We start from the raw sequence: 144179 nt of genomic DNA, 5'->3' as shown, positions 1-144179 counted from the left end.
AGAGTCAAACTGAGTGTAATTGACATAATCAGTTGCAAGATCTTCAATAAAGCTATCAGGTGTTTTTTCTTGGGATTCGGGGCTGCTTTCTGTCTCTGAAGCAAGATTAGTGTCTTCTTCCATGACTGCTGACAAACATATACTTTATGTACCTCCTACCTCACAAGAGTGTCAAAAAAGAAAGACAACTCTTGCTCTTGTTCCACATAAATTTTACGGGCTTTTAAAAGTCAAAATAAAATATATATTTTATTTTTTCTTTAACATGTCATTAAAACCTTAAAGACCAATTGGTATTTTCCATCTTTTCAGCTGCCATACATATATAGATAATATTTCAATATTTTGCATGTCATTGAAAGCAATTTCACAGTCTATATCAGATACTGCTGAATTATTAGTTTGTATCTTACATAGTAAAAGCAGACTGAGTAGAACCAATTTATATTATTCGTTAGGTCATCTTTAAAAAAAAGTGTTTGTTTGCCCTTGCCCGACCGATTAAAATTGACCAGATTTGAAACTTTTTTACCTCCAGGAAACAGAGTATTTTTTATTCATTCTGAAATTTTTCCACCCCATTATTAATTATTCTAACTTCATATTCGCAAGTTTTTCTTAAGGTTTTGCCAAAGGTCAATATGTTCAAAAATTTATTTTTACAAAATAGCTTCAAAACTATGTGGTTTATAAAGTTAAAACTTTTACAGATTATAAATATATCACTGATTAACAGATAGAAAGTATCACTTGATAACAAATACTTTAAAAAATATTTATCGAGAAAAGTTCTTTAAAAAAAAATATGCATATATTTTTAAAAAATACACCTAATTAATTCCGTACTTTTAGTGAAAGCCATCACTGAAGAAACAATATATGTTTATCAATGAAGGGCAAGTTTGACTTTGATAACCTCTGGGAAGTTGTTTTCCCTGTTTATTTTGTCCAAATGTTAAGATTTGAAACCTAAAGTTCATTGCAAATAACAGATTTTATAGGGGTCTTGTCTTAATTATACAGGTCATGCTTTCAATAAAAGCCTTTCAGAGACCATTCACGTCCAACTTAATGCCCTTCATTGATAAACATATATTATTTCTGCAATGATGGTTTTCACTAAAAGTACAGAATTAAGCAAGTGCATTTTTTTTTTTAAAATATGCCAATTTTTTTGAAATTTTTTCTCAAAAAAATTTTTTTTTTTAAAGTTTGTATTAAAATGATACTTTCTATCTGTTAATCAATGATATATTTAGAAACTGTAAAAGTTTTAACTTTATACCTCACATAGTTTTGGAGCTATTGTAAAAATAAATTTTTGGACATCTTGACCTTTGGCAAAACCTTAATAAAAATTTCCCACTACCTACCTACCCATGCATTTTTTTTTATATCCTGAGTCAGGATAGGACATGAAAACAATTTTTTTAAAAGATGGCCTTAATTACAATGATAATTCCTAGCTGAATGTGTATCTGTAATTATTTTAGCGGGATATTTTGGTGTTTTTGGTGCAATCCTTTGTTTGTTATAAGAATATAATTCTAGATTAAATTGCCACAAATAGTTCATGTGATGTTCACATACATTTAAAAGTTTTGGACATGGATTAAATACTCATTCATTACCAACAATAAAATAAGTCATTATTTTGAAATTTTACTGTACACTGACTGACATTAAACACATTTATAGCCCTTTAAAATATAACTATCCTTCTATATTACTGTAAGTTGTTGTATTATACACAGAGTCCTTCACAAGACAGCTAATTTGAGCCAAGTCCTGAATGGTTGCACTTTGGGTAACCTCTGCCTCGTTAGCAGCAATCTGGATAAGATTGGCCGGTACACCTGAACCCTGAATGTTTAACAGAACCGAACCAGGATCCCCCTCCTGTTGAAGTTGAATATCACTGGAGTTTAGGAGTACTCCTTGATTTTCTGTGAAATAAACTGCAGGTGCTGTTGCCTCCTTCTTCTCTTCTTTTTTCATAGGTAAAGGATCCACAGTGACTATATTCTGATCCTGCAGCTGTACTGTGCTACTGTTGGAAGGAGGGGGGAGGTGGAAGGTAATCATGTGAGTAGTAACTTGTCCGGAATTCTGAACAGGAGTCATGTGACTATCGGCTCCCTGGACAGAGGGTTCCTGAGAAATGGCATTCATGGCACAAGAGATCAGCTGTGTGATGTCTTGAGTTACAAGTCCTTCTCTCATCAGCCGCTGAAGGTCCTCCTCCCTTATGCTTCGCTCCCCTGATTCTGACATCTCCACATGCATCTGGATTTGATTACCTGGATTTTCTACATTGCCCCCAACAAAAACAGGTGCCTGCTCCCCAGCATTGACTATCTCTATATGTGGAACAGACTGGCTGATATTCTGAATTCTAGGCGCAAATGTAATGTTTTCAGGTTTCTTCTTCACTGAGGTAGTTGGGATGAGTCCATTTTTATGATCACGCACATGATCTAAGTACTTTTGTTCATTTACTGACTTGTATGTACAAAACTCACAGCAGAAGATTCCATGAGCACCAAAATGTTTGTTCTTCATGTGAGTCTTGAAGCAGATGGCCTGTATACAGGAGTAGGGACAGTGGGGACACTTGTATGGCTTCTGTCCTGTGTGGCGCATCTTGTGGCGCCTCAGAGAGTTGTGGTCTATGGAGGCATAGTTGCAGACATCACACCTATAAATCAGGAAAATAGAGAAACATTCTTCATTCTGATACCAAGGAAATTGAAATTGTCAATAGATTTTTACCCACAGTAAACATGATTGAACAAATTCAACAAAATACTGGGTCCTTTTCATTACAATTATATATATATAAAAAAAAAAAAAGACAAAAAATAAGATCCTTCAAAACCTCATCTGAATCCATCTAAATGCAATACTTCTGGCCTCATTCTGGTGCACTTACTTGAATGGTTTTTCCTGAGTGTGAGTCCTCATGTGTAGTTCCAGCTGAGCCTTTCTGGCCGTGGTGTACTCACACACCGTACATGAGAAGGGCTTGTGGTTCCCATGCACCACCTGAAGGTGGACCTGTAGACATTTTTTGCTCACAAATTTGCGACTACAGATTTCACATTCTTGCTCACTGTACCTGGTGACATAGAAAATGAAGACAGATGCATTATTAAGGCTGTGCATTTCAGTGATAATTAATACTGTAGATCACCGAATTTTCGCTACAATTTATTTTCGCAAGATAGTTATACGTTATTTATAGCCAGACAAAATTTTCATGAATTCTGGTTATTATTAAACGATATCTTTTAGAGTAAAATTTTAAGTACAGACAGTTTTGTGTAATTAAGTGAAATAAAAATTCTTTGAATAAAAAGTGATTTACAGCACATGTACATGTAAATAATTTATGAAATTATTAATCCTGATTATATGGTGGTGTGATAATAATGATTCAATATAATACCGGTAATTAATTTTTCATCATTCTTTCTTTGGGAATTTTTTTTTTATATACCATTTGTCACTGTTTTTATTGTCACTATGCACCATCTGATGGTTTCTCATCTGCGCCAGTTGTCGAAAGTGCTTTCCACACGTATCACAAGAGTATGGCTTGTCTTTACTGTGTATTTCCTGGTGGACCTTCAATCGGCTAGCCGTATCAATTTTATAGTCACATTGATCACAGGTTAACAAGTCTGTGTCTATCTGATGGACTTTCCACAAGTGCAGACGTACCAGACGCCATCTGCTCTGTTGTTGCTGGCACTCAGGACACATGAAAACCTCTGGCTTATCTGTGTGACATTTCAGGTGAATTTCTAATGCTGCCTTGGTCAGGAATCTGGCATTACACCCCGGTTTTCCACATTTATTTTGGTAACTTGGGGCATGTTTTGGTTGCCTGGGTGTGTGTTCACTTTTATTAGAATCACTCATTCTCGTCTTTCCAAGGTAATAGTCATTCTTCAGTGCCTTGGGAGGACAAATTTTACCACGAGTACGACTGCCCTTACTGATGTATTGGGTCTCTGACTCAATGGTCCATTCTACGTCGGAATCATTCAAATCTGTTGCTTTCACCTCCTCAGATTCACTTTGGATGCGTTTTTGATTCTTTCTCCGTGAAGTGGTCTCAACTTGAGTCCCCACGCTCACTTTTCCATCTTCAACTGTGACGTTATGTTCTTTATACATATGATCTTGACATTCTTCCATGCTGGTGAATCCAGTGTTACACTGACCGCAGAGGAACAACTCTTTTGTGATTGGCTCTGTACCTGTTGTGGATGTCCCTGTTTCAACAGTGATGAAGTTCTCAGTAGAATCTAACACTTCTAGTCCCTGAACGTTGTTCTTCATGACAACTGACTGAGCCATATTTTCAATGTTTCCATTTTCTAGAGATAATTCCACAATCTTGCCATCTATGTCAAAGGTTAATTTGTTACTTGTTTCATTAACAAAGTTTGCATCTTCTGCAGGATTTTCACTGTTTAAGATCTCAGTATTTTGCTGGTCAGCTTCAGTGATGTCTAGCCTGGTTTCTATGTTTTCTGCATCTATTTCATTCAGAATTCTACTAGTGGGTGCTTTTTCCTGGCTTTCAAGCTGGGCATCTTGGGAAATCACCATGACATTTGCCACTGTCCCGCAGCCAAGAGCATCTGGTGTTCCTGTATCTGAATTCTGAAATACAAAGTGATACTGTCAGCAATTGATAAGTGATACTGTCAGCAGTTGATAAGTGATACTGTCAACAATTGATAAAATCTTTCTTGAAAAAATGTCAATTTTCCCTTTAATCATAATGTTTTCCTAGCAACATATTTATGAAGCATTCACAGGTAGAGTTCTGGATGGGTGTGATCTATATTTTTTTCCTAGAGAGAAAGTCTAGCACTTCAGTAAGTTAAAATGACATGCACATACAAAATTGTGAAATTTAAATTTAAATTGTTCACTTTTATGCTGTCTTTGCTGTGAACCCAAAGCCTTCCCTACCAAGTGGTTATACAAAGTTGGAGGAGGCTACTTTGCAGGTTTAATTAGAGAGAATCATACAACAAACTCCCGATAACCCTAATAAAGGTATATCTCCAACAATGTACACACACGGAAAAAGAGATAGGTATGGCTACCTAATTCAATAATCCCTGAAAATTAAAGATCTGTCTCATACAGGTAAATAGATAAATATGACCTGCCACCTTTCTATATTCCCCACAAAGAACCTCCAACTATGTTGTTCTGTGATCCTCTCCAATAACCTATCGTTTGAGACCTTCTTTTTGAGTGTTTTTTTTATAAGTGGTTGTGTAAATTGCTCAATTTCTCTGTACTACTGCATGTTCCTCTGCACGTTTATTGAAATTTTGTAATCATGTGTACCTCTCTACTTGCCTGAGTAGATTGTGGGGGATCCTTTGCAGGGGTTGCTGAGAGATGGTCCTGCTGAACATGGCAAGCCATATCTTTTACAGTCTGACATGTGTGACTACAAAATTTACAATGGTAGGTAGTGACAACCTCCATATAATCTCCCAGATTGACTTCAGTACCCTCCATCATCTACCATGCAGAGTCTTTTCAGATGAGGAAAAACCTTCAGGATAAAAATATGCATTGCATTAAATGGTGCTTATGGAATATGTGTAATGGTTTGGGTTAAGGATACCAGACTGGGTAATCAGTGGTTAGAGCACCTGACTAGCGATGCAGGGGTCTGGGTTTCATTCCTAGACAGCCATACATTTTCTCCTTTCCTGTTACATAATTTGGCGCTGTTGACCACCCCCTGGACTTGCAGGTGAAAAGCTTTCCTGCAAGGGCAATAATTTAAGAACTTAGGTTGTGTCTTTGAGGGTGAAGACAATTTAAGGAGAGGAATGTAATAGTTTGGGTTGTCAAATTGTGCATATCAGCCGGGGTAGCTCAGTGGCTAGTTGCGAGCACCTGACTAGTGAGGCAGGGGTTCCGGATTTGATTCCCGGTCCAACAATACATTTTCTCCTTTCCTGTTACATATAATATAGTTAAGGTGCACCTGTGTGGGATTAACATCACACTAAATACAACCATAGACTGAAAATTGAACCAGATTTTTTTATATTAATCATCATTACGTCTAGGCACTCCTGTTCCTATCTAAATTTTATGTATTTATCCATTATTTCTATATATTTTTTTTTATGAAGACATATTTTCCTTACTGAAATTCGTTTCCCTCTATAAAGGAGAATGCAGTCCTCATTATTTTCCTTTAACAAAAAATTGGCAAACTTTTGTCTAAATTTTTTCCATAATTTTTTTTTAAGAGTATTGTCCAGAATTTAGAGAGAAAGGTCAATCTAAAATTCAACAGTAACTGTTAATCAAAATCATTTTTATTCTAAATTGACTCAATGCTTTTAAGTAAAAGTATCCCAAAATTCAATAAATGAATATTTACTTCAATAGAATGTTTTTAAAAAAAACATACATATAATACTTTGATGAAATTACACGTGGAACTATTTCACTAGGCACCGGTTTTTATTCTCTAAACAATAGAAATATATATCCTGTAAAGTTTTACCTGGGATACCTTTACAAAGATTCTAGTTATATATCATATCTTTCGCATCTTTGTGTGTTGTGCAACCAACATAGTTAATGAAAAAATAAACTGTTCAGATCCAGATAAAACACGTTTGATTCTGGGATACACTGTACAAAGGTGAAGGTCATATCAACAACAATTTCATTGGCACTCGGCACACCTCGGCCGATTCGTACCTCATCAAACCTCGGCTGTATCATTAGTCTGTATCATCCAGACGTTTGCGTTTACCTCCACCTTTGTGGAGGTAAACGCAAACGTCTGGATGATACAGACTACGTACAGCCGAGGTTTGATGAAGGTGACGGAATCAGCCGAGGTTTGCCGAATGATTTCATTGGTTAAAAATTTGACTACGTCAGGTCTGCTCCAGTCCGAGCCCGAAGATATTATAAAAAGATAAAATTGTCATAAAATTTTTGATTTATTATTTTTTTATGTAAAGCAACAATTGTCAAACCAAAATAAAAAAAGGAAATAGCCCAAAATTCCACACAAAATAAAGAGCAAAATGAAAAAAAAACTCCCCCCCCCTAAATCAGGGACCTGTATAATAACTTAGTATAAAGGTCCCCGCCTAAATTTTAAAAAAAAAAAAAAAACATTAAAAAAAACATGCTTGATGTAATTGCATGGACTATTGATGGATTAAAGGGGAGTCCTCCCTCCCCCGAGGTATATATAAATACACCTATACTACAAAGAATATTGAAATAATATATGAATGTCATCGACAGTTCCAACTTTCAGTGATGTAACATCTTCGCTAGCCAAGGGTTTCTGATAAGCTACTCTCCTCATAAACTTATGAGGAGAGTAGCGTATCAGAAACCCTTGGCTAGCTAAGATGGTGATGTAATGCCTACTTCCTGTTACATGTACCTGTATACTCATAAGTGTCAAAATTGTTATGCTGTATATTTTTTGCTTGACATACATTTTATTTTATTATTTTTATTGACATACGTTTTATCAGGGACCTATATACTAATATATATAGGTCCCTGGTTTTATCTTTTTATTTTTGCATTTTTCTCTAAAATTTCGCGATTGCATTTCAACATGTTCAATTCTTTTTAAAAAATACAATTGTCTAATATTTCAATCTTTCCTATTAATCTATATTTTATCCATAGAATAAAATGCTTATTATAGCTATCTGACTCTTCTTGATATGTAGTATTGAATATTTATTTCATGAATTGATTAACAACAAATTTTAACAGTTTAAGCTCTACTCTAAAGTGTCTTACTTGCAAGTTGTAACCAAAAAAAAAATATCATGCATTTAACGTTGATGTCGGTCTCTCATTTTCATTCAAATGGAAAAAATATAATATAACCTCTACTGCAATTTGTTCAGCAATCAAAATGTATTTTTCATGCGTTATAGGTATATTATCATGATTAAAACCTTATAATCTACATTTTTCGTTTTGTTAAAAACCCATTCCTCCTGCCGAATTCAAAACGAGGCAGCCGCTCAAATTTGAAGATCGGAAAACGCAGAAGTATAAACATGGCTTTACATTATCACAACGATACAGATTAATTGGTCAATAAAATGGTAAGAGTGTTGCTATCGGAATTATTACACTTAAATCGTAAGTGTTAGTTTAATTGCACGCTTAGGAATGCTAAAAATCGTTCATTTGAATTTGTTTATCAGTGGGAAAAAATGAAGCCAAGACCGGGATATTTGAAATATGATCGCATATGCCAGGATAGTGAGAACAGTATTAATGATTTGTAGTGATGAACTCTGTGTCCCTGTGATTTGTTTTAAATAATGCAGAAGTTTTACCATTACAACAGTCTGCACTCTGCAGGACTTATTTATGGTGATGCACAAAGGAAAATAAGATAAAGAATATATAACAAATGATCGTTTCCTTTTATATATCATATGATCGTTTCCTTTTAATTTAAATGCATGTGCATACTTTTCCTTGGGTATATTTCGGTCACCAAATGTTTTGTTTCAGTTTTAAAAGCAGTGAGGTTTACATGGTTTTAACTTTCTAACCAGTGGATTAGTTTTATACTATGGATCCTGGAAAAAAAGATGCATTGATTGCATGGGTAAGTCATCAGAAAAATCTCATTACAGTGTTTTAAATGAATGCGGGTGGTTACGTCCCAATTACTTGTTCGACCTGCGTGGCTTCGACCAGAATCCATGTTTGACCCAAGTGGTTCCGTTCTGAAGCAATTAATTAACAATATTGCTTCGGAACGAAAATAATTAAGGCATTCAACAGTTTTACATTTTATTTTTTCGTCTACATTTTTTTATATTGACCACATATATTTTAATCATTTAAACAGTGTTGATTATCGTATGTAATTTAATTTGGAGAAACATACATTATTTAGACAGTGCATATGTGATCAGGATGCTTTTGAAGAAGTATTTGATTAATTTTTATGGAAAACTGTTCAGATATAGTTCATTAGTAAATCAAATTAATCAACATCCATGCTCCGCAATAGTAGAAAAAAATGTTAGGAAACTTTCTGACAGTGACTGCATGTTGACTACACATGTGGAAACAATGACCTATTGACACGTACATCTCTGAAGCCATACAATATACAGCTACCGAATATCCATTTGTGTACCCCTGTACTCAGGTATTGACATATATTAGAGTAGGGCGAAACCACTTGGGTCGCAACCACGTGGGTCGAACACGGAATCAGAATGTAACCACTGACACCATTTTAAACCTGTAGTTCATTGATGAGCATTTGCAAACATGTTACTGTAAAAGTATAATTTTCATTCTTTATGAGGATAAGCCATTCTTCTCACTTCTGTTAAAATATATTTGGAGACTATGTTTTTGGTCCAAACAAAATCAAAACATAAATTGTTGTGAATGTTCATGGAGTCTTTTCTTTAAAAAAGGAAGAAATTATTTTTAATTTTAAAATTGTTTTCCTTAGATTTAGATTAGATTGAGTCTGAAGTAAATTAAATCTACCTTGAAAACTATAAAATCCAATAAATTTCATGTGTAATTCCTTTCAGCTTGATGCATTTTGTGAGGATAAGAATATTACTTGCATCAGTGATGTTAGCTCTGGAAAAGAATTTATAGACTTCATTTCAAAACAGTAAGTATATTTGTTTTGAGTAAAAATTATAGCAAATCACCGGTTGCCCATCATATATGGTAATTTTTGTGTGTGTTTCAGTTATTTTAAATAGTTATGCTATACTTTGCTCTACTTTGTTGAGAATTTTAATTCTTTTATTTTCAGTGATTGTTCAAGGAACATTAATAATATACAATCAAAAGAAGCCAGTTTTGCTCTAATTAGAGAGACATTAGAAGGTAAATTAACACAGTGGAGGAGAGCTGAAGACTGAAATCTAACTAGAGAAATTATTCTTAATGTAAACCACTAAACAGGAGTTAACTAATGGGTTTTTATGCTCACAATGATTCCACAAAATTTATTTAAACTCTATAGATAGTTTTCGATAGGCATAAATTTAGCAAGAGTACCCATTGGCTGCCATATTGTAGGTCCAACTTGCGAATTTTCCTCTTTGAGCAACCAATTTTAAATTTGTATGGCAGAAATATAAGGGCAAAAATCCTTTAAATACCAAAATTACGAATTAAAGGAAGCTAATTGGGGTAAAATAAATTTGTAAGAAAGAATCTTCACCCAGTTGTCCAGTATAAGTTTTAATTGGATGAATAATGAAGGAAATCGAGCTTGTATACCTCCAATATATAACTCTTTCTAAAATTGTGTCTATTGAAAACTATTTATTAAATAGCAATATAAATAATTTAAAAGCGGATTGAAACAGTGTCTGAAGTTCATAGTAAATATGCAAGAATGAAAAATGCAAAGGAAATTTGTAGTAAGATGTATGAATGGGAGAAAGAAAAGAAAGTGGAATGCACTTACATGTATATTATGTGAAATGTCCAAGATTTGAAGAATGTTTTTGTAGTGTGTTGTGCTAATATTATTTTAGACAAATCCTCATTATCCAACATGTACTGTATGTATTTTTTTTTAGGTATCTATGCTACTGACCTATCTCGGACTGGCTCAATTATTGACTTTTCAGCAATTTTTAACCTGAACACTGATCCAGAAATTCTAGAGTTTGAACTTGCCAAGGTAGTATGATGAAAAAAAGTGTTTTAAATGTTTTTTTATCTAATATTTTTTTTTTCGAGATGCATGTATTTTGCTGAGATTATATTCTTATAGGATACAGTAAAATAATTTTAATTTGTGGGGGTTAATGTTGTGGGGCAATCAAAATTCTGGTTCATGAGGATGTAATTTCATGGGTTGCTTGTGTATGAAGTGATTCATTGAGCAGAAACATTGACAAAGTTAGTGAACATCAGTCCCCCATGAACAGTGTTGGTTTCACTGTAAACACTGCATGGTAGCTAACATACTACTTGTTCTAGGAAAAGTAAGCTCATGGAAATTGAAGATATTTAGCTGCCAAATAACATGTTATTATAGTTCTGATCATAAAAATATTTTTCATTTTTAAAAGAATACCGGTAAGTAAAAAAAATATATATATTAAGAATTCATACTGTACTCAGAAAATGAGAACTTTAGATTCTGACCATTTTTATTTTTGTAAATAAATGTATTGATATCAGTATTGTTTATAATTGCAGATACTGCTGGCCCTAATTGGAGCCTACTTTCAGCCCACAAATGGAGATGTGGGAGTATTTGCTAAGATTGCCTTGACACTACCAGCAGACAAACAGGCCCATTTCCTACAGATGCTAGAGCATATACTCAGTAAAGACTTAGATGAGGAATTTGTGGCAGTTTTATCCAAAAAATTAGGTAATACTTTTGTCAAAGAATATGAATTGTATTGTCCTCCCTTAAAATGCAGGTTTTACTTCCAGATTTGGGAATTTTAAAAATCAAAAAAGTATACATGGTATAACATCAAAATTGCATAAAAAAGAAAATACTTCAGCTTTTATACTTTCTGAACATTGTTGTCACATTGAGTGTTTTTTTAATTGCATATGCATTTCCAAAAAAAAAAAAAAAGAAAGAAAGAAAACAAACAAACAAATACTGTTTATTTGACTAGAAATGGGATTTCGTGATGCCAAAGTATTCAATTTTCGACAAATAATAATAATTGAACTCAAAATTTATAAGGACATTATACTTTTATTGATCTGGATAAAGAAAACTAAATCAGCAGAAAATTTGTAAAATCATCATTCAGTTAAATGAAAACATTACAGGTTCAGAAAACCTGTAGTGCCCCCCTCAATTTCTTTCCTTTGATAGATTCTGATCCAGATGGTGCTCTTTTCTTGAAACTAGTGACAAGCCATCCACGCCCACTAGAGACCTCAACACCCTTGTTGGAACAGTCATTCAACTTTGCCAGTAGATGCATCAATGGTATCATAATCCTTCATCTGTCATTCATCTAATCACAGTAGATTATTCCAGTGACCCTCTCATGTTGTTTTTGTATTAACATTTTTTCATAAAATTAGGGCTTTTTCATGCTTTTAGGAAGATAGTACAAAGTAATTACAATGGACAAATCACTGCAATTATCTTGTTCATTTCAAAAGTATTTGTTTTGAAATTGCACAAATTTTTTTTTGGGAGGATGGGGGGGGGGGGGGTATATACAGCTTTTTTTCTTACTTAGTTACTCACAGATTTGAAATATAGAATTTTCACCTGCAAATCTAGGGGAAGAACATGTCTACCATTGGAATATTAACATGTGTATAGCCAGATCTTTGCTAAAACACAGCATGAAAAAGCCTTGAATTATGTGTATTACCCTATTACTATTAATTTTTTCATAAATTCCATTGTTGACATTATGTAGACTCTCACAGGAAAATCAACAATGCTTTGATAAAATAAGTCCAGATAAAATCATTTGTTTGGTTTGAATAAGAAGAGATAAATCAACACTCTTCAGCTATAATTTGGTATTTTTTGAAGATTTTTTTTTTGTTTATTAGTGTTTTTTCAATGACTTTTATTTCTCTTTTCATGTTCTTCGTAGACAAATTAAAACAGTAGTGCATGTAAAACATTATTTTATACATGATTTGTAGATAATTTTTTTTTTTACATGGGTTGCCAGTAAGAGACTTTATCTCTTTTAAAATAGTATTTTTTTAAAATTGCATGCTTCTCAAAAAAAAAAAAAAAAACAAAAACAGAAAAAACAAAAGATTAAATACAAATGCAGATTGCAAATGAATTCATATGAAATCTCTAGTGTTTAAATACTCGTATGTATGAATTGAAAAATAATTAAAAATAAATTCTGGTGTCATTTTAACCATAAATTAAAATGATTTTGCATAATATGGATATATATTATTTACATGTAAATATGTATATAAGTATGTTTTCATAACAACTATTCAATATGAGGAAAAGTTTTAAGTTTTAAAATGTTAAAAATTAAAAAAAAAAAAATGGGATCCATTTCATAATTACAGTATACACTGTATTGAAAAATTCCAGAAGTTATTGTAATTATTGAATAATAGCTTTCACTGAGTACTTCCATTTACATATAATTTTATTTATCACCATTGTCTGAGTAATTGTTAACACCTCACAGATGTGACTGCGTAAACAATTATAAGTGTAAATGTTTACACTGCAAGTCCTCAGGTGAGAAATTTACCTGTAGATGAGGTGTTGACAACTTAACACTCTCTTCAAATCATCTCATAGTCATTTAATTAGTGATGCTCCAAGCTAAATGGGCAGCATTTAACACTACAGCACCATCTTAACCTAACACATTGCATTTCTAATCCTCATCCTGTTCACATGTTTTATAATCACTTCCAAGAGCTTTAGAGAGAGAGAGAGAGATTAAAATTACATGAACATTACATGTTCTTCCATTCCAAGTCATTGTGGATTTTATCATTGCTTTAACTGGTTCAAGCAAAACGTGCAAGTTTGAATTCTTAGAGCATTTAGTGACATGACTTACATTGATCCTTTGAATGTTTATTTATATGGATTTCAATATGTGATATGTCAGGCTCCATGAGAGACAGTCCTGCCCCTCTCCATCAGCACAATACCAGCGTGGGTAACCTTTCTGTACTGGAGATCAATTCCCCTCTGCGTATGATGTCCCTCAATTCATCGCCTGCCCCCACCTCTTTTGGGGACCTCATGCAGTCACCTCAACTCATGCAGAAGGTAAGCAGTCTTTCATAAGAAAAAGCTTAAGTACATGAAACATAGAATTCTTATCTTTATCTATGTTTTTAACCATGTTTTATGTCTCGCATTGCAAAATGAGCCAAGAGCATCAAGATTGATCCTAGTTACTTAATCTTATACAATGGATACTTTCAAGCAGAACATTTTTGATGTTAATCATTTTTAGTTGAATTGTGAAAATGTATTATATGCTGTAATTTTTATTCTTTTTCAGGCACAGCTTCGACAGAAGGACAGAGAAATCAAGAGACTAGAATTTAATCTCCGCAGTGAGCAGCACCTAAGATGTGAATTGGAAATGGACCTTAAAGAAAAATGTTCTACACTGGAACAAAAAGGTACAAAATATTTACACTTGAATTTAGTTGAGAAGTTTAATGTGAAGAGAATTATCAACAATAATTCATTATGAATGATATACAAAATGTGTAGAGAATAGTTCCAAGAAATTTAATTGAAAATTGATGACACATGTTCATTTAGAATTTGAAAATTAAAATTTTTTTTTTTAAATTGTGCATGTATTTTTAGAATTAAATATCAGGGAGCTTGAGGCTACCATAAAGGAACAGAGAAAACTCCGAGATGCTGTTGATGAGCTGCACCAAGTCAAGAATCTAAACGAAAAACTGAATCAAGATTTACAAAGGTGAGAACTGTGATTAAGATTTTATCTGCCATTTTATTTTATTTACACATTAATTTTATGACATTGTGTGAAAACAATATTACATGTTCATTTCTATCAATTATTCTTTTTAAAACAGTTGCAAGGCTAAAGTTACAGATTTTCAAGAACTGAAACAGCAGAAGGAGTACTTTGAAAAGCAGTATGAAGAAACTCTGGCCCAGTTTAATCAGATGGAAGAGGCTGTAAGTCCACCGAACAAAAACTTCTTTAATCAGTCATGTTACTGCAGGAAAGAAAATGCACACTTTTCTTCAGAGTGTAGTTTAAATTTATTTTTAAAAATATGTTAAAGAATTTAAATTTTACTCTGTTAATGTACAGGTAGTTCATGTTCATTAAAAACTTTCACTTACATGTACACTGTAGTTTGCAAAATTCTGTGTTTTCAGATGCGAAGCCTGGAATCTCTGAAACAGAGTCACGAAAAACTCCGCGGTAAATGCCACAAACAGGAAGTAGAAATCTCTGTTCTACAGACTACTCTCCAACACAGGGCCGAGGAAATCGAGGCCCTCAAAGGGGAACTGTCTACTATGAACGAAGCCCGACAGTGTGCCATTCAGCAGTTCAGTGACATGAAGAAGGAAAAAGAAGAACTGGAGGAAATGTTTGCTGCAAATGGTAGGTTTTATTGAGAGATGATGTTCAGCATTAGCTCCAGGACCATGAAACATCTTAAAATCAAAATACATGAATGTATGTTGTGGTGAAATAATGTAGAAGTCAAACACTCCAAAATAAAAACATTATTCTGTATAATATATAATCAAAAGTGTTGATATTTGCAAATTTAAAGATTAAGTTGACAGTGAATAAAAATGTTACTGACAGTTAAAAAATTGACTTAAGTCTAAGTCTGTTTCATGAATCTGGGGCAAAAAAATAAATGTATTTAAAATGCTTCTTATGAAAGTTGCTTTGACGGTTTTTAGCAGTGATTGAAGTAGTAATTAAAAAAAATCTGCATTGGAAAGTTGAATGCAAAAGGGCATAGCACATCCAATCTTTGACTCTGTAGGAATCTAAAGAATAAAATCTGTTTTTTTAATGAATTGACAGGAATGGGTGGAGGTATTGGAGAGAGTATGGGCGTGGTGACAGACATAAGGATAAGAGACTTAGAGGCAGAGTTATCTCAACTGAAATCCTCCTGGATTGACCCTGTAGTACATGATCAAGTCAGAAAGGATCTGCTAGAGATGACAGAAGCCAAGGAGACTTATCAGGTAAGAGAAAAAAATCTCTTTGATGTGAGTAACTGATAGTGCAGGCATGACAGAATGCTGCAGTTTTGAAATAAATGTACCTTTGTAACTGTGTGTTCTAGTAATTCACTCACTGAGATTTGGTAGTGGTGTCATAATAGGTTTTTCTATGTACCTGTTAGAAAAACTACAGTCAGTGTAATGTAGTCCTATAATTACATGTAGACAACAACTTTGAGAAAACATGAGTACTTTTATTCACTTATTTTTTTTTTAGACAAAGTTTTCAGAGGTTCACAAAGAACTGCTGGCAGTTCAGAGTGAATTGGACACCACAAAGTCCCAAGTCACTAGTCTTGAATCTCAGCTGTTGGAGAGTCGGCAGATCTCCCAGGGGCAGGAGGAAACCATCAAGTCCCAGGCCATGAAGCTCAGAGAACAACAGGAAACACTGACAGCGGTCAAATCGTCCGAGGAAAGTCTGCAGACTCTCAGTCATGACTTGGAGGAATCTATGACTACTCTAAAGAAAGAACTGGCCAGAAGTCAGGCAGAGTACAAGTTGCTGACAGAGGTAATACACTCATTTTTAATCTGAGTAGAACAAAAAATAGAGAAAAAGAAACTTGGCAAAGGGTGTGGTGTTTTTTTAATGATTTTTTTTTATTATTATTATTTTCTCTTTTTTTTTCCTTTTGAATTTGTGTTCCATTGATAAAATTCATTCTGTTTTAGGAGTTTGAGAATGAAAAACAAATATATGAGAGCAGAAGGCAGACAATAACATCATCATATGACACGGTTCAGTCTGAAAAAAGGAGTCTGGAGCAAACATTCAGTAAAGAGAAAGCCTCACTGACAAGTCAGATAGAAGAACTTCAAGCCAGACTCAACTCACAAACTGAGCAGGCTCGTACCTCAGAGGAGACGTTGAAAACTAAACTTGCTGCAGCACAAAACACAGTGAAACAGACCGAAATTATTCTAGAGAATGAGCGATGGACTAAAGACAATTACATAAAGGCACTGAAAGAGGAAATGACACAGTTAAAAGAGGAAATTCAGCAGACTGAAGAAAAATTGAATTCTGAGATACAGGTGTTGTCCTCAAATTCCAGACAGAAAGAGGAGTCCGCTCAAAGGGAAATTGCACAAAGGGATCAAAGCATTGATGAACTGAGGCAGCAGTTGGAGATCTCAAGGCTACAGAGCAGAGAGCAACAAGATCAGTATCAAGAGGAAAAAGATCGCCTCACCCAAGATCTCGAACAAGTCCGCAATGAGAATGAGAGGCTGAAAACCGACTGTGCAAATTTCCAAGAGAAAATTGATAACATGAGCATGAAAGCCAAGTCTCAAGTAGAGGAACTTCAGAGCCAGATTTCATCTTGGCAAGATAAATATCAATGGAGTGTTCATGATAATCAGATGTCTGTGGAGCAGTTGAGTGAATGCAAAGCTAAACTAGAAGAAGAGGGTCAGGCATTGGAGTCCTGCAGAACTGAATTATCAGCAGAAAAGGAGAAAAATGTTCAACTCAGTAGCAGGATCAGTGGTCTTGAAAGTGAACATGAGACTCTACAAAAATCTTTGAGTTGTATGAATCTAGAAAATGAACAATATAAAAATGAAATTCTTGAACTGAAAGCTAGTTACCAAAATTTGGAATCCGATATGCAGAATACTGTGGATAGTTTGAAGAATGACATTTCCAATTTTTCTTCAAAGAACAAAAAGTTACAAAGTGAATTTGAAGATCTTCAAATTTCATCAATGGAGAAAGAACAAAAATTGAAGAAGGAATTAAATAGGTTAGAGCAGACAAGTAATGACCTGGAGAGTCGTTTACAACAAGAAATTAATTTCCACCAGGAACAACTCAGACAACATGAGGTAGCAAGTGAACAGAATCAGAAAATTAATATAGAAGTGGCAAGATTACAACAGCAGTTAAAGCATAGGGAGACAGAGCTTCAAACAGCAAGGGAGGAGGTACAGAGGAAACAAGACTTACTGGAGGAAAACAGTGGCCAGATGGCACTGGTCAAGAAGGTCGCAGAGGTCAAGCAAGCAGATAATGAAGAACTTCAGCAGAAAATCCAGCAACTGGAAAAGAAAATGAAAGAAATGAAAGAAAAAGAATGTGAGCTTAACAAAACACAGAACAGACTGAAGGCTGAGAGGGATCAGTTTGAAAAACATCTGCAAGACAAGGAGACTACTGTTGGACAACTCCACAGAGAAATTGATGCCCTTGAAGTTGAAAAGAACAAGCTGAATGGTTTGGTAGCCAACTTGAGGAGCAGCTTGGGAGATGTTCGTGGCCAAAGAGATGAACTGCAGACACAGGTAGATCAGCTAAGTGCCGAGAATGCCAAACAAATCAAAATTATCTCTGACCATGAAGAAGAAGCCCAGAGTTTACAGCAGAAGATAACAAGTTTACATGAAGAAGTTGATTCTTTAACCAACCAAACCATAACTAGTAAGGCTATCATCCAACAATCTGCCTCTGAATGTGAAAGACTGAAAGAAAAAAGCAGCAGACTGGAGGCCGAAATTCAGGATCTGTCATGTCGTTTGGATGATCAAACCCAACAAAGGGAGTCCCTCCACAGCAAAAATCAGGATCTAGAGGCTCAGATCATTAACCTTCACAATAGCCTGGGAACTGAGAAAGAAAGCTTACAGACAATTGTCGATGAGAAAGAGGAGGCCGAGAAAATGGTTGAGGCCATAACGGGGAAAATAAACAGTCTTCAAGCTGATCTCAGTTCCAACAGAGAAGAATTTAGAAAGGTGCTTGAAGAGAGAGACCAGTGTATTAAGCAACTGGAAGACAGTAATTCAAAATTAGAGAGTGATCTTGGCAGTGAAAAAGTCATATCTCAAAGACTCCTTCAAGAAAAAAGTGATCTGGATAAAATAATACTGGATTTGAATGAAAATGCTAAACAACTTCAACATTCTTTGGAGCAGATGAGGTTGGAATACTCAAATACAACGAGTGCATTGGAAACCTTGACAGCTAAGAACAGTGATGTTGAAAATGAATTAAAATTGAAAGTTGAAGAATGTCAGGATTTCATAAAAGAAAAGGAGAGTTTATGTGGAATGATAGAGACATTAGAATCCTCTGTTAACCAGATGTCATCTCAACAGGAAGAAAATCGTAATCAATTTAGTGAAATGTGTGATAAATTCAGTGAAGCAACTAAGCAACTTGAATGCAAAGAAGAGGAGCTTGAGAAATTAAAATCAGAATATGAAAAGTCCATAGAGAAAAAGAATCAAGTCACAAATGAATATGAAGAGCAGATCAGGCTAACTTGTGAGGAACACCAGAAGAAGGTTTCATCTTTAAAAGAAGAAATTTCACAAGTGAATCAAAAGAGTGAAGAAAAATTAAAGAGTTTGATTGCTGACTATACAGCAAGCAATCACGAACTTAAAGAGGCTCGGCACAGGCACATGACAATGGAGAGGAAAATAGCAGAACTTGAGAAACTGTGTAATGTAGAAAGAGAGGCTAAGAAGGAAATGAAAGTCATGTTTGAGAAAACAGTGCAGGAACTGCAGGGAGATGTGGAGTTTCAAACAAGGAGGAACCAGGAGTTAGAGAATCAAGCTCACAAGAGACTAAAGGAAACGGAGTGTTACTGGAGAGCACAGCTGGAGCAGTTGGAGAGCGAGTATTCCAGAGCTTCTGAGGAGGTCAAAGAAAACTACAGCTCAGAAATCACAGAGAAACTGGAGCAGGTGACGAGTCGCTATGAGGCCATTGTGGCAGAGAAAGAGGGCATGTTAAGTAATCAAAGGCACATGTTCCAAGATAGGGTGACTCATCTGGAGGGTAGGGTTGCCCAGAGACAGAGGGAGCTAGAGGAAATGAGAGAGAAAAACAGAAAATTGGAGGATCTTCTTACTGAGGAACTGAACAGCCACAAGGAGCTGAAGACAATTACCAGTGAACTGAGGTCCAAAATTACAGAGAAAGACAATGCAATCAAGGAACGTAATACGGCTGTGGCTCAGTTACAGAGGACAGTGAATGAAAAGGAGGTGGAAATTGGCAATTCTCGTCAAAAGATCTCGGAACTCCAACAAGATGTTCAGTCCCTGCAGGATAAGATTCAGTGTCTATCGGAGGACATGGAAAATCAGACACATAACACTGGTGACTTACAGAAGGAATTGGATGTGTGTAAAGAACAGAGAGAGGCAGCCTTAGCAGAGGTCAACAGTTACAAACAACAGGTAGCATCTATTTTACGGAAACTTAATTGAACTTAATTAAACTTAATTATGTACTTCTTGTTATTGTATCTCAAACATAGAATTTTAATAACTTCTGCTTTCATGTATTAGCTTAATGCAGTAGAAGCTGAAAGAGATAGTCTACAGGAAGAAATTGAAGGATTCTCAGAAAAGGTAAGTTGGAGTGATGTTATCAAAAAAAATCTTGGCAGATTTTGAAAGTTGGTTCATTTCATTAATGACATGTCCTCTTTCCCAACAGTTTGAGAAATTCCAAGAAAACCTGGAATATAAGCTCAAGCAGGCAGAATTGCAGGTGCTGGAGACCAAAAACCAGAGGGAAAACGCTGAGTTGGGGTTAAAGGATGAGATCCAGAGTTGGCAGAAGAAGTTATTCGAAGAGGAAGAAGCCAAGCAGAGGGTACAGTAACATTTTAGGAACATTTTACTATTGCTAGATAATAATTGTACTCATGTTCAATACAGAGCTGTGTAGAATAAATAGAAATTTTAAATAAAGTGTCTGTTACCTCCTTCCATCATTGTATAACAAAAATCTCTCTCTAAAGTTGCTGTTATTGCCTTTGCAGCTGGAGAATGAACTGAAACAAGCTCAGACTGAGCATGAGAAAACCGAAAAAATGCTGGAGAGCTACAAAATTCACTATAGCAAGAAAAAAGAAATGCTAGAGTTCCAGAACAAGGAAGTAGAGCTTTACAAAAATATGAGTCGCGAGTTCCGACAGAAAGCAGAAAAACTCAGTTGCGATAATAAGGCACTGAAGGTATATACATGTATTTCATTTGCAGTATCCTTTGTAAAAATTGCAGTAGAATTTTTCAATATCAAAACTTAATAAGAATGTTAGATAGAATCTTATCTTAATGTTTTTGAGGATAATACATTTACATACTGGAATTTTACATTGTTTTCTTTTTTTCATAGAATACCGTGGATGAGATGAAGTCTGAAATAGCTTCATACAAATCTAAGGTGGAAAAGGCAGAGTACAATGTTTCTCCTTTACAAGAGGAGCTCCAAGCAGAATGTTTGAAGAACAAAGCTCTCAGTAAGTTTTAATAAAACATTGTTTTAAATAAGATTTTTTTTTCTCCTCTATAAATCCTAACCCCCCCCCCCCCCATGTATAATACATGTGTATTCATTTTCTCTTTCATACATTTGATGTCAGAATGAAATTCCTTTTCAGACAATGAGATCCGAAGCCTTAAAGTTCAGTTAGACCATGCATCTAGACAGCTACGAGACATGAACAAGAATGGTAGTAAGGTTACAGAAAATGCCGAGTTATTCACCACTAACAAGGTTATTGACACAATCAAAATGCAAGGTAGGTTATTGTAAGTGTCAATGGAAGTTTTAACTTTCCATTAAAAAATTATTAAAAGATTTTAAAAAAATGTGTAATTTTTAAGCAAAGTAAGTTACAAGAAATTTATTAAATTTATTGTTTTTGTGGAATATTGATTTTTTTTTTTTTCAACAATACATTTTCAGACCATGAAATGGGACATGCCTTATTTGGACAGACTGAAACCAAAACAGTTTTGAAACCCCGAGAAGTCCTAGATTCCTTGGATGATTCTATCTTCATGGAGTCTCCGCCCAAACCAGAACATGTTAAAACAGTCAGCAATATAACCCTAAAGAGGTATACCATGACAAGTCACTTGGTTGACTCTCATTAAAAATTCTTTATAATTGCTAGGCTTCAATTTTATGCTCGCAGTTATTTGGTTGTATTGAGGTTTGTGAACTAAGGATTAGGAGCAAACAGGTGCTAGGAAGAAAGATGGGTACCAATGTACACCTAATTCAGTGCAAGATGTTTATACATGTACATGTATGTTTAAAATGTTCCTTATTCATTGAAACAATTCATAAACTGGAATGTGAAGGTGCAGATGATGATTTTTTTTTACCATACATCTTTCCAAGAGTGTGAACAGTTGTGTTAGAGATTAAATTTCTCAGAATAGGTTTAAAAAAAAATGATGTTTACCTCTTTTGTCCTTGCAGTGAAGCCATGGATGCCTTATCAGAGCGTCGGATGTCGCTGAGGAGTTATTCCAATCGTCTGTCAAGCTCGGATATGAACCAGAGTATGTACAGTACGAGCTCAGCGGCTTCCACTGCCAGTGTACCACGTAAGTACACACGAAAAACACCCTCAAGCTTACTCTGCATTATCAAACATTGTATACATAAAGACCATACACTTTCATCCAAACTACTAAATTAATTAAAGAACACTGATTTAATAACACTCATTTACATGTAATTCTAATCAGTAATGTTGAAATACTTGTAAATGTCCTTGAACGACATTTCTTTTTATTGTTTAAGTGCATTCCCAGACAGATTTTACAGAAAATGTGTTACTGTATACAGGAAAATTTTCGGCTCCGCTTTATTTTCGCCCATTCGCCCTAGACACAACTGGGCAAATTTAAGATGGTGCGAATTCATAAAAGACAGTATCACTTCTTAAACAGAACTGTGAGTGGGCGAATTTAAAACGGTGCAAAATTGTTTGCAAGTGTGAAAGGGTGAAAATAACATGGGGCGAAAATAACCCTGTATACAGTATGTCAGACATACATGTATAATATTGCATCTTCTTGCATGCAATCATTGATACCCCCCATTTATCTACATGTATACATATGAGGTGTTTCTTGTATTTTACATCTTGTAGGTGATATTGAGAAGGGTTTTCATGTTTGGTATTACAGGTGGAATGTTCCACTGCGAGGATGAACCAGAAGAGTTTGAGTGGAATCGCCTGACCGAGTTACAGCGGAGAAACACGCTATGTCTGCCTCACCTCAAAACCTCGTACCCAGTGGAGACCCAGCGAGTCAAGCCTAAAGAAATCAGTGATGATGCACTGCGCTACAGTCTGATGCCCAGTGGAAGTGGCAAGAAGCGAAAACAGGCACAGTCAAGTGATGAAGATGATTTGAAATCTATGCAGTTAAGAAGCAGTAAACAGGTACCTTTTCCTTTCTTTCTCACATTCAAGAATGTTTGAAAATTATTGACAAGTGGAATTACACATGTGAAGATTTATATTTGGATTTTGTTAGCTTTTTATGTCACTTTTTTGTAGAATTGAGTGTTTAATCATATTAAAAGATGCTGCCTTGGTGCAGGCATTCAAAATACATGTATACTGTCATATCTGCCCAGGTTTTTTTATACTCTTACTTTTTGATTTAATGAACATAATGTTGATGTTTTCTGAGGAAATGAAACAGAAGTGCTTAAAAAAACAGCATTTAAATTAAAATTTATTCCAGAAATTTTCTTGTTGCAGGAATTTAGTAAACAGATCTCAAAAAACCTTTTTCAGGCAAAACATGGCACTAGCCAGCAGAAATTAGGAGCTTTAACCCCCTCTAAACCAAACACTCCCAAGACACCATCTAGTTCTAAGAAGTCGAAGAAGACACCTGGCAAACTTCGGACGCCAAAACTCAGTATGAATAGAGAAAACTCATCATCCATCAAAAAGGTCAGTGTCGTTGACAAATGATTCATTTCTGTAATTTGTACAGAAAATTGGGCAAAAAGAAAAAAAATGACATGCATTTATCAAAATTGCATCCCTTAATTTACGTGTAGTTTATTGTCTGATCTTTTTACAAGTTTCTAATTCCATGATGTATTTTCAGTCAAGACTTGGAGGATTGAAATTCAGCATAGGTTTTACGCCCAAGGACAAAAGCAAAGAAAATGCCAGGAGCACATCTAAGGTGGGTAATCTTGTTAAATTATTTGAGTTGCGAGGATCACAGTCGTCACAAAAAGAGTCCAAAATACCCACACCTGTCAAACACAAAAATCTCAAAACATCAACTGTTGTCAAATATTCAGAAGTGACTCCAGTGAAAAATGGTGATTCCAAAATACCAACTCCAGTGAGAAACAAAGACTCAGTTTTCACACCTGTAAAACATGGTGGCATTAAATATAAGTCACCATTGAAATTGAAAGGCAGTAAATTTCATACACCAATCAAATCCAAGCTCAGATCCCAGCTTGGATCTGCTGATCCAATCAAATTGGCTGTTACCCCAGTTAAGGTATTGGGGAGCCTTGTACAGAAAATCTCTACTCCCAAAAGATCAAACAGGGTCACACCAATGAAGGTCAATGAAAAGGAATGATGTTTGTACATTCAATAATGTATTTATTTCAAAATGGTCTGCTATTAGATTTGAGTATAATGTTCCAAAGAAATTCATGTGTAAAGGTTTGTTATTTTTATGTACTGTTAAATTGAACACTGGATTTCCTATATAGGATGGTGGTAGGCAAATACTGGGATTTATTTTCGCTTTTGTGTGTCACCTGTTTTCCTTATTGTAACAGTTAGAATTAGGGAGCCAGCGACTTTATCTCTGGTAGGTCTTATGTTAGACTCCAGATTGTGACACTTAATATTATTTTGCTAATCCTCAAGACTGATGAATGACATTTCATAAAGCAGGGCACAATTTTGTTCTCTGCATGTGTTAATCTGTACACCAAGATTTTCATCATAATAAATTACTTTAACACATGAGCAGGAATTATATAAACTTAGCAAAAATGGTCAGGAAGGTTTTTACAAAATGTTGATTAACAGTTTATGCACAAGTTTTCAGTTCTTGCCACATTCTAAACATTGTTTGTGCATGCATATTAATTGAAAATTTCTACTTAGGTTGCTAACATATAAATATGTTTAAAACAGTTTCAGTATTTAAAAAAAAAGTTTCAAGAACCAATTCATGGCAATGAAAATGAGCTAGCTATGCCAAATTAACTTTTCACTTGAAAGTATTTTTTGAATAATTAATTTATACTTGATTTCTTTTTTCTTCTTTTTCAGGCCGATAGAAAGCCCTTGAAAAGCAAAAATTGGTTTCAAATGGGACGTTAGCCAATTTCGAAGTAGCTGATCAATTTAATATCCTTGCAAGCCAGGGAAACCTTGCTTTCACTTTCATTCCTTAACACAGCTTTTCACCAGGAAAAATTTCTGTGATATTTATTCAAGGACATACATTCACTAAAAATCTGTGTTTTGAATTGTAAAGAAGAATAGTGGCATTGTTAAATTCTATTTTAAAAACTGATACTTTGAAATTATTCAGTTGAAAATGAAAGTTACAATTCTCTGTACAAAATGTAAATTACATGTATTTAGTTATGATTTTGCTTTATACTTTGTACATTGTTAGTATAAAATATGTATAAATCTTACTTTTCTCTTGTCCTGGATAAACTGTATGTTTGTATGATATGACAGTTCATTGTAACCTAGATTCTTCATAGAGTCGGGAAAGGTTGTGATGTTTTTTTTATATATGAATTTATGTGTCCTTTGTTTTACAGGTGTGTAAATGGAATCATGTTTTACTAGTCATGTAGATCTGTGTAGACATTATTTATTGTGTGTAATCATGTATGTTTGCTCAGTATCTCAGTGCTTATCTTACTTAAGGCACATGAAAAATGGCAGCAGTAAAAGAAGTAAAAATACATTGAAGTCTTTGGGTTTTTTTTACTTTTTTTTTTTGGAATAGCAGATTATTTTCTTGGGGTGATAATTTTTATTACTAAATCCTGACCACCAGCATTACATGTAGAATCATTGAGTTAATCTTCCCTTATTACCACCACCATTAGAATCATTGAGTTAATCTTCCCTTAGTAGAGGTAGCATTTAGATTTTCAAACATTTCTGTATGAATATTAATGAAAATGGAAGTGTCACCCTCAGCCTCTATAATAACCAGCTATATGTTCAGTGTTGACAAGGTTTCATCACTTCAGTAAACTGTGACAATACACAAGTAAGTGAAGCGGCTTGGACGCAGATTTGAAGCTCATATTTTCTAAAAAAAAAAAATTTCCAAATACAGTTGAACTTTGGTATCTTGAACACTGATATCTCAAATACCATGGATATGCCAAAGTGATTTAGAGGTTCCAACTACTATATTACCCCTGATATCTTGAATCCTTGGATATCTCAAAGTTTTTCTCGGTCCCATTGAGTTCGAGATAACAAAGTTTGACTGTAATATATTGACTTGTATGTTGCTAGAGCATTTCACAATGAAATATATTAAAAGCATGTTAAGAAAAGTCTTTTACCTGGATTTTCAGGACTTGTTTGATAGACACATATCCTTGCACTTTCACAAAGTAAGCTTTTATACCCATGTTAAGAAAAGTAGAAACTTTGTTATTTAAGGACCCTCTCTACACCAGTGCAAAATGTTTTTTGGACACCGAGAAAATTATACCGTATACATGTGTAAATATTAAGCTTATCTATTGAATTTTCAATATAAGGTACGTGACATTTACCCCAGGTAAAATGTTCAAAGACAGTAAAGTTTCAATAAACAGAAATCACTGTTGTTTACTTCAGTGGATAAAATATATGCAAATGAAGTGTCCAGTTAATTTATCTTAGCCTTTTAAAATATTCAGAATGCTTGAATTAATCACAGATTGAGTAATACACTGAAGAATTCAATTTATTTGAATTCAGATCTAAGGGCAGATCACTCCAACTGCAGAAAAATACCACAGAATCGGAACTCTAGTGTGCAGTGTAGAGAGGGCTCAAGAGATGAATTCAATTTTTGCGAATTCATGAGGACACGAACTACAACGCTTCACGCCGGCATATTTCATGAAGCGGCGTGAAGCATAGTTCATGTGTCTCATGAATTCTCAAAAATTAAATTCATAACTTATATTAACATTATTTTTCTAATGACTTGCCACATATTTTTGTCATTCAACGAGCATTTTTGTAAAAAAAAGTTTGCACTATTTTTTTATTTCAATCACATCACAATGGAAATATTCTTACTCATCCCACGGTAGTTCATGAGAACATGAACTTTTTCTAATTTGCAAAGATTCTTAAGGAAATATATTTGGAAATGTAAATATTGTACATTTGTAGCTTGCCCTGATGAAGTCCAGGAAACTTCAAATCTGTAAGCATACCAGTATCTTGTTTAAGTTTCTGGAGCAGATTTGTTTCCAAATTTTGATCAAAGTTGTATGGATGATGCTTTTAGTATAATGTTTCATTGTACCAGTTAGGTTTCAGATGCTGCATTTTCAGCCAATATGAATGTTTTGCAGAAGATCGACCAGGTTTATGTTTTTGGAACAGAAAGTTTTTGGAGCAGTTTAATGTTTTAGTAGTAAGGCTCATTCGAAAATAACCATAAGCACTATGATGCCTAAACTTGCATGGATGATGCCTCTAGGGATGTTTTTGAATTTTAATCAATAAATTTTTAACCCATTATTTTATAATAATATGATATGGGGCCAAAAAAAAAAATGCATAAACTAGTACCTGTCCTTGGAATGTTGGATCTGACCTACATTTTCTGGATGAGTGAACAGGTTTAAGTTAAGGAGTAGGTCCATTCCCAAGTACTATAAATCCTACCCAGACAAAAACAATACTGTAAACCAACTATTATTTGTGTCATCTAATTTATTCATGATCTGTCAGTTTGAAATCAATCCGCGGCAATTAATAAATACAAAGCAAAATTAATGGTTCATGGCAATTAATATTCGCGAATATTAAAGTACGCCGCAAAACTCGCGGATATTTCTAGCACGCAAATAAAAGTTGGTTTACAGTTCATGTATTGCATAGATGTTGCACTTCACTGGGATGCACACTATCAAAACATTTGTTTAGAGTGAAACTTCGCAACATTTATAGATGACATTTCTCAAGGAGAACTTTGTTATCTTTGATTACCTACATATGTGTTTAAACTTATAACTTTCAGACATAAAAACTTGTTGCTTTTGGATGACACTGGTTAAGTTTTGCAACTCAGTCCATCTACTTTGTCATAAAATATACAAGGTCAATATTGAACAAACAGCCATTTTATTTAAAATATTTTTGTGGTGAATTCAAATATTTCAACATGCTACCCATTAAATGACAAATAAATGTTTTAAAAAACAACACTCCAGAAATGGGATTCAATCTTCTTTAAGAGTATATACTGTGATTCTTGAAAACCTGAAAGAAAAAAAAAGATATATGTGAGGAACTACATGTACATGTATGTATCTGAAGACTTGGTATAATATTCTCTCTTTTAAATTTAGAATTGTTACAAAGTTAAAACAAGATGTGTTTGTGAAACACTGATGCCCCCGTATGGCAGCTTATGGCGAAGGTTAAAGTTTCTTCAAATGCAAGTCAAAATCCAGGCCAAAAGATAAAAAATGTTGATACCCAAAGAAAGGTCTTGTCTCGAGGAATACACCTGTGAAATTTGAAAAACCTAGATACAACTGTTCAAAAGTTATGGCGAAGGTTAAAGTTTTTTAAATAAAAGTCAAAGGTCAAAGTGGTTGATATGCAAAGTAAGACCTTGTCACAAGGATTACATATGTGAAGTATGAAAGCCCTAGCACCAACCATTCAAAAGTTATGGCCAAGGTTAAAGTTTTTCAAAAGTAGGTCAAACTCCTAGGTCAAGGTCAAAGGGTCAAAGTGGTTGGTATCCAAAGGAAGGTCTTGTCACAAGGATTACATATGTGAAGTATGAAAGCCCTAGCATCAACCATTCAAAAGTTATGGCCAAGGTTAAAGTTTTTCAAAAGTAGGTCAAACTCCTAGGTCAAGGTCAAAAGGTCAAAGTGGTGGTTGGTATCCAAAGGAAGGTCTTGTTGCAAGGATTACATATGTGAAGTATGAAAGCCCTAGCTCCATCCATTCAAAAGTTATGGCCAAGGTTAAAGTTTTTCAAAAGTAGGTCAAACTCCTAGGTCAAGGTCAAAGGGTCAAAGTGGTTGATATCCAGAGGAAGGTCTTGTCACAAGGAATACACATGTGAAGTTTGAAACCCTAAGAACCAACTGATCAAAAGTTATGGCCAAGGTTAAAGTTTTTCAAAAGTAGGTCAAACTCCAAGGTCAAGGTCAAAAGGTCAAAGTTGTTGGTATCCAAAGGAAGGCCTTGTCACAAAAAATACACATGTGAAGTTTGAAACCCCAAGCACCAACTGTTTAGAAGTTATGGCCAAGGTTAAAGTCTCATAAAATTTTGCAAAAGTGGGTCAAACTCCAAGGTCAAAAGGTCAAATATGATGGTACCCAAAGAAAGGTCTTGTCACAAGGAATACACATGTGAAATATGAAAGTCATAGCTCCAACCAATCAAAAGTTATGGGCAAGGTTAAAGTTGACAACAGACAGACAGACAAACAGATAAACAGACAAACAGACAGACAGGACAAAAACAATATACCCCCGGGATCTTTCGATCCGGGGCATAAAAAATCAATTTCAGGAAACAATACTTGGTACCAGATATCCCTCATGAGAATTATAAGTGAGATTTAATTGAAATGCTACTGAAGAATAATTTTTGTTGGGGTATAATTTTCATTATCATCATGGTATGAAGATGAATTCCAGAGATTCATGTCCACCAGGAAATGTTAAAGTTTTCATACTTCAATATCATGTAAATCTTTATAAAGTAATATTTTATCCTCAAACAACAAAAATTTGACTCCAAGAAAAGGTGATTTTACAGTATTAAACAAGAGGCCCATGGGCCACAATGCTCACCTGAATAACTTTAGCCCTGCTGTTCTTCACCTGAACCCCCCCCCCCCCCCCCCCCCGTAGTACCTATTGTGGCCCTGCCCTTTGAGCTCAGGTGAGCTAAAAAGGAACTATTAGCAATTTGAAATATCTTCACAATATTTAATTGTCTAATATGCATACTTCCACATTTTTTTTCAATGTAACAAAAATTTGATACTTATAAAAAGACAATATTTACCTGGCTTTTAAACAACTTGACGACACAGAATGGTGTAGATTGTTGACGTTTATGGCGGCTTATGTCTGGCACCTGATATCTTTCTAAAGTAATTTCACCACCAGATGAATCCGAGGTAAACTCAACTTGCTGCAAATAAATTTCAACATGTATCTCTTCAAGATCCTGAACACTGATTAAAAATGACCTTGGGTTAAGATGCTTATTTGCATCCTTGCCAAGTTGGGCATGTTTTTATAAAAAAATATAATTTTCACAAATTCTTCAACTCTTTATGCATGTACCCATACATACTGTAGATTCCTTATTTTACGCGAGTACTTAATATTACGAAATGGCCCAAGGGCGTCAAATCGTGAGAAAAATTAATTACGCGAATGGGTGATTTATCTAGATAATTTACATACATTAAAGCAACATAAAAATAAAAGTGTGTAATTTTACTTCGTGAGTGGTGCCTCTCCCGTAATTACGCAATAATTTTTTCCTCACGTATATTTAGTAATCTACAGTATATACTATCCTTACTTGAGCTAAGACAAGTTTAAAGTGTAAAGTAGTAGGCTCTTACATACTGCAGTTTGTACACATATTCAGTCTGTATCCTTTTTTTTTTTTTAACAACTTACCACCTCCAATAACCCGTAACCCCCCCCCCCCCCCCCCCCCCAACCAATATTTTTTCCTTAAACCACAAAAGTCATATATGCTCCAGAAGTCATCATATTTTTTTTGTTATTCAATCAAAATTGAAAATGATCATTTTTTCCCCTTCTTCGTAGCTGATTGATGTGTATCAAAGTAAACAAACACAAAATAGCAGTTTACCTTTAAAAAATTTAATTTTGTTTGTATTCTAGCCTCTGATTGGATAATATCCAAAAAGGAACACAAATTATTTCTGTATAACCTGGTTTGGTATGGGGACCCCCCCCCCCCCCCCCCCCCCCCCCGACAACCAGCTGAATCATTTGTATCCATACAATCCTCTCATTTCCAGTCCTCGGGATTCATGGAAAATTCCAGATTTAATAAATGTACCTTTAACTTCAAACAATAATTCGATCTTACCACATGTATACAAACAACAAGGCTGCTAGGCCTACCGTATATACTCGCCTATAAGTCGGTCCGCTTATAAGTCGGTTGTATTTTTGAAGCTTATTTTAGAGGGATAGACCTTCTATAATACCAATCTTTTTATAACTCGCCTATAAGTCGGACATGGAGTTTTGGACCAAAGTTTAACTCCCAAAAATCCGACTTATAGGCGAGTATATACGGTATGTATCAGTTTTTACCTCCCCTCGCTTCCCATCACTTCCGTTACTTCTGTTACTACGGTTGTATTATTTAGCGGCAAATTTGAACTAATAAAAAGCAATGAAATTTTACACCCATAGTTATTTAATGATTTTAAAATTAAATTATAAGGAATGACTCTAATTCTTGGCCAAATTATTCGAGTATAACCTGGTTTGGGTCAGTTTACGCTGTTTTATAATCTGCTTCGAGACATTCCTAAAAAAGTTCCGAAAGGCAGAATAACTCATTTAATATTATATAAATACTGCATGTAGTCGAGTGTAACATAGAAAATTTTCACCCCTCGAATACCATTTCAATCTGTGTTTTTTAACAAATGTTTCTCGACGGATCAGATTCAACTAATTTACATGAAAGTATAATACAAATAAATATTATCAAGAGTGGAACACTAAAACAAGAATTATGGTTTTTAAGCTAGTTGTCACCCTTGCCAGTGCCCATAACAATTTTTGATATACATGTACTTTCCTCTACCGGCCCTTTGATTCAACAAACAAACTGTTAAATTTTCATCATGTATCTTCAAAGACCTTGAATTAAAATTCATATTTTTAAACCAACGTCCTTATATGGTACACAGACTGAAAAACAGATATGATCATACATTAAATCACTTTTTATTTATGAGAACTTTATTTTTTGCGTAATTACGTGAGACTGTCTGCTCGCAAAAATTTTGTTCTCATCTTTAATTTTTTTAAACATAGCTTGTACACAGCAATAACAAGAATTCGTGAAAATTTTGTCCCGCTTAAAAGTACCAAATACTTATCTCGCGAAAATAAGATCTCATGAAAATTTGGTGATCTGCAGTACTCTTTGCATTATTTTGTACATTAATGAGTTGTTAGTTTTACCTGCTGGTTGTCATTTTCAATGTCCGAGAACCTGTCAATGTCTGACACAGACAACTCCGTATCACTAAGCTCTTCCATTGTCATCATACGTATATCTCCCCCTGTCAAAAAAAAGGAAGAAAAAATTGTAAAAATAATCAATACAATGTTTAGAAATTAAATTGCCTGAAATTGTTGAAATGTTATTTTCACCTATTAATATATCTGATGAACTAGTACGAGGAATATGCCACTTTAATTTCTAGATATTTTTAATGGAAATACCTGTATATTGTTTGAAGGATTATGGTGGCTCGCTCAACACATCAAAACTTTTTTTAAAAATAGATCTTTTAATATCTCTTTCAAAATATGATTTTTGCGATTCAGGCATTGAGACTGATAAAAGCTCTTCATTATTTTTAAGGATTTTTTTTTTTTTTTAAATTTTTCACAGAAAATTGAAAAATTGTTTTGGTTGCCAATAAAAGATTTTGGCACTAAAAATTTTATTCAGAATCAGGTAGTCTTTTATTTTATTTCAGAAAAAATTATTTATGAAAAACAGTATTTGTTAATATTTTTAAATCAATACATAAAATCTTCAAGAAGAATTTCACTTCAAGAAAAGAATTACATGTATATTAACATATTATAATATATTAACATATATATGTTTTGAATAAATTTTATAAATATGTTTATTAAATAATATTATATAAATATGCTTATTTTGAACTGTACATAAATTGGGAAATTATCTATTACAGTAAATAAACAGATCAAAATATTGAAATTTCGAGTTCTTACTAGTCCTTATGAGTTAATTTTCTCACCTGTCATGTCAATATCCACATCTTTATCCCTATGACACCTGAAATATACCCTAATCACTTGTTACAAATGTAGTTTCAAAGTCAATAAATAAGAGCAGAACAGATCTGAAATTCTTGACTTGGAAGACATGCACAATAATCTAAGACTATTAGGTGTTAACCTTGTTTCTGTTTTGTTGTTCACATCCTCTGAAGGTGACACACATGTAATTACAATACAATCTGAAGACCTCTCAGAAGGTAGTGTCCTCCCAGATGACTGCTCCTCAGGAGTCACTGAGGACATTTCCTCTGAGGACAAAGCAGTATTCAGATCCTCACATATCTGACCCTCGTGAAAACATGAAGATTTGGAACGTTCAGAAGTTATCACAGTTGAATCTGGAGATTTCTGGCATGTTGTTTTTGTCATTTTTCTTTGTGTAAAATTTTCATTGCGGACACCTCTACCTGAGGTAACATTTAAAAGCATTTTCTCAACAGATTTATGATACAAACTATTCCTAGATTTTTCAAGTTCATTTCCTTCTGATATAATGAAAGTAAAATTTTCAATTCCTGAGCAATTTTTGTCTGTACATGAAGTACAATGACTATTTCGATTTTTAGAACAGTTAATCGCTACAATATTTCCATCCTCTACACTGCATCTGAAAAACAGAATCACATACATGTAAAATTTTCAATCATAATAAGCTTCTGACAAAACATTTTATATGACCAAAAGTCTTGCATGTTCAAGTAGCTCTACTGGTTTGGAATTATTAAAAATGGGTTCCTAGAACTTATTAATATTTTGTTTAAAATCATGTTAGCAAGTCCCTTCTTTGCTATTATAACTTAAAACTTCTTTACATTATTTTTAATATAGGATACATCATATCCTTGATAATAAATGAAAAATCCTTTAAAAAAATTGTTTGGAATTGCCATCTGGGAGGTTCAGAACTTATTTTTTTTCAAAATTGATATTAAATTTAAAACTGTTGATATAAAAACACATTATTTTCAGATTTTTGTAAAAATATCTTTCAACAACCAAGAACTCTGTTTTTGCTTAGATCTGACACTAACTGTGTTTTGGTGGTGCATGTGATAACAGGCCAAGAACTGATTAAATTAAAAAAAATCTGCGTTTTTAAAGTAAGTCAAATTTTTTTTTTTTCAGCTAGAGTCATTTCAATGAGACAGGAAGCAATTCCAAACAAACAACAATTTTATTTTGGCCCAACTTCTTGAATCTAGGTTATTAAGTCTCATGCTCTTTTAAAAAAATGCCATGATAAGATGAAATCTGAAATAATGACCTTGACCTTTAAATCTTGCTTTTGAAATTGATACTGATCATCCTCCATGTAATAATCACTCAATAAGTAAAAACTCACAATTGATCAATGTAATCCCGATATCATTTGGAAATAAAAGTTACATGCAAATGTCATGGTGTCCTTGACCTTTGGCCTTGAGACCATCATATAATTTGCTTCCCAACTTGTGAACTACACACTTGATAAAATAATGCATTCAAGACTTTGCAACTGCATGGTTGAAAACCTAGGCATCAAACGTGAAATATAATATCCCACAACTTTGCAAAAGGGGTATAAAAATTGAAGAAATTTTTCAACATTTACCAATACAACAAAATCATTTTATGGAGTGAAAGCTGATACACAGAACTAAGCATTCTAATTTACTCTACATCTCTCTACCATTTTTTAATTAGTTCAAACAAAATTTTTAGTACAAGAAGCATTTTGAAATGATTTAAGGGATTCAATGCATTTAATATTTTAATAAACAGTAAAAACCATCACTGACATAAAATTTGATTTGTAGTATAATGTATCTTGCATAAGGTTTTCATCAGATCAAACAAAAACTGTTGGATAGGTACCATTTTAAAATAAACAGTGTATTCTCTATATATTTTTATGGCTTTAAACAAAAAAATCTTTTAAACAACATGTACTTGTATCAATTAACCAGTCATACTAATGCAACAACATTAAGGCCATGAAATGTAAAAATCTGTTTCCAGTTCCATTCAAGAATTCAAGATGGTCAAGCATGTCCAAAATATAATGTTTTTATATAGGTAGTTTTTTTTTTTTTATATAGCTTTTTCAGCCCAAAAGTCATATACCAGTATCTTTTTATCAAAGCAGGGTTCAACATTAATGGTAACCTGCTAGTATGGGACAACTGAAAATTGAGGTTGTGTTACTAAACAAGTCATCAAGCTTGTCCTGTGGGGCTACTGAAATTTAACTCAAAGCAATTGTTAAGATAACAGGCTTGTCCCTAAGAATAAAATAGCAGGGGACATTAACAAGAGGCCCAAGGGCCTTAACGGTCACCTGAGTACAATACAACAATTTAGAGAATCCATAAACTGATAAATGAAGCTTTGTTGCCCAAAAGCAAGAAATATAGTATGATTAGCATCAACAAAATAATTGGTCTAGTATCTATGTGTCCCCCATTTATCACTATTACTATGCAGACTACTTAACAAAATGTCTATTTTTTTAACCCCATATTATAACTTCTCACATTGGCCTCTCTTGGCCTTTGAAGAACATTTAAATAGATAAAGTTATTTTTCTCTCAATTTTATTCATTTATTATTTCCAAGCCTACCTGATCATTAAAACTGTGAAAGTAATTTGTGTATTATACAATAAATATTCTTGCATAATTCTCGTATTCTATTAACCTTTCAAATACATTGTTTACAGTGATTAATTATCAAAGCTGAATGGCAAAGGGGAATAACTTTGCTCAGCAGAATACAAGTTACTAGAGCACTGGCCAGGACCAGAATATGTACTTGACTAAATGGTCCAAGTGTTCAAAATTCTGGTAAAAATACCTTTGCATATTAAAACTTCTACTCTGTTTGCCCAGAAGCATAGAAGATTTTCAAAGAAATGCATTTTCACTATATTATTAAATAAATAAAGCCCCATCCTTACACCAGAACATCTGACCCAGGGGCCATGAACTCACAATTCTGGAAGAAGCACCCTTGCTTATCATAACTATACACTTGTTTCTTTGCTTTATAACCAGTAGTAGAAAAAAATATTTTGAAAGAAATTATGCATTTTCAATATATAATCAATAGAGCCCCCCCCCCCTTTCACCTAACCCCTGACCCAGGGGCCATGAATTTCACAGTTTGGAAGAGGCATTCTTCCTAATCATAACCATGCACTTCCTTTGTTTGAATAATACCAAGGAGCAGAGAAGTAGATTTTGAAAGAATTTATGCATTTTCCCTATATAATCAATAGAGCCCCACCCTAACACTGGAACCCTTGACCCAGGGGCCATGAAATTCAAACTTTTGGAAGAGGCAACCATGCTCATCATAACTCATCATTACTATGTACTTAGTTTATTCAATATCCAGGAGCACAGAAGAAGATTTTCAAAGAATTAATGCAATTTTACTATATAATCAATAGAGCCCCACCCAAACAACTGAACCCCTGACCCAGGAGCCATAAAATTCACAATTTATGAAAAGGCAGCCATGCTCATCATAACTTTGTTCTTAGTTAGTTTATTTAATATCCAGGAACAGAGAAGAAGATTTTCAAAGAATTGATGCATTTTCACTATATAGTCAATAGAGCCACGCCCTAACACCATAACCCCTGACCCTGGGGCCATGAATTTCACATTTTGGAAGAAGCACTCTTGCTCATCATAACTATGTACTTAGTTACTTTATTTAATACCCAGGAGCAGAGAAGAAGATTTTCAAAGAATTAATGCAATTTTACTATACAAGAGGCCCAAGGGCCTTAACAGTCACCTGAGTATAATACAACAATTTAGAGGATCCATAGACTATAAAATTAACTGAAAGGTGAAGCTTTGTTGCCTAAAAGCAAGAAAAATAGGGTGATCAGGATCAACAAAATAATTAGTCTAGTATTCATTAACAGTTCATAAATTAGGTTCTAATCTGTTCCCCATTTATCACTCTCACCATACAGTATAACAACATATATTAACAAACTATCAGTGTTTCTGTACTATTTTATTTCCTTGTTGAAATCTCTCACATTGGCCTCTCTTGGTCTTTGATGGTCATTTAATAAGACAAATTATTTTTGTCTCATTTTTATTTATCTATTACTTACAAGTCTGTCTGATCATTAAAACTATGAAATTTTGTGAACTATGAAACTATTAAATGACTTTTTGTATTATACAATAAAAATTCTTGCATACTTCTCTTATTCTATTAACCTTTCAAGTACATTATAGTGATTAATTATCAAAAGTAAATGGCAAAGGGGAATAACTCCTCTCAGTAGAATACAAATTAATAGAGCCCTGGCCAGGACCAGAACACTTGACCAAATGGTCCTGATGTTCAAAAATCTGGTAAAAATACCCTTCCTTATTAAAACTTTTACTCTTTTTGCCTCTGATATGCCCAAGTGCAGAGAAGATTTTTAAAGAAATAATGAATAAATAATAAGCATTTTTACTACAGATTCACTATATTATCAATAGAGCCCCCCCCCCCCCCCCCCCCTCCCCACCGAGAAACACCAGAGCCTCTCACCCTGGGATCAGAAGTTTGCTCATCATAAGTAATCACTTTGTTTATCTGCTTAACACTAAGGAGCAGACAGGATTATTTCATAAAATTAATGGACTTTCACTATATTATCAAGAGCCCCACCATTACACCAGCGCATCTGACCCAGGGGTCAGACTCTCACCCAGTACTGTTCTGGTCGTGGCCCATGGGTTCACTACTCTGGAAGAAGCACTCTTGCTCATCATATCTATATACTTAGCTTCTTTGCTTTTTAACCAGAAGCAGAAAAGAATATTTTCAAAGAAATTTTGCTTTTTCACTATATAATCAATAGAGCCCCCCCCCCCCCTCCCTTTTTCCCCAGAACCCTTGACCCTAGGGCCATGAAATTCACAATTTTGGAAGAGGCATCCTTGCGTATCATAACAATGTACTTAGTTTGTTTAAATAATACCCAGGGGCAGAGAAGAAGATTTTCAAAGAAATAATGCACTTTCACTATATGATCTATATAGCCCCGCCCTAGCACCAGAACCCCTGACCCAGGGGCCATCAATTTCAAAATTTTTGTAGAGTCACCCTTGCTTATCATAATTATGTATTCAATTTGCTTCAATAATACCCAGGAGTACAGAAGAAGATTTAAAAGAAGTAATGCACTTTCACTATATGATCTATATAGCCCCACCCTAGCACCAGAACCCCAGACCCTGGGGCCATGAATTTCACAATTTTGGTAGAAGGCTCAATGCTTATTACAATCATGCCAACAGTTTGACTGCTTGATGTCCAGGAGTAAAGAAGAAGATTTTTAAAGATTCCATTAATTTTGGTGGTTTAAGCCCCACCCCTAGGGCCCCAAGGGGGCAGGGGCAATGAAATTCAAAAATTTTGTTCCCTTTCACACATAGATGTCATATGCTAAAATTGGCTGAAATTGGTTTAGCGGTTTCAGAGAAGAAGCTGAAAATGTTCAAATGTTAACACACGACGGACGACGCACAACGCATGACGACGGACGAAAACAGGTAGCAATAGGTCACCTGAGTGACTCAGGTGACCTAACAAGAGGCCCATGGGCCACATCGCTCACCTGAGTAACTTTGGCCATGCTGTTCTTTACCAGATTTCCCCCCTTTTAATATACCTATTGTGGCCCTGCCCTACCCACGAGGGTCGTGATTTGAACAATGGATGCTTCCACTTAAGTTTCAGCTTTTCTGGCCCAGTGGTTCTTGAGAAGAATACTTTTAAAGATTTTTCCTATATATTTCAATGTAAAACTTGGATTCCCTATTGTGGCTCCGCCCTACCCCCGGGGGTCATGATTTGAACAATTTAGAATCTACACTACCCCAGAATGCTTTCACATAAGTTTCAGCTTTTCTGGCCCAGTGGTTCTTGAGAAGAAGATTTTTAAAGATTTTTCTTATGTATTTCAATGTAAAACTTGGATTCCCTATTGTGGCCCTGCCCTTCCCCCGGGGGTCATGATTTGAACAATGGATGCTTCCAATTAAGTTTCAGCTTTTCTGGCCCAGCGGTTCTTGAGAAGAAGATTTTAAAGGATTTTTCTTATGTATTTCAATGTAAAATGGATTCCCTATTGTGGCTTTGACCTACCCCGAGGGGTCATGATTTGAACAATTTAGAATCTACACTACCCCAGGATGCTTCCATATAAGTTTTAGTTTTTTTGGCCTAGTTGTTCTTGAGAAGAAGATTTTTTAAGATTTTTCCTATATATTTCAATGTAAAACTTGGATTCCCTATTGTGGCCCCACCCTACCCCCGGGGGTCATGATTTAACAATTTAGAATCTACACTACCCCAGGATGCTTCCATATAAGTTTCAGCTTTTCTGGCCCAGTGGTTCTTGAGAAGAAGATTTTTAAAGATTTTTCTTAAGTATTTTAAAGAGGCTGGGGGTCAACAAATTTACCATCAGATATAACTTAATTTTTTAGATATGATATCTTAAGCTGTCAACTATCAATTTCAAACATTTTTGTTTTAAAATTTGATCATTTTTGTACATCTTTATATGGAGCTCTTCTTCTAAAGAAGATCAATATAGTCTGAAAATGGCCACAACCCCCCAGCCCTCTTAATGTAAAACTTGGATTCCCTATTGTGGCCCTGCCCTTCCCCCGGGGGTCATGATTTAAACAATGGATGCTTCCACTTAAGTTTCAGCTTTTCTGGCCCAGTGGTTCTTGAGAAGAAGATTTTTTAATGACCCCACCCTATTTTTGTCTTCTTTTAATTATCTCCCCTTGTAACAATCTAAACTCCCCTTTACCCAAGAATACTTTGTACCAAGTTTGGTTAAAACTGGCCCAGTGATTCTTGAGAAGAAGTTGAAAATGTGAAAAGTTTACAGACGGATGGACAGACGGACAGCTGGACGGACGATGGACAACGGGTGATAAGAAAAGCTCACTTGAGCTTTCAGCTCAGGTGAGCTAAAAAGTACAAATTCTGATTTTATTAGCGAGGTTTAAGAAATAACATTTGAATCAACTTTTCAGATAAGTCTGTCAACTTTTTTATTGCCCAGTATTGTTTTGGTTCGGTCTATCAATAATCTATATCGCCTAAGTGTTTGAAAATCCAATGTAAAAACAGAGGATACAAGCAATGCAATTACATAGACAATGAATTAACCTTGAAAAGAGTGGTTTACAAAATAAAATGTGAAATCTTTCAAAAGGAAAAATGTCTTTTTACTTGCATTTATAAGGTGACATAATTTTGTACTAAAATAGAGCCAGAATGCAGAATTTGGCATCCTTAATTTTCATAATTTTTCCAGGGAGGCTGTCCATAACCCCACCAGCAGGAGGAGGAATCCCCCCTCCTTGTTGCTTCACAACTAGGTATTATGTAGTTGTCCTTTAAGGACAACTATATGTAATTCATGAACAATAATTTAAATTGCTAGCACTGCTGGCTACTATGCTTTTAAAGTTACGTTGTAAGTGTTGAACCCTGCCATGCTGACAATATTTTAATGGATATTTCAGTAAATGCAATATTAACTAAGAAAACTTACTAGCAAGTTATTCACAGTTTTGAAAAGTGACATTTGAGATGTATGAAAAACCTTAACAGTGGATATGGAATAAACTTTCAACAAGAAACAAATAATTTACATTTCTTGACTAGAAAATTATTGTGAAAATCACCTTCTTGGTGATAAAGAAAATGTATTGGGGACCTGTACCCGGTCTTGGGTATTTGAGGGATCCACCATTGTGAGGAATTCCAGAAGGTCATCAGAGGTCAAAGTGGACTTGTCCTGGATTATGTCCATTAACATCTGGATTTCTGGAGAGTGCTGGCAGTCTTTCAAGATGTCAGGATTTTCTAATATCTTAAAGAAACATTTATATTTTTATTCTTTTGCTTGCACAGATCAACCAAATATAAAAAACAGTCTGCAAATTACATGTAGTACTGAACTTATTTAACAGTTTTAATATAGTCAAACCTCCTTATCTCTAACTCAATGGGTCAAGAAAAACTTGAAGATATCCGCAGATTCAAGATACTGAGGTTAAAATACATGATGAAAAAAATGTTTGGGACTTCCAATTCACTTTGACATATCCATGGATGTTGAAAATACAGAAGGTCAACCATATTTCTTTTATTATATAGTTGCTCTATTATCAAATGCAAAATAGAAGAAGATCTAACCAAGAAAAGTAACATTTATGAAAAGATTTTGAAGAGTCCCTATGTGATCAAAATTATCCATTTAGAAATCTTGAAAAGGGGGGGGGGGGGGGGGATAGACAGGGATTTATCAGTACCTTCTCAGGAGCCGAAATTTGGCCCCATTCCCTATTGAAAATGAGTTCAGTTTTTCCCAATATGGCAGTATTTTTTCCCATTAGTGGACAATATATATAATATATATAATTATTTGGGAAAAACACAGAGTAAAACTGTCAGACTGTCTGTACATCTATTTAACTCATTTAGGAAAGCTACAGTCATAACGCTTGTTTGAAAAACATGTAAAAAACATCGCCAACTTTTAAACCGAATTTCCTCCGTTTTTCTGAAAATGGTGATATTGTGTAATTATACAGATTTATTAAGTTATTTCCACCTACTCTATTGATCTACGGGTGAATGGAAGGGACTGAAGGTATTATTTCAGATAGAGAAATATATTTTCAATGCATTAATACATATTAAAAGAGGACTTTGAGAAAATTTGTACTTAGTATAATTTTTTGCAGGAGGTTTATAATCTCCAGAAACAGATTCTATAATGACCTAAATTGGAATCTCATACACACATGTACTACCCTAAGTTGTATAAATACTTTATACTTATTGAAGTCGATTTTACTTTTATTAGTCTATTATATTTTCATAATTGAACCTGTATGATGACGTTGGATCATATTTAATTATCTGTTTAATTGCCCAAATTAGATATCATGTAAAATTAATTACACCTGAATACATGTTTTACGCAACATTTTTAATTTTTCCCAATTTCATCAAATAGCCGATAATTTTTTCCCAATTCCCCAAAAATGGCGTTTCCCAAATTAGGCTGATAAATCCCTGATAGAACATTTTTACTTTACCTGCGATAACATAGGCTCAGGAAAATAACTCTGAATCTTGTCCACAAACCATTTACACATTTTCTGCAAGGCTTCATGAAATTCTTTTCCATACTCTTCGGAGTACTCCTCACGGAAGTAAGCCTCAGCTCGTCTGCTATTGGCAAGTAGAGGGAGGTAAAATTTTCGGAAGTTTGTGTGAACCATGTGTAGGCGAGACAATTGCTGAGGACACTAATAGAAATAAAATGATTTAATTAATGCAATACATGTATCTGAAGAAAAAAACCCAGAACAAAACAAACAAAAAATATAGGTCATGGGTCTCTTGTTATGGTAGGCCTACTCATGGTCTGTGAAAAACGTTTGCAGAAGTACAAAGCCAAGAACTTCTCATGAATAATTCATCTTGGTTCATTTATGTCAGTTTACTATTTAAGGCTGTTCCTAAGGAAGACAAAGCTTTTTTGAAAAAAAGCTATACTTGCTATATTTAGAATGTAAAAGCATGCACCACTTTTTAAAATGCATTTTTGATAGGGATGTCTTTATAAAATTATGTTTCCGTTTGATTTAATACTTTACATGTCTTGTACATGTAACACAGTATAAGTTTTATAGAAGCTAGGAGTACAATAAGTACCCCATTTTTCTAGGAGCTCGAAGTGCGTAATAGGATGAATGCAATATTTCATCCTCGCAAGCCAGGGGTCCTGAGTCAACACATTGCGTTGGACCCCTGGCATATTTCATTCAATATTCGTGGGCTTGCTTCTCTCATTGAGAACCACCAATCAAATTAAAGCTTTCATAAATAGTTAGATAAGGATTCAGTTGACACCTCAAATGCATGTGATACAAGTTGTTTATCATAGTATGGCTTAATGTAATTGGTTGAGAGATAAGTAAAACTATCAAGATTTGTAATTTTTCCAAAAGACGTCGCTACAGTCAGCCCACAAATATTGAATAAAATATGCCAGGGGTCCGACAACGTGTTGACTCAGGACCCCTGGCTTGCGAGGATGGCAATATTTGGAAGTTCTTGGAGATTCACTGTTTACTGTATTGTATTGTGCAAATATACAAACCACTCCTGGGAATTCTGGCTTCCTACGGGGGAAGTATTTCATAAGCTTTGTCAGGCAGTCCTTGTCTTTATTTTTCAGCATTTGTAGCAAAATCTAAGGAAAAAAAAAATTCAGGAATCATCACTGTCTATCATGCACATATGTTACACCCACATAATTTTTGCACATGAAAATATTGTGAATTTTAAATTCCAATGCTTCCTTACAGAATTTTAAATAACTAATTTTTTTAAATATCAGTCAATGACAGTCATCATAAACAATTATCAGAATTTGAATCTCTTTTGATTTCATGATATACAAAGTGAAAACACAGGCTTTACCAGTACTCACCTGCATTTTTAGGCCTACAACTAGTTTAGAATAGAGTTTAAACACAACTGCCTCGGGACAAGACATATAAATGAAGTCCATAAGATCTACTGCAAGCTCTAATTTGATTGGATCTGACAGGAAATTGTGGACAATGTCGTGTAATGTACCGCAAGCCAATTGGACATCAGATAATCCCAGTGCAGACAACTGTCCATCAAATTGGGACAACACAGCTAGATAAAAGTATTAAAATATCATATATAGTAGATAGCTTTACAGGGTGTCATTCAATGTTAAGCCTTTCAAAATTTAAGATGTCCCCAGTACTAAATAATCTTTTTCTACTTTCTCTTACCTAGCTTGAAAACCATATAATAAATTTACAATTCTTTGAGTTATAGATAACTTTTCAAGTTAACTCCCTGGTCCTATAAATGTTAGATTCAGAATCCTAAAACTGACAGTTTCACAGTGCACATCAAAACCATGTTGTTGTTTTTTTTGTTGCTTTTTTTTTTTTAAAGATGCTAGTACCGGTAATATTTTTCAGGTTTCCTCAGTTAAATATTGATATTGTATTCAAAAATAGTAAAAGGTTTTTTTATTTCTAAATTTGTATACTTCAAATTCTCCCTTTGACCTAAAAATTACAGATTTACTGCTCAGTTCTGTATAGTTACTTTATGATAGATGCAATTTTAGCAAGAGTTATTTCCCGTTGGTCACCATACTGGAGGTCAACAAGCCCAGATTCCTTCATTATTCCAACCAATTTAATCTTGTGGTACTGGGCAAAATGGGGAAGATTAACACAAAATTTCTTACAAATGTGTTAACAAAAGCTTTCTTTAATTCATAATTATAGTATTTTAGAGATGTCGGCCCTTATATTTCTGCCATGTATACATGTTTAAAATTGGTTTCTCAAAGAGGAAAGTTCACTAGTTTGACCTTCATGATGGTGGCCAAAGGAAATAACTTGAAGGGAAAATAATTCATACAAAAACTATCCATTTTGCAGACCCACAAAATGCCCCCTTCCACAAATGTACAGTTCATCTATATCAAAATTTCTCGAAAGGAAACCAGAATTATCAAACATCCAGAAATAAATTTTGATGATATATGTACGAAAGAACTTATGAAAAAAAAAAAATCAGAATAAATGACTGTGAAAAAAAAAAATCAGAATAAATGACTGTATTTCATAATTTATTAATTAATTTGCAGATAATTTACCTTTCCTTATGTACATGCACTATAGATTCTGATAATTTTCACAATAATTCAGACATTTTCTTTGAACATTTTCATAATAAATTAATCCATTAATTACTGTAGTATATCCACTAACAAATAAGTTTAACTACAGAATTTGAACTTTGTGAACAACATTTAGACATGTTAAGTGAACACATACTCGAAATTTAATTCATCAATAAATTATATGCAATATGGTTTGGGCCATGGATATCAGCCTGGATAGCTAAGAAAGTAGAGCCCCTGATTACCGATACAGGGATCGCAGGTTTTGATTCCTGGACCAGCCATACATTTTCCCCTTCCCCATTACAGATATGGTGCCGTGACTAGGATAAATTATGTAACAGGAAAGGAAAACATGTATGGCTGGACCAGGAATCAAACCTGGGACCTCTGCATCACTAGTCAGGCCAATATCCAGAGTTTTGGAAAACTTTTTCAGATAGCCAGTCATTCAGACTGGCAAGAAGACAAAATAAGCCAGTCTGGAAAGATTTTAGCAGGTGCACCATTTTGACAGGTGACAATGCTAATTCAGTATAGTATACATAATTTTGTTGAAACATTTATGCAGTGGGGAATTTATATCAACCTAGAAAATGTATCTGAGAAATTTGAAGAAATTCTGTGCATCGATAATAAATATATCAATATGATCAATGAAAAACTGAAATCTGGGACAGTTGGGAGTACTAAATTTAAATGCTTGCCCCAACTGTGTTTGAATTCTTTCTGTTCAGATTTTTCATATTTAGCTTTGTCTTCATCTGTTACTTCATATGTTTTTTACCTGGTTTTATGTATAAAGAAAAAGTATTGCGCAAATGTACTTTATATTTTGTATGGTAATTGGGCTGGAAAAGTGCCGATAATAACAGGAAAAACAAAACAAAACAAAACCAAAAAAAAAGGCCAGTCATTTGGACTGACATTGATGGCGTTTTTACTGGTCACATGCATTTTTAATTGGTTTTGTTGGCATGACCGGCAGTTTCCCACAACTCTAAATATTCATGGCCCAAACCATAACATTTGCATCAGAGTCACAATGTTATACAAATCACAAGCATTAAAATGTGCCATATTGATTTTCAACATTAATTTTCAAACAAAAAATAGCAAATTATGATTATGTCTATAAACAATGCATGTGAATCAACTTGCAGTTGAATCAAACAAAGTTCTAAAAGATAATTTTGATTTTTTACCATAACCTTTTCTTTATTATGTATAAAACAGTTGCGATGAAAAAAACTAGAGCAAGAAATATCAGAAATTTGTCTGTTAGTTGTCTACGATTGTATTTTGACAGCAATTTTTGTGAAGTTCCTATATGAGCTCCCATATTCTTGAATTCCTCCATTGTATCCGTAACTGTATTAGAACTCTTTATCAATGTCCCTTTCGTAGCCTCACTTTGACTCAGTTGCTCTGTCAATTTCTTGTTGATGCCATATAAACTCTCCGTAATTGCATTTGCTTGTTTGACTAAGCTTTCTTTATTTCGTCCCCTCTGTCTTGCACCTGAACCTCTAGAGGTCATCAACTTTTCAGTATTTGCCTTCTCCATGGCAAATTTGGCTGTTAAATTGGACTGCCTGAGGGAAGTGATGATGTTCGACAATCTGTCTTTGTGGTTTTCCACATCTCGCATGATAACTTGTCGGTCTTCCTCCAGATCTGCTTCGATTCCAAAAACCTCCAAGTCCTCAATTTTCTTCTGAAGTTTTCCAATTTTCAGCCTCGCATCTTTGTTCAGATCCTCTAAAATGTCTTCCGTCAAAGCACATTCACGAATGTCCTGGATAAGAGCTTTTATTTCTAAATCAAGCTTCACAATTTCTTGAAGACAAGACCTCACTTCGGAATCTTCGGCAGCCATTTTCGTTGATATGTCAATGTTATACCAATAAAAACTCTAATTTAAAATTCACAAATAAAGAAAGAAAGATGTTTGAGTTAGAGTTGTTGATTTAAACATGAAATACAGTACCCTCTGTCACTGTTTTTAGCTGGTTCCTCACAGAGTATTCTAAAATCCACTTTATTTCTTCCATGCTTTATCTGAAATAGGAATTATGAAATAAATTACTCTTATTCTCATTTTAATGATAAATAATATATTTTTACTACAAACATAGACATAGTTTGCTTTATATCTATGAAACAAGCTACAAATAATACAATACACGTTCAACAGATGTTCAAATGATTGACGCCGGTTCGTAGGGACACCAGAAAAGCCCATATCATTCATCAACTCGATATCGTTATGAGACCAAAAAAACCCACATAATCAATTGGTTTAAATATGGTCGTTTAAGTAAGATGTTTCACCTTTCATGCATCCAATCTGAATGATTATGATCAAGTACAGCTCATTCAAGCTTGCATATTCTCCAGCTCTTTCTCCACGCAAGCACTGAGGATAAGTCTAAAAACCTCGATTTGAATAACACACTTGTGCGATTATTTTAGATTACTACTAACATTTGAGAATATGCATATATATATCAAAATACACAATATGGTAAGCTATTAAACAGTAAATTTGATTAACAAACAAAAGTTGCTATAATATACTTCATTTTATTTTTATTTTGTTTTAAAAACTTTCTTTTTTCCGCAAAGAGTTGGGACTACGATCCCGATCAATAAGAATTTAATACATATTTCATTTTTCCAAATATGGCAATATAATCATTAAATTATCTGTCAGAGCACAAACGTAACATAACGGTTATCTATGATAGAAAAAAGATTGTTCTGAATGATGCACGTTAAAACCAAATGGACACTTTCTAGCCTTTTCATTATCATTTTTAGATTTAACGCGCACTACGTACACATGTGTCAACTCACAAGCAGTATAAGAGTTCTTATAAAAAAAAAGAGTTCTCAAACAGACTCACGTATAAAATAGTTCTTTAAAAAGTGGGCCATTTTTGCTCTTGTACAAAATATTTTTTAAATATGAATTTGTGGTTATTAATATTATCATTACTGATATATGAAATATGGAGATAACGAACAGTATATAATCAAGTTAAAAAGTTTTTTTTAATGTAAACTAAGTACATATGTTGGAATTATGTCGCCAGTTAACAAACGCAGAAGACAGGTGGGAAAATTGGGCAAAAAGGAAAAAAAGAGGGAGAGAACATAGAAAGAAAATTTTCACTAGGGATATGTAAGCCATGCAATGATAAAACTGTGTGTCTTTTTCAAAAGTTTATTGATTTCCCGTGATCGTATAGAATTTTAGTTATAAGTCCTGGATATTCATCAGAATAGACTAACGCACTTGTTATGACAAAAGTTTTTAAGATTAGTCCTAAATATTCAAGAAGAACTGAGAACGAGAACCCTAAAGTAATAAAAGAAAAGTCCAAAAGATAGGTGGCAAAAGTAGATTCAAAACATGCCGTTTACCTTCAAAGTATTTTATGCCCAGGGGGTGTTCATGGTCCCGGTGTCGTATGATGAGACTTACCCCGAAAGGCTGGCTATAAAGTGAGACCCCCCCCCCCCGGAAGACTGGCTATATAGGGAGGCTTCTCCCGGGGAAGTCTCACTATATAGCCAGTCTTCGGGGGAGAAGTCTCACTATATAGCCAGTCTCCCCCCCCCCATTCATAGCGAGATTTCACCCTCAAATATAGTTTCCGGAATAATATTTTTTTTAATTGTAAAACAATGTTTTTTTATGCTAAATTTTCAGTGTTTGAAAAAAAAAGTTGAAAACGACACATGTTCATGCAATCTAATCACTGAATATTTTTAAGTAAAAAAAAAAATTCAATTAAATTTGCCTGATATTCACAAATTAACTATATGAATATACTATGCGGTAGAGCTACATGTATAATACAAACTCTGTTCGTGCGATAATTAAAATTGACGATTATTCATAAATTCCCCTTTCTTCTTTTTTCTTTGTTTTTTTTACGTGTGTCGAGTCTTCAGTTGTTTATATGTACATGTTTATAAATAATGCTTATTTAAAAAAAGAAGCTCAAGTGTATAAATATTGAAAAGAAAGTTTTGTTTTGAATAATTAAGAAGATAAGAAACCCCCCCCCCCCCCAATATTAACGTGTAAGGTTATCTCTCTTTAGTCATGTCTTACAAGAAATCCTATATCGTTAAAATGATATTGTTCTGCGGACCTGCTGTGGTGGAGGTTTGTCCCGAGATACAGTTAGATTATTCTAATTAAAGAAATCCGTCCCAACAAATTCTTAAATCTATCCTAAATGTGACCAAAATGTTGTCCTAGAAGGTACTCATGAATGTAAAATAAGGGGGGGGGGGAGTCTTGCACAAACGTTTAAAAATATATAATCCTACTCAATTAAAACATCTATAACAGAAAAAATGACAGTAAACTGAGACAAGGAGGGGGAGGGATTAACCTGTTTGATAAGGGAAAAAAAAAGACTTTACATATGGTGAGTTGTAACGTGTTCGAGGAAATATAAAGAGTAGAGAGCGACATGCAAGTGAGAAGTGACTATTACATTTTAAAGAATTCGAATGGGGCAAAAAAAAAAAGTGCAGCCACATTTTAAAAAGTCAGCACATTTTCTAAAGAAGATTTTATATTCTTGGCTTAAAAACAGGGAAAAAAATATCAAGCAACTTTTGCACCATGACAAAAAGAAATCTTAATTGAGAAACATACATAATGAAGAAGCTGATGTCAATATGTTTCTATATTTGCATAAGAAATTAATTGTAAATTCACCAGAGTTATAACATCTAAGGTGTACATATTGTACTTCATCATGATATTGAACAATTCTTGTACAAGATGTAAAAGGATGGTCCTATCTTTTATCACCTGTCTAATCCCAGAAGTTTAGTACTCAAAAACGAACTTGACCTTGGATCACGTGATCATGCCCCATTAGTTCCAAATATTGGCACCTGTCTTGAAAATGCAGATTTCGTATGTAGGGATTTGGCTCGGCAACAAGCCCATACTAAATTCAGAACAGTTTACAAAACATTTTGATATGTTGATACAAGCAATTGGAATATTGAGCCAAAAGAAAACTCAGCCTTGCTATAGTTTACCTCCCAAAATTTGATTCGGTCAAACTATTTAACCACACCTGTGTGGTAAATTGTCGGGGTCTCATTTCCTTGGAGAATCGAGCCGGGGGAGGGGGACCGGACCCCATTACCGAGATTTTCAGTTATTAGATTACCAAAATGACCTTGGACCCCTCCCTTCTAGGACTTCTCAGACTCCTCTGAAGTTGGTACCACTTACAGGTGCTTGATGACAGATAGCTTTAATCCAGCTGACAATCTATTTTTTTAATACCCCCAGTTTTGTCTCTCGGATTAAAGAGATCCAAAGGCCTGTGATATGAAGGAAAGTGGCCTGTCCATCAGAAGTGTTACCCCCTCCCCCTTCCCCGCCCCATGAAATAGATTTTTATCAGCGTTTTCAAAAGCGCTGTCGGAGAAGTTTACTCCCATTAAAGCAGAACATTCCTCTGATAAGAGAGATATAATAAGACCATTTACATACATGACTACATGTACATATATAGTCAGTTCCTTCAAAAAGACAATAAGACGCAAACATTCTTTTGTCAGTTTTTTGATAGACCTTTTTAATAAAATTTGACTTAAAACTTTTGCATCCAGTTTTTTTCCACTGTTACAAACCGTGATATTTCTATCTTTTTAAAATTAATCTAAAACGTACACTAATTTATAATGTTGCATTTGTAGATTTTTCATTATAAGTACATTTTTTTCCTAAGAAAAGTTTAAGAGAAAGACAACTCTTTTTGAATGATGCATTTTTTTTTTCAAGCACAGATAACAATGTGTTGTTCTGATTAAAAAAGCAACGCTTCGTTATGTTTTCTACAAAAGTCTATGAGGATCAAACTACGGTAAAAAAAAAAAATTAAAAGGCGTTATAACGCCTTTTCAAAGGGCGTTATAACGCGGAAAAAGGCGTAATTACGCCTTTCTAAAAGGCGTTATTATGCCTTTGTCTTCCTTGTTATCAATTAAACCTATTTAAATAAGCTACAAAAAAGGACAAAGGAATGGTCAAGAACAATGTTTTAGTAAGGGATTATTTCTGTTTCAGAATTTGCCTGCAAAAATCTAAGGAAAATGTATCTAAACAAAAATAAGAAATTTCATCTGAATAATCTTAGCTATTATAATTTCTCTTCTTAATTTTGTAAATATAATCATTTATTCCTTAATAATTTTGGTATTACATGTATGTGTTTACAAAAATAATTAAAATTTCTGTGAATGAAATTGTGGAATTAAATTTAAACGCAATATTAAATAATTAAAATATTAAATTTTGAATAACAAAAATGTACTCAAAAGTTTTGAATTTACCGGGTGGCAGTAAATACAAAATTTACAACATGACAACGCCTTTCTAAAAGGCGTTATTATGCCTTTCCAAAAGGCGTTATTACGCCTTTTAAAAAGGCATTATTACGCCTTTCCAAAAGGCGTTATTACGCCTCTTATTTTTCAACACATGACTTACTTAGCCCACCCTGGGGGCTGATTATAGTTAGATTTCCAGGAAAAAAGATTTTTAAATGTGTAAAATATTTTCAGTGTTAAACCAACTTAGTCCTTCTCTGATGCCAGACACCTAGAGCTACCAAGGTGCATGAATTTCAGAAATTTGGTTGAAGGCTAATTGCTCATTATACCAATGCAAATAGTTTGCCTGTTTTTTTTCCAAGAGGAGAGAAAAATATTTCAAATTTGACATGAAATATTTCAAATTTACATGGATAGCAAAGCCCAAAGCTGGCTCTGCCTATATCCTGGATTTTCAAAAGTAGAGTGTTGACTTCTCTTAATACGCATGCAAATAGCTGTCTGCGAGATGTGCAGGAATATAGAAAATACTATAATTTATAATATAATTTATAATATTAAAACTATAATCTAAATATTTCATTAATAAAGATGGCTTTGGTTCAATCTTTCATATATTCATTATTTTAAAATAACGCCTTTCCATTTTCGGACATAACTCCTTTTCAAACAGGCCGGTAGTACGAATGCGAGTGGTGGTGGTGGGGGGGACTCCCCATCCCACTTTTTTTTAGTCTTGCTATAGTTTAAATATAAAAAATCATTTATTGATTGCTTGGTCCCTTAACATTTTGTTGCAGTATGGTTAAACTCGGGCGAGTCATTGCATTTAAAAAAAGTTTATCGAAAAGTTAGAAAAAGATTCCCCACAAGTTTAGGAAGCTTATTTTTTTCGGGGGGGGGGGGGTTCTTGTTTTTTTGTTTGCTTGTCAATTTTATGGGAGGCTGCCCCCCCCCCCCCCCCTTCAAAAGCACGGGCCTGTCAAAGACATAATAATGGCTCTTCAAAAGGCATAATAACGCCTTTTGGAAAGGCGTATTAATGCCTGTTGGAAAGGCGTAAAAACGCCTTTTGGAAAGGCGTAATTACGCCTTTATTTTCGTTATTACGCCTTTTTCCGAATTTCAAAAGGCGTTATTACGCCTTTTTTCGCGTTATAACGCCTTTTGAAAAGGCCTTTTAAATTTTTTTTTTTTTACCGTAGTTTGATCCTAATAGGCTTTCGTAGTTTTCTACTATGAATTACATATACAAGACACTAAATTATATTAGATATTATCATATTTTTATTTTTATGTTGTGATAAAAAATCATTGCTCTTTCTATTCACTGTGTCAAATTTTCTTCAAATTATGGTTAGAAGTAAAGAAGTAAACACCGCTTTATATTTCATACTATTTCCTATTTGAATCAAATGCTAATGTTAATGACGAAAATCTATCTTGGGAATTTTAATACATTGGGGGGGGGGGGGTTGGGGGGTTGGAATTTTGAGTAGAGGGTCATTACTCCTTAAGTGGGTATGGACATAACACCCCCACCCACCACCCCCACCACCCCCCACCCCCACCCCCCCACACACACACACAAAATCCACTATGGAGCAAAATATCGCAACTTTTTGTTGAAAATTGGGATTTTAAACGATTAGCCAATAAAACGTAGCTCACAGTCAGAGTTATATATACAACTCCTGGATGTGATGAAACTTTATGCAATATTGCAAGAATTGTTTTTTTTTTAAATCTCTTTCTTCTTTGCAAGCTGCTTTTTAAATGTGAAAGTCGGTCAATAAATATTTAAGTCCAACATTTTAAAGGTGTTTATTATAAATCCTGACGGTTTCCTAGACACATTGTAGCGAAATGCTCTCAACCTGAGTTTCCGGATATGTACTAAGTATTCAAACCAAAGCCTTAAATTTCTTTTTTTTTCTTTTTCTTCAACTTAAATCTTGCTCATAACTTGGGAAAGGGGGGAGGGGCATTTTTATATGATGCAAGTTTTTGAGTTTGATATTAAAATTAAAACAAGAGCATTTAGACAAGGTCAAGCAAATTATTAAAATTAATAGGTATTAAAACAAGAAGTGTAAAATTCATGTCTGCTCTATCTTTCGCAAAGCAGAGACACCAAAGTTCGTATTTAGGTTAAATATACCACGGTAATTTATGGTCGGGGGAGTGATTCTGTACGTACTGAAGGTCAAGCTTAAGGTCAGAAAGATTTGATCGAAGTGTTAAACTTCAACATTGTGGAGAAGAAAATAAGTTAATTATTAAAACTTAGACTGTTTATGACCGTAACGTCTGTCAATACCATAAATCATGATCATTTGGACAAGAAGAAGGTTGCAGGAAAAGACGCCTTTGATTGATAACTGATTATGACCCTGAATCAAGGTCATCTAAAGATAACAGATTTATACAGATATATTATACTGTTAAGTTCTTATGGACAGTCTTTCAAACAATTGTACTGTTTGGGAGGTACTCTTCGGGCGGTGGATTACTCATGTTAGGACTGCTGATGTATCGTAAAATCGTCCATAGTACAATTTTGTGCGTGGGCAACGCCGAGCAGTTGTCTATTGCAAGCACATTTATATTTTTGTTTTAGGGCATCTTTTCTGTTGCGTTTGCATGCAGCGACACCTGTTCATGATGGACAAAAAATTGCCCAAAATTTCACTAAATCTTCAGATGTTAAAATTTTAAAGAATAATCACATTTCTACTCTTGACAGTGAGTATATTGTTTTACAAAAGAGATCCTTTTTTTCAAAAAAGAGATCAGAAAATCAGCTCAAAGGCAGATGTACACATCTGTTCTGTTTTCTTTGATATGGTACAGTATGCCTTACATCAGAATGTATATTAAGTATTTTATGTATAAAACAGGTTATGCCCTGCTTTGAATCAAGGTTTCGGGCCATTCACATGTCGAGAAAAAGATTGCAACCTTTTGACGAACTTCATACTGCACATGATTGTCGGGAAAAAAGTAAAACACGAAAGCGAACTAAATCGAAAAACAAGATGAAACAAGAAATATTGATCACTATCATATGCATTTTAGACTCTACCCCTACCATCTCCACCCTCCCTCAATTTTTTTCATTAAAACACCCCAAAGGGATAAGATTTTCAATAGAGAAATATTTATCACTGCCATAGATTCATTTTGGGGATGGAGAGGGCACTACAATACCAATGCTTTGTCAAAATTATATCTGCTTGGGAAGAGGTGGGTGGTGAGGGGGGTAAGTAAGAAGCTCTTTTTTTACTGCACTATCTGAGGATGCTGCATACTAATCCTTGCCATTTAAATTCCAACACCAAACTATGATCCTTATTGTTGCCCCTCGCCATCCCCGGGAGTCATAATTTGAACAAACTTTCTTCTACTCGACTTCTGGAAGCTTATTTTTTAAGTTTTATAATTGCTGGCCCCGTGGTTCTTTAAGAAGAGTTTTGAATGACACACCTTATATTTTTTTTTCTTGATTATCTCTCCATGGCGTGTGGTGCTAATATGGCCCTTTAATGGACAAAATTGAATCCCCTTTACTCAGAATCATAGTTTTGTGGCAAGTTGTGTAATGTGAAACGGGGAATGTAGAAAGAATATGTTTCAGTCAAGATTCTCTTTTAAAAAAATCCTCATTTTGTTGCTCGCATCCTACACTCAATTTTGAATGTATCCTTACGTAACGTCTTTTCCTCCGAGTTTCACATGATTTTAATTCTCAGATCATTGTCTCGTAAAACTACGCCCTTGTTTTGTTTGAAGCTAGCGATAAAATAAATCTTTAGCTTAAATGTTCAACACGATGTTCTCATAAATACCCCAAAATCATACAGACGAACTCTATTTACGAAGCATGGAATGTTCAGCAGCCAGGTGCTGGGTAATTATTTGATCTATATCAAAGATTTCTACTTTCTTTTCACTGTTTTTACATAGGAATCCACTCGAAATTATCAAAAATAACTGCCAATAAAAGCTAATAAATTTGCAGCAATATTGAAGATATCAAAGTATAAATATTTTTAGTTCCTGAGTTTGACTTTGATAGAATTGCGTTTCAAAGCCTGATCTTTTTACACGGAACAAAAAAGACTAATGATGAAGTTCGTGTTTAAAGTGATGTTGATTTTGTTGGGGGTAGTTTTTAAGCTATCATCAAGATTGACTTTTTTTGTTCGTTTGATTCGTGTTTAATGGAAATTAACCAAATATTCAGGTCAGGCTAATATTCAAAGGGGCATTGAGATCATTGCGGTTAAAATATCAGATGAAGAGAATATATTTTAGGATTTAATTTTAAATCTTATCGCCTTTAAATCCTATGAATAAAAGTAAAATTTCTGAATAATCCATCCACGACTTCTCATTCGCACAAATATGGAAAAAAAAAACATGGGCGAACAAATCCTTGGGTTCAAGTGTATAAATATGAATAAGTAAAAATTTTATTATTGAAAGGCATGAAATTATAACACACAAAAACTTTTCAGTGTAAAATTTCTCTCGGCAAATATTATTCTTTGTTAAAAAAAAAAAACAAGAGATAAAAATCCTGAGTATCTTTTTTTTTTTCTGAGGCTGACACGTTAACCACTACACCATGCAACTCATAACAAGACGTGGCATTGTAATCTCGTTTATGATACATGACCTTTGAATAACTGGACTTCACAAATATTTCCACGGCAATTACATGAAAATGTTCGTAGATACTCTTGGAGAAGAAAAACTCCTTTGAAACAAAGTCGTTTAGATTTCTTTTTAATATCAGAGTCCCTTTTGTCAGGTTTAGAAAAATGTACTATAGAATCTAGCTACAGATCAGACCACTCCATGATATCATTGTCTATAGCCTTTAACGACTTTAAGAAAGGAAGGGGTCTATGGAAGTTTAACAACTCTTTACTTCATGATGAAAAATATCTGGAATGCATCAAAAAAGTTATCTTAGAGGTTAAAAAACAATATGCAATTCCAGTATACAATTTTGATAACATAAATAATATTTTAGATTCAGACATTTTCTTCACTATTGATGATCAATTATTCCTTGAAACCCTGCTCTTTAAAATAAGGGGTAAAACTATTTCCTATGCAATTTATATCAAAAAGAAGAATGAAAATAAGGAGAAAGAATTAATAGAAAATATTAGAATATTGGAAGAAAATGTTAGCGAAAATAATATTGATGAATTGTGTAGTAAAAAGCAAGAATTAGAGAACATTCGAAAACATAAGTTACAGGGTACATATATCAGAAGTAGAGCAAAATGGGTTGAGGAAGGTGAAAAACCATCACATTATTTTTGTACACTAGAATCCAGAAACTTTACTAGTAAGATCATACCAAGATTGGAGGATAATAATGGAAATGTTATTTATGACCAATCAGAAATTTTGAGGGGAACAAAATCATTTTATGAACAGTTATATACAAAAAGTACAGTAAATACAAATATTGATTTATTCAGCAAGTTAAGCAATAAAGAAATACCTAAGCTTTCATGCAAAGAGTCAGAATCTATAGAGGGCGAAATTACTATGGAGGAGGCCTCTTCTACGCTTTACAAAATGAAATCAAATAAATCCCCTGGATCGGATGGGTTTTCTGCTGAATTTTTCAAGATGTTTTGGAAATATATTGTTTTTTTTTTTTTGTAGTTAGATCTATTAATTACGGATATAAGAATAACAGTCTGTCTATTACACAAAGACATGGTGTCATTACTTTGTTACCAAAAGGTGACAAGCCAAGACAATACTTAAAGAATTGGCGACCTATTACTTTGTTAAATACCGTCTATAAAATTGCATCTGGGTCTATTGCTAACAGAGTAAAATGTTATTTAGATAAAATAATTAATCAAGATCAAACAGGCTTCATTTCCAATAGATATATAGGAGAAAACACAAGGCTAATTTACGACATAATGCATTACACTGAGGAAGAAAATATACCTGGACTATTACTACTTATTGACTTTGAAAAAGCCTTTGATACTTTATCATGGAGCTTTATACAAGGTGCACTTAACTTTTTTAACTTTGGTCCTTCAATTAAGAAATGGGTATCGCTCTTTAATACCGACATTACATCTGCAATAAACCAAGGTGGTAATCTCTCTGATAGAATTAACATTCAGAGGGGTTGCAGACAGGGCGATCCTTTGTCACCATATATATTTATTATATGTGCTGAAATTTTAGCAATCCAAATTAGATTAAATAAAAATATTAAAGGTATTACTGTAAACAATATTGAAAAAAAGATTTCTCAGTTAGCTGATGATACATCAATCATTCTTGATGGTAGTAAAGAGTCCCTCACACAAACATTGGAAACATTAAAGGAATTTTCAGAAATGTCTGGATTACATATTAACTATGCCAAAACTCACATACATGTAGTGTGGATAGGTTCTAAAAAGTTTAGTGATGAAATTTTATTGCCAAATTACAAACTTAACTGGGGAACTACCAGATTTACTCTTCTAGGAATACATTTTGATGTAGAATTGGATAAGATACAACAATTAAATTATGAACCAAAATTAGTACACATTAAATCAATACTTAAACAATGGGAGAAAAGGTATTTAACTCCCATAGGGAAAATTACAGTCATTAAAACATTAGTTTTACCTTTATTAAATCATATTTTAATGTCAATCCCAAATCCTTCTGAACTGTATTGTAAGGAATTGGAAAAAATCTTTTTCTCATTTATATGGAATAACTCAACGCATAGAGTAAAAAAAGAAGTAATTGTAAAAAAAATATGAAGATGGAGGTTTGAAAATGTTAAATCTGATGTCTTTTATAGCTTCCATGAAATTATTTTGGATAAAGCAGCTCATCTTTACAAATAGGGGGATTGAACACCTCATTCCAAAATTCAATTTGAACAAATTTTTAAGTTGTGGAATTGAATACACTACAACCTTCTTAAAAACATTGAAGAATAAATTTTGGACAGATGTTTTTAAGTCATGGATAATGTTACAAAACCTTGAAAAAAAGTTTGATGTTGCTGGTGACTCACCATTATTTTACAATCCGCATTTACACATCGGTGGAAAACCATTTTATAATAAACAAATGTTTGACAGTAACATTAGACAACTTAATGATATCATAAATGAGGATGGTTCACTCTTTACTTATGAGTGTTTCTGTAACACCTATCCAAATATAAAGATTAATTTTTTAGAATACAATAGTATTATTCATGCTATAAAGGCTTGGATGAAAAATTCTGGTAAGGAAAAAACAATAAAAAAGCTCACTAACCCATTAATTATGTCAAATATCTACACAGTAATGAAATGTAAAAAATCTAAATGCTATTATGAAATCCTTAATCAAAATTCTTCTGTTGCAGCAGGTAAAACACATTGGAGTGAGCTTCTAGAAGTTGAAATTAAGGAATGGAAAAAAATTCACACAATACCCTTCAGAGTAACAAAAGACTGTAAACTCCAATGGTTCCAATATAGGATTATAAACAAAATTTTAGCAACAAATTCATTCTTATTCAAAATTAAGAAAAATGACTGTAAGTTCTGCAGTTTTTGCCAAACCGAGGAGGAAACAATAGAACACCTTTTGTGGGAATGCAATAGTACACAAACTTTTCTAGAAGAATTTGTTCATTTACTTGAAGATAAGACTGGTCTAAAGATTAGAGTTACTAAGAAATCTTTTATTTTAGGGTTTATTGATGAAAACACTGATGTTCAAAATGCTATTCTTCTTTGGCTTAAATATTATATTTATACTGCAAGATGCACCCAGAAACCTATTAATGTACATACTGCAATATCACAAATGAAGTTTCATTATGAAACACAAAAATTTATTTCTTATAAGAATGGTGGAAAGGAAAAGTTTGATACCCAGTGGAACAGGTGGAACCTTCTATTCTCTTAACTCTCTCTCTCTTTCTCTCTTTCTCTCTCTCTCATAAAATAAAAACGCACTTCTGCTTCTGAAACTTGATGTATATGTATAATGTTATGTATGTTGTGTGAATAAAAAAAAAAAAAATTCCACGGAAAGATTAAGCCTTAGAAAGCAATTTCATTTGGTAGGGAGGAGGGAGGGGCGCTAAACATTTTCAGATTGGGTGGGGCACTATCAATCAAAAATACACTGACAAGGAAAAAATCATTATACGTATAATTAGTGAGGGGGCACATCAGTAAAGTAGCTTTGCTTTCTATAGTATACGATATGTCGGCAAAATTACCCCCCCCCCCTGGGTTCCTATGGTCATGAAGATACGAATTTTGTGTCATAAAAATGTATTTTTAAGGCATCATGGGTATTGTTAACCGAAAAGAAGTTATTTTTACTCATACTTTTGAAGATATACTATAAAAAAAATAGAGCAAAGACCCACTCATATGGAAAAATTGTGTTATAGTACGAAAAAATGCCTTTTTTGTGTGTGTATGCCATTTCATAGAGGAATGAATTCAATACTTGTGAGAGTGTGGCAAATTGTGGAGAATTTACTTAAGGTATACATTGACGGTAACTGAAATATAACAGATTTTTTTTGGCAATTATTTAGATTCAATTTATCTTATTTGTCGAACCATGGGCATGTTTCTCGGTTTATTCGCCCCTCTTCTTTACTGGACGACCACGCCTTTGTATCTTATGAAACCGATTACTACTCAAATCCTTTTCTATAATGTTCTGTTCATGTACAAGCATTATTTTTATTCGGGGCATGAGATACGCAGATTTCAGAATCACCATAACATCGGTCAAGAAAGATAATATAAAATGAAAAGGCGAAGATAAAGAACAAATCTGTGAACAGGGCATAAAACACAGACCAGCGGAAATTCCAGAGGTGGAATCAGTTGCCTAGCTAGGATGAGTAAGCATCCCTGTCGACTGGTCAAACCCAGTCCTATATATTTTAGAAATTTACTGTAAGGCCAAATAATTGGTATGAAATATGTCAGTCAAAATACGACCCAATGATAGATTATATTTGCTTGATATTTGGTCATTATAACGACTATAGAATTTACAAAATGATGCCCTTAAACGAGGTCATTGAAATCCTTTTAACATCAACTTAACTGTCAGTAGCCTGCCTCAGTTTAAAAATTGATCATACTCAGAGTATGTTATTGAGTATCGAATAAGTTGGGAGATCTAAGCACCAAATCCAGCTAGTGATAGCGGAAAATTATAACATAAATAAGGAAAGTTGATGATGAAAAAACAGAAGTCATCTAGTTTGTCATACAGTTTAGTTGCTGGTTGGCCGATATCGGTGTCTTGTCAGTAAAACATCCAAATATGAAACAGATGTGGCGGATTCTGGGGTGTCTTTAATTTCGAATTCACTGGGATATCGAGTCGACATAGGAAGTAACTATTGTTATCGTATATTGTTATAACTATTGTTATAAAACATCGGAGATATAATTGAATATCAAGTAAGCTATTTAGCAAAGTGTATTTTATTATCAAAAATTTTAAAAATAGATGCAAAGATACAGACCATAATTGTCACCTAAAAATGAAATAAGACACAATTTTATTTCTTTTCAAAATATCCATTTCATTCAACTTATACTAGTCCCCCCCCCCCCCCATTTTTTCGTATTTCTTTACTATGACTTTATCAATATCACATTCATTAAAAAATAAGGGGAATGGAGTGTTGGAGCAATTTTAAGTTCTTACACTAGGACAAAAATGCTCAAGGTTCGTTCTAATACGTGCCAAAATTAAAGCGTTAAATTGCGCCGCGACATATACAAAATTTCTGCTTAAATAGTTGACCAAATTCTAGAAACCGATCCTGTATGAAACAAAGCATGCTTACAATTGAAAAGATACATCAACACTGCATTAAACAATATACATTACCTGCATCGCATAATTTATTTTACTTATATTACGTAACGCCCTGCTGCCACATGCATAGGTGTAAATCTGTCAAACAATTTACCCTCTTGTTATAAGAATGCACGGCAGACAAATTACAGATGATTTGGAAGGATGAAAATTCATGTATCATGTTGTAAATTTTGAATTTACTTGGTGGAGGTAAATGCAAAATTTACAAAATAAAGTTTGCATTTACCTTCACCTAGTAAATTCAAAATCTACAACCTGATATAAAGGTAAGTAGTGGAGAACACATTTTTCTGCATTTTGGTCTCAGCAAAAATTAAGGTCTCCTCTGACAAAACCTATATATTTATCACAAAATATCCCTATATCATATATACTGTCATATCTATTTTGAAAATCAATGCAAGACCATGAGTCTAATTTCATCATGTAACAAACTCGTTTGAATATTAATTAAAACAATTCAAGATGCTATGATACAAACCCACTTTCTTCGGATTTTGAGTATTATGAACTACATGTATTCTCTGTAATGACTTGAAATTTTATATAAGAGCTGTGACACGCATAATCTCAGAAATTCTCCAAACTCTCTATAATGAAAGTCTTTGATACTGTAATCTCAAATCAGGCAAAAATTGGTTGCTAATGTGTCATGGATACCATGGCAACATGAGATAAAGTTTGAAAAATGGCATTTTTCAACATGTTCAGAGTCCCATAGTTAACATTTTCAGCAGTGCAAACAAGAGTGGCAATGACTATTTCCAAAAGTTGAAGTCCTGATGTTTTAAATGCATGATAAACATATTTGGAAAATCAACTATTATATACGTTACTATGGAAACAAAGTGTTCAAGAGTAAAAATTTTATTCATTCATTTTTTTTTAAAGTCATACTCTCAAAAGTAAAAGTAATGATAGGTTGAAATGCAACCAAATAATAGACAAAGATCTTTGTAACACATACCAAGCACGAAATTTAATATTCCGTATTGGATGGCAATGGTTGCCATGGTTTTAACATCGCAAAGGAATTTAAAATTTACGCTCTGTATGTTTTAATCTGATCCTTCCTTTTTGAAAAGCACATTTCTGTATATAGCTGATGTTTTTAAAGGCATTGGTGCTGTACTAATTTTCACATTTCAAAAAATTCAAGTTGAATTCTTTAAATAGAGCGTTGCTATAGAAATAAACAGAAAAAATATGCATAAAAAGCTGAAAAATATTTTGTTTCCTTGGATACGTACCCTTGCATGTAGATTTCCAAAACTTTTATGATTGAAATTTATGGACAACTAACCCGACTTTCAATTTTGACTATGGTACCAAACAATCTCTAACTGAAAGCTATCACATGGGGTTTAATATTGCTATAAACTTATAAAGTGAACAAAATCATTTTCCCTTCTTGGTAACCATAGCAACAGTGTTATTTTACTAATATATGATATTCCACTTTTGTTCTATCAGATAAGTACTACTCAAGGTGAGTCAAATAATATGTTTCTTGATTAAATGGCAACTTAATTTCTAAGGCAACGAAAAATATCACTTTAAACCACCTGGTTCGTTGTTTCCATGGTTACAATGCAAAATAACAATTAATCCCATTTTTTATATTATCTGCGTTACAAGGCCCTAACGATGTACATTTGCCAGTCTTAAATTTCCATGTTTTTCCTTATATAGGATAGTAGTATTGACCAAAACTTGAGTTGTTGACCGAGTTTGATTATGTTACACCTATCATAAGTGAATATTGAGCATTTCTCAGCATTTAAATTGTATTCAAAATGTACCCATGGTTACCACTTACTTAGAGATATATATTCTAAATAGTTTCTTGATAGCATAAGTGGTAATAAGGTGTCATGTTTCTGTGAGAATGGTTTGTTTGTTCTTCCTAGTCTTTATTAAGGCTCAATAAAGATTCAAAGTAAAATTTTATTTGGTAGATGTTTCTGGGGTCAAATTGTAATAAATGGCAAAGTTTCATCAAAATCGGTGACCAAACGTGGCAAAGAAGTTTAAGAGGTTAGGGAGAATAGCTCTTAAATATGACCTTAAATAATAAGATACATGTATATAATATTATAAGTAACGTGGGATAACACCCTCATCGCCTCACGTCACTATAAGCAGAATCGAGCGCTATGTCAAAAGAGTTGTCTTTTTTCTTCTTTATTTAATTAGCGATCGCTCCGTGATCGGAATGTCGTGTGTTCGAATCACTGCCGCGACTGACTTAAGACGATAAAAAATAGGTAGCAACTGTTCCTTCGCCAAGCGCTCGGCACTTTGAAGTGAAAGTTGCGGGTCCTTCGGATGAACCTTAAAAACCGAGGCCCCGTGTCTGTCACGGTAGGCGTTGGCACGATAAAGAACCCTCACTGCTCAATGGCCCTGAGTGCCGAGTAAAGGTCTAAATTTGAATCCCTTCACCGGTATAAGGTGACGTCTCTCTATGAGTGAAAAATTCTCGAAGGGACGTAAAACAACAATCAATCAATCTATTTAATAAACCAATGCTTATGCAAGGATGCCAAGAACCACTTTGGGAATTTTGTTCGATTGATATATATATAATCCCCCCCTCCCCTACCACCACACAAACACAAAATGGGAAAAAGGTACTATCTTTAAGATCAATTGCAAATAATTGGATTTATCATTTCTATTTTTAGATGGGTTCAAACAATGAGTTGAAAAAAGTCCGTGGGACAATTTGCATCTGGTTTTGGAATCCGTTTAATGAACGCATGCAGTCGTAGACATGACACACGGTGCAGAAACATCCACTTAAAGGTTCTAAATTATGAAACAAGGCAGGGTCATATTGCACCAAAAATCATCGAGATAAAAGAAAACCATTGTCTTTCAGAAACGTGTTTTGTAAGCACAAAAAACAAACCTGAAAGTTCCATTATCAATTCCAGCGTTGCCATTCAGACGATGAAGGGCAAATCCCCATCCCGTGGAGGCGAATTAGTTCAGAAAGGTCATTCATCTCTAGTTTTGTTGGACTATGATTTGCGCTCACTGAAGTTGTGATCCAAGCTGGCATAATTTCAGTATACGGGTTTACCAACAGAAAAGGGAAATTTGTTGCGTTTTGGGGAACATTATTTTTTTCGCCAGAAAGAATTCCATTTGCCTCAAATTTTGGAACAATGTTTTCTATTTACAAAAAATTGATTTTTTTTAATTAAAGGGTCTTACAAAAATATACTTTAGACATCCAAAAGTAAAGGGTACAATTTTCACTGGACGTATATTGGTATGCTCCTTGTTATATGTGCTATTAGCATGCTACCATTGCTTGTGTTAGAGTTTCGTAACCTTTGCAAACAAATGAAATCAAATATTTAATGCATGGAATATTCTAGCTGTTCTTAAGATGGGTATGTAGAATCTCGCAGAGAAAAGTAAAGAGAGTTATTCTGAGTCGCTGACATTCAATGGAGGTTACATTATATAAAATTTATATGATGATTTCATTAAATATTATGCCAAATAATTATGATATAAAAATGTCAATATCATGCGTTAATAAATTTTATATCCAACTTCTTGTCATACTGGGAGGTGCTTATATGTAGAGTGAATGCATTTAAACGAGAAACGTAAAATACCTCTCTAAAAACGAGTGTAGATTCTGGTGGCGGAGTAATTTTGCCAACGAGATACAGCGGGAGTTAAAAGCTCCAGTGATTGGCGAACCGCGGGGAATGCGCTGCAAGAGCGATTTTCACCGAATCAAACGTCAGATTATGTATCTTAAAGTTAACATAATATTCACATAGAGATAAAGAGCATTTTCAGATTAATACAACAGAAAATAGAAAATAATCGCAATCTTCTGGAAGACATGGACAAAAATTGAAATCGATGACGTGTTTATTGTCTGGACAGAACCACTGAAAAAAAGCGTTCCATGTGGAATATATCTCCAGGCATTAAAACAATCATATGTCGGAAAACTCTGAAGAAAGATTCTGCGTAACTCTAGAAGTTGACATACCTGATCAACGTGACCGAAATGAAATTGAAAGTGACGCGGGAAATCTGGCCTTATTACACCTAGGAGACAGAGAGTCCGCGATACAAAATAATCCCCAAGTGACCAACGATGACCAGGAAGAAAATCAGGCTACATTTTACCTTGAGGATGAATTAGGTGACTCTGAAAATAAAAATGATGAGGAGTGTGAGGGTCTGTTCATATCAGAAGATGGATCAACAGAATACCCTGAGGATGGTCAGGAAACAAATGTTAACGACGAATCCCCTTCATATGACGACAATCTGGAAATTCCGCAGTTTCAGGTCGTGTATTCAGATGAAGAAAAGTTTTCTGATGATGAATTACCCGATTCTCTCGCTCCGTTTCAAGACAGAGGACGACGCGAGTCCAAATGGAGCGCGACAATTTTGTTTGTCGCGTCAGAGGTTCAATTGATTATAGATCTCGCCGAGTTTTGTCCTCCTGAGGGATATCTTACAGAGCCATCAAAGGTTAGCATATTTTTACTATACATGTAAATTTGAGCATTTATGTGTATTTAAAAAAGTTTTCGTTTTGGGCTTTTTTTTTTTTGCTATAACCACTCCGTGTTTGATTTGTCCTTCTATATAGTTGATTTCTGATCTGTTGTTTTTGTAACAACTGAAACCTTACTAATTGTGCGAGATACTCACTCTCCAACAAATCCACGGGTCTTCTCACTATGACATCGCATTTTAATCTCTTTATAGGCGATAAACATTCAATATGCAAATTTTTACGAGTTGAAAAAAAATATATGAATGGATTTCCCGTAAAGTTTGAAATGAAATTTTTACGCGATTTCACATTTGGTGTTTTATCTGATGGTTTAGTTATCAAATGCGATTTTGCAATATCCGAAATATTTTATTAAAAATTCATATAGCTTTAATCCTAAAAGAAAGAAAGGGGAAAAACAGGTCAAATATCGAATTTTCCTCTGTTAACCAACTACTAAATTTTTTCTTAAAAGAATTTAAATTAAAATGTTTCAGTATTTGTATTGGATCTTTATTTCTAGAAAAATTTCAATCTTGATTGAATTTAAAAATATTGAAAATAAGAAGGGTATGGCTTTTAGAAGTCGGAGCATTGATCAGAAAAGAAAGTGTGTGTAGATTTTAATGGCTTCAAATCCATTCATTCACAATAAGACTGCATCCATTTGCCAAAATGCTACATCGCCTACAGATTATACACTTGCCCATACCACAGTAAGATTTAAGGAGTAAGAAATTATACCTTCCAAAAAGTTTACTTTATGAACACAACCCTTTTAATACGTCGTAAAATATAACCAATTCACCGATAAATGATGCCGATGAAGTTTAAAAATAAGACCTATTTACTTCAAAATTTCTAGAATCTACAGTTTACAGCGGAAAGCAAATTAAGGCTTCACTTTTAATGTTATATTCTTGATGAGTTATTGGTTTTCATGCCATTGTAAGAGAATACAGGATTAAGTCTTCTTTTATTTAACTGTAGAGCGATAATCACACCCGTATTCGATATCAAATCGAAAAATTTCATATTTTTCCACATTGATTTATTATTAACGTAGCTGTTTTAAGGACAGACCATACGTTCCTCAATAATATATAATTTTTTTCTAAGATTTTGTCATTGAAGTATTGCTACTTTAACAAGTTTACTCACAAAAAATTGAGGTACCTTACCAGGTATTTGTGCAAGATACGAGAGGATGTCGTTTCCTATATAATCCTTTTGGGAAAAACTTAATATGCTAATATCACACTTTTTAGTGCTTCGATTATTTTAAGACAAGAAGAAACTCGCTAAGAAATCAGAAGGTAATTAAAATTTTGAATATTTTTCATACATTACGAAGATTTGCAAAACAAATATTTGAGGAACGTATCGTCTGACCTTAAATGTATATTTTGGAAAAGGGTTGGGGGAGCGGGCTGCAGGGGAGGTGTGAGAGAAGTACTCCTCCTCAGAGCCAGAAAATTATTTTTAGAAGGATACCATTTTGATGGGTCCTGGTGCGTTCTTGACGTCATTTTCGCATTTTAGATAGACAAATTTTAGCAGCATTGCTTTAAACAAATGAATTTATTGTATTGATATTTTCGAGTGTTCGTCAAAAAAAGGGGATACGATCGCACCCTGTTGCGACAGTCTTAAGTTAAATACCATTGTTACTTAATAGACGTGTATCTAACTTAAACATTGTATGGTATTAGCAATACGGTACCGGGGTTTGTCTATGTGTTTGCAAGCTTCATTTCCTTCAAATGTTTCTGATGAGGTTGTCCAACAGTTATATACCTTAGTACGATTTTTTGTTCAATTCTAGTCAAATCAGTGACCCAATTTTTAGCCATGAACATTCAAGAAATAAATTCAAGCAAAATCTGTACCATTTTGTAATTTGTTTTAATTTTTAACATTTATTTTGGTATATGAAAAACAAGATATACTGGATTCTCTCAAGACATATACAGAGGATACATCCCAAAGTGTTTAGTAACATACATCTCTGAATTTGTCATCTATCAATTCGGAATAAAATATAATATAGTGCATACAAACTTCGCCATACTTATATGTTTCAACACATAAATTCTTTTGAAGTTTCTACGTGTCGTTAATTTATTTTTGATTTAAATCGGACAACAGATGAAACATTTAGAAAATTCACAATTTACATAATGAACAAAAGGGATCATACTTTACAGCATTTTTCTTATTTTATGAAGTAAAACAGGAAAATTTACGAAGTAAAAAGAAAGAACCAACCGAACAACCGCACAAAGAAAGAAAACACACATAAACACACACGCATACAAACACACAGAAAAATAAAAATTCGAATACCGGTATCAAATAAAGTCTATCTCCAGAGTTATCAGAGAATGGATGGCCGTTTTGCTTTATTCCGTTTGGAAAATATTTGCATTGAGTAAGGCTAATGCTAGTTAGTCCTACGCGTGCTTTTTGCTGTATACTTGGTTTACTTTTCATCTGCAACCGGAAATGACGGCGCTCAACATAATGGCGGTATTCTGACGGGGAAAAGATGCATTTATCCATTGCATTGTACATCCAAGGTTCTTCTGAATTACATAATATTGATAAATGCGTCTTCGATTCTGTGTACAATCAGGGAACGTCTGGAAGTCGTATTCTGTAAACAGACCTGCAGAAACAGCGCTCTCAATAATGAGAAATGTATTCTTCTGGAAATTTTTAGGTCTATATCAAGAATTTGGATAAAATAATATCACAATATAACACGAATATCTCCTTTATCTATTTGTTATCAGACAATATAAATTGATGCACCTGCAATCCCTTTCACAATGAATCACGTTTTCAATCGTGTATATAGATTTCGTTGAATAAACAATTTTTGAATAAATTGAAGTGTTCTTTTAATTTATGTGACTGGTCATCAATAGCACATTAATGATTTTACTACTCGTACAGCTAAATGCTTTGTCATGGGTTCTTCTGAAATATATTGCATACCGTACAATGTCATACCTGTAGACAGAAAGACCAAATGAGTGGAAACGTACATTTTTTTCCAACATTGACGAAGATACAGTGTCAAGACAATGTAAAAACCTTAATTTTATTTAGTCTTTAACCACCACCCCCATTCCATGCCAGCATAGCTTATATATACTCTTTATTTCTTTACCAATCCATGATCCTAGCATTTGTTAAGAATTGGCAGGGAATAACATTGTTTTCGAAATTATAGGTCTGTCATGTTCTAAAGGATGACTGCACTTAAGGACATGCGAAATTTTCGACAAAATAAACTTTCAAAACAAGCATTTTTCTTTTCATTGCAAGAATGGTCAATATCCAATCTACTACTTTATGTAATTACGTTTAATAAAAGTGTGTATTTACGAAGTTCGAATCTGTTTTCAAAGGCAGGGGCCATCACAATTTTTTTTGAATCTCCGTTCGATAATGAGGACGCCCACTTTTTTACTGACTTTATACATAGTCAGCGCATGTTTGTCTATTGTTCTACGTTCAACAGTAGTTGTATATTTGCATGAATAATAATGTGTCAAAAGGAGATTAATAGACAAACATGCGCTCATGGTTAAAAAGAGAAAAAAACTGCTTCTTCTTACATTCGCTCTCTGTGTTGTAACCACGGGTTGTGACATGTTGAATATTATAATTCACCACGTGATTTCTTACCTCAGGTAACTTTGTGAATACTAAACTCTGTCACGTGACTTGTAAGGTAGCATGTTTTGTGCTAACTGGGACTTGTTTTCGAACACGTTAAGTCATCTGGCATTGAAATAAAATCTGCTTTAATTACATGGACGTGTTCATATTGTTAATTTCGTTTTGAAACCTTTGTCAGTAGTGTATTTGTGCCATATAGAATGGAGAGGGAGATGGGAAAGAGTGATCACGTTCCTTATTTCCAACATGTCATTGTTATTTATCTAGTCTAATTTTAGACCCATTCTTACAATGTTAGCTCCACCTCTCATGCATATTTTATGTTCAATCAAGGGCAGGTAAGTGTAAATTCTCTATATTTGGAAAGCACTAAGGACAAAAAACATTGAATCATTTTATTGTATCACAGTCTAAAATCATTTTAAGATTTAAATTTGGTTCCAAATTGACAATATTCTTTCATAAACATACAAAAGTGAGATAAGGTTTAGATATAAAAGCAACAGAGGCAACCGAAAAAGACCCAAAAACCGACGTTAAGTGCAGTCATCCTTTGAATTTACCGGGTGGGAGTTCTAAATTTTGTATTTACTCCCACCCGGTAAATTCAAAATTAAGAACATGACAGGTCCATGGCAATGGTTATTATTAATAAAGGTTATGGGTAGGCGATACCCGGTATTTCTTTCCAGTTAACAATTGCATGCATAATGTATGCACGAGAGTAAAAATTGACAAGCATAATCACTTGAAAAATCAAAACCTATATTTGAATTTAATAAGAACAATATATGGTAAGAGAATTAATTGTAATACGAATTTAAGTAAGACGCTTTTTATAAAAAAAATTTTAACAAGTCCTTTGTAGTAAAAAAAAATATGATGAGACTTAGCATTCGTGATAACTTTGCTTCCATAAATAAATTTTATCATTAAAAAGACATCATGTTGAACATTAATGATACAAGATCCACTTATGATACAAATTATGTCACAGATGGATAGCATTTTTATCAACTTATGATAAAAATTTTTGGCCAATATATCATTTATGAATGCAAGTTCATATTAATCAAACCTCGTTATCTCGAACCCGATGGGACGGAGAAAAAAAAATAGAGAGATATCCGATGATTCCATATATCGAGGTTAAAATACATAAAGAAAAAGATGGTAAGGATTTTTAACTGGCATACTCATGGTATTCGAGATGTCGAAGTTCGAGATAATGAAGTTCAACTGTATATCAGTAGTGGCGACTACAGTTTTTTGTGTTATATACAATTCCAAAAAGATATTTTATCACACGCATGTGATCAGATGCATGAATGTGCATAAATTCAGGCTTTTCACTTATAAAGACTCATATATTTACATACCCTAAATATTTTTTTCTATTTCTTAGGAAAACCAAATCAACTCCATTAATTCAAAACTAGTTAGAGTCGCCCGCAGTGGTTAGAGCGTCCGCTCTAGAGTCGCGGAGTAAGGAGTTGATCCTTACGTCGCGGGTTCGAATCCCACTGTGGGACGTGGAGACCGGTCCTTCGGATAAGACCGTATAAACCGAGGTCCCATGTCGCAGTAGGTGCTTGCACGAAAAAGATCCCTCACTGCTCAATAGCCCTGAGTGCAGTGTATAGGTCAAAATTTGTAGCTCTCCACTGGCAAGTGGTGGCGTCTCCATATGAGTGAAAAATTCTCGAGAGTGACGTTAAACAATAAACAAACAAACAAAACTAGTTAGAACCAGTTTTTCAAAGCCATATAATAAGAAAGATTTTGGGCTTTTCCAGCACTGAAACATACCACGACGCACGGATTTATAATTTACAGTATTTTACTTACTATAACCTTCTTTATATGATTAAATATAAACAAAGAAAATAATCTCTTTCTTTTCTTTGTTAACGCTGGATTTTCGGTTGCAACCGTTGCAGAAAAAAAAGAATACAAATTTTATACATCCATTGAATATTTACTCTTATATTTCTAATGAAAACCACTTCCCTTAGTCAATCTATTAACTTTAAACTAGTTAGAACCGGTTTTTCAAAAGCCATCTGTATGAAATATTTCTTTAAAAGGGCTCTTCCATCAATGAAATATATCTTGACGTACAGATCTATGATACAATATTTTACGCACTTAAACCTACTTTATACATTTATTTATACAGACAAATATAAACTAAAATGTAAGCGGGTTATGTATTTATCTGCAATAGTTACAACCATTAATTCACACATTAAAAAAGAAACCATTTTATTTATACAGACAAATATAAACTAAAATGTAAGCGGGTTATGTATTTATCTGCAATAGTTACAACCATTAATTCACACATTAAAAAAAGAAACCATTTTATTGTTTGCATGTTTATAGCATATTAAAATCGAATAGCATCTTATTTTGAAGTTTGAGTGAATTTTATTTGCCAGAAGATGATAATATCAGATAAACGATACAATATTTATAGAACGTCTTTCAAACAGTGGAGGGGGAAAACGGTTAAAGAATCTGATGTGACAAGCTGGAATAACTAAATGCATCCAAAACCCTTCCCTGTGAAAATGATAATATAGAGGGGAGAATGAACACGAAACTCAAGAAGCTAGCTTTATTTTGACAAGTAATTACAAGAAACAACACTTTGTTTACCTATTTCAACACCTGCCATCAATCAATTGCTTTAATGCGGAATGTAATTTTCAGATCCCGAGCTGTGAAATGTATACATGTGAGTTTCTATTTCCTTTCACCCTCCCACAAGAAGGTAACATTATCTAAGTAATATAAGCAGACAATCGATTCAAGAATGTAAATTAAGCAGAATTTAATGGGTCTGCCAGTCGCCATTAATGAAAGATGCCATCTCAACTGTCAATTTTTAATGTGAATGTTCGGTTTTTAAGGTTGGAATTTAACTTTCTGTATACACCAACTTGGTTAATGCTTATTGATAAGATATATAATAAAATATAAGTACTTAATGGAGATGCAAATAGCACGTACTCGTGTATAATAGGAATATTCTTAAGATATGTTGCATAATATAGCTCATAACAAATTGAATTTCAAGGCAAGAAATAAGTATGATTCTATATAGAGAACAAATGAACGTGCACCAAGTATCCTCGATATGATTCTTGAAAAAAGGGCAATAGGTTTTTTTTTCAATTTGTAAATCGTGAATAGAATTTCGTTTCGAATAAACGCAGGTCTGAGAGAAAAAAAGATGATCTTCTATACAACTTAACTTTATCTATATTTGTAACTAAAATGTAAGTAAAAAAAATACATGTACTTTCACGTAGTCTCAACACCTATTTGTGTCTGTGGTCTGAAAGCTTTAAGCGCGGAGTTGAACAGAACCAATTCCAGAGGGAAAACGTTTTTCATGAACAGATTTAACCCCAATCTTTATAATTCTTATTTTTGTTTTAAATTATTTTTATTTTTTAAAAATAAAGTTTATAAATACAGAAACAATTTGAAAAATGCATTTATTTCATGTTTCTTATTATAATATATGTCTATAGATTAAGAAACAGATGGGCTACAGAGCAAAAGAAGGGCGTTTTATTTAAACTTTTTCGCTTCTTGTAGTATTAATCAACTTCATGTTTGACCAGGTCAAGTGGGATATGTTTTATATGCCTGCTGCTTTTAGTCGTATCATGTACACAATTCTTCAAGGTCAAAGATAATTATTGCTAGCGCTCTCGAGCGCTAGCAACTACGTTAGTCTATATTTCTGGAATACGCATGCTCGACTTCACGGTCGGGCATTCTGGGAAAACTACTGTAGATAGACTGTGCGATAACAATTTCGTTTTGCCATACAAATATAGATATGATCAGAATTTACACTAGCCTTTCCTGTCTGATATGTGCGATATACATTTCTTACGTTAGAGACAGGCAATACCAGTCTAGATCCGGATTCTGATTTTTTTTAATTTATTGTCTAACCTACACGTAAAAGTACAAGAAAAACTTAGGTCATATAATGCATAAGATTCTAGACATCTAGCTTTTCTCACAGTTGCACCACCTTCCTGGATATTTCGGCAAACTCGGAAAAAAATATTTTCAGAGTATGTCGGAAAGACATGTCAGTTTAGTTTTTATCATCTGAAAATACATATGATCTGAAGTTTCGTGTTTTGTTGTCTATCCTGCACGTAAATGAACAAAAAGTAACAGTTACTCGGGTCTTATAAAACGAAGACTGCTATTTCTAAAATTGTCATGAGTACCTAGCTTTTCTAATCTACCTTCATTGATTTTTCCGGCAAGTTCGGAAAACCGCCGCAACCTCGGATATGTTTACCGAGCTTGCCGGAAAGTTCCGAGAAGATGCGATTACTAAAAAAAAAAAACAGTACCACACTGGAATATTATAAACTAGGTGCTCATTGGTTCTACTGACCTTTTTTTCACCTCCAAATTGAAATTACAGTAGAATACAGAATGCTTAAAGCACAGTTAGGAGTTATGCCATTGCCGACGTGAAGCCCACTCTTAGATTCACCATTCTGAATTATGACCCCCCCCCCCCCAGTGCTCCAATGTGCCTTCTTATTAATAATTAATCGATTCAGCAAATTTAACAAATGGTTCAGATATCTTCTGTATTTTATTATGCTACAGCGCTAGCTCACCAATCTTTTTAAAAAGATAAGCTTGTTGCTAGCGCTCTCGAGCGCTAGCAACTACGTTAGTCTATATTTCTGGAATACGCATGCTCGACTTTACGGTCGGGCATTCTGGGAAAACTACTGAAGATAGACTGTACGATGATAATTTCGTTTTATCATAAAAAATTGATATGATCCGAATTCTGAATTTCTTAATTTATTGTCTAACCTATGATTAAAAGTACAAGAAAATTTGGGTCATATAATGCCAAGATTGTAGAGATCAACTGGTAAAACCTAGCTTTCCTTAAAGCTAACCATGTATACTACCTTCCTATATAAATCCGGCAAGCTCAGAGAAAAAAAAACAGGAAATCTTTCAGAGTTTGTCGGAAAGACACGAGAAGCGATTGATACAATGCAGTAGCACTGATATAATTATAATTCTTTAATTTTTCATTTTTCCTTTTTTGACGGAAAAGCCCGAGTAATTATGATCCGATTGTTATTGCTAGCGCTTTCGAGCGCTAGCAACTACGTTAGTCTTTTTTACTGGAATACGTATGCTCGACTTCATGGTAGGCCATTATGGGAATACTACTGTAGATAAACTGCACCATTTCAATTTCGTTTTTTAATCTGAAAATACATATGATCTGAAGTTTCGCGTTTTGTTGTCTAATCTTAAATAAATGTACAAAGGGTAACAGTAAATGCCAAAACTGTACAGATCAGTTATAGTTTCTAAAATTATAATATTTAAAAAAAACTAGCTATTTTTAACTATCTTCGGATATGTTTTCCGAGCTTGCCGGAAAGGCCGAAAGGATGCGATTGCTACAAAACAGTATCACACTGGAATATTTTTAAACTAGGTGTTCATTGGTTCTACTTATCTCTTATTTTTCACTTTAAAATTGAAATTACAGTAAACTACAGAATGCTTAAAGCACAGTTAATGATTTCTGCCATTACCAATGTGAAAACCCACTCAAAACAAAGCTTTGAAGTTCATTATTGTAATGTTTTTTGACTCTGGGTATCCCGAATTTATCCAACAATAGCCTTTTCTATAAATAGTCTGATGAATATTTTGTATTAAACACTGAATAGCTGAAACCTTCACCATTCTGAATTAAGACACATCCCCCCAACACTACCTCCAGTGTACCACTGTGTCTTCCTATTAATAATTAGGGACGACCATTTGATTCTGAAGGGGGGGGGGGGGCTGGCAGATTTTGGAAATAAATAATCTGTCCTCAAAAAAGTTGAAAATAAATAACTGTCTTTCCACGACCGGCAAGAAAATAAATAATCTGTCATTGACTATTGCTACTTAACCCCCCCCCCCCATTCCCTCTTTGAACTTTTTTTTGTTTTTTGTTTGTTTTTTTTTTCAAACTTTTTCAGTGAAGAAGAAAATGAATAATCTGTCCTTGACCATCTTGAAAATAAATAATTTGTCCTTGACTGGCATGGAAATAAGTACTCGAAAGATTTTTCTAGACCCCCACCCAACTCCCCTCCTCAGAATCAAATGGTAGTCCCCTTAATCAATTCAGCAAATTAATCCAATAATTCAGATATCTAATTCTGTGGTTTATGATAGCTACAGCGCTAGCTCACCTATCTTTTTAAAAGATTAAGCTTGTATTGTTAATATAATTATCTTTGACCTGACAGGAGCAAAATGGTATCTTCAATACATGAATGTTGAGATAATTTAACCGAGAGAAAAATTAACGGAACGATAGCGTGGATTGTAAATACGTAATATACCGCTAGATATAGTGTATTTTATTTTAAAGAATGTAAAGAAGGAAAAAATGTAGTGAACCAAAAAAAGGAGTGTCGTCCAATTTCCTAAGAGCAAATGACTCTAAAAATACGAGAGAGAGAGAGAGAGAGAGAGAGAGTAAACAATTATTTAAAAATGACTTGCATAATAGATAATAAGTTTATTGTGTTTCATTTCATGGGCTATAACCTAAAATAACTATAGATATCATTTTTTAAAAAACGTATTTAACGTGGGAACGAAATTATCACTAGTATAATTTGAACAATTACTCCAGGAACAAGGTTTTCGCAAAGTAAAGAAACTAGGGAAAATGCTGAAATAGTAATATTTAGAAGTCTATTGCTTCTCCGCGACCTTTTGATTTAAAGAACTTAGACCTGGGAATTTAGACCACCTCGCTTCTTCCAAAAATTTCGATTAGCAATAATTGCTCATCAAAAAAGCTTTGGCGGCTACGAAAAACATGCGAAGAGAAAACATGCCCTGATAAACGATAAGTATTTCGGGATCTGTTTTACAAGGATGTAAAATATGATCAATAAAATTGCTTGAAATGTCTGATTTGTTCTCGATCTTCTCCAAGAGGAGCTGTAAGGAACGTATAAACCAACATTCGATATTGTTGAAGCGAGAAAATTTACGCTACGGGAACACTGATTTCAACAAATGAAGAATGCCAACGATCTTGAAGACTTGCTGATTAATTTGGAATGAATTGAATAAAATAAAAGACGGAGACAAGAGAAATTGTTAATTGTTTATGTTACCATAGAGAAGGTTTGCTTTAATTGTTTTGAGGGATAAAGCATGAAACGAAAGAAAAAATCGCCTAACGAGGCCGCTGTGTTTATTTTACTTTCCGAGGTCAACGACAGCCTATGTTATCGAAAATAAACATTATAAATGCCATTTAAGATACGCTATATATCTAAGAATATATACGCACTGTATCCAAATCTTTTAAAGTAATTTTCACTCTTTTTAAAATATTATTGTTTCTATTATTTAAATAAAAACAATTAACAATCTGAAAGTTTTGAAAAAGCAATACGTAGGGTGCCCATATTTCTCGGGCGTTTATATACAATGTAATGCATAAATATTCACAAAGACATGCATGTACATAGCAGCTATGAATTCTTCCTGAAAATATATACAATGTCCTACTTCTTAGACAGTTATCATAATAAGGATAATATTTTGTATTTCCACATTTTGGTGAATTTTTGTCTTTTTTTTTAAAATTATTTGTTTTGGAAAACACGATGAATTTTTCTATCTTTCCCATGTTTCTCATAGTGATGCGAAAATATGTAGAGGACAGGATATGATAAGTCACCTCTTTGGTCCCCGCTTTGGGAATGTAATATATGTAGTTCATTATGAAAAAAACTGTTGTAGTCCATAAAAAGTCCATAAAGAGTATAAATTTTAAGAGACGGGATACACAGAGGTCACAAAAAGGTCCTAAAATTTGTCATTTCCCGAATTTTCTCATTTTTATATTCAAATTTTCATAAATTCAATAGCACAATTTCAGAATATACAGAGCACAATCTTGCCTATCTATCAAATTTATAAACTGGTATTTCATGCACAAGTGTGAGAAACACATATTTGTATGAAAATCTTAGGCAAACTTGTGCTCTATGTTTTCCAGGGAATAAAATAATTCAAATTTTAGGAAAGTCCATCATAATGGAGGAAATTCGGTAAAATGTTCTACTTTGTCACCCTCTTGTGATCGCCGTGTACACTTTATATCAAAATCAATGCTGACTATAAAACAAGCATCAGTTAAAGTTTCTTTTCTTACTGCAAACTAAAGTAAAAGGTTTTCTTTTCTCACTGCAAACTATCACCATTTTAACCGTCTTTTGATTTTCATATCAAATAAGGGGCCAAACTCGACCTTTACCATACCTTGTCCTTTAGCAGAAAAAAAATGTTAGCCCTAGAGTGTGTGCATTTTTGAAGCAAAAATACACCCTAAAATTCGAAATACATTTCAACGAAATTTGATCAATCCGTCACTTATGATAAATTATAATTTTAAGATGTTCATAATGCCACTACAACAAAGCCGTATATCCAAATCGCTTTTACGTTTAATATAAAAAAGTGAAAAATAGAGCTCAAATATTGTTGACTTTTTAAAGGACCATAAATAAAAAAAGGTCAGTGTTTCCAAAACATGAATTCAGGTATACTGCAGGGTTAATGTGCTATGTAGACCATCAAAAATGCACAAATATGTTGTCATTCTTTTGTGAATGATTTTGTTCTTCATGGACACGTTCTACATATATATACGTATATATATGCATATATTTTAATTAATTTCATTGCTAACTTATGAAATTAAAGCCATTAAAGTATTATTTAATTTTAAAATTTTATTTGTCGAAATACATATACATGTACGCAACTATACACGTACATGTATTCTGAAATTTAAATGATAACAAAGTTCTGAAATTGGAGATATAAGTACGTGTATATCTATTTCGAAAAAAATCAATTTTTAGAAACTGAGTAACAGAAATTTGTATTAATTGGGAAAATTTTGCAAAGTCGAAAAAAGTAAACAAGTTTCACATTTTTCATTTTTTTTTCATTGGGAATTGGGGCTTGTAACATGAAATTCGACTCAAGGTAAATAATTTTGTGTCTCAAAAAGAACAGCATAATTTCATCAATACCGTACAGTATTCTCAGCATTCAGGCTAAAAATAACATGAAAAATCTCGTTAACCTAAAATTTATTTATTCCTCCGTGCTTCTGTAACTTCTAGAGAAAAAAGGCAGAAGTGGAAAAGTTGACAATCTTAGAACTTAAATCTAACATTCTTTCCTAAAAATATTCAAAATGGCCCATTACTCAATCAAAACATTAGAAAAAACTTGATAACTAATATCAAAAGCTGTCAAAAGTTCCAAACCATGCAAAATTCCCTCACTGTAGTGTAATACTGATGGAAAAGCATAATCTTGTTTGAGATTTAGACAGAATTGGATTTAATTTCATTCAAGTTTAAAAATGAAAAAAAAAACCACAATGACAAGCTGATAAGTTTGAAAGCTCTAAGATAGACGAAAAATAAACCCATTCTTCATACGTACCTACGAAATTCATGTTGTGTGATTTAGTAAGAGTTAAAACCCATTATACAATAAATAATACAAGAAAATTAACAAAAAGTTTGACGGAACTTTATCACCAGGAAGAAAAAAAGATTACTTTTTGTGGAAAGAAACCCGAAGTACAAAGTAAAATATCCGAGAATACGATATATACGTCGCTGTATTTTTAACCATATCCATGATACATGTAAAAACACAGCTGTGATGCATGGAATTATTGTAGCATTTCAAGTGTTGTAGATTTTTATACTATTTTTTTGTGCCCCCTTTCATTTATTTGCTGAAATAACATTGCATATTGTTAGACGCTTATGGAGAATATCTGCAGTACAATTTTAAAAAAAATGAAGCGATAAACAAATCACTTAGACTTTGGCCACCTATTATGACAATTTGTTAACTTTCAACAAAATAAGTTCTAATTGCAAAAAAAAAAAAACCCCATAAGAAAAAGAAATTTACACTGCCACGAGCCGCTTCCCTCCATTTGTCGGTAACAACTCCGATAATTATGACTTTTTTCTTGTTCATTTGTGTGTGTGTGTTTACCTCTTCGATCTTTGAAACTACAAAGCAAATGCCCTAGCGTTAACAGATACAGAAGTTATTCTTGTAAAACAGACATGACTTGGACCAAAATTAAAACCCCATGTGCCAGGAAGACAAATATTTAACACAAAAAGTAAACGAATTCTATGGTATTGTTCGAAAATACTCATCAACATCAAAATAAACCTATATTCATTTTCATAACTAGTCTATTAAAGTAATTGACCATAAAAACAACGCAAATCAAATGTCAAGTTAAGAATTATATATTTTTTAAAACTTTATTTTAAGTTGTTTATTTACTTTTTTTTTATTTACTTTTTCAAGTCATTTGTGTTTTTTGACAAACAGCGTTCGCGTCATTGACGGTTGTTGGCCGCACGCTAACGTATCGCAAGATCTCGCGCGAGGAAACAGTGTCGTTAATAACCGAATGTGTTGACATGTCAAACGCTAGATTCCGTACAAACGAGCATTTATCACAACACCCCAGAAAACAAATCTGCTTCTTAACTATTGGTGTCATATAGGTCGACCGTTCTCCATTAACCCCTGTGACAATAAAAACATACCAGACTATAATAAAAAAGGCTTACAATAATATTTCAGAATAAAGGCCAAGCAGAGCCTGACTGCAACTCAAACAACATGGATAATGGTGAAACACTCCCAAGTCCTTCAGACGAGGCAACATTTGATGATGTTGGACCTTTAATAAAAATGGACAATTTGCAAAATGGACGGGACCATAATAATGAAGATTCTAAAGAGAAAATGCTCCCTGAAAATAATAATATAAAGAACAAAAATAAGTTGGAGCACTTTGTAGCACCGCCCAAGGAAAACTGGGGCGGCAGTGGAGACTATCTATTGGCGGCGATTGGATACTCCGTGGATTTATCTAATGTATGGAGGTTTCCCTACTTAGCGTACAAAAATGGCGGCGGTGAGTGTGTTGCTGTTTAATGATACACTGTAGATCATATTTATTTTTATATTAACGTGATAGGAATAAAAATTAAATAAATCCAAATGTTTACTACTGTATATCGAAACATTTAGTGGAAAATATGATCTTCTTTTAAGAAGAAAATCGCAAAGTAATCGAAGAAGCTTAGAACATTTGAATTTTGTTGAAGATGAGATCCTTCATAATGGTAACAAAATATATAAAACACAGGCTTCAATTTCTAAAGGCAAAGCAACAATAATTGGAATCATCTCTAATGTACCATAAACGCGGTTAAACCTTTTGTATAAAGTATCTTTTTGTTTGAGAACAAGTAAATATTTGCTATAATGATCTTGCTTGAAACAAAAACACGTTTGGTATATTGATAACCTGACATTCTATAGTACAAGAATAAAAGACTTACACTCGTTTAGGTAGTTTATATTGAATATTGCAGGTGCTTTTATCATTCCATATTTCACGGTTCTTATACTCGGCGCTGTTCCCGTCTTCTTTATGGAACTAAGCATGGGGCAGTTCAGCAAAGAGGGACCCATAAATGTGTGGAATAACCTTGTACCCATGTTCAGAGGTAAATATTTTCTGGGAAAATATGTTCAGACAAACGATTTCAGTAAAAAGGTTTTTAAACAAATTATTTTGATTTCGTAATTTTATATTTATAATTAAGAAAAATGGCTTGTAGTCTGGTTTACATAAGAATGCGTTCCCACTGAAGTAATTTCAAGTTTACATAGGAATACTGAAGTAATTTTAAAGTAATTCTGAAGGATTTGGGATTCACTTCTAATCAGTCTTGCCTATATAGGTATAGGTTTTGCCTCTTGTTGGATGGCCTACATCGTCGCTTTCTATTACAACATGGTCATTGCCTGGGCGTTCTACTACCTATTTTCTTCTTTCTCTTGGAACACCCCTTGGTCTAGATGTGATCACGACTTTAACACACGTGACTGCTGGCAGTCCGACTGGGATACCAATCAAACACACTCAAACAGGACCTATAACTCCAGCACAGCTATCTCTTCCTCTTATGAATATTTTGAGTAGGTACATGTTCAAAGCATCTGGCATTCTGTGTCTATGAAATATATTGTGACATTAAGAAGTTAAAAGATTGTGGTATGAGATTTTTTTTACGTACAGACGAGGCGTTCTCAGTTTACACAAGAGTTCGGGGATTGACAACCTCGGTGGAATCAAATGGGAGGTAGCCGGCTGTGTGGCCCTCACGTTCATTATTCTTTACCTCAGTTTGTGGAAAAGTGTTAAGAGTGCAGGAAAGGTATTTTTGTTATATGTTAGTAGTAAATGTTACAATACACAAGATTTTATTAAATTTGAACCAAATTTTTGATTTAAGAAATTCAGTTCGAAATGAAGAATAATTTATATTGTTACCAAAATACATGTATAGTATTATGAATTTTCAGTGAAATAGTTATATACTCGAGGTTTAATTTATCCGAATGTAAAAAAAATATTACCATATTCAAATTGAATAATAATTCATATGCATATTAGGTCGTCTGGTTCACGGCCACAGTTCCTTACCTTATTCTCACTGCCCTGCTGATTCGAGGCTCCATGCTCCCCGGTGCAGGAGAGGGGGTCAAATTTTTCATCGTTCCAAACATGAGCAGGCTCGGGGAAATTCAGGTAAGTCATGACTTAGTGTGTGTTTCAGTTTTTTCTATTAAACTAACAGACACACCTTCAACCAAACCCCTTAAGCATGGGTCTCAACCCTAGAATTATACTGTAATTTTCAACACCACCAAGTTGGAGGAGATATAGCATTGCGCGCGTGTATGTGAGTGAGTGCGTAATAGAAGTTACAAGTAGGCAGTAATAATATATGCTCTTTAGCGGGGGCGTGCTTGTGCTCTTGTTTCAAAAATGCGTCTTGCTTTATTGTTTGATAAGAACTTCTTCTAATACTAGTATTTGTAATTGCTGCCCAAAAAGAGTAATCAAATGCAAAGTAGATTTTGAAATCTGATTTTTCTCAATTCTCTCTATCCCCTAGGTCTGGATAGATGCAGCAGTACAGATTTTCTTTTCCATCGGCGCCGGATTTGGAACTCACATTGCTTACGCCAGTTATAACAAGTTTAATAACAATTGTTACAGGTATAAACAAAAGAAGCATAAACAAGCTGGTTTTTCAAATGATCTGATGTAGTTTTTGTTTCCGGATATATAAATAAAATCCTTAAAGAAATGTGTTTTCTCATTATCCCTTAATCTATACATAGTTTTATCATTACCAGTATATTAACTCCTCAGGGTTGTTTGTCATAAAAATAGAATGTTAATATAAATAAGTGCTTAAAGAATCATGATTGTCTTAGGATTTATACTCTTAATTCAACACTTAGCAAATCTCCTTTTTTCTCCAGTTTGAATGTCTATAAGATGACATTACAAGCAGTAGTTTTTGTTTCACACCGTAGATGTTCTAAACTACTTGGAGGGTTCAAAATTTAAATTTATAGGTCAAATATTGTAAGTACACCAATCCATAAATTCAAATCTTACCGATTTTTTATTTGCAGGGATTGTCTCATAACAGCATCCGTTAACTGCATCACCAGTATCTTTTCTGGTTTTGTGGTATTCACATACCTTGGTTACATGGCTCAAAAACAGCAAAAACACATCAGGGATGTCGCACAAGATGGTAAAATTGTTTGTTAAAACGCATACACAATAAATAGATGCTTTTCTATACCTTATAACTCAATATATTCATGAAGTATTTAATTTAATACAAAACAATAGACTAAATAAATATTAACTGTTCTATAAAAAATTGTAACATGATTACAACTTTTAAAACTTAAGGTCCGGGTCTCGTTTTCATCGTCTACCCAGAAGCCATTTCTACACTTCCGGGATCGTCGATATGGGGGATTCTGTTCTTTTTCATGTTAATTACGCTAGGGTTGGATAGTGCGGTGAGTAGAATTGTTACAACGCGAAATGTAATAACAACACAAAATGTATTAAAAATCATTTGATATTTTAATGTCAATAATGGATATATAATACAGACTGATTTATAAATAGACATGTCAATCAAAGTTAAGTTAATGTTTTATAAGTATTCAATAAAAATGTTAGAAACAGAGTTAGAAAAATATACAATAAGATTAAGTAATGTTCCTAAAAGCCGTAACGTTTGTCTTATAGTCATAGGTCTGTCTTTCTAATTAGTAAAGCGAGTTTCCCAATTGTTATATGTTTAAATCAATTTAGTGATGTTTCGCGTTAAAGGTGCTTGGACACAGATTTGAAGTTAATATTTTCTCAGATTTTCTGTATAATTTCATGACTTATATGTTGCTATAGCATTTCATACTAAAATGTAATAAAAATCTTATTTCATCTCGAAGTTACGAAACTTCAAATTTCTGGACGCGTTTGATTGACACATCCTTGCACTTTCACAATTTTTAATTTTATTCTTAATACTTAAGAGAAGTGGCAGTTTTGTTGTGTATAAATGAAAAGTATTAAAACTATAACCTAGAAAATTCAGAGTAGAAATGTTCGAAAGCAAAACCCACTCACAGTATTGTCAGTCCGTGCTCAGTGGTGTGTGCAGACTTTAACAATTGAACTCACCCGGTGAATCGTAAACATTAACAATAACAGAGCTCGTGCCCTGTTTACAGAAACAGTTTACGTTTCACGGGTGTATTCAATTTGTTAAACTCTGTACACAACACTGAGCACGGGCTGACGATATTAGTGAGGGGGTTTGCTTTCGCACATTTCTACTCTGAATTTTCTGGATTATAGATGTAATGTTTTTCATTAATACAAAACAAAATCGCTTCTTTTCTTAAATATTAAGGATAAAAATAAAATTTGTGAAAGTGCAAGGATGTGTTAATCAATCGCGTCCAGGAATTCGTAGTTCCAATAATTTCCAGATAAAATAAGTTTTTAATTATATTTTCGTGTGAAATGCTATTGCAATATATAAGTCGTGATATTATACAGAAATTTTGAGAAAATGTTAACTTCAAATCTGTGTCTAAGCACCTTTAAAGCACAATATAAAAAAAATAATATTATATTTTGTTTTATTACATTTTGTTTTATTACATTTTGGGTTGTCCTCAACGCAAAAATTAAGTAACGCAAAATGTAACAACCAAAAAATACATTACATTTTGCGTTAATTCCACGCAAAATGTAATTACGCAAAAATTAATAATCCAAAAATCGTGTTATTACATTTTGCTTTATTACATTCTGCGTTGATCCCGACGCAAAATGTAATAACTTAATATGTAATAATCCCAGTTTATTACATTTTGCGTTGTTATTACACTTCGCGTTTTAACATAACATTGTTTCGTTGATTGTTTCACCGTTGTTCGCGTTATTTGATTACTATACTGTCTTTCATTTACATTTTGTCTAAATTTTTTTGGTAGTTTGGCGGATTGGAGTCTCCGTTAACGGGACTACGAGATCAATTCTACAGGGTATTTAGACACCGGTGGGCACGGGAAGTTTTAACCTTCGTCATTGTTGTTAGTGCCTTCCTATTCTCCATTCCATGTATGACCGTAGTAAGTAATGGTACAAGAAACGTGTTACATACACTTGGTTTCTTCTTACGTTTGATAGAAATTGCGCATGGTTTTACTAGAATATTCTGGGTATTACCAGCAAGTGTTAAAAAAAGAAATGAACCCCTCTTAAGTTAATCTGATGGTATTTAACCTTTCGAAAAAAAGCATGTGTAATATAACAAATAGGAAAGGTTGCTTGAATCATGATAGAGTCAAGGCTTTGCAATGCAGTGCAGGTGAAACGCGATGCACTGATTTCTTTTCTTTCAGTGCAAACCCATTTATCTTTTGTACATTTACTTTTTTTGTCTTAAGTTTCCTACTTATTTTGATGATAATATTATAGATAAAATATGAGAATTTCAACTCAAAAGTTTTATCTATGGGGGAAAAATCAAAGATTTTACACCATTTTTTTTTTTTTGGTTTCATAAGAAATCTTATACAATTTTCATGGCATAATAACTTAGTAGCAAATATTTAGATACAAATTCAATAGTATATTCTCTGTAAAGTAAACTAGTTGCTTGTTTTTCTTGATAAACAACTTATTTTTCTTTTTTTAAATTTTGTAGGGAGGTATGTATGTGTTTAAAATACTGGATACATTCGCTGCTGGCACTTCCATCGTATTTGCCATTCTATTTCAAGTCATCGCCGTTTCCTGGTTTTACGGTAAGTAAAAACATATATAATTAAAAGATTTTCATTCTTATTAGAAGAATAGGGCTTGATGAAGAGTATTTTATAATGTGGAATATGTCAAATAAGAATTCTAAGACCTTATGATCCAATTTTTTCAGGGGTGGATCAGTTTTGTTCAGACATTTATCAGATGACAGGCCACAGACCAGGGCTGTATTGGCGGGTGTGCTGGAAGATCCTCAGTCCTACATTCCTACTGGTAACAACCTTTCTTCACGAACCCTCTCTCTTTTTTAGACGACCTCGTGGAAGTGGTGATAAGAATCGCGTTTTGATGTAAATTAGATATCGTTATCATAGCAAAGCTTCTAGAACATTTAAAGCGACTATCAGATATAAGCGGTTTTTTTTCATAGAAAAAGTTTCATTTAGCATTGTTTGTTTTCATTATTTAAGCTTAAAACTTGAATATAGATTCTCTTACAATATCGGCAACAAAATTAATGCAAGTCTCGACCTGGGCATGAATACTGGTTGGAGCTAGTTTAAAATAATATATCTAAACTAAAATCAAAAGAAGATATTTTTTAATTTTTTTTCTTGACATTTCCTTGTATGATACAACTTACTTTGTCTTTTATAGATTATTGTGATATCAAGCTTTTCTCATTATCGACCACTGACGTATAAGGGTAGTATGGGCGTGTATACTTATCCAACGTATGCTAACGTCATAGGATGGGGCGTGGCTCTTTCCTCAATGCTCCTGATACCAGGTTATGCAGTATATCACATACTGTCCACTAAAGGAACTTTTAAACAGGTACAAAGACATGAGTAATAATAATTAAAATATTTGATCCGCTCAAGAACTTCTCAAAAAAAAATAGGTGCTAAATATTATTTTAGTACATAAAAGAATAGAGGTTTTATTAGTATAGAAATTTAGTGAAGAAAAAAAAACGTGGGAGTTTTCTATGCTGACATATGCATCTTCTGTAGAGAACATGTACGGATTCTTTCTCAGCAATATCCTTTCATTTATAAATATAAGAAGTCTGATTTATATTTAATTTCATGGGAAGAATTTCTAGGGTAATTATTATCGAAAGCGTTAATAAATTTATTATGTAAGATTCACTATTATGTCTTAATTGATAGAATGGGAAGTTAATATTGTCTAGATAGTAATTAAACACATGATGACAAGCCCATATTCACAAATAAAATTAAATATAACAAAAAATTATCAGACTTTCGGCGGAGAAATTAGCAGAACAGTTGCGACTGGAGTATAAATGAATTACTCTGATGATTTTTTTTAATCTTGCATGTTCTAATTACACAGAGATTGGCAAAGTGCATAACCCCAAAAAGAGATCACGAAGAAATCACAAGAACCAATGACGTCAAACGTTTCAGGGTGAGTCCTTTGTGCGTCCTTGGCAACAGATAAAATTGTCAAATTTTCTGCGCCGGTATCTTAAGAACAATGTCATGTTCTGATAAGTACCCAGTTCGTTGTGTTTGCGAGCACGCACTTTCCTTGTTCCTACAGAATTTGACATAAAACAGAAATAAGAATTTTCATTCACAATATTGAAAAGCCGTTCCTAAATGATTTTTTTCTTTGTTTCAGTTAAAGCACTGGATAACCGTGTGATGAGTATTTGGACAAAGTTTGCCAGGATGATATTGGCTGTAGAACATATTAAGTGATATTGTTAAATGTGACTTTGGTGCAATAACGCTCGATGTATCATTTTTATAATTCTATAGCGGGTATTATAATTCAGGTTAATATTACATGTATTATAAAAAAAAAATAATGTGCCAGTGAAAATGTTTGTAAACCAAACCCTTTTTTCATTGTGAAAACAATAAAGTAAACAAGTAGTTTTATCGTATGAATATTATAATACATTGAATAACAGTGGCCCCAAGTCTAAATATCTGAACTGAACTGAGTTTATTAATCTCATCACATTTACTACGATTTACACAGGGAAAACAATGGCAACGAATTTCAGAATGTCGCATAACATATGCGAATATGGAGTGACGACTATATCACAGTTATAGATTTTCATTACGTTGGTGAGCATGCTTAAGGTTCAACATCCCTAGGAGCAGTCATCAAAAATATTTAACAGTAAGAGTTATCTCTCTTATCAGAGGTCGATTGTTCATAATAAGCTGAAGAAGAACCGAGAATTGTTAAGGTGTTTATAACTGAATATCTTTCAATGTCTGTCAGATTGCTCGCTGTTTACGTGTATTTTAATCAGGACCAGTGATTTAGTTCAAATTAGACTTCGTATATGTCATTCTAGATTCTATATATCATTCGGACAAGGGCTTCCGCTTCTGTTAGATAATGAATGCAAAGTAATGTTTTTCGCATTCAGTACATGCAGCTTAAGTTTGATCAAATTTATTTGAAATTGTATGTGACCTGCATGGGTTCAGAGTAGGAAAGAAGTACGTTTTACAAAGCATTACGAGAAACATTGACACAAGCGGTAATTTTCGGCTGCAAATCATAGGTTCTTTAACAAATGATACTTGTTTAAATAGAAGGGACTCTAAAGAAAATGACACAAGTCTTTGTTTCCTAAAAAGCTTGTTTGTCGTCAGCAAATTTTGAAATTATCGTGCTAAGAATCAAGAAAAGTTAAATCCAGCGTCATCAACAGAAATCAGAGTTTATAAATAAATTCCTAAGAACCAAGAAAAGTTAAATATAGTGCCATCAAAAGGAAATGAGACTAAGACCTACATTCATTCTACAGGTACATATTATTTCTTTCTTAAGGAAAGACGATACAAAAAAAAGGACGCCAGCTGGAATAATATATACATTTTGAACCTATTTTGGTTGTAAATGATGCAATTCTCACATTTCTAAAACATTCACTGTACACTTTCTATGATGTTCAAAATTAAACCTTTCTGCAATCATCCTTATAAATCTGTATAACGTTTTTTTTTTTTATCACTTTAAGGACATTATTGTGGAACTTTGAATGAAAAATTAAAATCTATGCTATTAAACTTATTCAATTTAATTATATAAACATGACTTTAGTTGCTATTTTTTATGATTTTTAAAAAAAAAATTGTTTGTATCATATGTCCTTAAGCATGGATATATCCGGTGCTTCCAAAAAGCGTTACAACACCAAGAGATATAATCATAAATGGATACTATCAAATGTTTTTAAAATAAACTCGTTAGAAATGAGCTTACATCAACAAAAAGTTCATCTACATTTTCTACCTCTATTTTTCTTTTACTATGAATTAAACATGTCAAGGGCCCGTAGAAACCGGGGGCACGAAGGGGCCGCCCCCCCCCCCCCCCAAATGCCGATGAAATCCTTCACTATAGAAAACAATGCTAAATTGCAAAAATAACGGTTATAATTTTGTCAGTATTCACTGAAAAAAAAACGAGCTCATTAATTGGTGTACTCCCTGAGAAATTACGTCTGATTACCTTTTGTTTTTACGTGTTAAAAACTTCTGTTAGGCTAGAGCTGCCCCCCCCCCCCCCCCCGCCTTATGAAACTGCTTTCTACGGGCCTGTGTCCGCAAGTTATTTATATATGCAGAGATGCTTGATAAGTATTGAAAATAAACATCTAAAAATTTTCAACAAATGTTGTCCTAACCAGCTTCATTCCTGCTGTTTTGCTGGATATGAATAATGAATGAAGGTCTTAATGTTATGTAACCTGTAAAATGGCGATAAAAATTATATTAAGATTAATTTTGTTTTAACATCCAGTGCTCTGGTCTTCTATAAATCCTGATGCTCTCTAGTATAAAGTTTCCAAGATCACCAGAATGCTACTGAACGACTTGTCCGACAAGACGACTAAATCTAGTACTGTCTGACGCCAAGACGTCAGATAACGATTTAAATAGATCATAGCATTCTTAATATTATATTAGACCAAGATAAAGTAATTGATAGCATTCTTTGCATATTTTTTTTCCAATTGAAGTAAATAAAAGTGATTTCTGTTCACTATTACTTCATTGTCTTTGAATATTTTTCTTTGAGAAATATGGCAGGTACCCTATGCTGAAAATTAATTAGAAAAATTCAATATGTACAACTTTATATTTATGATAAAAAAAAATCAGCGTCCAAAAACATTTTTGTTAGTGTTTAGAATTTCCTTAAATCTACACATAACAGCTATCCTGTGTACGATATGATGGAAAACCTGGGTTTTATCATGAAGGTATATAAAAACCGGATTAAAACTTTTCAAGTATTTATTTTAAGAATGCACTGAAAAAAAATTAAATTCACTGATCCGTAAAATATAAAGTAACACGGAAGTCAGCTGGTACACGAAACAGTTCTTAAGTATTAGGAAGGGTATCCCCCAGAGAGGTATGATTTTTATTTCAAATCAAAATCACATTCTTAATATACTTGACAAGCTATCAGTCTTAGTTAGATATATATGTAGTCTCGAATATAAAGTACAAGTACAAGTACATTGTATTTCATGCAAAAGAATTTTTAATAAAGAAAAAACAAGTTTAAATGGTTTAAGCATTTTAAATTTAACCTTCATTACTAAGATAATTCGAGGGAAAATCTGGAATATGTTTTCTCTCACCTTGTTTATATTACTATAATTAGTAAATGATGTTATGAAATTTGTATAGGAGAGAGGTAGCAGTGGCTAGTGGATTCAGAGCGGGGTATGGCGTCTGTTCCCACTACCCTTCCTCCTTAAATTTCGGTAAAAAAAAATAATAAGGAAACTAAAAAAAAAAAAAAATCCCAAAACTAGCAGATTACAAAACAAAAGACCAATGAACCAAAACACCCATATGTATTTTTTTTTCCCTCAATGTTATGTAACTAATAACTTGTACGTGTAAGATTTTGACCTTGAACTATGGAAATGACTTATATAGGTAACGCCTGCTGTCCAATCCTTTTATGTATAATTCATAATAAAATATTGTTTGAAAATTAAAACACTCACATGGCCCTATCTTCCCCTATCAGGTCCTATTGTATCCTCATCCACCCCAACTTCCCAAGGCCAAGTTCAAACAAGTTTGAATCTGCTCTAAATAAATTCCTTCTCAGCCTTCAAGAGACCTCTATTTTAGTTTGAAGAATGCCTTTTTAAATCTCCTTTTTTTTATTTGAGTAAAACACTGTAACCCCCTCCCCGTTTTTTTTTTTACTGGGGGGGGGGGGGGTCGAGTCATGGGTAGTGTGAGATGTATAGGTAGCATGTTAATGCTATAATTAATCAAACATGAACTGCTAAGTAGCATTCTGATAGATTAATTAGCCTTGAACCATAATGCGATTGTTAAAATGTGTCAGGGGGAAAAATAGAAATACTACTTATATGAATATTTCGTATATTATATTATTAACAACTACTGATTAAGCTTTGGACAGTCCTAACTATTCTGCAGAAAAGATTCGAAAATTTTAAATACAATGTAGAAAATTTTTAAAGTTGACGAATCTGATATACATGCACAGTATTTTTTGATTTTTTGAAAAAAATTATTTCCTAATTAATTCTTAAATTATTTAAAGAGAGAGAAAAAAAACTTTTCAATTAGTGACATCAACTTTGAGCGTCAACTGTTTTTAGAGTGCAGTCTTCTTGAAAACTGAATGATGCTTTACTTGTATATGATCACAAAAAGGATCCATGCATGTTTAATAATTCCTCCATTCACGCGAGACATCGTTTTGTCAAGAAATTCTTTTACAAAAAAGCAAAGGTAATGCACGTGATTTTAAGTTCTTTGCGATACTCTTATGTCAACACATTTCTTCGGTAAGTAAAAGAGAAGATTATAAAGCAAACACGTCCATGAAGTTACACTCCGGAAACCATTTCTAGGTTTTGTTGTTACGCAAGCGGATTACTTGATAAATATTGCAGATGTGTTTTCGGTGATGTAACTTGTTTGTTCAATTAATTGATATTCGCACTGTTCAATATCTAGGCCCGACTGGTTTTGACACCTTAATCAGAATGTATCATGGCAAAGCAGACCGAGACCCCCCGAGGCGACAAACGGGCCGACGAAACCAGTATGCATATGACAACCCCGCATTATCTGAAACGGCTTCTACCCCCAGTATTTTCACAGTGGAGAGTTCAAGCTCACTCGTGCAAAAGGACGGCGTTTCACTCAACTTGTACCCACCCTTTCGAAGAAACTCATTCGAATCCGCTCTGGAAACAGGAAGTAGGAAAAGTTGGCGAGAATCAACTGAAAGAATGTCAGACGATCCTGCCAAAACGGCCGGTACGTCTACGGATGCTCTCATTGCGACGGAAAATGGAGAAAGTTCGAAAGAATCCAAGGAAGAGAGGGAAACTTGGGACAACAAAGCTCAGTATATCTTAGCAGTCGTTGGGTGAGTATTATTTTTAGTAGGAGTCATTGCTACAATACATAGGGTATTGTGAGATCTAATCATTGAATGAAACCGAAACGGGCCTATCCTGCCATCTCCCAGTTCGTTTGATATTGGGGGGGGGGGCATGGCGGGGGAGGGGGCATGGAGGGGTTAAATCTTTTAATTCCCCAAAGACAGAAGCTATCTATATATAAGTGCATGTAGATGACAGGAATCCAACGTTATATGAGTCAAAAAGGAGTCCCAATTGAAAGCTAAGAAGAGAAATAAGCAATATCCTTGATTTTTTTTTTTCAACTGAAGGATAAAATCACAGAGAAACTTGATTGAATTGGACTTAGAAGAAAAAAAATCAGTTGATACTTAATAGTGTTGTAAGTCTTTTGTGAGAAGGGTCCCATATATGTCTCACTTTGAGATTATTTTATAAAAAAAAAAGTTTTGAAATCTTAATTTGTAAACAATGGCATATATTATACAGACAGGGATTGTATATATGGTTTGAAAAAGTGTAACCGACTACCCCGCTGGTCTGACATTTCTGCTAATAAAGCAAAACGACGGGGCGTCCACATGTGTACAAAATCAGAGACCTTTTGCCGACTTTTGTACATGTTCTATACCCATAAATCATCCCCACTGATAAGATTTTATCTAAATACTCATCAGGCTACTTATTTATTAATCACAAATTGTATATAATAATAGTATTAACATGTTCTTTATTGCCAGCGTCAAATTTTGTCAACTATGACATATGGCTTCGTCTTAAATTTTCCATGGAATTATGAACTAAAACTTCCCATGTTTATCTCCCAAACTCTCAATTGTTAACAAAATCATCTTTTTTTCTTTTGTAGATACGCTGTAGGATTAGGAAATGTATGGCGTTTTCCATATTTAGCACAGAAAAATGGAGGCGGTGAGTAAACCTTTTCTTTTAGAAACACTTCGTCTATACAGAGCAAAAAAGAATCATGAAACCGTAGACTTGATACTGAACTGACGTTGAAAGCTTGGTGACCTTGAATAGAGGACACACAGTTTTTAAATGATATAATTTTTATAAATAACCCATGAGTAAGCGATACCTGGGAATCTCGGTGTTAAATGGAAGAATATGATCGAAGGTGCATATGTTGTAAAACAAAAAGCTTATATATCCATGTCTACATTAAATTACATTCAAATTAAATAATTATATGTGTATTATATAAATGAACCCTGTACGCTAAGAATTAAGTGATATACCAGGTACATACCTAGTTTATATGATATTGTTTTTACTTTGCAGGGGCTTTTCTCATACCGTACACAATCATGTTGGCGATCGAGGGCGTTCCCATCTTTTACTTGGAACTTGCGGTGGGACAGCGCTTGCGCAAAGGTGCCATTGGCGCTTGGAACCAAATATCGCCATATCTGGCTGGTATCGGGATAGCTAGTGCCATGGTGTCTTTCTGGGTCTCGCTGTATTATAATACTATCATAGCCTGGTGCCTCTACTATCTGGTCAACAGCTTCCAGTCCCCCTTGCCGTGGGCTGAATGTCCTGGCAATGCCTCGGAATGTTCGGTAGTTACTTTCAGAGACTTATTATAAAAGAAACACAAACAAGCATGATCAATTGACAGAGAATTATGATCTTTGACTTTATTATCAACCATAACACCCTCCGCATTTTCATCTGTAGTAAATGATCATTTTTACCAATGCTGTATTAAAACACAAGAGAACATAATTTTAGTAACACTCCACTGCAACCCGAGTCTATAAATTTTGATTTACATTGCAATGAAATGTATAAAACTATATCTTCGTTATTGTAGATGAGTGGCCCAACGACATATTTTTGGTACAGGGAAACGCTCAACATCTCGCCTTCCGTTGATGAACGCGGGACCTTGAACTGGTGGATTGTAGTCAGTTTATTAGCGGCCTGGCTAATTGTTTTCCTGTGTATGGCAAAAGGAATAGCAACATCGGGAAAGGTACGCACTGTCAGCATTATGCCAAATTTCATTTCTGGAACTTTCTCCAAGAAACTGGGTCTCTTTCAACATACCCGAACAAATTCACGGTCATACTTATTCAATTGATATTCAACAAGGTCTTTTTATTGTCTTCATTTATTTTGGATAATTGTTTTCATGTGAACGGCAAAAGGAATAGCGACATCGGGCAAGATACGCACACTTTGTCAGCCCTATGCCATGTATAATTTCTGAGATTTTCTTCAGGAACTTGATCTCTTTCAATGCACCCGGACAAATTCACGGTATTACTTTTTCAATTGATTTATGACAAAGTCTTTTCTAATTTCATTTACTTTAGGTTGTGTATGTCACAGCAACATTTCCTTATCTGGTGCTTCTCATCTTTTTCTTCCGTGGTGTGACGCTTGAGGGATTTGAAGAAGGACTCAAACATTTTTTCATCCCAGATGTAAGCCTCTATGTGTTATTGACATTTCCCATTCATGTTTCTTGAGTTCCTAGAGCTGATCGACAAACATTACTTAATCATTTATATTAAACAATGTGACATTGTTTCCTGAACGTTTACAGATCATTTAAACAAATATTTTGCATTACTTTTTTCAGTTTTCACGTCTTGGAGATCCACAGGTGTGGTTAGAGGCGGCCACACAAATCTTCTTTTCTCTTGGTGTGGCTTTTGGGGGCTTGATCGCCTTTTCCTCGTACATGCCAGTTCGAAACAACTGCTACAGAGACGCCATCTTGGTTTCTGTCGTAAACTGTGGCACTTCCGTTTTTGCAGGAATAGTGATTTTCTCAATTCTAGGTAAGATACTAATTGTATGTGTTACATTTCGGCTAATTATCAAATATATGATATACCAGTATGTATGGCAATAACTGAAAAATACAAAGTAACGGTAAAATACATTTGAACATTTTATTAAATTTTGGAACAATTTACTACATGTAATGTTATATCTATGAAAAAAGAGGAGGCCTTAGGCCAAAACTGACCTTTAAGCTATTCATTTGAAAAGTTATATAGATCTAGCATTTTACAAATCAATAAAATAGTCTTCTATACATTTTCAGGATTCAAAGCAACACAGAGTTTCAAGGCCTGCAATGCCCAGAATGATTTGTTATTGAGCCAGAATATGACAACGGGGTTTCTGGCATGTGACATCAAAACAGAGATACAGAAGGTACAAACCCCCCCCCCCCCCCCAAAAAAAAAAAAAAATTAGTTTCATATGTTCCTTCTAGCAAATTAATAAAATGCCCAATAAGTTTTTAACTAAATGACCTAAATTTAATGAAAAATAAAACGATGTAACTGATGGCAAAACTGTTATAAAATATGTATCTATGTTAGTTTTGTAGGACTGATACACACTAAGGTTAATTTGGAACAACTTAAGCCACCATCTTATTTCTGATTCAGTTAACTTTATTATCATGTTGATATAGGGAAATAATGACTTCCACAATCTATTTTGATTTAAGTCAATCCACAGTATGATTGTTATATTAACTTAAGGTTCATTGATACTCTGATAAGAGAGATAACTCTTTTTACGGGATAAATGTTTATTATTCCTTTAAAGATTTGTCAAGTTGAAAATTCTTTTCTTTTTTTCTTTCCTTTTTTTTTTGGTTTTTTTTTTGTTTGGATTAATTTTGCTTTGCAAGCTGTGATATAAATATTTGTATTTTACTTATAAAATGCATTTGTTTCGGAAAATCATAAACATTAAAGCAACATTTTATATGAATGAGCAGAGGGGCTTATGAACCTTAAGGCAGCGTGAATAGGCAGCTAACCCACATTTTGCATGTTCAATCTGTAGTTTCTGATTTCTCTTTTATTTAGAGCGGATCAGGAACAGGACTGGCTTTCATTGCCTTTACAGAGGCCATTAACCAGTTGCCCGCCGCTCAGGTGTGGTCAGTGTTATTCTTTCTAATGTTACTGACCCTCGGACTGGATAGTATGTTTGGAATGTTAGAGGGGGTCGTCACCTCTATCATCGACATGAACCTCGTCAAAGACCTACGTAAAGAAGTGGTGGCAGGTAACGTGTGCTCTTTCATTATAATTGTAAACACTAGTATGTCAATGCCCCTAAAATTAAAAAATATATATATTGTTTCTTTAATTCATTTTATGTTCAATCCTTATGTAATACCCCTATCTTGGAAGAGAATTGACCCGTAGTACGTGGGGGGGGGGGGGCATTTTCCGAGAAAAGCCTTTTGTTTTAGTTTTGATTTGGATGCTGATTAAGTCTGAGTATATGATACGTTTAATTTTTTTTCCCTATATGATGGTTTTGTCTCAGGTTGTAAAATATATTAATAATCGTTTAACATTGTATTTTCGCTGTCTTTTAGCTGTTCTTTGTTTGGTATCCCTACTTATCTCCTTCTGTTATGCGGACTCAGCGGGCCCATACATTTTTGTTCTGTTTGATGAATACAGTGGTAACATTCCTCTCCTTATTATCGCCCTTGGCGAACTCCTCGGACTAACGTACGCGTATGGACTGAAAAGGTAAGATCTCGTAATCATTGCAATGCATCTGGACACAAATTCCTTAAAGCGAAATGAGCCATCATTTGCAAGTATACACTTGAAAAAAAAATAAGGGGGGGGGTCCATTTAACAGTTTGATTAAAAAATTTTTTTTCTAATTTTTAAGGTTTGGTGACGACATCGAACTAATGACTGGACAAAGGCCTAATTATTATTGGTTGATTATGTGGAAATACGTATCTCCCCTAGTTATCATCGTCATTTTCCTTGCAAGTCTCATCAAATCAATGATTAGCAGCGCGACATACGAGGCATGGATTCCTTCCATAGTAAGTTTTGAAAGTGCACTTGAGGGAATTTTTAGGAATAGTTTTTTTGAAATTAATTTAATGTTTTCGATAAGAAGATTGCTCTTATTGCTAGCGCTCTCGAGCGCTAGCAACTACGTTAGTCTATATTTCTGAAATACGCATGCTCGACTTCACGGTCGGGTGTTCTGGGAAAACTACTGTAGATACAATATAGACTGTACGATTACAATTTCGTTTTGTCATACAAAATTAGAAATGATCCGAGTTTACACTGGCCTTTCCTGTTTGATGTGCGCGATATACATTTTGTAGGTTAGAGACAGTCAATACCAGTCTAGATCAGGATTCTGATTTTTTTTTTTTAAATTTATTGTCTAACCCACACATAAAAGAACAAGAAAAAATTTGGCCATATAATGCCAAGATTCTAGACATCTAGCTTTCCTTACAGTTTTACCACCTTAGTGGATAATTCCGGCAAGCTCGGAAAAAACAACAACAACAACAAAAATCTTTTTCAGAGTATGTCTGAAAGACATGTCAATTTAGTGTTTATCATCTGAAAATACATATGATCTGAAGTTTCGTATTTTGTTGTCTAATCTGCACGTAAATGAACAAAAAGTAACAGTAACTCGGGTTTTATAAAACCAAGACTGTTATTTCTAAAGTTGTAATGAATGCAAGCTTTTCTTATCTACCTTCATGGATCTTTCCGGCAAGCTCGGAAAACCGCGGCAACCTCGGATATGTTTTCCGAGCTTGCCGGAAAGGCCCGAAGGTGCTCACTGGTTCTACTCACCTCGAAATTGAAATTACTGTAAAATACAGAATGCTTAAAGCACAGTTAGGAGTTATGCCATTGCCGACGTGAAGCACACTCTTAGATTCACCATTCAGAATTGTGCCCCCCCCCCCCCAACTCAACCCCTAGTGCACCAATCTGCTTTCCTATTATAATTAATCGATTCAGCAAATTTAACAAATGGTTCAGATATCTTCTTCTGTATTTTATTATGCTACAGCTCTAGCTCACCAATCTTTTTAAAAGATAAGCTTGTTATATCTTTACGTTAAAATGAGCAGTAAGTGATGATGTTGATGACAAAGTGTGCTGTTTTTAAAACGATGTAAATTTAATTTTCTTCAGGCAGATAATGTAACAACAGAGTGGCCAGGGTGGTGTAAGTTTATAGCAGCGATGTTAATTATCAGCGCCATGGGCTGGATCCCACTAGTTGCAATTGTGAAAAAATTCAACCTTATAAAATGGCAACCGGAAACGCCAGCTGAGTTTCCGGAAGAAGAACTTGTAGCTGAGAGGGGAATAAAACCTCATATACCATCCGACAGGGAAAGAAAAATGTTTTACTGGTTAGAGAAGTTGTAGAAACGGGATTGGTGCAATATTGACTGTCTCTATTTGTGTTCATTTTTAGATTCAGTAGTACAATACTACTTCAATATACATGTCTTAGCAAGATAAGTTTAATAAGTTGCAGAAATTATAATTTTTATACTTTTATACGCAGAATACCTTTCAAGGCACTTCGAACACTTAAAAAAAATTAAAGATGTCCATTGATTTTAATTGGAAATATATCTTATGCAATATTTTTATGACAATTGTAACCATTAAAATATTTTATAGTTTTTTCCCCTGTTTTGTTTGACTTATGGCTACGCAGAACTAGGATTTACATAAATGATAATAAACAGTCTTTGCCACACAAAGTAAATAAATTGGTGCTTCCACCAAGCATTTACAATCTTTGCATAATATAAAGAATTTCAAAATACCCTTTATGCAAAAGTACACCCGACATGCCACAGGGTCGTCAGGTTTTACTCTGCAAAGAACGTCATGTTCCAAAGAATGGAACACTGATAATTTTTCAGGGGATCGACTACAAATATATTACCTGCACTTTAAAACGAACAAAAGTGGCGGATCTAAATGAACACACCAAAAATTATACTGTCGTTTTTAGTTTCACACGTAGGATTTTAACGGATTTCCTTAAGGCATGTAGAAATACATATTTCTTTACTGAATACTGAAATGTAAAACTTGTATTTTATTTTCATTTTGTTAAAAGATTTAATATAAAGGAGTTGCATTGTAAAGTTGAAAGATTTCAACGGGCTTACTAGAAGCTGGAACCCTCCCCCCCACTAGTCTTGTCTGGACTATCCCGCACTTACCATGCTTTAAAGTTAAGTTCACAAGATCATGACTGAATCCCGTATAAAACACATTATTTTGTTCCTAAAAATAAAAGGCTATAAAGAGAAAAAAAAATTCATACTATATACAGAACGATATATTCATGTATGATAATACATTTTCTACAATTCACAGCAAAGTCTTCCTGTCTTAATTTGGTCGCCCGCGTAGTCAAAGCGTTTGCTTTAGAGTCTCGGAGTAAGGAGTTGATCCATATGTCGCGAGTTCGAATCCCACTGCGAGACGTGGAGACCGGGGATTCGAACTGTCTAAACCGATGTCCCCTGTCTTAGAAGTTGTTGGTACGGAAAAGTTCCCTCACTGCTCAATGGCCCTAAATGCCAAAAAGGTCTTAATTTACAGCCTTGCACAGGGAAGTGGTGGCGTATCAATGAGTGAAAAATTCTCGAAAGGCCGTTAAGAAAGACTATTGTGTAATCTGATAACAATCAGGACTGATGGTAATTTTTTAAAATTTTCCTTAACAAGAATTTCTTTGTAGACCCCCCCCCCCCCCCCAAAAAAAAAAAATAAAATAAAATAAAATAAAAACAAACCAAAAAAAAAAAAAAACAAATTAAAACAGAAAAAACAAGATGCGTTTGTGAAAGCTTTTGTCACAAGGAATACACATATGAAATTGAAAGCAAGCTGGCATTCAAGCTTCTTGTAATTCGCCGATTTTGATAAATTAGCAGACAATGATCCGACTTAATCATCACTGAAAAGTGCCATAATTTGTCAGTTTGGGTATTTACATAGATAAATATTATTATCATTCCTTTAACTAGAAGTTTGAATGCTAGCTTGCACTCTATAAACATATTTGAAATAATTTGAATATCAATTTTCCACTGTCTGAATATCCGTGGATAAAAGAGCTAGTTTTTTTTTATTTCAGCTATTGCAAAGTGCATATAATTGGTTAATTGGTACATAGAACATCTCTTGGAAAACTGTTAGTGAAACTTTTTTGGTCAACCTCATACTATGATTTGCATAAGTGTAAACAGCAATTGGGAACATTAACAAAGAAAATGGGCGAACAAGCAAAGAAAAATGCCTTCGTTCGACAAATAAGGAAGTGAAATACAAAATTCAATTATTACGCAATTCCCATTGATATTTCAGTTAACATCAATGTATACTACATATGTCATTTAGCCACTGAATACCTGTGGATAAAAGGGCTAGATTTTTTTTTAATTCAGCTACTGCAAAGTGCATTTAATTTGTTAATTTGTACATAGAATATCTCTTACTTGGAAAACTGTTTTTGTCAACTTCATACTATGATTTGCAAAGGTGTAACTCTCAGGCCACAGCATTTACGAATGTTAACAAAATTGAACACTGTTTAAACTGTATCTACAAAAAAAAACTTTGCATGGAAATTTCAACTGAGACAACAAAACAATCTAAAACATTATCAAGAATTTCAACGGAACCAATTTGCGTCGACGAAGCAAACGGCGAATGACGTCCCTTCACCAGGACCGTCATGGTTATGGCGACTATATTGTTTCATAGGAAAAACATAAAATGTTCCAATCCACCGGAATCTGAATGCTGTGAAGCATCAAAATATTCTCCGGCCAGTGACCATACCTCACACCCGGGAAAATTGAGGAATTATTCTCATGCATAAGGCAACTCCCCACACAGCTAGAATCCCTAACAGATGCTGCATCAGCACATTTTTGGTGTAATTGAGTTATCCCCATATATTCCAGATTCCAATCTTATTGAACATGTATGGGACGAAATTGAAAAAAAGATTACAAGAGCTTTTTCAACCGCATATAGTCTATTGGTGGTTGAACCTGATTTCGGGAGGACCTGGAATATAAGAATTCACACCATAACATGACCTCTGTGAGGAGTAGGTTTCAGCTAGTAATTCGTGCTATTGGGGGATACAAAAAAAATTTAGTTAAGAATTTGTTCTTGTGCGGTACTTTCAAGTTTTTGTGATTTAATGGTACAATAAATCATGGTTAAAAACTCCTCTCTTCTCTAAAATGTTATTCTTCATAATAAAAAAAAAATCAGTCGATTGATTGATTGTTGTTTTACGTTCCGTTTGAGAATTTTTCACTCATATAGAGACGTCCAGTCGAACTTTCAAGAAAAGGAAAAAGTGAGCGAGGAAAACCTAAGTAGATCGTTTCAAGTTTTGACCAGCATATTTATATACTCGATTTGAGTAAAAGAAGGTCAATTTGATCAAGGTCATTTAATAGCAGACGTATTTAATTCCTTTTACTTGAGAATCTTTTTCACAAGACATAAAACATCCTAATTTATCAAATTATACTGATTTTTATTACATACACTGTACATGTCCATGCATGTATTTGCTTCGCAAAAAATAAGTTGTTGGGGGTGAGGGGGTGGGGTGGGAAACAGCAATTTTTCTGCTTAGTTTTAAAATATAATTACAAGCACAACTACTTGCCTTGGGCAAATCTTTAAAATATCATTCTCAAGTGTTAATAAATGCCATAAGCGTTTTCGATACAAATAAATTTAATTTGTTATGAACTTTCAAGTTCTCTTCAGAAAAAATCCTCATGACAAAATTAAAGGCGAACTTCATTTAGACAGATTTATCACAGTCGATCGTGTTCTAAAATTCTGAAATAACTGAGTGGAAGTAAATTTCGTATTTACTCCCACCTTTCAAAATTTAGAACATGATACTACACTGAATTTCTTTATAGTAAAAATGGCAGTTATTTGCACTTTCAATATAAAACGTTCACCGTTCTAAGTATGTCGAAATATATAGTGCTAAGAAGTTCACTTGGAATTATCTAACCTACATGACCCTTGACGCATGATTTTCCACGACTTTTTATGAGATAGAGAAATCTGGTCAGAATATCTCTGGAACTCCGTTCACAAAGAAGCCGGCAAAATGCTTCGCGTTTTCAGTCTAATTTTACTGCACATTTCCTACAGTTTTTGCCAGTCTACCCAAGCAGCGGACCCCTATGGATACAGAATCCATCAATTTGACGGTCATTGTAACCCCGATGGTACCTGTACCTATACTCTGACCATACCGGTCAAAGATTCCCTCGTGAACCCTCACGTAATGGACAACTCCACTGCGTCCGCTATGGTTGAACACCTTGCCAACCACGACAAACAGATTGATCAGATTCTGGGTCTCTTTGGCCACAATGTCACAGGAACTATGAACCTCATAGAGGAAGTCAGTAAACTGAAGAAGGAGGAAGAAAATCTGAATGGCCTGGTTAGAATCTTAACTGACGAGGTTCACAACCTGTTGACAGAGAACGGAGTTTTGAAAAATCAGCTGGCATATGTTAACCAGACAATTCTTACAAAGCTTTCAGGTAGGATAAAAAGTATTATCGTTATTCTTACTTTTCATTTAAATGCAATTCCACTTGATAACATTTGGGTTGCTAAAGTTGGTCAGAAGTAAGAAACAGTAAATCACGAAAAATCAAGTATTTCATTCGAACACGTTTGACGAGTGTACGATAAGCAATCTTTCACCAAACAAGATTTATTTGCATGTATTCGTGATTCTGGTCACATTCAGAATTAACGAATCAGTTGAAAATTCATTTGGGCACAGAAGCATTTGCATTGTCTTTCGTGAGTACTAGTATTAATTTGAACGACTTTAAAAACACATGGGTTCAATCCAAAAAAATAGAGTCGTTAAAATATCTTATTCAGGAAAATTCAAAATATTTACAGTTAAAATGCATGAATGAATATTCATAAGTTCAATTATTTTCCAAATTCAGATCCATGTTTGGTGCGTCCATGTGCACATGGGGCCAAATGTACAGCCCTACCCAATGGAAATTACACCTGTGATTGTCCACTCGGATACAGGGGACAAGACTGCGAAGAAGGTAATCTCGAGTAATACGGTCTGCTCTCTATAAATCTGCATAAGAAATGTACTAAACCCAAAATTTCATTAAAAGGAACTGGTTTTTATCCCCCCTTGGGACGATGTTGTTTAAGGAGGGATGCATTGGAATCACCATGTCTTATGTTTGTCCCTCAGGCTGTCTAACGGTCTCTTAAGTTACCTTAGGGTATGCTCCAAAATTTTCACTCACCTCAAGCTTGCACTGATTAGTCTGATGCAGCATTTATCCCTCCGTTATTCTTTGACGACCGGTTTTTCGGTCTGTCCAAACTGGTCACAAGAAACATCCAAACTACTGCAAGCTTCCAAATTAAACGTGAATGTGCACGTGCATCAGTGAATGTTTAGTCCGATGCATGTTTCATTGTGCAACTGACCTAAGTTTAGACCTTGGTATATTAAAAAGACATTGAGGTCTGTTTACAAGTTGTTGCATACCAAAATAAATAAGTGCTAGTGAAACTTGTCTAATCCGGATGTTGTGTAATCTGAAATATTGTCTAATACGGTGAAAACTTGAAGTCCCTTGCAGTAAATTCAATTGTTTTAAATGTTGTCTAATCCGGCCAATTTCTTTGGAACCAGAGGAGGTCGGATTAGACAAGTTTTACTGTACATTGATTTGACCTACACACATCAATTACCCTTCAGTAAATCTGTAGTACTAATGATAGGTATTGTTGGTCCTTCCCAGCTTATCAGTATCAATATATCACACATACAGACTATGCTCATATGGTTTGGTCATTGCAGTATATTTCACCTGTGTCATGTTTTGATTTTGTCCTGTATAATATATATCTGTTCTTTTCCAGCTATATCCGATTAATTCATTAATTGGAAAACTCTTTTCAATAAAAAAAAAATCTGTGTTTAAGATTTAGGAATTTTTTTTGTCCTGCATGAGCATTGTAAATTGTTTATTACTGCTTCGCGTGACGAAACGCTTTTGTTAGTTAGATGAGAATAAAATATAAATATCATTGGACAGACGTCCTTGCTTTGTGATACGATTTTTACGTGAAATTGGTGAAAACTGAATTTATTAAAAAAAAAAAGTTCTACCTTTTCTCATTCAAATTTTATAACCAATTTCAAGTAATGTTAACATTTTTGAAAAGTAGGTCAAACTTCAAGGTCAAGGGGTCAAAAATCATAGTATATTTGGAAAGGTCTTGTCACAGGTAATGTACATGTCAAATATGAAAGCCCTATCTCTTCTTTATCAAAAGAATATGCACTATACTTACATGTAACTCAGGTGCTTGAGGACACCCCCCCCCCCCCCGATAAAGACCTTAAAAATTTTTTTGTAATAAATTATCTTTTAATGACATATTTGTGATATAATCCATGCCATCAATTCGAAAACTTATCTAGAACAAACGTATAAAAAATTCTACCCCACTCTTTTTCTCTCTATATATACATATACGGGAGGGGCAGGGGTCTTGTCCTCACGCACTGATAACAGTGTTAGAGCTTTGGTAAAAGGCCTGACATATTTTTAAACTTTGTATTTACAGATGTGAACGAATGTCACACGACTGGTATCTGTGGACACGGAAGCTGTACGAACATCTATGGAGATTATGTCTGTAACTGTAACGCAGGATACACAGGTCCAAACTGCACAATCAGTACGTATCAGTCGTCCTTACTTACACAGATCCAAACTACACAATCAGTAAGTATCAGTCGGCCTTACTTACACAGGTCCAAACTACACAATCAGTAAGTATCAGTCGTCCTTACTTACACAAGTCCAAACTGCTCAATCAGTATAAGTATCGGTCGTCCTTACTTACACAAGTCCAAACTCAGAATCAGTAAGTATCAGTCGTCCTTACGTACACAAGTCCAAACTGCTCAATCAGTATAAGTATCGGTCGTCCTTACTTACACAGGCCAAAATTGCACAATCCGTAAGTATCAGTCGTCCTTACTTACACGGGTTAAAACTACACTATCTGTAAGAATTAGTGTTCCTTACATACACAATTCAGAACAACAAGATCAGTAAGTATCAGTCGTCATTACTTACACAGGTCAAAATTGCATTATCCTTAAATATCAGTCGTCCTTACTTACACAGGTCAAAACTACACTATTCGTGAGTATCAGTCGTCCTTTTAAAGATATGAAATGCTAAAGGAAAAAGCTTTTGTAGAGCTCCTAGCATTGATTGATGCTCTGTAATGGTTTTTATGGTCTGCAGTGTATTTACCAATGGATCACGTTGCAGAGTCTATAACATCTCTTTAAATCTGTGGCCCTTACACATTATTCCAGTCAGAGAAAGAACGCTACAATTCATGGACTGTCACGCATCCTATTCAAACAACTTAGTAATGAGCTTCATAGCATCGTTCCCTTTTTTGTTTGAGAACGTAATAAATTTCTGTAGGCTACCTCTATGTAGTAGAGTATGGTACATTGCAAAATAGTACTCACTACTCAGAAGATTTTCCGAAATGTTTTGCTGTTTTAAGCTCTAATCTAAATAGGACGATGCAAATGAAAAGAAATAAACAGATTTTTAAATAGTATTATTCACTCTGTTGTCCAGTATTTTTAAATACATGTATGTCAAGTGTTGGTTAGTATAAATATAATTTATTATATGACTGAATACTACATGTATGTAAATGCAAACCTAGTAAACGCCTAGCCACATATTTATAAGATGGTAATGTCATCTGAGCGTATTTATCACAGACTACCACTAAAAAACAAGTGACACCATTTCTTAATTATTTATTTATTAAGTTTGGCATCATATGGCCACGGCTGGTTGCAGATCAAATATTTAAGGTACATGTGTTCAGTGGGTGCCGACCCAATTGGTTTTTGGCACACCTCCAATCAAAGCAAACAATCAATCAATCAATATTAACTGTACACATGTCATTTTTTACACTATAAGACTGGCGTTTGCTTTCCAAATTTTGCGGTGCGCCAGCCTTATAAAACAATATTCAATCAATCAATCAATATTCAATTGAATCAATCAATATCAAGTTCAATCAATCAATCAATAAATTTATCAATTCAATTAATGAATATCCAATCAATTAATGAATATTCAGTTGAATCAATCAAAAAGTTTCAGTCCAATGAATCAATCCATTTTCAATAATATCAATCAATATTAAATCAATCAATCAATATTCAATCAATCAATGTTCAATCAATCAATGTTTCAATATTCAATCAATCAATGTTCAATCAATCAATGTTCAATCAATCAATACTCACTCAATTCAATGAATTGTAGTAAGTTTATGTTTAAGCCAAACAATATTTCAATAAATTAATCAATGTTCTGTGTTAATTATCAAGTCAATTAGTTGTTTTCCATCGATAAGTTATCCACATAATCAAGTTGCAGCTGCGCCCTGTTAACAGCGACGCGTGTCAAGATGATTTGTGTTAAGCGCTATACGATGTATCTCTCCAACTGGCTCTTCGCTCTGTCAATTACAGAGACAATACTGTCCGCATAATAAGATGACCAGCCGTGACGATGGGTGTTGTCTAGTCCTTGATCGATAGTTATCGTGTTGCAGCTTCACCCTGTTTAGAGTCAATAAGCCAATACGATTGGGTGAGCTAAATCCTTCCTTCTGGTACTTGGAAGTGTCCATCACGATAGCATTCATCACTGTATGGCGAGGAATGGCAGCTTTGGCCGGTCGTGACTAAGGCAAGGTCTTAGAATGATTGACAGCTTGGCTCCTTAGGCCTCTTTCTCTGAAATGAAAAGAACTCGGCGCAGAAAAAGTCAAAGTAATATGGGGTGTGGAAGGGCGGGTAAATTTTCTTAAAAATTCACAGCAAACCCTAAACGTGCAACATTTGGAAATGGTGTGAGAATGGAATGTACAAATGCTTGCGCATATATTGCGCGCGCATCCTTCCACGTGGGGCGCTGTGATAAATGGATTTATAACGCATTCACTACATAAATCCGATTATCACAGACTACCACTAAAAAACAAGTGACACCATTTCTTAATTATTTATTTATTAAGTTTGGCATCATATGGCCACGGCTGGTTGCAGATCAAATATTTAAGGTACATGTGTTCAGTGGGTGCCGACCCAATTGGTTTTTGGCACACCTCCAATCAAAGCAAACAATCAATCAATCAATATTAACTGTACACATGTCATTTTTTACACTATAAGACTGGCGTTTGCTTTCCAAATTTTGCGGTGCGCCAGCCTTATAAAACAATATTCAATCAATCAATCAATATTCAATTGAATCAATCAATATCAAGTTCAATCAATCAATCAATAAATTTATCAATTCAATTAATGAATATCCAATCAATTAATGAATATTCAGTTGAATCAATCAAAAAGTTTCAGTCCAATGAATCAATCCATTTTCAATAATATCAATCAATATTAAATCAATCAATCAATATTCAATCAATCAATGTTCAATCAATCAATGTTTCAATATTCAATCAATCAATGTTCAATCAATCAATACTCACTCAATTCAATGAATTGTAGTAAGTTTATGTTTAAGCCAAACAATGTTTCAATTAATCAATGTTCTGTCAATTGTTTTCCATTGACCAGTTGTCAAAATAATTATGTTGCAGCCGCGCCCTGTTCACAGCGGCGCTAATCGAGATAAATTGTGTTAAGCTAAATCCGCCAAACGTGCATAGTTACTCATGTAATATGCACGCCGCCACAAACGTGGGGGTAGCTTAACACTCTACTCACAAAACCAGCCGTGACCCCCAGAATATATATCAATGATACTACTACTACTATAAATGATATTAAATCAAGTTGGCAGTTCACTATTTTTAAGCCCGCTTTTAAAAATTTTAGCTTACTGCCAGACGAATTGTATATAAAAATTATCCTTTGTTGTAAGTATAATTATGCTTGGTAACTGAGTTAATTACTTTTGCGATCTTTTTCCTGATCGAACTTCCCATCACATCTGGAAACGACCCTATAGTTAACTTTACTGAACTATTTAAGGATTCGGCAGTGCATATCGTTACAACATACTAAAATTTACTGCTATAGAAGCCTGTGATTAAAATGAACAGATGAACCAAGTATCTAGAGAAAAAGTTCAAATGTCTTTCTTATTCTATTGAAGTGCAGGGTTTATAATCTATGAATGATAACATTTAAATTGTTCTCTTCCAAATAATTGAATTGATTCGCATGAAAGTAAGTAGCTTTTCAAGTTCTAAAAGAATATAATTTACATGTATAGTGGATATATTTATATTGAGACGCAACACATCTAGTTTAAGGTTAATATAAATAATAAATTACCAGGAATGTTTGCTCTGATTCGTAAACAATGGTGCATGGCTAATAATTAACAATACAGAGAGTAACTGTGTCTCTTTACCCTACTGCCCCCCCCCCCCCCCGCAGTTTAACGTCTACGTGATGAAAGTACTCGTTTATAACGAGGTTCTACTTATGCAATGCCGAGTTTAAACTTAAAGTGCTTAGTATAAAAAGGTTTTCTTACTAAAGATAGTTAATTATCTACTGTTGGATACGTATTAACATTAATGAGAACATGAGATGGAATACACTATTTATTTATTTATTTATTGATGATAGTATGGTAGATAAGATTCTTTATTTCCAAATCAGGGCCCTTTCAGGCATCACAAACAACAAGCATGATTTCTACAATTACAAACAGTACAAACAATTTATGTGTATACATACTAAATAATCTATATATGTATTTGTATATTGTAAAATTTTACACTGTATATGCAAGTAATGTTGATAAATGAAATAGTACTTCCGTGATGATAACATGGATCAAGTAATTCTATGATGGAGATCTCAATTTAATAAGGTAAAATCTAAAAACGTGTATAAGTCATTTCTAAATATACTAAACATCAAATCAAATTGTATAGATCTTACATATTTTGACGTCTGTTTATAAAGTTGTGTGATCTAATCGTAACCAAAATAACTTTACTACAATTATAGGTGTATAACCATATGCTGGCTTTCCCGCAGCCAGTATGCCTTCCGTCTGCGCTTACCGTGCTCAGCTAAAGAATATTACTGCTTAATCAGCCATATCGTAAATAAATAAATATAAAGTTATTCAAAATTTAAATGACATAAAAACAAATGGTCTTTATACAAATGAAAAGTTGCTGCATTTTTTATGCCAGTCATTGCACCGTGGGAACGCTGGTAACAGCGCGGTAAGACGGCACTGAAAGAATTGCATTTCATTTGAAGTGACTTTTAAGATTTATTGGCCCTTCCTATCAGCAAAATCTTAGGTTTAATTAGCTTTTCGTCAGAATACAAACTTGACATGTATCAATTTCCAAACCCAGATGAATTAATTTTTGTGACGGGAACAAATGTTCAACGCATTGAAGAATTCCCAATGCTGACCAAAATCGCCAAACGTGTCATCAATTTTGAGCAAATGTTGGCGTGAGCTGAACTTGCAAAACAGAAAGACATCAAGATAAATAAATGCGTTTCATATTTCGAACCAGGTTGTGATCTGACGACCCATTGAAAAAAGATAATATTTCATTTGTGTTTAATTAATTTATTAATCACTTTATTTATTTATTTATTGGTGACGATGTGTAACAACAAATGGAAGGCGTTTGACATAGTAGTTATTCGAAGCCAAGTAAGCAAAACATCATCTGGTTTTCTAGACAATAGTCTAAAAACGATTTTTTGTATCCATTTTGCCAGGTAAAGATCTTATCAATGGTGCTATCATACCGATTATGTCCCTCAATCTATAAAATTTTTGGGTTTATTGTTATGTGGATATTGATCCCCCTCCATGATTTATGGGCCTAGTTTTGATAGAGGTGTTAAGGAAAAGGAACAGCCATTCGCCCATAGCTATTTCACTCAGCAACATATACTGAATTTGTCTTGATACAGATCTACTGAAATTGCAATTAATTAATTAATTAATTTGCTCTTCACTCCACGCGCCCTAAATTAAATTAAAACCATTTCTCAACTCATCGCCTAATTCTTGCTTTGGTGGAACATGACATGCATAAATATTGGAAGTAGTTTAATATTTACTTAAGAATGACCGATGTTTATTAATTGAATGCCTAGGAGTAACGAAATTTAATGTTTTCTGTTTCAAAAAGTGTTTCCCCAGGCCGGGGTTGCTGATTTATTGAGGACGGACACGAAGATGTTAATCGAAGGGAGAACAAGCTTAAAATACATATTTTATAACAATGTGCACATATATACACAATAAGTAACGATATTTGGCATCAAAACACTCTAGTCTTTCAATTGTATGAGGGATGCTAGCGAGGACAGTTAAATATTACAAGTGAGGATCAGGTTAATATTGCACGTAATGCAGCCATTACTTGCTATAAACGTAATTGTATTGTTTTTATAAATTATATATATATATATATATGCCCCCCTTTCAAAGCTCATTGATTGGTGAATAGATAAATAAGTCTTATTATTATAGCCTCATATATTGATAACATTAAGGCTCCATGAAATATATACTCGGGCGCTTACAACATCGGAACAATGACCGACGATGCCGAGTGCGTGATCTTAAGAGTATGAGGTTAACTTAATTCAAGTCAATGGGAGTTTTATGGAACCCAATCTTAAAGTGTGCATAATTATATTTATATTGCTCTAAACTCTGTGGTTGAAGGGGGTGTGCTTAAATTTAGAGTCTACTAAATACAATAAAACCAATTGTAATGACTAGCTTATTCTTTGCCTTTTCCCACTGATTTTAACAGAATGATCGATTAACTGAACATTTAGTATTTTCTTGTGCATTTTTTAAAAATGTAATTGATACAACAGTGAAAACATTATACTAATAATTGATGCAGGCATACAAGATGACATACCGTTTGTGCTGTGTGTAGTAGTATTATGCATGTCCTCCTCATTGCTAGCGCTGGTATTGACGTTATTCTCTCTCTTCATTTTGTAATGCCTTGTTTGGCTTTGGCGACTATAGATGTTGTGGACATCTTGGTCAATATTTACAGCAACAATACTCCTAGAAGTAAGAGCCTCGGCTAACGTCCATACGCTCTTTACAGCCCTTCGGCGCGAAGTCGAAAACTCTAGCATGTTGAAGTACACTAACGGTACAATTAGTGCAAACAATCAGTAAAACCTCGTCTTTGTACACCACAGTCTTTTGACAATGTCATTGTGCAGTATTCTAAATTTTCTTAAAAATTCACAGCAAACCCTAAACGTGCAACATTTGGAAATGGTGTGAGAATGGAATGTACAAATGCTTGCGCATATATTGCGCGCGCATCCTTCCACGTGGGGCGCTGTGATAAATGGATTTATAACGCATTCACTACATAAATCCGATTATAACTCTTTAAATTTCTTCTAATTTGACTAATTTTTTCATTATTGTAAAAAGTTTTTTAAAAATTGTTTTAGATATTGACGAATGCGCATCAAACCCGTGTGAAAATGGCGGTTCCTGTGAAGATTTGATCAACATGTATCTCTGTCACTGCGCCCCAGGATTCTCAGGAGTCCACTGTCAAATGAGTAAGTATAGAATTAATCAGTGAGGGAAATTGCCTTAAGTTACCCTCCCCCAAATGTTGAAAAAAGGAAAATTTCATTATTTAATTAAGTAATTAATTGATTAATTATTAAAATTTATATTCTAATAAATTAACATACCATATGTAGGTGAACCATGCATCAGTATAGTGTTTTTTATTTGTTTTGTTTTTTTTCTTTTTGCCATGTCTATTTGATGATTTTTTGCTTCTCAAAGTATTTCGTATTCTCTCCCTATCATTAGTAACCTACATCAATGCATTATTAAGTTTACTTTAAAAGGTGCTCAATGCATAATTATTCTCTACATTTATTTACAACTTTCATAATTTTTTCCAGGACGTAGTTATTAGGAAATGATACAGAATGAACTGAAAAATCAAATGCTACTTTCAAAACAATTAAACGGCTTTCTTTATTTTTTAATATCTGAAGATATTCAAGTAATTAACGATAATTATAGTCTATATATTTGTCAAAAGTATACAGTCTCTTTAAATGTCCATATGCAGTACTTTCGGTACTTTGATCTTTGATTTTGGAATTCTCCCGACAGACAATGATGAATGTGAGAGCGATCCTTGCTTGAATGGAGGATTCTGTTTGGATGACATCAACGATTATTATTGCGTGTGTGCTCCAGGATGGAATGGAAAAGATTGCGAAAATGGTGAGTTTTTCCCTTCAATTGTATTTTCAGGCTAGTTTTTTTTTTCTTTTTGATTTTGCACTCATATCCATATTTACTACTAGAAAATTGAGATGAAGAACGTTCCACCCGTAACATATATGTTTCCTTTACCTTCAACTGCCTCTCATACTGTAAATTTTGAAATTATAAAATGAGAATGACTTCAAATATACAAGAAGACAACTTTTTTTGTATAATAATACTGTCATCTGGTCAAAATTGATTTACATTGTATGTAAACAAGACAGTGTCATTATGTACAATTGCAGTCATAAAAGAGGAAATTCACGAAGGACTAATTAATCAAAAACAAAACAGTTAGTTTTTTTTTTCATTATAGACAAAAATATATAATAGAATTGTAATTTTCTAAAACCATGCATTTAGAGTTCAAGACAGTTGCGTGTCCAATCCAAACTTGTTTCTTGAAAAACGATAATACTTCAACCTCGCTAACAGTGGTGATAATATATCAATTATAGACTTTGACGAATGCCAGGACAACCCTTGTGTACATGGTAAATGTGTAAATGATAATGGTACTTTCCACTGCGAATGTAACTCACCTCTAATCAAGGGAAAACTGTGCGACCAGGGTAAGTTTCGATGCATCTTCGGAAATTTTCTTTGATTTCACATAGTTCTTTTTTCACGACGTCAAAGAATTATAATAGTCAAATTTCTTTCTTAGGGGGGAGGGGGTCTTGGATGTGTTGCATGCAAATTTTCTTACAGGAGACCTTTTTTAAAAAAAATCAGATAATACATTAGCAGTGATGGTAATTCTATTCATAATCCTCTTATAAAAAACTCTGTTCACTCGGAAGTCTTCAGTTAATTACCATCATAGCCTATGTTACCATAAAAAGAAGAAACAAAACGCAAGTTTCTAAAACTTGGTATTTTTAGCCCCCAACAGAGACTGTTCTGACTTGAAGACTTTCTGGAATATGAACAGAGACGCCGTGTATACTGTGAGAGAACCAAACAAAATGTTAACTCTGGCCGTCTGCGACATGCACACTGACAATGGCGGATGGACCATTTTCCAAAGGTAAGAATAGATTTTTTTCTATTTCAAAAATGGAGAACTATTATATAAAATATTTTCAAGCCTTTTAAAGGAGAATATGCAAAATAAATGAATATATCGTTTTTGCAAAGTTGAATCTTTTATTATTCGTAAATTAATAGATTTGACAAATACACCTATTTTTAATCATCCATTATTATAGCATTGTACAAAGAATCAGTCAACTAAATTTAATGATATTGAAAATGCTTTAAATATATGATCACTTTTGAATATTTCAGTATATCCGTCATTTTCTTAATTTTGCAGACGAGTTGGCAGCGTTGTAAATTTCAACCGAAATTGGAACGACTACAAGGAAGGTTTTGGAAATCTTGGAGCCAGTTACTGGTGGGGCACCGAAAGGTTATACAACGTGACCCACAACAGAACCAATCTGGTGCTGAGAATCGATATGATGGATTGGGACAATAATACAGCATATGCAGAATATGATAATTTTTCGATCGGCTCCGAATCCGAGCAATTCAAACTGACGGTTGGTGGGTACAGAGGAACCGCCGGAGACGCCTTGAATTTTTACTGGTTAGCATTCCTCTGAAGCACTTTGTAGTATCTGTGACATGGATCTAAACTGGTTTTTGTGTTATATAAGATTTAAAAAGCTTTAATAATTACCTTTCATCCCTTTTCTTGAATATTTTTTTTTAACATTAAGGCATGACACACCTTTCAATATGGCCAAAAAAAAACTAATAAATTTTTCACAAGAAACGTTATTCTAAACCATTTACTTACAGTAACTGTTTGCCCTCATTTACTTTTAGGAAGGTATTTTCACATAACGGAATGAAGTTTTCCACCAAGGACCGCGATAATGATAACTTCCGGACAAACTGTGCACAAGTCTATCACGGAGGATTCTGGTATAATGGCTGCTGGGCAGCAAATTTGAACGGAGTTTATTATCACACGCCGGATTACAACAGCTCGGTATGTAAAATGCACTGCAAATAACTGCATGGTAAAAGCCAATGAAAGGGATCTAAGAAGCTTAGTGTACCAAATTTTATGTGCTTATTTGGGCCAAAGCCTCAAAACGAAGATGCATGACTGCTGATCGTATGTCTAGTTCTTTTTTTGTGCTTTTACGAACAGAGACCAAAAGAGTTTATGCGATGGTAAGGTTTCCTTCGTCCACCTTCTGTTTGTCTGTTGTTGTTTTTTTTTCAAAACGCTACTCGTCCTACAGCCAATAAAACTTGATAAACCGTCACGGTAGCTCAGTCGGTAGAGTGCTCGCTCCGTAATCGGAAGGTCGTGTATTCGAATCACGGCCGCGACTGACCTAAGTCGCTAAAAAAATAGGTAGCAACTGTTCCTTCGCCAAGCGCTCGGCACTTTGAAGTGAAAGTTGCGGTTCTTTCGGATGAGACCTTAAAAACCGAGGCCCTGTGTCACGGTAGGCGTTGGCACGATAAAGAACCTTCACTGCTCAATGGCCCCCTAGTGCCGAGTAAAGTTCTAAATTTGAATTCCTTCACCGGTATATGGTGACGTCTCTATATGGGTGAAAAAAACGGGACGTAAAACAACAGTCAATCAATCAATAAAACTTGAAACACAAGTTGACGCTAAAATGCATTATTAGTCCCCTACCGGTGAAACCGGAGGGGACTATAGGTTTCCTCTGAGTCTGTCCATCCGTCTGTCTAGCTGTCTGTCTGTCCCTCTGTATGTCTGTCAGTCTGTTCCACTTGGTTTTCCGCACTTTTTTCCTAAACGCTTGCAGATATTGAGCTGATTTTTGGTATGTGAGTGTATCTTGATGAGTTACAGATCAAGTTTGCATTTCGTTCCGCTTCATTTATTTTTGACGGAATTACAGCCTTTTCAGTTTTTAAGGGTTTTCCGCAATTTTCTTCTAAACGCTTGTAGATATTGAGCTGATTTTTGGTATGTGGCTTTACCTTGATTAGTTATAGATCAAGTTTGCATTTCCTCCTGCTTCATTAATTTTTGACGGAATTATGGCATTTTCAATTCTTAACGGGAACCAGATTACACTTGCCGGTAGGGGACTAGTATTGCTAATGCAATACTCTCAGAATGCTTGATCAATGTAGTATCATTTTTTTTTTTTTACGAACGGTGTTGCCATGGTTACTTAAAATATAATTTTTTTAAAAAATTCTTTCAAAATACTACTTCTTCTATAGATTTGTTTTGATTTCAATAAAACTAGTCACAAAAGAGACTAAACCAGGAATCATTACTCACTTTATAAGTGTTGCCATAATTTTAGGTCAAAGTGCTACTTTTCTTAAAAATTTGTTTTTTTACAAACCAGTAGAGCTACAGTTTCGTTGAAGACTTTTATTTTTCATTACAACTCCCTCCCCCTATTTCTGAAATGTAATGGAATTCGTAGCTGCAGAACTGTTACAGTAGCCTTATGGTTTTGTATTTTAGTATCTTTGAGATCTTTCTAGCTCACCTGAGCTGAAGGCTCAAGTGGGCTTTTCTGATCGAAATTTGTCCGTTGTCTGTTGTCGTCCTTGTCAATGTCGCCGTTGTCGTTAACTTTATACAATTCTATCTTCTTCTCCAAAACCACTGAGCCAATTTCAACCAATCTTGGCACAGACTATCCTTGGGTAAAGGGCAGGGATAGACATGAACTTTCAGATTCACTTGCCCTTCGGGCAAGTGAACTCAAACTTTGACTTGTCGGAATGCAAAACTTGGTTGCCCAAAATTAGAAAGAAGAGAACCGGTATCTTAATTTATTATTGTAAGTAAAGTTAGATATTACTTTATGTTTGGCAAGTTAAGTGGCAGAAAAAAATTGATCTGCTGCTCATGCTACATTTTAAATATTTGTAAACTCACACTGCTATGCAGCAATATTTCCTTAAAAATAAAATTCATATTTTTGAAATTATTTTCTGTGCGATCTTTTTGTGAATTTTGATCCCCCCCCCCCCTCTGAAAAACTGTAGCAACCCTGGAGGAAAATAGTTGCCATGTTTCAAGACATACATATCCTGATCAGAATACATCGTGTGCCAAGAATAACTGGTGTTCTTTATATTCTGTGAGTTAATAAATAAACTATTTTATAATATCTTATTTCATAAGAATGTAAAGAAAGTTTTTTTGTCAACTATCTACCACGAAAGAAAAAGCGTATTTTTGTCAACTATCTACCACGAAAGAAAAACGGAATAACGAACCCGATTTTTTGATAAACGGTACGATCTAGGAATTTCCGAATGCAAAAACAATGTCATATTCCTGGTAGAAATCAAATGTTCAATTTATTGTTTTGTTTATAAACTAATGTAAGATAAAAAAAAATCTATCAAAAATATTCAGTTGCCCGATCGGACAAGTACATCAGCAGTTTCACTTGCCCGAACTGAGAATTTACTTGCCCCGGGCAATCGGACAGCCGTTAATGTCGATCCCTTAGGGGATTCAAGTTTGTTCAAATGAAGGGCCACAACCTCTTCCAAGGGGAGATAATAACAAATTTGTAAAAAAAAATTAATTGCATCTTTTAAAAATCTTCTCAAGAATCATTGAGCCAGGAAAGATGAAACTTATGTGGAAGCATCCCCAGGTAGTGTAGATTCAAGTTTGTTCAAATCATGACCCCCGGGAGTAGGGTGGGGCCACAATGGACCATCAAAGTTTTACATAGGAATATATAGGAAAAATCATTAAAACTTTTATTCTAAAGAACAGCAAAGCTATGATTGGTCTGACATATTTATATGGAAGCATCCTCAGGTAGTGTAGATTCAAATTTCTCTAAATCATGACCCGCGGGGGTTAGGGTGGGGCCGTAATGGACGATCACGGTTTAGGAAAAATCTTTGAAAATCTTCTTCAGAGGAACAGCAAAGCCATGACTGGTCTTATTCATATGGAAATATTCTCATGCAGTGTAGATTCAAGTTTGTTCAAATCATGACCCTCGGGGGTACAGCAGGGCCACAATGGACGATCAAAGTTTTACATGAAATGGAAAAATCTTTAAAAATCAATGAAAGTTCAAATTTATAGGAAAAAGCCACAGTTAATCAAAGAAATATGTAAGCATCCTAAGTAAGTATAGTTTCAAGTTTGTTCAAATCATACCTCCTCCCCTTTAGGGGTAGGTATGGACTGTTTATGCATTTATGCAGTGCTCAAGTGAGCTATGTGGCCCATGGGCCTCTTGTTAAAAAAAAAGATGTAATACACACACAGGTCAAATACAGTTTATTTCGTATTGGAACTTGTAAACCAGTGATAACAGTGATAACCAGTGATAAATGTACATCTCAAAGATATTTCTCTTTTTTTACTTGTAGATCCATGACGGATTAGAATATTTCACCTGGAAAAGAACTAAATACTCCCTTAAGATGGTAGAGATGAAGTTCAGAGCTGCCGATATAGTTCAATCTAACAATACAGCCACATTTTCATAAACAATAACTGTATACGATTTGTAGATATTAAATATGTTTTGTCGTTATGTATTCATTGGTTAGCTTACCTGAGCTTTTCTTATCAAAGTTTGTCGGACGTCTGTTATATTTAACTTTTGAGCGCACCTGAGCCGAAGGTTCAAGTGAGCTAATCTTTAATCGTTTTCTCTAGAACCACTTGGCCAATTGTAACCAAACTTATTCCGAAAGGAAATAAAAATAGAGTGGGGGTAATTTAAAAGTCTTCTCAAGAACCACTGGGTAAGAAAAGATGAAATACCTGATATGTGACAGCTTCCTTCCAAGGTTGTTCAAATCGTGACCCCTATAAGAGGGAGGAACCACAATAGGGGATCACACTTTTACATGGGATATATACAGGAAAAATCTTTTAAAATCTACTTCTATAGAACATCAGAGCCTTGATTAGCAATATTACTTTACACGCATCATCAGGTAATGTACATCAGATCAAAGTTTGTCCAAATCATAGCCCCAGGGGTGGGTGGGGACACAATAAGAAGCCAAAGGCATTAATTTTTTTTTGTTTAAATCTTATTTTTCAAGGACAGTCGGGCTTTGATTAATATGCAAGTATCCTTATCTTGTGTAATTTTATTGTGGCGATTGAGGGGCAATATGAAAACCATCTATCCTTAATGTTCAGAGCAGGTAACAACATTGTCTTTGTTTGCAAGGCTCATTATTTTAATTGTATTTTAGAAGATCTGGGATTTAATTCTACAAGTGGCAATCCAACTTATACCCATAGCTCCCTTTCTAAGGAGAAAATAATATTCCCAACAACCAAAATGAATTTGAATTACCATATTTGTATTGGATTCCGAAACTTCATAAAAATCCTTAAAAACAAATATACAATGCGGTTCCAGTAAATGTTCTACCAAGTCTCTTTCTTTACTCCTCACTAAAATATTAACAGCAGTGAAGGAGAAACTTCAGGAGTAGTGTGCAACAATATTTTTGAGAAGTTGTGTAAATCAGATGTAAATACTTTAAAAATTCCAAGGAACTTTTGGAAAATTTGAAATCACAAAATTTTACCAAAATCAGTAACGTAAGAACTTATGACTTTTCAACTCTGTATACAACCATTTCCCACGATAAATTAAACTCAAGGGTTTTTGACATCATTTGCAGCTGCTTTTTCAATAAATATGAAACTCGTAAATTTACTAACCTTGTCATTGGTCATTTGCAAAGTTATTTTAGGAAAAACAAACTGATTGTACACACAAGTACTCTGAAGTTGATATCAAAAAGATGCTTGAGTTTCTGATTGACAATATCTATGCGGTTTTTGGAGACCATGTCTTCCAAAAATCTGTTGGAATTTCCATGGGTACCAATTGCGTCCCGTTGTTAGCAGACCTATTTTTGTATTCATATGAAGCATAATTTACTCAAAATCTTATACATGAGAAAAAGAAATATGTTAATTGCTGTGGCCTTCAACTCGACATGTAGATATATCGACGACGTATTATCAATTAACAATAGTTATTTCCATTCATATGTCGACACGATATATCCCAGTGAGCTTGAAATGAAAGATACCACAGTGTCTGACACATCTTTTTCATATTTGGATATTTTACTAGAAAAAGACGTTAGTGGTAATCTAACAACAAATCTTTATGATAAATGTGATGACTTTAACTTTTCAATCGTCAGCTTCCCTTACTTATGCAGCAATATACCCTTATCACCTGCAAACGGGTGTATACCTCTCAGTTGATTCGATACACAAGAGCATGCTCTACGTATTTCTAAACGAGGTAAGTTATTGACAAACAAGCTGATGATACAAGAATATCACAAAAGTCTCGTTCAAAGTCATCATTTCGTAAGTTCTATGGTCGATACAATGACCTTGTCAGCAAATACAATTTATCATTGAGTCAAATGCTGACTGACGTTTTTCATACTAATTGTTAGGCCATTATTTACACACTGAATTGTCGACGGATTTTCCCGTTATTTCCCAATCATGACAAGGAGCACACAGCGGGTGTGACCGGTCGGCAGGGGATGCTCACCCCTCCATGGCACCTGATCCCACCTCGATGTTTTTTCGAGGTCCGTGTTTGCTCTCCTCCCGATTTGTATTGTTTTAATGGACTTTGAGCTTGAATACTGTTCATTATCTCTATATTTCATTCAAATCATAATTCCAAGGGGTAGGTAAATGGGGCCATGCCCCAGGGACAAGGCTGAACCAAAATACGGGGTAAAGTGTTATATCGGAAAACATTTTTAAAAAAGCTTCTTAAAAACATCAAGACCCTTATCAGTCAAATACTAGTAGATGACAAGTCATCCTAAGGTAGTGTAGATTTGTTCAAAGCCCCCGGAGGTAGAATGGGGCCTAAAGTAAGTATTTGAAATGGGAAAGGGGAAAATTCTGCATGGAATGAATAGGAAATTACAGTAAAATAGAGTAGTAGGGCAACACTTGCTCATATAATATGCAAACAATCCCAAGTCACACGTGGATTCAAGTCCGTAACTATTGACACTTAGGATGAGGCTAAAATCGGGGGTCTATTTTCACATAAAACAAATAAATATGGATTTTTTTTAATGTCTCAGAACAGCGACCTATTATTCAGAATACCCATGTAGTGTGGATTTTAGTTTGGTTGTCACCTAAAGAGGGCTACAATACTAGTATTTTCGTGGGGAAATGATCTATTTTAGAGACCAATTTTCTTTGAAGTAATCCTTCTCTGAAGTCAGTTTTCTGTTGGGAAATCTTACTAAGAGTCAGTATTCTGTACGGAAATTTCTTGAAATATATGGAGGAAAACCTATTCTACACTGAGATAGGTATCAATTGTTTTTCTGACAAAAAAAGCCAAGTAAACAAACTGGAACTTGTACGTCACATATAGTAGGAAATGGATAAAAAGGGCCGAGGTACTGAAAAAAGTTCGCTATAAATAGAAATAAAATAAAATGAGAAATTTAAAGGGAAAAATCTTACCGAAACTAATGGAGAAAGTAGGAAAAATTTTCTCGGAGGGTTTCTTTATAACCCTTTGTAAATCACCCTAAAAACAAGTATTTACAGCAAATGTTATGAGTGTTTTTCATCACTGCAGTGAATATGCCCAGTTTCCAATCAAGAGATAAGTAGACCTCTCCTTGAACAGCCTCGAAATCTTCATTTACGAGAACCCAATTTCTCTCCCTTTGAGCAGCGTAGACACGAAGATCTTCTTAAAAGTCAACAATTCAGAAACCATTTACCAGGTACATATTATCGAGGGGGTGAGAGGGGGGCACTTTTTTCCTAAACATAATGTTATACTGTTAACGTTAATTGAGTATTAAATATGTACATTGAAAAACTGGGTTGTCCCCGCCCCAGTTTTTGGTAGTACATGTATACAATTCATCATGCTGCAACACAAAAACGAAACCACACGTGCCTTTTTACGACGATTTTTGTTTTATCTCCATAAGTCTTCAGAGTCGGTGAAAAATTTCATACGTTGTTTTATGATAATAATAATGAGTAATTGCATTTTCAGGTCAAAGATAAACGTAAATGTGTAATATAATTTCATGAGTTTATCTTGCTTTCAGAAATGCGTTATAACGCTTTTTTTTTTTTCGAGATCACGGTTCCTGTAGACCTCTACCATACATGGTTAGGGCATTCGGGGTGGTGAATCTTCAGTTTAATGTACATAAATTTTCCCCTTCCTATGAAATTGCAGATGAAAAATATTTTAATTTTCAAAATTACAATAATTCTAGCCAAAAAATGTCTTCAAAGCATTTTCTCTATCGAAATATCTGAAATTTACTTCAAATAACAGAGTAAAAACTATGCAAAAATAAGTGTCTGTGACGGTACGTTTTGTCGTTCTGTAACATATTGTCGTCAGCTACAATATGTACGGTACCTACATGTACCTCCACTGCACACATTGTCGTCCATCGGTACATATTGCCGGGCCTTTTTTCCCTCCTGCATAAAGGACGACAAATGTACTGTCATGCATCGGCACATATTGTCGTCGGCGACAATATTATGTACAGGAAACATTTGCACATATTTTGACGAATATTCATCAATGTCGTGAAGAGAGAGAGAGAGAGAGAGAGAGAGAGAGAGAGAGAGAGAGAGAGAGAGAGATTCACTCACACAGAGGGAGAGAGACAGACAGCTAGGCAGACAGACAGACGGATAGACAAAGTCAAAGGCAGATAGATAAGAAAACAAGTTGTATATATTAATTTAGCATTACTCGCAATACTGTAGTGAGAAACATGGTGTCCAGGATTGGTGTACATTACGTATGTACTATAATATGCCAATATACCGGAATTCTTGATTTAATCTGATAAATCAGCCTATTCTTTTCTTTTTTCGTTATAATAATTATATGCATGTACTTAGAGATTAAATGTTAATTTTTGTGTTCAGTACTGTAGTAATGATTATCTGGAAAATATTTTTGCGTTATTCTTATACATGTGCCGATAAAACTGGGGTTTTTATTAACACAAAATGTATATTTTTTACGCAAACATTGAGGATGACCTTTCCAAAAAAAAAAAAAAAATGGAGCGAATACCCACTCATATGGAAAAATTGTGTTACAGTATGAGAAAATGATCATTTTTGTCCTCTTTGGTGTGTGTATGCTTTTGCATAGACAAATAACTTCAATCTTTGTGAGATTTTTGCAAATTGTGGAGATTTTACATAAAGTATACTTTAATTTTAGCTGAAATATCAAAGAAAATTTTGTTTTAATTGAGATTAATTTTTTCACCTTCATATTTGTCACACCATAGGTTTTTCGCTCGCGTTCGCCCATCTTCTTTCAACCAAACTTGCCACAAAGCATTCATGGATAAAGGGGATTTAAGTTTGTTCAAATGAAGGGCCAGATCCTCTTTCAAGGGGAGATAATTAATTATTTTTTATTTTTTTTTTAAATTTAGTGACATCATCTCAAGAACCACTATGCAAAAAAAAAAAAAAAAAAAAAAAAAAAGAGAAAAGAACCACTGTGCAAAAAAAAAGAGAAAGCTCCATTATAACTTGTACATTCAATTTTCTTCAAATCATGATCCAACGGGGAAGGGTGGGGTTACAATAGGTTCGAATAAAAATTTTACTTAGAAATATATAGGGTAAAAAATCTTTCAAAATCTTCTCCTCAAGAACTACTGGCCAGTAGAGATGATACATGTGTGAAAGCTTTATTACATAGTGTACATTCACGTTTGTTCAAATTGTGACCCCAGGGGTAGGATGGGCCACAATGGGCGATCAATTTTTACGGTGATATATACAGAAAATCTTTTAAAATTCTTAAGATCAGCAAGCCCATGATTAGTCATATTCATATCGAAGCATCCTCAGGTAGTGAAGATTGAAGTTTGTTCATATCATGACCCCGGAGCTACATGATGGGCGACAGTACGTGCAGTGAGGGTAAGTACATGTAGTCACAATCGCGCTGCATAAAATAGCATACGAGACACGCCAATGTGATTTACGCACCAATTAACTTCACAGAACTACAAGAAAAAACCCACAATAATAATAAATTTAAGCGACAATACATGCAGTGAGGATAGGCAACAAAATGTACATGAGTGTGTAACTTTTCAGCCGGCGACAATATGTACCGATGGACGACAATATGTGCAGTGAGTGTAGGTACATGTACATATTGTCGTCTACGACAATATGTACCATTAGCATAATAAATGAAAGTTTTGTCTATCCTCCATGTTGTAGTAGTCATTCTATAACTGGAGTGGAAGTTAAATTTCATATACTGAAACAGTATGCTTATAAAAGAGAGATAAGGGATTATAAAAGTGCTAATTATAAAGGTCTTAATGATGAATTAAATGCAACTAATTGGGAGAAGGAAATCTTTAATTCTAACAACATCAACGAGATAAATACAAACTTTGTAAACAAAATAAAAACATGCATTAAAAAACATATCCCAACTAAAACTATAACAATTCGTCCCAGAGATAAAGCATTCATGAATAATTCTATTAGAAAGCTAATGAGGAAAAGAAATCGTATACACAAGAAAGCAGTCAAAACTCAAAACCCTCATCATTGGGAACACTATCGTAATTTAAGAAACAAAGTCATTGATGAAATTAGAGTTTCTCGAGATAGACTCAACCAAAAACTTTCTGACCAAATAGATAAATCTATACCCCCTGGAAAATGGTGGAGAATAGTTAAATCTTTGTCCAAACAAAATAATAAAGACAAACCACCACCACCTTTAAAGTCATCAAATCATACATACTTTCACCCTATTGAAAAAGCTAACTTACTTAATGAATATTTTGCTGGAGTATCAACCCTTTACAATGAACCTGAGGTACCATTACATGGACCGGGGCCACCATTGAACTTTTCACTAGATGATTTTGTTATTACAGAGCAGGAAGTATTGGATCAGCTCCAAGTAATAAATGTTACAAAACCAACAGGTCCTGACTGTATGTCTCCTTTGATCCTTAAAAATATAGCTAATTCGATAGTAAAGCCTCTTACCAAACTATACAATTATTCTCTTGCTACTGGTCAACTTCCAGACATTTGGAAAAATGCACAAATTACTCCTATCTATAAGAATAAAGGAAGTGCACATAATGTTAATAACTATCGACCGATATCAATAACTTCAGTTGTATGTAAAATCTTAGAAAAGGTCATATTCAAGCATTCGTATAATTACTGTCTTGAAAATAATTTAATTAATAAATATCAATCTGGATTTCAACCCGGTGATTCCACAACTAATCAATTGCTAGACATTTATCATACAATAATATCTAGTCTTGATAAAGGTAAAGATATTAGATTTGTCTTCTGTGACATCTCAAAAGCATTTGATAGAGTGTGGCATAAAGGCATCCTTTATAAATTAAAATACTATAGTATTTCTGAACAGATAGTTAATTGGATCGAGAACTACTTGTCTGACAGAACCAAAAAAGTAGTTCTTGATGGCTTTTCATCAACCACTAGAGCTACCAATTCAGGTGTCCCTCAAGGGTCAGTCCTTGGTCCCTTTTTATTCTTATTGTATATTGATGACATATCTGAAAAATTATCAAGTCTTGTAAGGCTTTTTGCAGATGACACAACTCTTTTTGTCATAGTTGATGATATTCTTAACTCTGCAAACTTATTAACTAAGGATCTTGAAAAAATAAAACAGTGGTCTAATACATGGGCAATAGAATTCAATCCTAGTAAAACTGTTAATTTAGATTTTAGCAGGAAAAACTTTTGTCATCCAAAAATTAGATTTGGTGAAGATGGGCCTACTATACAAAATGTTGAAACACATACTCATTTAGGGATAAGATTTCAGCAGGATGGTAATTGGAGATCCCTCATACTCGATATTCATTCCAAAGCCTGTAATCGATTAAATATCTTAAGAATGTTCAAGCACACCCTTAAGCGGGATGCTTTGATAAAAATATATTTTGCTTTTATTCGTCCTGTTCTTGAATACTCAGACATTGTATGGGATAATTGTACTAATAGAGATGCAAAATTACTAGAAGATGTTCAAGTTGCAGCTGCACGAATAATAACAGGCTTAAGGACTAATTCATCAAGATCAAAACTTTATGAAGATCTTGGCTGGGATACACTTGAAATAAGAAGAAAAATACATAAACTAGTGTTATTTAAAAAATAGTGTATGGATTAGCTCCCCAGTATTTGCAAGATTTATTACAACAATGCATTTTACCACATAATTCTTATCCTTTAAGGAATCAGGACAATCTTACATTTCATATTCCACAAGCCAAAACGACTTCATTTATGAAAAGTTTCCTTCCTTCAACTATAAGACTTTGGAATGATTTACCCTTTAATATTCGAAACCTTTCTACACTTTCATCATTCAAGACTGCCATAAAGAATATATACTGCTTAAAACCTAAGAAATATTACAACTATGGAAGTCGTAAAATGAATATATTACATTGTCAATTGCGAAATAATGCTAGTAATTTAAATGCTGATTTATTTAATCATTTTTTAAGGGAAGATCAAAATTGTGACATGTGCGGATATAGCTCTGAAACATCATTTCACTTTTTTATGAAATGTCCAAAATATTGTGTAAAAAGGCAAAACCTTATGTAAAACTTTAATACTTTGCAGTTACCAATGCCTATATCCTTACAACTTATTTTGAGTGGAGACAATAATCTTACTTACAACCAAAATATTGTACCATAGGACTGGCGGTAAATTTAGATTTTGCTTTCATGTTGCTGTGGTGTATTTGCCAGAAGAATCACAGTTTTTTTTAAGTCACGTCCACCTTTTGGCATCAAGCCATACTGTGTCAAGACCTTGACTAATGAATGAATGATGTCAATTTCAAGACCAAGGCAATGGCTGATGAATGAATTAAGTCAACATTTTAAATTTCAAAAATACTAACATTATTTAGCTTGTCGGTGTCCGCTTCATAAATGGTTCTGTATGTTTTCTCCGCGTATCCTTAATCAGTAAATGATACGTCCTATCTCGAATTCTCGTCATTTTCTTTCCCGTCTCCAAATACATATAGCAATTTCACATCAGAAGTCCCCGCATTTTTTTTTACTTCCAATACCATTTCAAACTTCCATTAAAATGTCACAAATCATTTCATTTTTTTCTGTACGCCGATTGCCATAAAGAAAAAGTTCAATGCCGATGTTTCCCATATCCATCCCCCCTTTTTAAAAAAAAAAACGATCTAGAAAGATAAGTTTTCTTTCAGAGTTGACGGCTTGAATATAAAAGCCTACAATCGCTACCCCTATACCTGTACCTGACAAAAATCATGTTTTCTGCGTCTTCAACATTTCAAAGGTACAATATCTTCACTCGGACCAATACCGATTTTTTTATCAACAACTTGTAGTAGCAGTGCAGCAGTAAAGTATGATCCTTGCAGATGGAGACCGCTATTTATACAGACTCCGGACCGTGGCCTGACACCTCGTAGTAGGCGGTGCTAATTATCAACTCGCTTTTCTCTCATTGGTCCTCTGGTACAAGTAACTTACACAATAGATATTAATTGGTTAGCTGTAAATACACTCACAGTTTTTATTCACTCGGGGCTCCGCCCCTCGTGAATGAAAAACTGTGAGTGTATTTACAGCTAACCAATTAATATCTATAGTGTAACTATAACTTGCCGTATTTAAAATTGTTCAAGAATTTATTGCATCTACAAAGAGATTTGCATGATATTTATTCTTCTTTTTTTTAATTTTGTCAAACCACAGAACCAACATTTATTTCTGTGTTCTTATTAACTTTCACATTTATACTTGTATTATTATAATTATCAGTCATATATGTTAAATGCAAACTTATATAGTATCATCAGCTCATTTATATTTTTTTTCCTTACTTATTTTGTCTTTATATATATATATATATATATATATATATATATATATATATATATATATATATATATATATATATATATATATATATATATATATATATATATATATATATATCTTTAGAATATTCACATGTATATATTTTTTCAATGTTATGTAATTAATATTTACTTGTAACATGTATGACTTGACCTGTATTGTGGAGAGGACTTATATAGGCAGTGCCTGCTGTCCAATCCAGTTATGTTTAATCATAATAAAATATTGTTTAAATAAATGTACCATAGCAGAGTCATAAAACTATGATATTGTCCATTTCTCCGTACTACTCCTTATTTACGTATATGCAAGATAAAAAAAGTTTAAGCCCTAAAAAAAAATTGAGAGTTTCTTCTACCATGTCAAAATATCAAACGTTACACAAGTATATTAATAACAAACTTTTCATGAATGTTCGTTATCGTAAGACCTTGAAAGATTACAAGTGAAACGCCGACGCTTTTGTATGCCTGAAATGTCCTATTTTAGTCCAGTCATTTCATATATTTCCCTGTCAAAATGGGAACAAATTGCAGCAGTTTTGAAACATACAGTTACACGTGGATATATTTGGCCAAAAATTTTTTGCTGAAATATTTACTCGCATTTGACTCAATGATAAATAAAATATGAACAAATTCAATGGTCAACAGTAGAGAAACAATAAAAAAAATATTTGAGCTTAAGGTGGTGTGGGACACCAAATGAAACTTCTACATATTTATTTACCCAAATTAGGAGGATTTGAAATACCCCCCACCTTTCAGTATGTTAAATTGTAATTTTTATGATTTTTAAAATTATTTTAATGAGAAATACAAAAATGAAATTTTCTCATGCAATTCTTTTTTCAAAATCTTAATATTATATACAGGAGTTTACTAATATAAAGTGTATATAAAAACAAAAATGACATAAAATATGTCTTAGTATTTTTTAAGTTTTCAACAAAAAAAAGCGTAAAAAAACTGGGAAAACTTGATTTCTTGAAAACAGACGGATAACATTTCATGAAAGTCTACAATTAGAATGTATCTTAATATGTTAGCAAAGTAAAATAGACAAATTGAATTATATATATATATATATATATATATATATATATATATATATATATATATATATATATATATATATATATATATATATATATATATATATATAAAAATGGAAAATATAAAATGCATTTAAATTTTTTTGAATTAAAAGATCCGAGCGGAAGAGTTATCCATCTTTATTTTCCTAGGATTGAAAAAAACCTGGGTACTATTTCAGAAATTATGAGCCGGCATTTTTTCTCAAACATAAAAAATCGCAAATTGTTGCAGTGGTAGTTTTCAACTTTGAACCGTTTTGAAAACAATGCATGGAAAATCGCTTTCTAGGACGTGTCTTGTTCAGAGCAATTGCATTCATTTAAACGTTTTGGGACCATACACATCAGCTAGCTGATTTGTTACCAAACAGTTACTTCTTGAATGAAAGAACAAAGAAGACCAGCTCTGTTTAACGTGATAATTGATTGGTCATAATTCAGCACAATGTGAAGTAATCGCACTTATCCATGCCTCACAGCACACAAGGTGTCGAACAGTTACTCAAACCATTGAAGTACAGCTTTTGCTTAAAAGAGTTCAAAAGCAGTAATGTTTAAATTATCTTTTACAGGGGTTTGCTTTTTAATTGTGCGTTGTACAATTATAAGTAAATTTATATACTTGCGATTTTACTTAAAATGCCGATTTGTGAGAACTTGCATTGAAATAGCTTCAGAGTATTCTTTTAAACGTTGTACCTGCAAATTTTGACCCGATAATAAGCACTCATGCAAATCAAAACAATACTTCAAACGGAAATACGTCATAACGTGGAGGTATACCACACCACCTTAAGTAAAAACAGTGAATCGTCAAAATAGCCTCTGTAGAAACAAACAAACAAAATTCGTATTAGTTTTTTTTTTTTTTTTAATTTTGAATTAAATATGTTTTAATCATAATTATTCCCAGACATGATTTTTGTTTCTTTTAAACAAATGCAATAAGGCATAGAATACTAAAAAGGATAGCTTCATGTTATGACGGACATGTACTTCCGTTTGAAGAACTGTTTTGATTTGGTTGAGTGCTTATGATCAGTCAAAACTTTGTAGATACACCGCTTAAGGTGGTATTGGATACCAGAGGAAACTTCTCCTACATATTTATTTACCCAAATTAGAAGGATATGAAATACCCCCCACCTTTCAGTATAATAAATTGTAATTTTAATATTTTTTCGTTATTTTAATAAGAAATACAAGAATTATTTCTTTCTTATATAATTCTTTTTTTTTCATCCCTAATTGGACCTAATTCTCTATCCTTAAATATCCATCACGTCTATAATACTCTGATTTTAATTCAAAGCATTTTACAGTAGAAAAGGATTTATCAAGAGAAAGTTTTAAAAATGTAATTAAATTAACAGAAATTGCACTGAAGTCTATTGAGACAAACGATTTTTTTAAAAATAAAAATTCAAATAATAAGAATATCAATAAATACTGTGGTGGAAAGATGCATCAAATAATTAAAAATAGAATGACAATTAAAAACAATATTTTTACCGTATAAATTTTTTAACACTGGTCGATGATAGACTTAAGATGTGGAAACTGTTCCTACAGAAACAAATCTTGGTAACAAATCTTATATACGATGGATTTACGTATAGAAAGGTCAATGTTTTAAAGAATGGCGATGGTCCTACCAATATATGCAGCGTATAGACAAAATATGCAAAGCCACAATTACAACCGATGCAAAAGGAATTGCCGTGGTAAAAACGAAATGTACTCGCAACCATTTCAGCAATGAGAAAAAGGCTGAAGCACAATCACGTGTTAGAGTCAGGAAAGAATCTGGTGACATATCCTCCTGTCCATCAAAAAATATCCGAAAGGAACTTTAAACTCAGGGAGAAACCCAGTTAGAGACAAGTGATCTGAAGAACCTTGTATTGTACATGTACAAGGGACGCTGTAAAAATCACCCAGTTCTACCAAAAAGTAAAGATGCAGTGCACGACGTTCTTGAGCAGATGGAAGTAAAAAGCAAAGACGAGCCATTCCTGATGAAACAGGCATCATCACCTTCTCGTATGCTGCAAACCTTGATTGTTTATGCAATGAAACAAATGAAATATTTATTGATGGTACATCCAGGTGTTGTCCAAATATTTTTCTTCAACTCCACAAGAAACCTGGCTACAAAAATTGAAATTATGTTCCTTTGATCTTTGCCATACTGTCATCAAAATCAGAGCTGTGCTACTAACGGATGAGGGAATCGATCAAAGAAACTTGCAGTGAACCAAATGTTGTAAATTTTGTATTTACTGCCACCCGACCCAGTAAATTCAGAATTAACATCATGAAACAATGCTAATGGTTTTAAATCAATGTTCTTAACCAGTGTTTCACAAGACTTATCTTGCTTAAAATTCTACTTCCACCTCTCTGTGGTAAGCAGGGGCAACAGGTTTTACCTGGCTAACGGAAGAGGTACATGAAAATATGAGTCTGGAAAAGCAAAAAATAAAAAAATAAAAAAATGGAGAAATAATTGAGAGAGATTGAGAAGAGAAAGACAAGAAAGAGAGATAAAGTAGAGATGAATGATTGATTGTTATAGAGTTGATAGACTTAAAATAATAATGAGTAAGTAACTGTTTATCATATATCCCAAGGCCCTAACGTACCTTACTTGAGAAGGTTGTTGATTTTAGGTGCCACAAACTCCAAGATGTGCAAGATATTTTTAAACAAATCTGAAATTGAAAAGCTGCGAAGTCAAGAAGTGGTGACTGTGACCTACTTTTAGATCGACATACCCAGAAGTCCTACGGTGCATCAACTGACAAAGTTCTTGTTCTTTTTTTTTCCTTATAACAGTCATTCTACGATAAATGTACCAATTCAGAGTAAAAAACATGAAAAAAATAATTGTTTCAAATAGCAAAATGAACATCATAATTCTCTAAAGAATATATATCAGTGAACTTGAAAACAAAGAATTGTCCAACAAATCTGGTAGCGTTAACTTTTTACAACAATTTCAAGATACCATTGATTCCAAGGTAATGTTACGGAAGTTAATGCTTGATCAAGCTTTATTTTTTATTAAATAAAGCTGAATTTGACCAATTTTTCGTTTCTGATGTTCAGTAAAGAACGCTAAAGAATGATTCATGAAGTCTCCCATGAATCCGAATTTAAATTAAATTTTCGGGAAAAATATCGTTACGGAAGTTAATCGTTACGGAAGTTAATTCCCAGCAATAAAAGTTAAAATTCTCTTTAATAGTTAAAATCAAAGTTTGTTTTAGGACATCAAACAAAAGTTTGAAGCATTTCGCTAACAAAATGATAAATTTTTTAATACCTTTAATGCAAAAACTTTCCTGAATTACCGTTACGGAAGTTAAATTTTTAAGAGAGACAACTGTTTTTGTCTAATTCATTTTGTTAAATGTCGAAAATGTAATCGTTTAAAATAGCTGACTCGCAACTAGAATCGATGATATAAGGTTCCGTGGTCACTTTCAGACAAGTTTCAGTTCTTTTTGAAATCTGCATTCTATGCGTGAAATTTAAAACAAAATCGTTACGGAAGTTAATCGATTTTAAGCGACATGCTTATGAATTCGCATGAAAGGAGATCCATGCATTTCTTTGCGAGAAGTGGTTTGATTTCTTTTTATATAGAATAAAAGACATTTTTAAACATTCATTGCAATTTTTACGACTGAAAATTTCATCTTGAAATTCGTAAATAAATGAAGCGACATTAAGATTTGCAGTGGAATGTATTACGTTTTTCAACATTACATTATGTTTATGTCAAAACTTTTACTGCATATATATCGGTGAATATTTACAAAACCATGAGTGTATGATAACTCTTAGAGTTGAAATCGACCTTTAAATCTATAGTTAAGATATTACAACGGTAAATTTGTAAGCGACATAAAAAATTCTTAATTGGTCACGTTTTTGTAGAATGACTGTTTATATTGTCAAGTTCATTGTCTCTGGGTCTTCTCTCTATTTTTTTAAAATGATTGTTAGCTTCTTTGAATTAAAATGCACACAAATAACTTTTCAAAATCATGGAGAGATGCATGACCAAAAGATAGCAAATTTTTAGAAAAAAGTGTTTAAAAATGTAACATTTTGTACCAAATAACTCATCTAATTAATTTTCAAGTTCTTTTTTTACCAAATCAAAATACATTATGGGGTAAATATTTCTCTTTTCTATTTCACAAGAACCCGATACATCAAAAGAATGCTAAAATTTCATGTGACAGATAAATGGAATTTTCACTTTTCAATTACACCCAGATTCCTGCCGAATGCCAATCAAAAGCACCCTCGTTTTTCGATGAGAGAAAAAAAACTTTCATTGTTTAAAATTTGTTCGTTTCTTTTTATTTTGATTTTCTTACATATACGTATCTATCATGTTGAATTATTCATAAAAGTCAATCCATTAAAAAAGTATGTTAAAAAAATTGTAATTATTTTATTCTGACATAATGAGATCCAAGAATAAGATGTCTCCCTTCTTTCAACTCTTCAATGTAGTCCTTGTAAACAAAAAGAAGGCAGACGACAGAGGTCTTTTATATAATCCAGAGGACAAAAAATCGGTCGATGGAACTATAATCTTATACTCATTAAGGTAAATTTATGTAGGAAAAATTTGTTGTGGATCATTTACAATGTGTGGACTTATCAAGATACATGACAACAATATATTCAAGGGCAAACATTGAAAAAGAAGAAAAAAATGGCCTATGGTAACATTTAAAGTGCTCGAGATGACAAGATGTGAGTTGAGAGTTGTTCGAAGGCTTTAATTCCAACATTGAGAAATATAAATTGGGAGAATATAAGCCTCTTTATCAAGAGTTCAGTGAACATTGATGACCTGATGCTGCCAAGGAAACTTTTCGTAGCTAGCTTTATTACATCTTTGCAGCCTAAATATATTTCAAGTTCAAAGTGTGCCTTTCCATATGCAACATTAAATCATGAAATGAAACGTTTATAAAAGAAAATACAGTTTGATTACACAAAAATCTACCAGATCTAACTCGGCCGTAATGTGTGCCTTTTAGCTCGTATAACGTCACACTCCTTTGGCATTTGCATCATACTATTATAATATAATGTAGATAATAATGGCAAGCCCAAAATCATTTATGCCTACATTATTTTAGGAATGACTCTAATTCTTGGCCAAATTATTCGAGTATAACCTGGTTTGGGTCAGTTTACGCTTTATAATCCGCAAATAACTTTTCAAAATCATGGAGAGATGCATGACCAAAAGATAGCAAATTTTTAGAAAAAAGTGTTTAAAAATGTAACATTTTGTACCAAATAACTCATCTAGTTAATTTTCAAGTTCTTTTTTTACCAAATCAAAATACATTATGGGGTAAATATTTCTCTTTTCTATTTCACAAGAACCCGATACATCAAAAGAATGCTAAAATTTCATGTGACAGATAAATGGAATTTTCACTTTTCAATTACACCCAGATTCCTGCCGAATGCCAATCAAAAGCACCCTCATTTTTCGATGAGAGAAAAAAAAACTTTCATTGTTTAAAATTTGTTCGTTTCTTTTTATTGTGATTTTCTTACATATACGTATCTATTATGTTGAATTATTCATAAAAGTCAATCCATTAAAAAAGTATGTTAAAAAAATTGTAATTATTTAATGCTGACATAATGAAATCCAAGAATAAGTTGTCTCCCTTCTTTCAACTCTTCAATGTAGTCCTTGTAAACAAAAAGAAGGCAGACGACAAAGGTCTTTTATATAATCCAGAGGACAAAAAATCGGACGATGGAACTATAATCTTATAATCATTAAGGTAAATTTATGTAGGAAAAATTTGTTGTGGATAATTTACAATGTGCGGACTTATCAATATACATGACAACAATATATTCAAGGGCAAACATTGAAAAAGAAGGAACAAATGGCCTATGGTAACATTTAAAGTGCTCGAGATGACAAAATGTGAGTTGAGAGTTGTTCGAAGGCTTTAATTCCAACATTGAGAAATATAAATTGGGAGACTATAAGCCTCTTTATCAAAAGTTCAGTGAACATTGATGACCTGATGCTGCCAAGGAAACTTTTCGTAGCTAGCTTTATTACATCTTTGCAGCCTAAATATATTTCAAGTTCAAAGTGTGCCTTTCCATATGCAACATTAAATCATGAAATGAAACGTTTATAAAAGAAGAAAATACAGTTTGATTACACAAAAATCTACCAGATCTAACTCGGCCGTGATGTGTGCCTTTTAGCTCGTATAACGTCACACTCCTTTGGCGTTTGCATCATACTATTATAATATAATGTAGATAATAGGCCTAATGGCAAGCCCAAAATCATTTATGCCTACATTATATTCATATAAGCCCTAAATGCAAATCTGAGGTAAGTAGATAATTTTCGCCAGCTTTGTTTTACCCAAAGATATATAGGCCCCAGTGTAGGCCTATATGGCCTAATGAATGTTCTAGCATTCGGAAACCAAAAATCTATTTATTTGTATCCTGGCGTCATGGGTTTCCGATAGTCTAACAACAACCAAGGTCCGATTTGATTCCCAGTTTTCTCAATGATTTTTAAATCGTATTATTTTTTAACCTTAAGCATTGCATTAAAAATCGCCGACAATAAATTGGCATAAAGTCGTCATCATATGCATTTTCTAGGTATAAATAAAATGGATACCGTATTTGACCAATCAAAACGAGCGTCATATGTTTCCGATAGTTTGATTCGTCAATATATTTCTTTACTAAAGTAAGGTGAACAACTGGTGCAATAATCAAAATAAAAAGCTATTTTCTCGTAAAAATATGTTTAATATATTTAATCATATACACATATCTTAAATTCGCAATTATACAACTATGAATGAAATTCTACTAAATATTTACTAATATTTAGTGTATTGAAATACAATGATAGCATAATAATAATGCTTGGAAAATGGATGTTTCAGTGAGTTAACCATTTTCTTTAAGTGCACAATTGTTTTCAATTGCAATTATATTTTGTAGATATTATCTATTCACAGCATGGACAATTAAATGGTGTATTTTTCCTGACAACACGAACAGGTGAACAGTACTGGAGATGAACCCAGTGTCAACATGACTCACACTGAGCCCATTTGACAATAGCAATTTCATACACATTTCTTGACTTCACATAGAAATTTTTACAAACGCAACACTTCTCATTTTCACTCATCTGCGATTCATGTTCTTCCTCATCTGAGTTTAGAATATAATCATCTGAATCAGTTAGGTTGATACAAGATGGTCCAGGCTGTTGAGAGTCCGATGATGCGATACACTTCTTGTTCTTCTTTGGTTCCTGTTTATTTTTGATTGGTTTTCTCACAGTTTTTGTACTTTTAGAAGTTAATTTGTTGCATGATTTTTTTGGTTTTTTAGCAGTATTGTTTAAATATTCTCTCATTTTCCCAAGTGTTTCATCCTCAGTTACAGCTTTCCCTCCAATTACATGACTGATATTTCTTCTCTTCTTTTTTAAGTTTTCAATTTTACATTGAACTTCTCCCCCTTTCTTTGAAAAGAAATCTTCATTATTTGATAGGTTACTATCTCCAGTGCAATTTGTTTGTTTCTCTCTGCAGGCTGTGTCTGAATTTGCAGATGTCATTTTTGATGTTGCAAGTTCATTTGGTTCAGTGGTATTTTTTTCTTCAGTTTTAATTTCAAGATTATCTCCTGTTTCATTTTGGTAGAGGATTGATGGAGTAATTTTTTGCTTTAGTTTTTCTATCATGCTATCGGCTGATTGAAAAGGATAGATGCCAGATTTTGAAAATGCTGCCTGAATATTGGTTGGCGACAAGGCAGCAGTGTAGGCTTTGCAAGCAAGAGCACATACATCATAACGGGTGACTGTTTTGTGATTCAAACGTGAAAAAGATAGACATTCCTGATTGTATTTTAGTTGAAAGGGTCCAAAGCAACCTACATCCATTGGTTGCAAAATAAGTGAGCAGTGAGGAGGCAGAACAAATAGAATAACATTGTTGTTTTTAGCCCAATCTATTAGATCTAAAGAAATGTGGCTTCTGTGACCGTCATAAAGGGCAAGTATAGTCGCAGACTGATCTCGACCTTGAACATACTTTAAAAAGTGGTTTTTCATATACGAACGGAAAACTTTAGAGTTTGACCATCCGCTAGGTGTCATCGTTCCGTCAGCACCAACGGATTTCCCTCTCAAAAGTTCCGGCATCATCCGCTGACCTGGAAAAACAAAGTATGGCGGGATTTGATTTCCTAGTGCATTCCCAGCACCGATAACTGTAATTGTTTTACTTTTTTCTGACATAACAGTTTGAGGATGGTATCCTTTTCCTGCAACTATATTAGGGGGCTTAAACTCGGTATTCATTCCCTTTTCATCGATGTTATATATCAAATGGGGCTTATCCTTTAAGTTATACTTATCAAGAATTGATTCAAGTTCACTGAAGTATGATCTTATTGAAGTTTCTGATGCACATCTGGCCCTTAATTCCGACAAACTTGATGGTTTAACAACTCTTAATTCTGGCCATCTGCCCATAAAACTGTAGAACCATCGCATGCTTAAGCATTTTTCTTCCATCCGTTTCTTTCCAAGATGAATGGCATAATCTGTTGCCATGGTGAGTACTTCTGTCCTTGTATAACCATATCCAACAGAAGCTTATTCTTTCAAATGGTTTACAAGTTTGGCCTCCTCAAACTGAGACAGAAGTGGCTCTGGACCAGTTTTTGTACAATCAATGTTAACTCTATTGTCAACACGGTCTCTAAGAGTAGTTAAGGAAACAGCATGTTCCTTAGCTGCCCTATATACAGGGACTCCATCTTGTTTCACTGACTGATATGCCCTGACAAGTGCAGATGGGGAATAACAACGTTTTCTTTTATTTGATACAGCCTAAAATATTACAAAAAAGTGACGTTATTTACGCAAATCATCTAATTTTATGACGGTTTTAGGCTTCCATACATAGAAAAACTAATAGAGTCACATGATTAATTTCAATACCAAAATACCTCACCGGAAGTGTATTTTATCAGATGATGAGCGTCTTTAGATACAGTGCGAATTAAAAGGGTTTTCAGACTATTTTGATGACCACAATTTTTGGTAATAAGAAAAATGAGTATTTTTACCACTGATTGCATTATTTTTATGATATTTACCTTTGCACGCAGCATATTATCGATCTTTTGCATATATTGATGTTGCGAGATTCCCTACGTCAGGTGTCCTTAGTAATTACAAATATGACGTCATTTAAGGGAAAACTCACGCGACGAAAATAGACTATCGGAAACATATGACTATCGGAAACATATGACGGCACGAGTTTCCGAATGTATGCCGCCAAGCAACATGTCGCCATGACGTCAAAGAAATGGAAATGTAAACAAACAAAACTTTTCGAAAAAACAGCAGAAAAATAGGACCGAACTGCCTATAAAATAATGCATCAGCGATACAAACACAATTTTTATCGTCTTTAATCATTTATGGACATTGTAATTGCTTTAAATTCACATAGATGACTTTGCTTCTTAATTCTAAAATATATGCCCACGTTTGTATTTGTAATGAAATTTAAATTCTCTACAAAGTGTGATTAAATCATCCACTTAGCCAAAAAGATACACAGAACAGTTACCTTAATCATCTATTTTATTTATAAATAATTCTCCTAATAAATTTCAATATCAAAATAGGTTTTAAAATTTTTTATATCTTCTCTGAAACTGAATAATAGTGAGCCAGCACCAAAATAAACAGTAAAATAAAAATACAAAGGTTTTAGGCATGCTATCATGGCCAAAAACACAAAGAAGTTTTCCATCTTGTTTCAAATTCCTCATTTATTTTGTCGTCACTGATCAAGGAATGACGACTATCCAGAAAAACTCCTCTCTCGGAGACACAAAATCGTCTGCCATCTTGCAAAACGTTGTCGACGCTTCATTTTCGCGCCAAAATCTCATTGGCCAGAGAGAACCAATGAGCTGGCGCAAAATGGAACCAATCAGAAACGCGCAAAAACCCAGAAGGGTATAAATAAGAGCAAAATCCGCCAGTCAGCATCAGTTGTTGTTTCAAAGATTTGAGGTTCGCAAGACCAATGTAAACAACGTAAACATGATTTCAAATGTTTGGTCGTTAGGTTGGGTGGACTTTACTTTACCGGTCCCCAGAGATCTAGATCCACGCGCGAAACTTTGACGTCACACACGTTGCTAAGTTCCAGTGTTTACGGCGGCCATTTTGATATCGCTTGTAAAAAGTTGGCGAAAATGTTTCGTATAAATTACTAACAAATAAAACCTACCTTAGATCTGAAAGTCATCCAGACTGTTGTTGAGGGTTGTTGTGAGGTCAGCTAAAGGTGTTCGTGATTTTTTCAAAGGCGGAATGGTGGGATCGGAAATGAAATCAGCTTTTTTTGGCTTGTACACTTCAGAAATCAGGTTCAGAAAGCAAATGAAAGGGTCAGGGGAGTCGTTTAAATATAATTTTCTGATGCAGTATTGGGAAAAGTAGCTGTCGTATAATGTTTTCTGTGATCCGTTTTTTGGTAAGGATTTCTTTAGAGCTCTCCAGGTGGATTCTATAGTATTTGTATGGGCACCAGAGTCGGGATCGACGAAGTGAACTGAATGGTTGACAGTCAGGTGAGTGAAACCTTCCGAGTTTAGGGAACTGTAAGCCCTCCAGCAGTCACTGATAATTGTTGTTCCAGGTTTAATGTGCTGTTTTATTATTGTGATTAATGTATCAGCTGTTCTATCTTCAACGGTGGTGAAAAAACACTTCTTAGAATCCCGTTCAATTCCACCAAACACCCACACCCCGTCAACACGCCTACCTTTATGAAACTTTCTCTTCCCGAACTTGCTTTCGTCGATTTCAACTACAATTCCCGGGCCTCCAATGACATTATTTCCGTTTTTTTGTAAAATTACATCACATACCTCTCTGGCATAATTATACCAGTCTATTATGGTACGTTCGCTAATTTCCAGTTCGTGAATGACGAATTCTTGGTTACACTTGTGAACCCAGAAATAAGTAATATAGAGGATCTGCTCTAAGGTTAAATTATGATTTTCGAACCACGATCCTTTACGAATTGATACCTTTTTGTGACATTTTTTGTTGGAGCATCTCCATACGTAGCAATCACGGCTGAATGAAGTGTCCCTTCTCAAACCAAAACGTCCGAAATCACAAAATTTACATACACAGTCTTTCAGATTAATCAATAAATTTAACTGAATTAACCAGTCAATAATTATTTCGACATTTTAGAATATTTTTCCAAGATCTTTCAATTTGTATGGCATATCGCAACGTGCATTTGTTTACAAATTCATCTGTCAAACTACTGCGCAAACTCCGCACGTGCAGTGATGACAACGGCGTTTTTGAGAACAGTTGATTATATTTTAATGTAAACATAAGTGTTTTAATGTAATATTCTGTTTTCAAGTTAAAAACTTTCGTTTAAAACGAAGTTTTTAACTATGAAATTTTGTGTAGATTACGAATCTGGGGCCAAAAATGCCAAAAAACGCTTATTTTTGATTTTTACGACGGCTGGCGCCGTCGTATTATATAGTGGAAACGCCTACGGCGACACTATATTTTAGCGCGTTTTTCTGGGGACCGGTAAAGTAAAGTCGTTCCGTTAGGTTTTCCCGAGGTCTACCGGTAAGTATTTTTAGGTAATATTGAATAAGTTAACTTTTAAGCCAGAATTTACATGCATTACTTTCATGTAACATAATACATGTATTTTATTCAATTTTAAACGTCGTTGCAGATTCTGGAGCAAAGTGACAGGAATCAATTCTCCCATAGCGTAAAATGCTTTGATTTTTGATGAAATACATGGAAAAATTATACGAAGAAAAATAAAAATAGCCACGTTCACTCATTTTCCCCCATTGTTTTCGAATTTAATGTCATTTGATTTTGTTTGTTTGTTTGATTTTTTTTGTTTATATGTTGTAAAAAAGTACTTTCTTGCACAAGATTTTTCTATTTATTAAACCCCCGCGTTATAGATTAAATCATTATGTGCTAATTTTAAATTTATTAATTCTTAATGACACATGATTTTGAAAAAGTATATTGAAAAGAAATATACGATCACAGGATATTTATAAAGTAAATTTACATATTTTACACAAAATTGCATCTTTTTAAAGCGACTTCATTTGATATCGATGGAATATATATATATATATATATATATATATATATATATATATATATATATATATATATATATATATATATATATATATATATATATATATATATATATGCGTGCGCAGCAGCTATCTACGCTGCGCAATATACAACTGACTCTCCCATGTTTTTGCGTTTTGGAAATGATATTATAGGTTGTACTAAATGCTGATTAGGACTTTTTTGTGATCCTACAAAGGATTCTAGTTTTATCACCATTCTTCTTTCTAAGAGCCGACATTTCGACCTAATTTAAACAATAAAATGCTTTCTTTCATTATTACATTAGTAATGTTGCAGCTATTGCAGAAAAAAATACATAATTCGCGTAGGCGAGTTATGTCGTTAAAATCCCCGTACTATCAAAGAAAGAAAGACATTTTATTGTTTATATTTTAATTTATGTCTATATAAATACATGTAATCATATAAACTTAAGTAGAATTAAGTATATTTAATATTGTATTCTAGATATGTATGTCATCGTATGTTTTATTGATGGAAGAGCCATTGCTCATGAAAATACAGGTAGCTTTCTTAGCTTTCAAATCAAGAACAAAAGTATTTAAACGTACATGTATATGATTATAGTCAACATTATATTCTTTCTGCAATGGTGTTGCAACCATTAATCCCCTTATTAACAATCAAATGAAGAATTTCATTTTTAATTATTCAGTGTGTATTGTAGTTCAAGATAAAGCCTTGAATTCAAGAAATACTGGACATTTTATTAGTATATGCTCTAAAAGACCATTATAAAAACATACATTCAGGATATATTTTTCGCACGAAATCAAGAGCCACGATTACAAATTGCTCAAGGATCGACAATTTTATACAACTCAAGTACCTCGGAGAATTACTTAAACTCCCTGTGAACTTTAATTGATATCTGCAGTATGAACACTTCCCATGAAAACAAAATTGGGATGAAATGTAATGGGGTGAGGGAAATAACACCCCAGGTAAAGCAATAGACCAATCTCTATTTGATCAGCTCAATCCAATCTGCTCTCACATAACTGTCATGTTGTGAATTTACCTGGTGGTAGTAAATACAAAATTTACAAGTTGTCATGTTGTAAATTTTGTATTTACTGCCAAACGGTCATTCAAAATTTACAACATGACATAACTTTTGTTGTCGCAGTTTGGACATACTGTATTTACATGTACATTTGTTAAAACGTAATAAAAAAATTTATTACTTTTTTTAACACCTGCGGAAGTATCAATAAGTTATTGTGGTGAATAATTATTCAAAACGAATTTCTTGAACAACAACAACGACAACACAAAAAGGGGAAGATGGGATTCAAGTACATGCTCTGTAACGTTAAGCTATAGCTAATAAACTTTTCATATTATCCTAAACATTATCCAAGACAATTCGAAATGTTTACCTTGAAGACCTTTAGTCAATGCAATAATGTACATATCAGTTGAGGTCAAGATACATAAATTTATATAACTTCCAAGAAGATGTTATGAAATTATACAGTTTACACATAGATGTATTCTTGTGTTACAAATACCACCACGCCTCCCCCAGAAAATAAATAATGAATATTTATCCGTTACTTGCATTGAATTATGTGTTTTTGACACTCTTTAGTTGTTTGAGTGTCCATGTAAGAGGAATTTTAGTCAAAAATTATAATTATGTTGCCAAATTTTGTATTTCGAATTGAAGTCAAACTAAATAGGCGTATAAACATTTACGTGCTGTTTAATTTTACCAAAAATCAAGAAATTCCAAATTGTTGTTTATTTATTTAAAATAATACGTTGTATATAATGTAAAACTCCCTCTCCTTAAAAACCCTTTCTACACTTCTATTCAATAATTAAAGTTGTAAAGACTGAACAATTGTGTACATTCATTACATCATTTTTATCAAAACTGAATTCAAGGGAGTAATAAATTAGAAAACAATTGCAAATTCTATATCAACGCTTTTCTTAAAGAAGAATTCGACTTATTGTTGGACAACGTGTTCCTAAATAGTTTTCATATTACTAAATTTCGGAAACAAAATTTTAAAAAGTAACCTATTGAAACATCTTGTTTCCTCACTAAAAATTGTATGGAAAAAGTAATACCGAACCTATCTAGGATTCACGCCCAAGGGACCTGCAAACGATAAAAATCTTTTTAATACTAATTTTTATAGTATTAGTATTTTACTGGTACTAGTATTTTAATACTGTATCACGTACCTTGTCTTGCATTGAAAATGAACTCTCTTTTTAGTTTTAAAGTACATATACACAACGAGCTATTCTGCTATTAAAAATGAACTCTCTTTTAGTTTTAAAGCACATATACACAACGAGCTATTCTACTATTAAAAATGAACTCTCTTTTAGTAAAAATACACCGAGCTATTCTACCACTGGTATGCAAAAGATACCCAATGATGTACGGTTGTAAAGCACAGTATATTTGTATTAATTTGGGCATAAAACAATTTAGTTTTTAGTACATGTATGCAAAAGATATCTAATGATATACGGTTGTAAAGCACAAGACATTTGTATTCATTTGGGCATAAAACAATTTAGTTTTTAGTATCCAAAAGAAAGCTAATGATATAGGGTTGTAAAGCACAGTGCATTTGTATTAATTTGGACATTATTTATTTTTTAGAATGCAAAAGATACCTAATGATATACGGTTATAAAGCACAGTGCATTTTTGTATAAATTTGGGCATAAAACAATTTAGTAATTGAATGATTATGTTATCAATTGCTATAATTTCTATAACCATTTGATCTTGCAAAACATTTTAATGATATATTATAATTGACTAAATAAAATGATTAAGCATCAAAATTTAAAACATATTATAAGATAGGAGAAGGGGTACGCCCTGTCACCTGTTCCACATGCCCAGAAACGAAAGAGCACCTTTAGATTTAGCAAATTTTAAATACACATTAGTTTTTCTCAGTGTCAGAACATTAAAAAAACCATAATTGAGATTAAAGTTTCACAGTAAACTTCTCCGAAATACCGGTACGTGAATATGAAAAGGTTGGTCAATGGACATTTGATTTATAATAAAATGCTATTTGTTTTAGTATAATTTAAGATTTTAGAGTAGATATATTTGTTTCATTTTTCCCTGTTTATAATCAGAAGACATACGTTTACACTTTACCGTTTAAAGATAGGGAAAGTACATGTATGAGGTTAGGGGTGAGAGCGGGGGTTTGGCATATGCCAACAAACATACAAACAAAACAATTGAAATCAAAAGTAAATAAATAATGCATGGTTATTTTGATTTATTGGATATTGTTAATTAATAATCCTTGGTTATTTTAATTCATTGGATATACCTGTATTTGTTACATTAAAAGTTTAGACTATCAAGTTAAACTTATCTAGAACAGTCTTTACTATTTTTATGTAGATGCCCCATATCCTACCTTGATTCCAAAAGAGATGAAGTCTTCACGTTTAGGAGGTCT

At 33.8% G+C, this 144179-nt stretch overlaps 6 protein-coding genes across 13 annotated transcripts in view; 2 read left to right on the top strand and 4 right to left on the bottom strand.

Annotated features, from left to right (window-relative positions):
• The window catches only part of LOC133175388 (biogenesis of lysosome-related organelles complex 1 subunit 4-like), a 3934-nt gene extending 3787 nt beyond the window's left edge, over positions 1-147 (bottom strand). The window contains exon 1 of the mRNA XM_061310493.1: positions 1-147. This exon is cut by the window's left edge and continues 9 nt beyond it. Within this exon, the coding sequence (XP_061166477.1) occupies positions 1-123 (123 nt within the window). The 5' untranslated portion in view covers positions 124-147.
• Positions 148-1676: 1529 nt separating this feature from the next.
• Positions 1677-6688, bottom strand: LOC133175390 (uncharacterized). The gene is made up of 5 exons (XM_061310494.1): positions 6563-6688; positions 5377-5590; positions 3500-4674; positions 2933-3118; positions 1677-2698 (listed from the first exon to the last, which is right to left on the bottom strand). The coding sequence occupies exons 2-5, from the start codon at positions 5554-5556 to the stop codon at positions 1714-1716; spliced, it is 2526 nt and encodes an 841-aa protein (XP_061166478.1). The 5' UTR covers positions 5557-5590; positions 6563-6688; the 3' UTR covers positions 1677-1713.
• Positions 6689-9625: 2937 nt separating this feature from the next.
• On the top strand, positions 9626-25110 carry LOC133175496 (myosin-9-like). 7 transcript variants are annotated; one of them, XM_061310610.1, is made up of 24 exons: positions 9626-9706; positions 9854-9927; positions 10632-10735; positions 11260-11437; positions 11903-12019; positions 13653-13816; positions 14055-14178; positions 14372-14489; positions 14608-14713; positions 14921-15152; positions 15591-15757; positions 16014-16310; positions 16472-19993; positions 20105-20167; positions 20256-20414; positions 20584-20778; positions 20940-21063; positions 21205-21345; positions 21513-21666; positions 22035-22162; positions 22751-23010; positions 23371-23532; positions 23693-23773; positions 24895-25110. In XM_061310610.1, the coding sequence occupies exons 4-24, from the start codon at positions 11371-11373 to the stop codon at positions 24943-24945; spliced, it is 6432 nt and encodes a 2143-aa protein (XP_061166594.1). In that variant the 5' UTR covers positions 9626-9706; positions 9854-9927; positions 10632-10735; positions 11260-11370; the 3' UTR covers positions 24946-25110. The 7 variants fall into 7 exon arrangements, with proteins under 7 accessions (XP_061166594.1, XP_061166590.1, XP_061166592.1 ...); XM_061310606.1 differs by lacking the exon at positions 24895-25110 and having other exon boundaries at positions 23335-23532; positions 23693-24236; XM_061310608.1 differs by lacking the exons at positions 9626-9706; positions 9854-9927 and adding an exon at positions 24393-24424 and having other exon boundaries at positions 10642-10735; positions 23335-23532.
• Positions 25111-27934: 2824 nt separating this feature from the next.
• Positions 27935-47109, bottom strand: LOC133175497 (uncharacterized). Of its 2 annotated transcripts, none has more exons than XM_061310611.1 (11): positions 47032-47109; positions 46688-46758; positions 43450-43664; positions 43117-43209; positions 42047-42259; positions 40625-40812; positions 33031-33519; positions 32870-32919; positions 32055-32155; positions 29869-29997; positions 27935-28089 (listed from the first exon to the last, which is right to left on the bottom strand). In XM_061310611.1, exons 2-11 carry the CDS (start codon positions 46749-46751, stop codon positions 28060-28062), a joined length of 1572 nt encoding a protein of 523 aa, XP_061166595.1. In that variant the 5' UTR covers positions 46752-46758; positions 47032-47109; the 3' UTR covers positions 27935-28059. The 2 variants fall into 2 exon arrangements, with proteins under 2 accessions (XP_061166595.1, XP_061166596.1); XM_061310612.1 differs by having other exon boundaries at positions 32870-32907.
• Positions 45879-46694, bottom strand: LOC133175499 (vesicle transport protein SEC20-like). Its single transcript, XM_061310613.1, has one exon. The coding sequence runs from the start codon at positions 46574-46576 to the stop codon at positions 45899-45901; it is 678 nt and encodes a 225-aa protein (XP_061166597.1). The 5' UTR covers positions 46577-46694; the 3' UTR covers positions 45879-45898.
• A 17817-nt stretch (positions 47110-64926) lies between the features above and the next one.
• LOC133175501 (uncharacterized) lies at positions 64927-117839 on the top strand. Its single transcript, XM_061310616.1, has 36 exons — positions 64927-65514; positions 79982-80318; positions 80782-80916; positions 81154-81391; positions 81492-81630; positions 81870-82004; positions 82375-82478; positions 82904-83028; positions 83193-83305; positions 84797-84934; positions 85513-85612; positions 85741-85841; positions 86226-86405; positions 86931-87018; positions 91592-92009; positions 92873-92934; positions 93307-93587; positions 93842-94003; positions 94347-94457; positions 94616-94817; positions 95087-95199; positions 95868-96069; positions 96389-96548; positions 96697-96859; positions 97992-98215; positions 99720-99722; positions 102033-102433; positions 102857-102967; positions 104517-104630; positions 111463-111576; positions 112151-112264; positions 112768-112881; positions 113195-113339; positions 113628-113903; positions 114146-114311; positions 117680-117839. The coding sequence occupies exons 1-36, from the start codon at positions 64969-64971 to the stop codon at positions 117797-117799; spliced, it is 6255 nt and encodes a 2084-aa protein (XP_061166600.1). The 5' UTR covers positions 64927-64968; the 3' UTR covers positions 117800-117839.
• The last annotated feature ends 26340 nt before the right edge of the window (positions 117840-144179 follow it).

Source organism: Saccostrea echinata, unplaced genomic scaffold (genome assembly GCF_033153115.1).
Source record: "Saccostrea echinata isolate AGI-Se365-2 ecotype Australia unplaced genomic scaffold, CSIRO_AGI_Sech_v1 ptg000062l, whole genome shotgun sequence".
Classification (NCBI taxonomy): Eukaryota; Metazoa; Mollusca; class Bivalvia; order Ostreida; family Ostreidae; genus Saccostrea; species Saccostrea echinata.
Note: the sequence above shows the minus strand (reverse complement) of the source record. Positions and strands in the feature narration are given on the sequence as shown.

Excerpts from the sequence above, each read along its gene's own strand:
- LOC133175497 (XM_061310611.1), bottom strand. The coding sequence starts at position 46,751 with ATGGAAGAAATAAAGTGGATTTTAGAATACTCTGTGAGGAACCAGCTA. Across the intron at positions 32,156-32,869 it reads TGTGGATATTGACATGACAG|GGGGAGATATACGTATGATG; the intron begins GTGAGAAAATTA and ends TTTTTTTGACAG. Across the intron at positions 29,998-32,054 it reads TTGAAAATGACAACCAGCAG|CAAGTTGAGTTTACCTCGGA; the intron begins GTAAAACTAACA and ends ATTTATTTGCAG.
- LOC133175496 (XM_061310606.1), top strand. The coding sequence starts at position 11,371 with ATGCTAGAGCATATACTCAGTAAAGACTTAGATGAGGAATTTGTGGCA. Across the intron at positions 14,490-14,607 it reads CTGAATCAAGATTTACAAAG|TTGCAAGGCTAAAGTTACAG; the intron begins GTGAGAACTGTG and ends TTTTTAAAACAG. Across the intron at positions 20,779-20,939 it reads GCGATAATAAGGCACTGAAG|AATACCGTGGATGAGATGAA; the intron begins GTATATACATGT and ends TTTTTTTCATAG.
- LOC133175390 (XM_061310494.1), bottom strand. The coding sequence starts at position 5,556 with ATGATGGAGGGTACTGAAGTCAATCTGGGAGATTATATGGAGGTTGTC. Across the intron at positions 4,675-5,376 it reads CTACTCAGGCAAGTAGAGAG|AATTCAGATACAGGAACACC; the intron begins GTACACATGATT and ends TTTGTATTTCAG. Across the intron at positions 2,699-2,932 it reads ACTCAGGAAAAACCATTCAA|GTGTGATGTCTGCAACTATG; the intron begins GTAAGTGCACCA and ends CCTGATTTATAG.
- LOC133175499 (XM_061310613.1), bottom strand. The coding sequence starts at position 46,576 with ATGGCTGCCGAAGATTCCGAAGTGAGGTCTTGTCTTCAAGAAATTGTG.
- LOC133175501 (XM_061310616.1), top strand. The coding sequence starts at position 64,969 with ATGTCGGAAAACTCTGAAGAAAGATTCTGCGTAACTCTAGAAGTTGAC. Across the intron at positions 83,306-84,796 it reads CGCTAGGGTTGGATAGTGCG|TTTGGCGGATTGGAGTCTCC; the intron begins GTGAGTAGAATT and ends TTTTTTTGGTAG. Across the intron at positions 92,010-92,872 it reads TATATCTTAGCAGTCGTTGG|ATACGCTGTAGGATTAGGAA; the intron begins GTGAGTATTATT and ends TTTCTTTTGTAG.